Genomic DNA, 121,896 nt, shown 5'->3' on the forward strand with positions numbered 1-121,896 from the left:
GGAGGATCCCACATGCCGTGGAGCAACTGGGCCCGTGAGCCACAACTGCTGAGCCTGCGCGTCTGGAGCCTGTGCTCCGCAACAAGAGAGGCCACGATGGTGAGAGGCCCGCGCACCGCGATGAAGAGTGGCCCCCGCTTGCCACAACTAGAGAAAGCCCTGGCACAGAAACGAAGACCCAACACACCCAAAAATACATAAATAAAAAATTAAAAAAAAAACCAAAAACGTCACCAGAGATCAGTGTATTTTTTTGTCTCCAATCTGCCATCCACAGTATGAGATTCCTCCTAACGGTGGTTTGTTATTAGATGGCTACGGGCAGTAATTGTTGATATGTGTTAGCATCCAGGGAGAGAGAAAGAGGCCATCCCTTTAGAAAACAAAGACTTTTTTCGAGAAGCCACCAGCCAACTTCCCTTGATATTTCATTGGCCATAATCAGTCACATGTCCATTCTTGAGCCAATTCCTTTCCACTGGGGAAATGCCATGTGTTGATTGGCTTAGACAGGGGTGTTCTGACCAATGGCTACTGAGGAAGTTGGAATTTCTGTGACTGGCTTAGATTTTCTAGCTCTGAGATCCATCCTCCAGTCGTAGGGCTGCTGATATATGTTGGGGCAGGGATGGAATGAGTGACAAGGAGACAACCATCACCTCTGCTAAGTTGGGAGAGGACAGAGACATGGTGAATCTCAGGGTGTGTTTCTATGACAACTCCCTATGCCATGTTGCCTGGCAGTCCATAGAATTTCGCAGTTCAGAAGATACTTGCTATTTGAAAGCAATGGTTCCTAAACCCTTCATAAGTCCCCAAATCCAAGATTACAGCCAAAATGCAAAATGCCCTCAGTCTCCTTACCTGAAGCAGAATGAATATCACAGTGTTGCCTTGAAGCTTGAATGAGATCTGGTGTCCCGTGAGGACATCCTTGCTGGGTGGGGAGGTGGTGGCCTGGAGTAGGCACTGCTCTGGGCCTGGCTCCTCTGAACCTGCAATGTCCACAACTCAGCGTGAACATGTCAACAATCCGAGGACCATTGCCAGAGGCTTGAGGGATTGCTTGATGGGCCAAAGGCAGACTGAGTGCCAAGTGTCAGGTACCACACCCTCTGTCCCTTTCTGTGGAACTTGATCTTGAGACCATTTTTATTTCAAGATGGATCAGCGAAGGACTTTTCTTCATGAGAAGAGAGATGAGAAATGACGTGAATCATTTCAGATCATTCCATACAAGGATAAAAGGGGGCTTATATATGGGGCATGTGAAGCTTAATAAAGCTTAAGCTAAATTTAAACAATTGAAGCTTACCCACTCCCCCTGGGGAAAACCTGACCTAGAGAATAAAACTATTGAAAAGAAAACAAAGGATGACAGGTGTGTGTGTGTGTGTGTGTGTGTGTGTGTGTGTGATCATGTTTGAGCATATGTACATGTGTGAAGCCAAGTCCATGCATATGTATATACATGTGGGTGTGACCATGTGAGGTCATGAGCATGTATGCACATGTGCATGTGGGCATGTGTGTATGTGTGTGAACACATGTGCATGGGTGTATATACACACAATTCTACTCTCTACCACGCATGGATCTCCTGGGCTCCTAGAAATCAAAAGTAGAATAGAATTTAAAGATCAACTAACTCACAATCTCTTTTGATCCCAATCTGAACTTAATTAGAGCAAAAGACCCAGAGGTCTACCAACATCTGCCCATTTTCATTCTGCAGTAGAAAAAACTTGTTGGAAACGACAACAAAAATGGAGAGAGATAAATATTCAACTTGCCCTAGAACTGTATAGGAACCCCCTATTTACACCTCAATTAGAAAAGAATGTCAATTTCTATACGTTGCTTGATATCATAACCAATGCTCTGTAAAGTTTCCAATAATCCAATAGTGCTAGTACACCGAACTAGGGAGAATTTTACAGACTCTTCTGTGCAGACTCACAGGCAGACTCGTTACGGCTCCAACAAGCTCCTTGGGCACAAGGTCTCAACCCACACCTGCTCATCAGGAAGGGTTTGGGTAACACGTGTGAACTCCAAGGCACAGGGTTTAGTTATTAGAAAATTCTAGACCAAAAATCCTATCAATTCATTTCTCTTTAAATAACCAAACAACCCAAATCAAGTTAAATTGATAATGAAACAAACTAACAAAACAGTCATTTATAAGCAGGCAGCATGATAGCAGCAACTGAAAACCACAGCCAACTCAAAACAACACTAACGATGCCAAGAAAGAAAAATCTTCAGAAATCACAATCACTGCACAGATCCCTAAATAAAGCATTTTCCCTAAAAAACTCATCCCCCAGTAAAACTTAGGTTGCCTTCTATTTAAGTTCTAATAAAGTTTATCATATTATAAGGCACTCATACTTGTTTTTTAAATTAATGTTTTTATTGTGAAATATAACACCAGCTTTTTTTTTTTTAATACGAAAAGCAAGCTTCTTTTCCCTGAAAGCACAATAGCCTGAAATGACCTCGATCAGGGCTTGGTTGGGATGTTTAGAGCAGCCACCTTGTTGAATCACTCACAAAAGATAAAGAAAAAAAGACATTTAACAGGGATTGAATTATTCCAGAAGGGATGACCTCACGCTTAGGCACCTAGGGTATAAAGTAAGCCTTTTAAGGACCACATTAAAAGCAATATGTTATGTAAATTCGCCTACAAAGGATGAAACAGAAACAACAATGTTCTCAGTTTCTAGTGACAGCACCCTGCTTGAGTCAGCTTGCTCTAGCTCAAAGAAATGAGACAAAACTGAAAACCATATAATGTACCCTGGAAAACTATTAACTCAAAAGTGGCAAAGAAACTGGATGACAAGGGGGCAAGTAAGTATGGCTTCATCGAATGGGAGCATGGAAAATCAGCGAGATGGTTGTTTGGAATTGATATAGATAATACCTGATGTTTTGATGTATGTAATGAAATTAATACATTTTATATTTTAGGGAAAGATTTGACTGTTTAATCTGGGTCATTAAATCTTTTATGGATTTTCTCATAAGAAAATGTCTTTAATGGTCAGGGTCTCCTATCTTCGAGGACATGAGGGAGCTTCCTGAGTTTAGGCTGAAGCAGGAGACACTCAGGGCTATAGCATCAATACTGGTTTTGCAATTTTAGTTAATTAGCAACATGCTAATTTTTTAAAAAAATTATTTGGCCGCGCGGTTTGTGGGATCTTAGTTCCCCGACCAGGGATTGAACCCATGCCCTTGGCAGTGAAAGAGTGGAGTCCTAACCACTGGATCACCAGGGAAGTCTCACAAATGCTAATTTTATCCAGGGGCTTTGAGACAGTCATCTTTAAAATTCATTTCCTAGGCTGCAAGTAAATAGCCCGTTATTTTACACAAAAACAAAGCCAACACAATTAGACCTCTTTTCCAGGTAAGAGCCAAAAAACGGCTATTTCTTTCTGCCCACTTCAGTCCCCAAGGAAGCACAAACTTTGAGAATGTGGAGGACAGATGGGCCAACAGGTAGGAAGCAGAGAGAGGGCAGAGCGAGGTACAGGAATCCCCGTAGGACGAGCAAAGGGGCTGCATCTGAAAGGAGAGAGGAGACCCGGGGTTTCAGGCCTGGGGTCCCTTTAATAACAAAAACTCACATTGCCTTTTTCTCAAACACTTTGCTCCTGGTACAGTGGATCCCTTTAAGCAGAGGCATTCTACCTGGGCTCACCTGGGAATCTCCTGGCAGCAGAAAATCCTCCAGAGCCCCAGGTCTTGCCCCCATCGATTCGGACCTGAGTGGCCTGAATGTGGCCTGAGCATCCCTGGTTTTCCTGGAGCCTCACAGGTGAGTGCAAGGGGCGGCCAGAGCTGAGTACCGCCTCCAAAGAGTTAGGGACGTGCTTCCCTTCAGAGATGGGGAAGGAAGGTGGATGCTAGGCCAGTATTTTCAGAAGAGTCGCCAGCAGCCTGCAGGCCAGAGACCTGCAGCCCCCAGACCGACAGACCCCTCCGGTCCTCCTCCAGCCCCTCTCCTAGACTGAGGGGCCCCCCTTGACGGTGGGGAGCCAACCCCGCCCCCACCAACAGGCGGCCTTTGAGAGTCGCCTTTAAGACCCAACTCCCACCCATTCTTGGGGGTGGTCTTCAAATTTTTACTTCTCTGACTTCTAGAATATTTTTGAAAGACCAGGTGCCTCCTTGCACTTCCTAAGCTGCTATCTAAACACTTCGATCACACATCTAATTAGTGAAGTATGGAATCCAGAATATTGTGAATATTGACATTTTAAATACAATTTTTTATCATCTTTAAAAGGTATCCAATAGAATCTAAATAACTTACAGATCTGACCCCCACCACTGGCCACTTAGAGAGTACAGGAACCAGTCCTTCTTTTACAATCAGGAATGCCACGTGGATTTTTCCCTTGCTGAACTTGCATTTCCACCCTCACGCCCTCCAGATTTAATCCCAAAATAATCAGTTCGATATTGATAATGCTGAATTTTACCTGAAGGTTTAGACATCCCCTGACCCTTCTGTGTTCTGGTAAATGGCTCACAGCAAGGGCCACCCCCCCTTCTTCACAAGACTTAAGAAGGCTCCCAGAGGCCCCCTTGTTTACCTGTGACGAGGCTGTGTGCAGACCCTCCGTGTTTGCGCTCTTCGCCTCATAAATGATTAGCTCAAGCGATCGTTCCCACTGATCACGGAACCAAACGCTGGTTACCCAGAGCGAAGCTTCTCTCCTTCCAGCCTCCTGAATTTTGGCCTGTGCCCCAGGCAGCCTCTCCTCCGCCAGAACCCCTGTCTTCCTTTCATCTCACTTCCCGGTCCCCGTTCTTTTCTAGTTTTGTTCGCTTTACTCTAGGGAAGAAACCCCCTTTCACATCATGAGATGTTTGCAAGGCTTTCCTCAGAGTGGTTCTCCTTCTGCAAGAGGCCCTTTTCCTCTCTTGCAATAGCCTTTCAGATACTGTCTCTCCTTACTAAGCCTGGATTCAATTTGTTTTTGATTTGACAATACGTATTTGTGGCTTTTTGGATTAACCTGTCGGGCTTCCTTGGAAGAAAATGTAATTTTTAAATTACCTGAGGCATAGGGCACTGAGTGTCAAAAAAGCTCTTGAATTGTGAGTTTTTGTCACAATGCTTAACGCATAGTTGATGATGGCAATGTGAGTATATAGTATACATTTTGATGCGATTGTAACTTCTATGTTTAATAAGCCATTTGTTGGAACTATTAATGAGATGGTGTGATCTGAGAATGGAAACAAACAGCTCCTTCTAAGGAAACGTTACCAGCCCACTGTCTTCAGAGATGATTGTGCCACTCCTGGCGTCTGCGCCCAGGCGGATGGCTCCATCTTTCGTTCCAGGAAATTCCCCAGAGGCCCATCAACACTTCAATGGCAGGTATCCAGAGACAGGCCAACGTTCTTTCAAACCCCTCACCTCAAAATCCTCTCCTGTCTGTTTCCACCTATCCTACCATCTGGCCCAATCCTAACTAAACCTCTCTCCCGCCAGCCAGCCAGACTCCCAACTCACAAAAAATCCCGACCTTACTCCCCCTACGAGACACTCCCCAGCTCCGTGGAGCTGGACGCTGCCCAGCCTGGTGACCAACGAACCCGACTCGTCATGGGAATACAGGCAACAGACTGCTCCAGTTTTCCCACCTTGGTTATGTTTCCAGATGAGTGAGAAGTCGGGCATCAGCTGGATTTCTGCTCTTTGATGTATAAATGTCAGGGCTGGGTGTACGGTCAGATCTTAACAAACGGCACCGCGAAACAGAGGAAAGCTTCAAGCGAGCTTTATTAGGGAGCGCTCCCGGGCGAGGTTCACTGGTCCGAGAGAAAGAGGCCAGAGAAGTCACACCCGGGCGAGGCTTGGGCAAGATTTTATAGGGGAGGAAGGGAAAGGGGTGTGGTGAATCTGGGAGGGCGCAGGGTATTCCTTATTTGGTGGTCTTTTCGGGTATCCTGGGGGACCCTTAGTCCCGCCCCTCGAAAGGCGGGAAGGCTGGGCCGGGTGCAAAGTCCCCAGGTCAGTTCCTGGAATTGGGTGGTCCGGAGAGCTTCTGTCTGATGCAACCTGTGAATCTGATTGTGTTCCCCTGCCCCGGGCCAGTTGGCCTTACACTGAGGAGCTTGCTGATCTCAGTAAGAAGCTGGGAACAAAGCCCTGGTCCAGCCACACTGCCCATCTTTGAAGTCCTTCCGAGCGCCTGGTCAGAATCGCATGATGTAAGCGAGGCAGCCAGGCTCATTAGACCTGACACCCCTCTCCCGGTCTCCCTACCTGCCAGGTGGGCCCAGTGCTGTCCAGCCCTGGGGGTGTTCGTGGGCTATGTCAGTGGGGCCTCCAACAGTGCCCGGCACACGCGAGGGGCCCCCTCCGGGTGTGAAATAATTTTCAGCGCGCTTTCAATGATCTCTCCATGACGACCCACTCAAGGCCCTCATCTGCCCGGGTTTAAAGCCAACCTGGAAACTGCACCCCTCACTTCCTCCGACTTAGGGGAACGGCCAGGTCAGGAGGTGGGAGGGGGCTTGTTTTCAGCTGCCTCTCAGCAGAGCAATTTGAGTACGGAGGCAAGCTTGGAGGGTGAGGATCTAGACAGCCATAACCTTGACACCACCCTTGCCTAGCAGCTGTCAGGGACTCTCCACTGCCCCTGACTCAGGAGCTCATCTCCTGAGCCTTTTCCTGGACCTCTTCCAGCCCCACGGGGACAGCCTGCTCTGAGCTAGCTGCCTTTCTTCTTTGAAAGCAACAAAGGACGTCTGAATTCAAATACAGTTCCTTTCCCCAGAGCCCTCCCCTCCCTTAAATCCTCCCCGACTTCTGAGACGGCCTCTTAGCTGCTTTGTCTTCTTGGCAGTGACCTGGGAGATGCATCTGAAGGATCCTCTCTCTGCTGGCTACAACTTCTGCTTCCAACACAAGAGTCAGCAGCAACTTAAAGGGGGGTGCGTTGGGGGATGTGTTTTCTGACCTACAGAGCCCTTGGTTCAAATCCCAGCCCAGCCACTTATAAAGTGTGAGGCAAGTCAAGCTACTTAACATCTTCGAGCATCTTTCCTTGGTAAAACTGAGATTCCATCAACCTCATAAAGGCAGGACCTAGGCTGGAGCAGACACTTAACTAGGTCTCAGATTGGGACCTGGCTGCCGGCAGGGGAAGCCGCTCAGTAAATGTGTCCAGATGAGTACCATCCCTGCTCACTGCTGCCCGGGCCTTCAGGCACCCCCGATATGGAGACAGGTGTCCCCCACCACACCGCCACATTCTGCCAGCCCTGGGCCCCTGATGGCCTCCAAGCCAACAACCTTTCAGGCCAGGTGTCAGCAGAGGACCCAGTTCTAACTGCAGCTATTCCTGTAGAGCTGTGAGTGTAAAAATATTGCCTGTCATGTCAGTAAACAAAGGATGTTGCAGACATCAAGCCATCACACAGAGTCGCCCTGACGGTGCCCCCTGAGGAGACGCAGGATGAGAAAGCACAGGGTACTGGCCCCAGAGAGCTGAGGTGCACATCAAAGGAATGATTTCAGTGAGCCCGGACTCTTGTGTCTTCCCATACAAGTAAATTCCTTAACTTGAGATGTCTGGTTTTCTTTTATTAACAGCAATCTTTTGACGTTCCGACTGCCTGGTCTTTGTTGCAAAAACCCCGAATATCCTGGCTTCTCTCTGACCTCTTTGGAGCCATCCCTCAGAGCATCTGAGATGCTGTATCCCAGGCTTAAGTCCTCAGAATGTCCACCAAATAAAACATAATTCTCAACTTTCAGGTTGTGCATTGTTTTCAGTTGACAGAGCCATACCTGTCGCTCTAGAATGAATTCGTTCTTAAGGGTGGGGAGTCTCGAGGGTGGGCAGGCAGTCGGCACATCAGCTTTCCTCTGCCTCGGGTCAGGTGGTCCCAACTCTCAAAACCCACTGCCTCCCCAGGCCGGTCCTGGGGCTGACGAAGGAACGGTCCCTCCACCCGCGCTGTCGTCAGGATGCCTCCAGCCTATATCGGTTCCCCACCAACGTGTGGGACGGTTCCTTCCTTCGAGTTCTGTTCTGTTGCATTGATTTCTCTGTGGTTCCCTGAATGGGCCCAAACTGATGTAACTACTAGTCCTTTAGTGATGGTCTTTTTTTTTAACATGCACAATTGACTACACATTTTCTTTAAAACATAAAGAAAACCAACATTTCTATTTCCAGGAGACATGGCCACTCTGACACCCAACCTCTAATGATCACTATTGTCACCTACAGGTTAACCTATTTTAAACACACAACAAAGGGGTGTGTGTGTGGGAGTGTGTGTGTGCCCACGCTGAATTTACCATGAAATGAATCCAGCTTAAGCTTCAGGCTTTTCAAGCGCAAGAGCCCTGACCGAGGCCCTGGGCACTAGGGACAGTGAAAGTCCAGCCTATGTGTATCAAGTGAAGGGATAGCTAGGACAATCTTGGGGATTAAAATATTTGTAACAGTTAAGAGAATTTGGACTCTTTGAGAATATAACAAACTGGACTTGTGATTCCAATCTAATGTGTTTTTGAGTAATTGATGGAGATTTTGATATCAACTTGAAAGATAGAATCTTACTAAGTTTTTAAAAACATGATTAAATATTGGAAGATGGCTGACAAGTCACCGTGTTTATAACCTTAGATTGTTAAAATTACTTAGGTGCTTCTACAAGTTTTGTTTGTGAGATAACTAAAGTATTTGAAACAAAAATATAAATATTTAAAAATAAGAAATGCAGTTCAAAATGTTTAAGGACATTGAATAAACAGTTTTTGAAGCACGCCTCCCCCACTAAGGCTTATCAAAATTCTCCAGATCTGTAAGTAGAATAAGATAAAGTGAACTTCAAAGCCTAAGAGGAAAAAAAACAAGTTTTAAAACTTGTAATTATTGATAAATCAAATATTAAATTTTTTAAAAGGGCAGCTGTGGGTAGTTTTTCCCATGCACAAAAGAGGTCCTCCAGAACACCACGAAATCCAAACAGAAACACACAAGTTCCTCCTCCAGTTACAGCTCTGAGCGGACTCACATCTTCTGTAAAATTAACTTGCCAGGAGAGAATTCATGTTCCAAAGATCAATTTCTTGCATGTCTCCCAGCATTGGCATTTATAAAGGGGTTTGGGTGTCCAGCCTCTTTGAGGCGAGCTCACCTGTCCCGGTGCCGTGGATTCCTGTGGCTCCCTCCTCCTGGCCCCCTGCTCTCCATCCAGAGCCAGGTCCAACCCTGGCACTCAAGGGCCCTGTCCTGTCCTCACTGGGGGTCCAGGCCTCCCGGGCCCAGTTTCCTGACAGCACCCCAGTGCGGAGGGGTACAGAGTTATTCCAGCCTGTGCTTCAAGTCCTGAGTCCGAGTCTGGATCTTCATCTCTCCGGATGCCCCCCACGCCCCTGGCCGTCTCCCAGGTCCCTGGTGGCCTCAGGGCAAGCATTCTTGTCATTCAACCTGTGGCCAAAATACCTACTGGCCACTGAGTACTTTGTATTTACCTTGCCCACCCCCGCAAAAGGGGTTTCTCTGTGTATTCCTTTTTGTTTCCTCTTCACTTATGTCATCCTTTATTGCTATACGTTTTTTGTTTGTTTTCTGTTTTTTGGGGTTTTTTTTGCGGTACGCGGGCCTCTCACTGTTGTGGCCCCTCCCGTTGCGGAGCACAGGCCCCAGATGCGCAGGCTCAGCGGCCATGGCTCACAGGCCCAGCCGCTCCGCGGCATGTGGGATCCTCCTGGACCGGGGCACGAACCCCCGTCCCCTGCATCGGCAGGCGGACTCTCAAGCACTGCGCCACCAGGGAAGCCCTGCTATACGTTTTGAGGCAATAAAAACGTCTCAAGGTACCAGACTCTGGGGGAGGTTCTATTTTATATATATTTCTGCAACATTTAAACTCTTTGCAAACATTTATCTGCTCATTTATTATCAGAAAGAAATTTCAAAACACAAATTGGGAAGGAGGGATGCTGTGGGCCCTCATCGGACTTGATCGTCGGTGGCACTGGATCCAGTGATCATGACGGATCACGCCCTCTGGTGCACAATTTCTCCTGGGTTTCCGTGACCCCACCCGGAGTAGTATATCATAGTATTGCAAACTGTGCAGCTTAAACAACAGAAATTTACTTTCTCATTGTTCTGGGGGCTGGAAGTCAGAGATCAATGTGTGGGCAGGGTTGGTTTCTCCTGCAGCCTCTCTCCTTGGCTTGTAGAGGGCCGTCTTCTCACTGTGTTCTCACATGGTTGAAGGGGAGCAGAACGTGCCACCCCAAAATGTGCCTCTTTAGCCTGTGGATTATTTTGAGCTGAAGGCAATCCAGACCCAGCTGACTTAGGAAAAACTTTCACCTCTCCCTTAACCGCCTGAAAGAATTTAGATAGAGGCCCAGAAAGAGGGCTCTTATCAGAGATAACTGTTTATCTGACAGACTTACCTGCACGGCAGGGCAAGCATCTAATGACCAAACCTCTGCTCTTCTTAGCGTCCTGTGAGAGACCCTCCTCCCCTTCGGAGCCTAGGCCCCCGTCCCGTTCCTTAGCTCCTCAGGGTGGTGCATCAGCCCCAGCTACAGGAAGGCCTCTGGGTCTCGTATTTTTATGCAGATCCCGTACGTACAAATTAAATGTGTTTTTCTCCTGTTCATCTGTCTTACATCAATTTAATTATCAGACCAAAGAATTTAGAAGGGAAGAAGGGGAAATTTTCCACCACGTGGCCTTTGCCTTGTGCACATGCACCCCGGAGGTCTTTCTGGGTCTTCTTCTCCTCTTCTTGGAAGGACACCAGTCAGACTGGATTAGGGCCCACCCTGAGGGCCTCATTTTACCTGAGTCATTTCTTTAAAGACCCTATCTCCAAATATAGTCACACTCAGTGGCATGGTGGAGTGAGGGCGGCAATGAGGGGGTAGGGCTTCGACATGGGAATCTAGGGGAGGCCACAGCCCAGCCCATAGCCCCACCTTGACTGGTCCTTCTCCCGCCCCTTTCCAGGATCTCTGCTGCCCCCGGGCCTCCATCCAGAGCTCCTTTCTCTGGCTTCCTCCCCTTGGTGACCGCACACAGCCACAGGCTTTAGACACTGCTGTCTCCACTTCTGTACAAACAATTCCCACATCTCTCCTCCCGCCCCGCTCTCTCGCCCCAGCTCCAGCCTCGAGTTCTCAGTTCCCTCTGTGATATCTCCATTTAGGTGTCAAGTGAGCATCGCAGATTTAACTTGTCCAGACCTGAACCATCAGCTCCCCACAGGCTTGCCCCTTCTCAGCACAGTAGCTGACAACCCCATCCTTCCCTCGGGTCAGGCCAAGAACCCTGGAGGCATAAGACTGGTCCTTCCCGCTAATGAGGAGGGCAATGCGCTTGAGTGCCTTTCTCCTAAACTAACCACATGAGGCTGCAGGCAAGTCAAGGCCCAGAGACTTGCTGCCGGCTGATGGAGGGTCTGGGCTTCGTGCTGGATCCCCATCACCTGCAGAAACAGAGGCTGGAAGGGCTTGGAGCATCCAGGTGAAGGAGGCCTTCCCAGCAGACCTGTGCTGGCGGGGCGTCTGCACTCTGGCAAAAGCTGAGCACTTCACAGCTCTGCAGAGAGGCAGGGCTTGGTGCCAGAGCTTCACCTTGGAGCACACAGTGGGGTTTACCTGTAGGCTAATGAGGCGAAAGCCTTGGGGCCCTGGGAGGGTGGTGCTCACGTGAGCATAGCATTTTTGCAAACATCGCACAAGTAAGATGTCGTAACTGCCATCGTGAGGACCGCTGTCTCTGCTCACACTTGCCTCCAAGCCTGTTCTCTTGGTGATGCTGCCACTGCCATGGACATATTGGGATGGAAGCTGAGTTGGGGACACACTGCAGTTGAGATGAGTAATTTTTAAGTTGTCTGCCATCGTGTGTAGGTAATTCGCTGTTAACTGCGAGGTGTGGGAATGGCTTCCAGGAATGCTCCTACTGCCCACAGGGCGAGCTGGGGCACAAGGATGCTGGACAGGCGTCTCCCCATCATACGAGCACAGTACGTCCTGTGGTGCCCAGCAGCCTACCTTTGTGGGAAGCGGAGTAGAGCAAAGGTTCTAGACCTATGGAGCCAGAAGCTGCCTTGCTAAGGAAAGGCACGGGGTTCTTCCATCCTCTGCACAGAAATACCTTTTTTTTTTTTTTTTTTTTTTTGCGGTACGCGGGCCTCTCACTGTTGTGGCCTCTCCCGTTGCGGAGCACAGGGTCCAGACGCGCAGGCTCAGCGGCCATGGCTCACGGGCCCAGCCGCTCCACGGCATGTGGGATCCTCCCGGACCGGGGCACGAACCCGTGTACCCTGCATCGGCAGGCGGACTCTCAACCACTGCACCACCAGGGAAGCCCCAGAAATGCTATTTTTAAATTGTTGTCATAAGAAGTAAGCAAAGAGTATGCTCCCCGCCAAAATGTAGTTTAAACGTCATTCTAGAATTAATAAAACCCTTAGGTTATTTTTCTGAATTTGTACTATCGTGGTACTGTTAGCTTGTTAGCATTTGCAATTTATGGTGGTTTCTCATTTTATTTTATTTTTTGAAATTAAACATTTTAATCCTATCCATAAACACTTCTGCTCTATTCATGTTTTATTACACTTAAAAAAAATGAATTCATGACGTGTAGTATAAAAATGGAGCAGCACAAAAGGAATGAGAAAAGAGTAACTGCCTCTCCCAGTCCCTTAATTACAGAACAGATTCTTACAGGAAATGCAATTGCTTTTAAATATTTCTGTTAGCAGTATTTTGTGATTATCTTCAAATTACAAAAATATCACAATTTACTGATGTTCACATTTTCCTGTTCCAATCGACAAGAATTTTGTCTATTCAAACACCTGTTACTCCCCCTTCTACCCCTGTATTTGGATTGTTGTATCACTGATTTCAGTTCCTTTAATAGATATCTCTGCAATGTGGATTCTCATTTTAAATAGATATCTGATCTTAACCTGCTTTTGGATTTATAATTTTGTATTTTACTCCTTCAAGAGGGTCTTTCCAAATCAGATAAGCTCCAGCTGAGGGTCTGGTCCTAGCAGGGCCGCTGGCAAATATGCCTCCGCCCTCCTCCAGCAGTGCTGGGTTCCCAGGTCTGTGCAAACAGGCTGTTTGTTGACAAAGAAGGAGAGCTGGAACAAGCCAGTGCCTCAGAAAACCGGGCTTCGCACCTGCCCAGTTGCCCGTCCCGGTCGGTTTGAATTGAGGTTTTGTTTGTTTCTCTGCAATAGTTTTGCTCTTTCTTCTCTTTTCAAACCACCTTCAGATCATCATTTCCTGGACCGTTGACACAGTAAGGACGGGCACACCCCCACGTCCCTGCATTACAGAGTTGGACACGGTCGCTGGCCGGCAGCCTTCCCACTGGACCCTGGGGGCCTGGAACCCGAACCCAGATTTCCTGGAAACTCCAGCCCTGGCCTGGATGCATGTATGTCCAGTGAGGGAAGTCGTCTGAAATTTCCAGCAACAGCAGAGATGTGCTCAAGGAACCGTTCTCTCCTCGGGGCCCAGAGAAAGAAGCCCGCGGGCCCCAGGGCTTAATTGCCTCTGCGGGTGTTTCTGGTCCAACTGGAAAAACCAGGTAGGCTGGGCTCTGGGTGATGGGCCAGTGGGAAGAGGGGAAATGTTTCCCCTCTGGTGCACCTAGTGAGAAAGGGGAGAAGCAGAGAAGGTGAACAATTCAGCAAAGAGCACAACCACCAGATCTGCTGGGGGAGGGAAAGAACCGGTCCTGGGGGCGGTCTAGGCCCCCCATGCAAGCACCCCGGCTATGGACCAGGCCACGCAGGCTCGGCAGAGGAAGGGTCAGGACTCACTTCAGTCTCTTGCTGAGTCCCCATTTCTACCAGCCCCCCAGCTCCCCATCCCATCTCCCAGCTGTCAGCCCCGCTCCCTGATAGGACAGGGGACCGCACTTCATCTAACAACCTGGCCAGCACTTGCTCTGTGGCCTAGAAGTAAACTTGGAAATGTCAGAACCTGCCTGCCCGCCGTGCTAGGCCTCCTGGGGCTGGGTGTACGGCCTCTAGGGCTCAGGCCTGGGCCTGACTTTGCTGCCGCCATCTGCAGGTATGGTGCAGGCCTGGCAGCCACCTTGACCACAGCCCCCCGGCACGTGGGTGCTGAGCCTGATGACACAGCTACGTTTAAGGACACGCAGCCCCTTCCCCGCCCCAGCCTCGACCACCTTGCGACTCTGAACGAGATGCCTCAACTCTGGGCCTCATCTGTCAAGCAGGGCTAGAGACACCTAACTCCTATTCACACTCAGGAAGCACCACTGATGTATAAAGCACACGGTAGACCCTCCAAACTTAAAAAAAATTAAACCTATTAGTCTATTCAGGCTCCTATAACATAGATACCATAGACCAGGTGGCTCAAACAGCAAACATCTCTCACAGTTCTGGAGGCTGGAGCTGAGGGCACCAAGATCAAGTTGCATGCACGTTCAGTGTGTGGTCAGGGCCTCCTTCCTGGTCCACGGGTGGCCGGCTTCTCACTGCATCCTCACATGGCCAAAGGGGCGAGGCAGCTCCCTGGGATCTCTTTCATAAAGACCCTGATCCCATTCATGAGGGCTCCATCCTTAGGACCTAATCACCCCAAAGGCCCCACATCCTAATACCATCACATTGGGGGTTAGAATGTCACCTGCCATGTCAGTAAAAAAAGAATGTTGTGGCCAAGAAGCTCTCAGCCACTGCAGCAGTCCTTCGGGTCTACATCAAACCGTTATTCCCTAAAGGTAGTAAGACCCTTTCCTTGCCTCTGCATTTTCTTGGGCGAACTGGACCCTGGAGAACACAGTGAAAGAATTGTCAGATGCTGTCCACGTACAGTAATAACAGGCTGCACTTGTGCAGAATCCTGCAAACATAGTGCCAAGGCTGCTACACAGCTTGTGTCCTTTAATCTTTCCAATAACCCCATGGAGGCAGGCGCTACTGGTCCCATATCATCGATAAGATAACTGAGGCTTAGAGGATTTCAGTAGCTTTTCAAGATTACACATGTTGAGATTCTAACTCATATATTTTTCTTACACCTCCCCTTTTCCCTCTCATTCGGCTAGATCTGGCTGTGGACATTATTTCCTGGAGATGGAGGTGACAGATGGAGAGAAGTGGGTCTTTCTGGTTCTTTTTAGTCCAAAAGCCTAAATCCTTAGGAGAATTATTTAGAGAGCCTCCTTTTAAAAGGCTGTAAAATGAAGGGAGGAGAGACTTTGCTAAGAAGGAGAGGAGAGGGCTGAGGTTTTGTGTTTGGTCTCTATGCCGTGCCCTTTTCTAGGTGGAGATCAATTGTTTCAACTTCCTCTTGTATAGACGGCTGGTCACCTTCTCCCCAGGGGATGTGGGTTTCCAGGTAAGACGGTGACACAGCCCCATCTGACACTCCTGAGTAGCAAGTGCTGTGGTTTTGCCGGTTTTGCCTTTTCCCCACCTGGGGCCTTATCTGGGCACCTCAGGGCGCAAGGAGACAGCTACCAGAAGTTGTTATTCTTTACATTTGTGCTTTTTTTTTACGGGGCTGCATGGTATCTACTTTTAAATTTTTATATTGAAATGAGTGGATTCATGTGGTTTGAAAATTTGAGAATTTCATGTAGCCGTTGTGATCATGAAATATCACGTTGTGATAATGAAATATATCTTGAAAAAAAGATCCAGGACTGGGAATCCCTACAAGGGGGTCTGAAAGGACTGGGCAGGTGTTTTATTTACTAGAATTGATTTATATGCCACCTGTCACAAAAGTTTGATGCAAGATTGCAAAAGAGAATAAGAAGACCAAAGCAATTAGGTGACTAAAGTCAACAAGCAGGATAAAAGGACAAACAGGAAGCAAAGCTTACTGACGACAGAGGTGAACACAGCAAATGTGTTTCCCAGCTGCCTGGAATCCGAGGGCATGGCGGGATGGGGGGCAGCACGGCAGTTCTCCTTGGGAGCAGACAGTCCTTTCCAGTAGGACCAGATCTGACACTGACATCTTTTCACCAGGCACAGACAGGACCGTGTGTGATGTGGGGTCCACGCCCACAGGGAGCTGATAGCAATGCCCACTCCTAGGCTGGGTTTTCCTTCTATAAATAATATAGAAGAAAATCCTCCATTCTTGGAAGGACCTTAAGACTGTGCCTCCAAAGGGCATGAAGTGTCTTCTCCTCCCCTTCCACTCTCTCTCGACTCCCAGTAACCAGGTGTATCACCGCTGGAATCGCCCTCACGGTGGTCCTGGGATCAAGCCAGGGTCCAGTCTGGTTTCCGCTTACATCACAGGCCAGCTTTTCCCTTCTGCTCAGAACCCCTTCTTCTTTCAGCCTCTCAGGCCCTCTCCCCGCTTGGTCCCTCCCGACCCCGATCATGGGCTGTGTCCTCTCATCTTCCTTCCCTGGGTTCCCCCCGACCAGCTCCATCTGTGGGGGACAGTCCCTTCCTGGGGGCCTGTCTAGACCCCCGGCTCTCAGTAGCATCCTCTGCAGATGACTCCAACTTTGGGGTCTCCTTTCCCTCAAGTCCAACGCAAGGTCAACATCTCCACTTAGAGGCTCATCTGGCAACCGTGCTAGTTTCCTAGGGTCACTGTAACTAAACACCACACCCTGGGGGGCTGAAACAACACAGTTTTTTCCTCACAGTTCTGGAGGCCAGAAGCCCAAGATCAAGGTGTCGGCAGGTTTGGTTTCTCCTGAGCCTCTCCTTGGCTTGTGGGTGGCTGAGTCCTCACATGCTCTTTTCTGTTCGCACACATGCCTGTTACCTGTGTGTCCAAATTTTCCTTCTTGTGAGGACACCAGTCAGATAGGATTAGGGCCCACCCTACATGCCTCATCTTAACTGAATCACCTCTTAAAGGCCCTACCTCCAAATGCAGGGTGTTCTGAGGTGCCGGGGGTTAGGGCTTCACCATATGAATTGGGGACTGACACAATTCAGCCCATAACAGCATCTCAAACTCAATCTGCCCAAGACCACGTTCTTAATCATCCCCAAATCTGCTTCCCCATCTCAGTAAATGGCCCCTCCAATCCCCCAGCTATTCAGATGAAAGCCCTCGGGGGTGCTCTCTGAGCCCCCGCTTGCCTCTCAGCCCACACACAGTCGCTAAGGCCGCTCCCAGCAGCTCCATCACCATCCCAGCTGCCAGGACACTCTTGGCCTCACTGAACGCGCCTTCTCCGTGGACCTCCCTTATCCGCGTGGCTCCCCGGTAATTTGTTCTGAACACAGCAGAGAGCAGACTGCTCCTTCCAAAGGTCAACCAGGCCCTGGGATTTCTCAGCTCCCATCCAACTCAGAATACAACCTCACATCCTTCGCGAGGTCCCGAGGGCTCCCATAACCTGCCCCATTCCCAGTGCCCCCAGCTCTCCTCTCTTACGTGTTTTTTATTGTTCCTGTTTCTTCTCCCACACAGCCTAGGGCTGCACCCCTGGGCTTCTGCCTGGAAAGCTCTTACCCTACACAGGGGCACCTGTTTCCCTCCAGCCTCATTTCAGGGCCTCCCGAATGAGAAGCATCCCCCTCTCTGCCCCCTTGTCCTGGTTGAATTTTTCTTTTTCGCTCTTAGCCCCACCTGACACTCCGTATTTATTGTTTATGAGGTTCTGCCTTTTCTGGTGGAGCAGAAGCTGCATAAGGACTCGCTCTCCCAGAACCCACAGCACAGGCCTGGCTCACGGCAGGGGTTCAGCAAACTTGGGGGCCCCCAAGAGCAGAAGCAGGCGTGGGTGGGGGGACCCTCCGCTGGTTTCCCCATGGCCTCTACGTAAGGATGTGAGGAGTAGAGAAGGAGCGCAGAGGAAGGCGGAGATGTTTGGCTTGCTTTTCCGCAGCTTCTGGTCCCAACCTTCCAGGGAGACAGGGACCCAGAACACGTTGCTGGGCATCCAGCACTGACTGGACTCCAGAGGTTCTGGAACAGATCGGACAGTTGTTCCAAGTGTGTTCTGTGTCAAGCCCAGCCAAGCAGATGCCCACGTAAACAAAGACCCCAAATAGCCAAAGCAGTCTTGAGGGAAAGAAACGGAGCTGGAGGAATCAGACTCCCTGGCTTCAGACTATACTACAAAGCTACAGTAATCAAGACAGTATGGTACTGGCACAGAAATAGAAATATAGATCAATGGAACAGGATAGAAAGCCCAGAGATAAACCCATGCATATATGGTCACGTTATCTTTGATAAAAGAGGCAAAATATACAATGGAGAAAAGACAGTCTCTTCAATAAGTGGTGCTGGGAAAACAGGACAGCTACATGTAAAAGAATGAATGTTCTAACACTCCCTAACACCATACACAAAAATAAACTCAAAATGGATTAAAGACCTAAATGTAAGGCCAGACACTATAAAACACTTAGGGAAAAACATAGGCAGAACACTCTATGTCATAAATCACAGCAAGATCCTTTTTGAACCATTTCCTAGAGAAATGGAAATAAAAAAAAATAATAAATGGGACCTAATGAAACTTAAAAGCTTTTGCACAGCAAAGGAAACCATAAACAAGACGAAAAGACAACCCTCGGAATGGGAGAAAATATTTGCAAACGGAGCAACTGACAAGGGATTAATTTCCAAAATATACAAGCAGCTCATGCAGCTCAATATCAAAAGAACAAACAACCCAATCCAACAATGGGCAGAAGAGCTAAATAGACATTTCTCCAAAGAAGACATACAGATTCCCAACAAACACATGAAAGAATGCTCAACATCACTAATCAGTAGAGAAATGCAAATCAAAACTACAATGAGGTATCATCTCACACCGGTCAGAATGGCCATCATCAAAAAATCTACAAACAGTAAATGCTAGAGAGGGTGTGGAGAAAAGGGAACCCTCTTGCACTGTTGGTGGGAATGTAAATTGGTACAGCCACTATGGAGAACAGTATGGAGGTTCCTTAAAAAACTAAAAATAGAACTACCATATGACCCAGCAATCCCACTACTGGGCATATACCCTGAGAAAACCATAATTCAAAAAGACACATGCACCCCAATGTTCATTGTGCCACTATTTACAACAGCCAGGTCATGGAAGCAACCTAAATGCCCATCGACAGATGAATGGATAAAGAAGATATGGTACATACATATGATGGAATATTACTCAGCCATAAAAGGAACGAAATTGGGTCATTTGTAGAGACGTGGATGGATCTAGAGACTGTCATACAGAGTGAAGTAAGTCAGAAGGAGAAAAACATATATCGTATATTAACGCATATATGTGGAACCTAGAAAAATGGTACAGATGAACTGGTTTGCAGGGCAGAAATAGGGACACAGATGTAGAGAACAGACGTATGGACACCAAGGGGGGAAAGCTGGGGTGGGGGGGAGTGGTGGTGGTGGGATGAATTGGGAGATTGGGATTGACATGTGTACACTGATGTGTATAAAATTGATGACTAATAAGAACCTGCTGTATAAAAAAAATTTAAAAATTAAAAAATAAATAAATAAACTAAACAGAAAAAAAAAAAAAAAACGACCAAGAGTCGGTGGGCCTTTTGGAGGTTTCTGGAATGAATGAGCAAGCCATGTGCCTGGGCCTCCTGGAATAGCAGTCATGCTGTGAAGCCAGTGGAAGTAAAATTTTGTTGATGCAGAGACAGGGAGGTCTGGGCGTTGGCATGGGTGTTTTCAGTTTTTGTATTTTAAAGGACACAGTCACTGAAGCAGCTACAATTTCTAAAAACCAGTGAGAAAAGGAATATCTGTGTATTTGGATCTTTAAAAATATATATACACACATTACATATACATACTGTGTATTTATACGTGTATGGACACGTACGGGTTTGTGCACACATACATATGTGTACACATATTTGCATAGATATTGAAATTGTGCTCAGTGGGTCACACATCTCAAATGACTTGAACTAGAGGCATGTGAGTCCAGATGAACTAGGCGGCGTGTTGATCAGCTACAGGTGGTTTCCTGAGTGCGGGTGGCCACACGGAGAGCATCCTCCTGCCTGGAGAAGTGGAAGGAGGACCAGGCAGTCGCTGCAGGCTGCGGGCCACCCCTGGGATGCTCCTGTTTCACTTTGCAGCACGTGGCCCCCATCCCAACAGAGCAGCTGCCACTCTCACACGGCTGGACGCTGTGTCTCTCTGGGGAGAAAGAGATTGAAGGTTTTTTGTTTGTTTTTTTAACATCTTTATTGGAATATAATTGCTTTACAATGGTGTGTTAGTTTCTGCTGTATAACAAAGTGAATCAGCTATACATATACATATGTCCCCATATCTCTTCCCTCTTGCGTCTCCCTCCCACCCTCCCTATCCCACCCCTCTAGGTGGTCACAAAGCACCGAGCTGATCTCCCTGTGCTATGTGGCTGCTTCCCATTAGCCATCTATTTTACGTTTGGTAGTGTATATATGTCCATGCCTCTCTCTCACTTTGTCACAGCTTACCCTTCCCCTGCCCCGTGTCCTCAAGTCCATTTTCTAGTAGGTCTGTGTCTTTATTCCCTAGGCTCTTCATGACCTTTTTTTTTCTTCTTCTTAGATTCCATATATATGTGTTAGCATACGGTATTTGTTTTTCTCTTTCTGACTTACTTCACTCTGTATGACAGACTCTAGGTCCATCCACCTCACTACAAATATCTCAATTTCGTTTCTTTTTATGGCTGAGTAATATTCCATTGTATATATGTGCCACATCTTCTTTATCCATTCATCTGTCAATGGGCACTTAGGTTGCTTCCACATCCTGGCTATTGTAAATAGAGCTGCAATGAACATTGTGGTACATGACTCTTTTTGAATTATGGTTTTCTCAGGGTATATGCCCAGTAGTGGGATTGCTGGGTCGTATGGTAGTTCTATTTTTAGTATTTTTAAGGAACCTCCATACTTTCTCCACACCCTCTCCAGCATTTATTGTTTCTAGACTTTTTGATGATGGCCATTCTCACCGGTGTGAGGTGACACCTCATTGTGGTTTTGATTTGCATTTCTCTAATGATTTGTGATGTTGAGCATCCTTTCATGTGTTCGTTGGCAATCTGTATATCTTCTTTGGAGAAATGTCTGTTTAAGTCTTCTGCCCATTTTTGGATTGGGTTGTTTGTTTTTTTGTTATTGAGCTGCACGAGCTGCTTGTAAATCTTGGAGATTAATCCTTTGTCAGTTGCTTCATTTGCAAATATTTTCTCCCATTCTGAAACTTTGGGCCGCCATTAACAGGGAGAAAAAACCCAGAAAACAGATGCAGCTCCTGAAATCGCCTTCCTGACCCAGAGCAGTAGGGTTTTTAGCGGAGAGAACGCACTACGGGTGGTAAATTCAGCCAGTGCCAAGGTCTGGCCGTTGAAGCTTGGGGATCCCGAATGTGTCCTCAACGTCTGAAGGGGCATTTAAGCAAGAGTACCAAAAAGAGCATCTGTAGCATCACCAGGCAGGCTTCATCTTTTTCCAAAAGGTTATTCGAATGCATATGAGCCAGAAAAGAGAAATCATGTATAAGCATGAAAAAAATCAAATATGTTTTATAATGAGAAATACTTGTGAAAAACAAAACCTCTGAGTTTTAGATCTTTAAGAACTTACTATGAATGGAATAACATTTCTAAGTTTGCTCTTTTGCAAGGAAAAAAATTATCCAGACCACTCTTTGTCAGCAGGATGAAGATTCAGGGCTCACATAGGGGTTCAGTGGGGCCCATTTCATCAGAGCAACCTTTCTGCAAATATATTGCATTTGGTAATGAGCACATTTTAATTTCTCTTGACTGTAATGTGCGTTCTGCAAAGAATAATGAAAACTGTATCGCTCATTTAGAAAACAATTTTAACAAAATGCTAAGAAACGTAGGAGGGGTGGAATATTATTTGCTATGTAAATGAAGCTTATCACGAGAGTCCCCTGGGTGTCTGACCTCACTGAGCACCCCTCCGCCACAAGCACCTCCCCCTTCCTGCTGTGTACCTGGTGAGGGAAGGGCGGGGAGAAGAAACCAGGGCCACAAATCCATCTCATCTCCCCTCTTAAGCCCTTCAAGGATGCCCCTGCACTGAGGTCCAACCAAGCTCTTCGAATGGGTCTGTGAGGTCTCCGAGGTCTGACCCAGCCCAATGTTTTCAAAGCAGCACATTTCAAATGAAATATTGTCCACGCTGCAAAATGGACCCAAGCAGATGTGGACAAAGGAGAGAGTTCAGACCTGCCGGGATTGTCCCACCTTGGCCTCCATGCGCCCACAGGACTTGGTCCTCTCCAAGCACGTGCAGTGGTGACAGGCCTCCCTGCCAGGGCTGGGGAGAAGCAACTCCTCTGTGCTGTCTCTGTTCCCCACTCACTGGCCCGCTCCTCCCCCATCTTGCCAAGACTGCAAGCCTGGCCTTAGTTCTGGTCCTGGTTGGGAACTCCCGGCCTCTGGACAGTCCCCGAGGGACGAGCTGGCCAGCAGACATGCTGGCCTCGGTCTTCTGGAAAGCACGAAGCTTGAAAGGAAAGGATCTGTGACCACGACCTCCCCCGAAAAGTGGCCCATTATGCCTCAGCACCTGGCCGTATATAACCTTTCATTCAACTCTGCGCTTTTCAAAAAGCTCAGGATGTGGGCTGGAAATGTCACTCTGCTGCCTGACCTTCAGGGAAGTTTATTTAACAATAAACTGTTATTGTGAGAGTGGTGGGGCATCTACTAAAGTGCTTTAAAGGGCATGGCAGGTACCTGTATATAAGCTTTGCATTTGCACTTTACCTGCAGTTCTGCTACCATTTCTTGTCTGAAAATGTTGGCATTCAACACTATGATGAAGACATTAGTCTTGACCTAATAAAAAAAGTCTTTCACTCACTAAGGCATAGAAACACAATCCACGGGGCTCTTGACAGAGGTTAGGTATTGGGGGGGGGTCTGACGGTAACAGTCTTTGGTGCTCCGAGGTAGAAATGTGGTTTGACAAGAGACAGAGCTTGAAACTCACTGGGCTGAGGTTGATGGTTCCTCCATCAAGGGGTTAATTCCAGAGTGGATTAATTAGAAATGGATGAATTCACATACGCAGGAAGTGAATACCCTTAATTTATGGTTCTTAGGCGCATGGGTACCATCTTGAGAGTCAGGAACGCGTCACCATGATGATGCGGGTCCGAGTCAGGGGAGAGGTTTTGCTAGAGGGGTAGCAGGTCATGTTTTAGGGGGAGGTCGTGTCCTGAGAAGTACTAGTAGTATTACCAGTAGTAACAACTGGGTGAGAGTAATACTTTTTCTAAACCTTTTACACGCCGTTACTCAGCTTAACCAAACTTCCTCTCTGTGGCTTTTCCACTGAGGCACTGAGAGGTTAAATGACTTCTGTCCTGTGCCAGGTTCCCTGGGAGGCGGGAAGTTTCTTAAGGAGTGTTACTGGGGTCAATGTTTTGGGAGTGAAGGAAGCAGAGTTGGATAGGGGATGGGCTGAGCTGTGGTGCCGTCACCACAGAGGCCTGGGCCACCCCTTGGGGAGCAGAGACCTCCTACTCAGGAGTCATTGTGCAGACGCCCTCCTGAGAGAGGGGGGTCCTGGGTCTGGGAATCTGGTGCGTCAGGGCCAGAGGTGGGCGTTTGGGTGGGACGCAGCGGGAGCCCCCCAGGATGTCATGGAAGAGCCGGTGCCCTGGGAAGCACTGCAGTTAGAGGGTTACAGGGCTGTCCCTTCATCGCTGTGAGAGGGGACAGTCACGGCTGAATAAACCTATCAGCTCAAGAGTTCATATTCTTGAGAAGAGAGAGAATATTAAGCAAGAAAAAAAGTCACAGAATCATGGGAAAAGCCAGAGCGTGACGTATGCCCCTGGCCTGGCCGGCTCAGGGGAGGCCCCGGGAGGGAGTGGGGTCCCTCCCCAGCAACCTTCGTCGTCTGCACCAGGCCACCGGCCAGTCAGGGCCAAGGACCGGGCCTGGGTCTAGCTGTGAGGATCCCGTCTGACCAGAACTGGTTGGTGGAAACCAAAACCCAGCAAGCTGGCCACAGACCTGGAACAAGCATCTCCAGAGATGCCCCGTGCAGCGTGGAAAAGCCATAAAGCCTCCGCCTGGAACTGCAAAAGGAAGTCGCTCCAGGGCCGAGCTGGGGGCCACCAGCACCTCTCGGGACGCCAGCAGGGCAGGGAGTCCATGTCCTCCCTACTGGATGGGGGTAAGGGATGGCCAGGTGACCACCAAATGCTTCTCTCCTCCTCCCCTTTTCCAATTGGCATTTTTTATTGCCATTTTCCTGTTTTCTGTCCATCATGATGAATCTTGTGTGTTGGGGACAAAGTTGGAACTTAGCCCCCAGAGCCAGGCTCAAGGAGGCCTGCTGACCCGAGGGAGTGCACATCCACCGCTGCCCGGTCCTAGGTCCCTGGGTGCTGGGTGTCTCCCCGTGGAGGTGAGAGCAGCTGGGTGCGGAGGGCCAAGTTCGGATGCATGGGACCCAGGGCACTGGAGGAGGCCTACAGAGGGAAGCAGGAGGTAGGATGGGCTGTTCCTCGTTCACTGCCAGCTGCTGTGGGTGCTCGCCAGGCCCCTGGCACACCCTATGCCCTTGCAGTTGTCTCTCCGTGGGTTCTGGGGCAAAGGGGGCCAGTAGGACTTGGGACAGACTGGGGACATTGGCCCCTCCCACATCCTCGTGCCAGGAGCCCCGGCCCCTGTCTGATGCAGCCACCCAAGCGATGGCTGAGCCGGTAGGCCCAGTTCTAGCCTCAGCCCCACCTGTGTGTCGAAGGCAGGTCAGGTCTCACCCCCCGCCGCCCTGCCCTGAGCCCCAGGGTTCTCAGCTATAAAATGGGGAAATCAATGTACCTGTCTCACAATGAGGGAGTGTAAACTCCATCGTGGTGACTGGCACAGTAAATGTTTAACGGAAGATAATTGCTATTTTTACAGGGCCAGAGACCCAGGACACGCTGAGCCTTGGAGCAAAGCCTTACAACTGGCTCCAGCCACGAAAAACAACAAACATTGAAAACTTTTTCCTTGTTTGAACAAGTGAGACCTGAATTCACCCAAAGAACTCGCTGAAAGCACGGAGACGGTACCAAGCAACCACGGGAGACGCTTTTCCAGCAGTGGCGTTTGGGTAAGGGGCCTCATCCACTTCAAAAGGACGGGCCAAAGGTCCTGAGCTCACCCAGGGATGTGGCTTCATGTGTCTTCTGAACAGTCTTCCCCATCATTTTGTCTTGGAATAAATTCTCTGTGTCCTGCATCCCTGTATTTCAGTAGACTCGATTCTTTTTTGCTCCTTCTGAGTCTGGGTACCCATGGGACTCCTGGAGCAGGTGGGCATCAAAACCACAGCACAGGGGCTTCCCTGATGGTGCAGTGGTTGAGAGTCCGCCTGCCGATTCAGGGGACACGGGTTCGTGCCCCGGTCGGGGAAGATCCCACATTCCGCGGAGCGGCTGGGCCCGTGAGCCATGGCCGCTGAGCCTGCGTGTCCGGAGCCTGTGCTCCGCAACAGTGAGAGGCCCGTGTACAGCAAAAAAAAAAACCCCAAAAACAAAAAAAAACACAGCACAGGACTTCCCTGGTGGTCCAGTGGTTAAGACTCTGCACTTCTACTGCAGGGGAAACAGGTTCAATCCCTGGTCGGGGAACTAAGATCCCACGTGCCATGCGGCACAGCTAAAAACAAACAAACACACAAACAAACAAACACCACAGCACAGAATTATCATCTCCACCTTAAGCAGTGTGGGCCCAGAGACGGTGTTACCACTGACAGATCATGACTAGCTCCATCATTCCCATCAGGGAGTCATGTTCAGTTACACACATTTTAAAACCAATTTGTTTAATGATATCACATCATTTGTAAAATTATGAAATATTCCATGCATACAACAGCATAACGCGAAAAACTATAAAGAAAACATAAAGGGGACACCTACTAGATAGTCACCATCCAGGTTAAGAAACATATTATCACTGATACATTAGGCATTATGTCCAGTCCCTCCAGTTTTCACCTCCCCCACCCATTGAACCCTACCCATTTCCACTGGGGGAAAACCCCAATACTGAATTGGGTGTTTATCCATTTCTTTCTCTTTTCCACAGTTTTGTCATATATGTTTATATCTCTAAAAATGTTATTTAATATTGAATGTTTAGAACTTTATACAAATGGAATCCTCTGTATATTGTCCTCCTGCAACTTGCTGTTTTGCTCCACATGTCGGGAGAAGTATCCATGGTAATGGGTACAGTTGTACTTTGCCCATTCTAATTGCATCGTCTGAATAGATCAATACATACTTATTTCTTTTCCCATTAGAAGGGACTGACAGGATTTTCCTGTCAGTGTTTAGGTTGTTTCCAGGCTTTTGCAATAGAAATAGTGCTTCTGTAAACATTCCTGGAGAAGGTTCTGGGCACTTCGCAAGAATTCTTCAGGGCACAAACTTGGGCGTGAAATTGCCGGGTGAAAGTTTTAAACAACTTCAACGTTACTGCAGAACTCGGAAGTTTTTCAAAGTGTTTCCACCAGTTACACCCTCCTCCTTTATCCTCCCCTCCCCTCCAGCTGACTCAGTTTGGGCCATACACGGTAGTGAGTAATTTTAATTTTTGCCAATCTGGTATGTGTTTGCTTTTGTGGTAAAATATACATTACACGAAATTTACCATTTTAACCATTTTAGGTGCACAATTCAATGGCATTAAGCCCGTTCACAGTGTTGTGCAACCATCACCACCATCCACCTCCAGAATTTTCCATCGTCCTCAACTGAAACTCAGTCCCCATTAAACACTAACTCCCCATTCCCCGCCCCCAGCTCCTGCCACCCACCACCTACTTTCTGTTTCTATGCATTTGACTCCTCTAGGGACCTCATATAAGCAGAATCCCACAGTATTTGTGTTTTTGTGTCTGGTTTATTTCACTCAGCATAAGGTCCTCAAGCTTCCTCCATGTTGGAGCCCTCACTAAGTTTTAATTTGTGTTCCACATTCTACAATGATATATATGCAAAGATATGTCTGTTCTACAATGATAACAACCCCCCAAAAGGGGTTGGTTAGAGGATTTGACCTTGTGCTTGAGGAAGTTGTCTAACCAGTCTCTGTCTGGTTCTTGGGTTCTCATCTGATGCTGAAGCTCGCAGACCACAGGGCATTCATTGAGTGATTTCGTATCACTCTGCTCAGGCCACCATAAAAAAATATCACAGATTGGGTGGCTGAAACAGCAGACATTTGTTCCTCACAGTTCTGGAGGCTGGAAGTCCAAAATCAGGGTGCTGGCCTGTTTGGTTCCTGGTGAGGACCCTCTTGCTGGCTTGCGGACAGCCGCCTTCTTGCTGTGTCTTCACATGGCCTTTCCTCGGTGTGTACAGAGTGAGAGAGAGAGAGAAAGAGACCTTCTTTCTATAAGGCCATCAATCCTATCAAAATCACCAATCTACCTATGACCTCATTAAACCTTGATTACCTGAAAGTTCTATCTCCAAATACAGTCACATTGGGTTGGGGCTTCAGCATATGAATTTGGGGTTCATAATTCTGTCCACAACAGGTGTAAAATGGGGGAGGGCAAGGACAAGCTGTAGCCCACAAGGTTAGACTGTTGCCCCTGACCTTGACAGGGGTGTCCTGCAGAAGCTGAGGTGGGGCTCATCATCACAGAGGTAAACACACATGGCCAGGAGTCCCAGAAGTGGGAGGGTCGGGGTAAGGGCCTGGTCATTGCCTCATGCAGGAAGTGAGCCAGCTGGCCAACAACAAGTGTGGGAGCAAAACCTTTCATTCCTGCTTCATTTCTTCCCAAATCTCCTTTATCAGGTAAGAAAGCTTCCTTTTATTTTATCTTTGCAAAGGACTTTTGTCATGAATGCATTTTAAATTTTATTGAATCCTCTTTCTATATATATTAAGATAGTTTTATGATTTTTCTGTTTTAATGTGTTATTGTGTTGAATTATACTAATAGCTTTTCTAACGTGAAATCAGTATCACATCCCTAGGACAAACCCAATTTAGTCGTAATTTTTTTTTATACATCGTTGGATTCATTTTCCTAATTTTTTAAAGAATTTTCACTTTTATATTCATGAATTAGATTGGCTTATAATTTTTCTTGAACTTTCTTTGCTGGCTTAGGCACTGATGAGCTGGAGAGTATTTTCTAAATCCCTATTCCTTGGAAAAGATATTTGAAAGACTGGAATATTGTGTTTCTTAACTGTTTCTAAGAATTAACCTGGAAAATCCTCTGGCCAATTATTTGGTGTAGGCATCTATATATGTCCATTAATAAAGTTTGCTCATTGCATTGTTCAAATCTTCTATATCTTTACTGAATTTTTATTTGTTTGTTTGTTTGGTTGACCTATCATGACTAAGAGAGATGATGGTGGATTTGAAAAGATCTTTCAGTTCTATCAATTTTTCTTTGTACATTTTTTGGAGACTATGTTGTTAGGTATAGGCAAGTTCCCAACTGTTATATTTCTCCAGTGATTTGTTTCTTTTACCATTACTAAGTGACTCTCCTTATTCTCAATAAAGCCTTTTATTCAAAAGTCTGTTTTGTCCATTATTAAATTAGTCAAGCCAGTTTTCTTTTACATATGTTCATTCTACATAGGTCTCATAAATTGCATGTTTCTGTCTTTAAAAATTAGACAATCTGATAATCTATATCTTTCAAAAAATCTATTCATATTAACTGGACAGTTGGGAGTACTTACATGTATTATGATTACTGATGTATTTGTATATATTTTTAGGTTTATATTTTATGCTTTCCATTTGTCTTATTTTTTTCTGGGTTTGATTTTACTTCTCTTCCTCCCCTCATCTTTCTTTGCTTTATTTTGTTAAATTTCACTGAGTGTTTTCTTCCTTATCTTATTTTTTTCTTCTTTGGGTTTGGACTAGGTCAACATACATTCTATTTCTATTCTTTTACAATTTTCCTTTTAACAAGCATACTCAAAGAAGTCTCAGGTTAATCTATGTGTTTATTCTCCTCCAGAAGATTACAATCATTACAATGCTGTAATTCTGATCCCCCCCACTTAGAGGAACAGAATTAAAGCATTTTCCAATATTTTAGTTCTACTTTTTGTTGTTGCTGTCACTGCTTTACCTTTATAGATTAATCATTATCAGTGATGCTTTTTATTTTTATTTTTTTTGCAGTATGCGGGCCTCTCACTGTTGTGGCCTCTCCCATTGCGGAGCACAGGCTCCGGACGCGCAGGCTCAGCGGCCGTGGCTCACGGGCTTATCCGCTCCGTGGCATGTGGGATCTTCCCGGACCGGGGCACGAACCCGTGTCCCCTGCATCGGCAGGCGGACTCTCAACCACTGCGCCACCAGGGAAGCCCATCAGTGGTGCTTTTTTATGGTGTCAATATTTGTTTAGATTTATTTACATTTTTACCTTATTCTTGCCTCACCGTTTCCTTTTGCATGTGAGACTTGCCTTCTGGGATTATTTTTCTTCTTCCTGGACTTCATCCTTTTCAGGTTTCCTTGTTGTGGTCAACACTGTCTTGGTTTGTCTGTAAATGTCTTTTCCCTCTTTCCTGAAGGACATTTTTACAGGATATAACATTTTAGGTTGACAGTCATTTTTTTTCTAACACTTTGAATTTTTTTTCCACCATATTCCGTCTTCCATCTGGGGGCTAGGTCTTTCACTTCAGGATGTGTTTTTAGATCTTTTCTTTATTTTAAGAGTTCTGCAGTTTCACTATATTACATTTAACTCTGGATTCCTCTCTTTTCTTCTCAGAATTTGCTGTGCTTCAATAATCGAAGGATTCATGACTTATCAATTTTGGAAAAAAAATTTAATCATTATTGCTTTTACCTTTGTCCTCTCCATTTTCACATTTTCGAGGTCAAATCAGACATAGTTTAGATCTTCTTCCTCTGTTCTCCATACCACTTAGCTTCTTTGTCATATGTTTTTAAAAATAATTTTGTCCTTCTATGTGAATTTTGGATAATTTCTTCAGGTCTATATTCCAAGTCACCAATTCCCTCTTCAGCTATTGAAAATTTACATTGTTGTTTGTTTGCTTCTAGAAGTTCTATTTAGTATTTTACCCCTAATTCTGTTAATTTTAAGCAATCCTTGCTTCTCATTCATTTTTAGAGTCTCTGCTTTATTTTTTCACCTAGCAAACATATTTATCTGTCATTTGTATCTAATAACGCCAATATATCTGGTCTGATTCCACATTTTGTTATGCTTCTTGATTTTTTTCATGGTGTCTTATTTTAATTGTTTTTAATTCAATTAAGCTCATTTTAATTGACTGTGTGGGAATTTCTCCTGGGTTGAGGAGTGTATTAGTCAGGGTTCTCCAGAGGAAAAAGAACCAGTAAGAGATATATGTTATGTGTGTGTGTGTGTATATGTGTGTGAGTTTATTATTATAGAAATTAGCTCACCTGATTATGGAAGACAAGCCTCATAACATGCTGTTTGCAAGCTGGAGAAACAGGAAAGCCAGTGGCATAATTTAGTTTGGGTCCAAAGGTCTAAGAACCGGGAGCACTGATGTTGGAAAGCAGAAGATGGATGTCCCACGTTGGAGAGAGAGAGCAAACTGGATCTTCCTCTGCGTTTTAGTTTTATTTAAGCCCTCAAAGAAATGGATGAGGTCCACCCTCATTGTTGAGGATAGATCTTTACTCAGTCTATGGATTCAAATGCTAATTTCTTCCAGAAACACCCTCACTAACACACCCAGAAATAATATTTTACCAACTACCTGGGCATCCTTTAGCCTAGTCAAGTCAACACATAAAATTATCCATCACGAGTGGCATTCCACTAGAGAGGCTATGGGTTTGCTTCTGCCATGTGCCTGGGACATTGCCAATCTGGGACCACTTTTGATTAAATTCTTGAGTTGATGTTTTTCTGACTACAAAGATAGTGGGAATTAGGGTTCAAAACTTAAATTCTCATTAAGAGGGCTTGCTGGTAGTTATCAATTCTCAGGAGAGCATTAGTCCCCCTCCACTGAGAGCCAGGACTAAGATATAGACAAGTTTATTAGTCATCACCCATCAGTGGGGTAGATACAATTATTTTTTAATCATACTTTTTCTGAGGGTATGGGGCTTTGGGGTGTTGACGTTGTGGTATCCTAGCAACCTCCCACCTTGCTGAGGTCTGTGACTTCGTTTGTCATTCACCCCACCCCCTGCCCACAAAACTCTGCAGGACTAGAGGTATTTAGGTGATTTCAGGATGCCTGCCACGCCCCCGACTTCCCTGCATATCTGCTCCCGTTTCACTTTTGTGTCTGAGTATTTTCCAAGTTTTCTTGCAAAATCAGCTGTAATTTTAAGGAATAGTAACAATATATATTCTATCAAGCCCTTTTGGTTATTTTGTAGTATGAGCATTATTTCAGGATATCTAGCCTGCACATTGCCATGAGCAGAATTCTGCTACTTATTTTTAACCTATAATAATATTGTTTTGCTTTCATTGTATTATGGCTACTCCCCTTGGTCGAGAATTCTGATTTCCACTTGTGTTCATGGAAGATGTGGTAAAGGGTGCTTAGCTTCAGAGCTGGTTGGATTCAGTTGTTCAATGCTGTCATCAAGAATTGGGTTTCTTGTCATCTCTACGCTGTGGGTTGTTCTTTTTTCTATTTTTTTTTTAATTTATTCATTTACTTTTGGCTGTGCTGGGTCTTCGTTTCTGTGCGAGGACTTTCTCTCGTGGCAAGCGGGGGCCACTCTTCATCACGGTGCACGGGCCTCTCACTATCGCAGCCTCTCGTTGCGGAGCACAGGCTCCAGACGCGCAGGCTCAGTAGTTGTGGCTCACGGGCCTAGTTGATCTGCGGCATGTGGGATCTTCCCAGACCAGGGCTTGAACCCGTGTCCCCTGCATTAGCAGGCAGATTCTCAACCACTGTGCCACCAGGGAAGCCCTGTGGGTTTTTTTTAAATTGAAGTATAGCTAATTTACAAAGTTCTGTTAGTTTCAAGTGTACAGCAAAGTGATTCACTTATATATATATATATATATATATATATATATATATATAGTTTTCCATTATAGGATATTGAGTGTTGTGCTATACAGTAGGTCCTTGCTGTTTATCTATTTTATATATAGTAGTCTATATATGTTAATCCCAAACTCTTAATTTATATCTCCCTCACCCCACTACCCCCTTTAGTTTGTTTTCTATGTCTGTGAATCTATTTCTGTTTTGTAAATAAGTTCATTTGTACCATTTTTTTAGATTCTGCATTTAAGTGATATCATGTGATATCTGTCTTTCCCTTTCTCTGACTTACTTCACTTAATATGATAATCTCTAGGTCCATCCATGTTGCTGCAAATGGCATTATTTCATTCTTTTTTATGGCTGAGTAATATTCCATTGTATACATGCACCACATCTTCTTTAGCCAGTCATCTGTCAATGGACATTTTGGTTGTTTCCATGTCTTGGCTATTGTAAATAGTGCTGCAATGAACATTGGGGAGCATATATCTTTTCAAATTAGAGTTTTCTCCAGAGATATGCCCAGGATTGGGATTGCAGGATCATATAGTAGCTCTATTTTTAGTTTTTTAAGGAACCTCCATACTTTTCTCCATAGTGGCTGTATCAATTTACATTCCCACCAACAGTGTAGGAGGGTTCCCTTTTTCTCTACACCCTCTCCAGCATTTGTTATTTGTAGACTTTTTAATGATGGCCATTCTGACTGGTGTGAAGTGTATGCTGTGCTTTTTGGGGGAGAAGCTATCTTCATCCTGGTACTAGCTCCCTGGTGATGGAAAGATGGCTATCAACATTTCCTGTGACTACTTGCTTCTTCTTCCTCCAAGCACAAGGAAGAGGGTCTCTGGAAGCTCCAGCAGAAGAGTAAAAAAATACCAGCTTCCCCACCCTGACCCCAAACCTCCGAAACCCTCTCTTCCAAGTCTCACTGGCCAAAAGTTGGTTGTGTGTTCTCCCTGTAGCACGAATTCGGGCAGGGATGGGATTCAGCTGCTGAGCCAGACACTGGCCACGTGCTCCCCTCTAGCAGTGGGGTGGAGTTGGCTCCCCAAGCCGGTGATCTGCTCCTGGGGGATGTGTAAACTCCAACAAAAGTTCGGGAAAGTTGCCCAAAGAAGGGAAAATGAATAGTGAGAAAACAACCACAAGAGGGATGAAGGTACAGACACACATACCACCTGGTGTGTAGGTGGACATTGGGTTTTGCAGGAACAATGGTGCCATTCCCAGAGGGCTCCAATTATGCTATTTAAAACAGAAATATGTGCGTCGCCACCAGAAGACCACCTGACCTGACCTATCTGCTGGAGGCGGTATTCAAGGGTCTTCTACTTGGACAACCCGGACACCAGTGATGGGAGAGAGATGGGAAGGGCTGGGGCATATGCAGGATGGTCTCCTGTTGTGGATATAAGGATGGGAGCCAAAGGAGAGGGTGGAAAGAACTTACTAGGAAAGTCCAGTCCCAGGTCACCTGCTCAGGAAGTAGTGCTGAGCCAACACAGCATGTGACTTGGAATGAATTGGGCTTTCTTCTGCTTCTACCTGATTCTAAAGCAATCCACGTTAATCTGCGTATTGCAAACAGCATTGAAAAGAGCCTCTTAAAAAGAGGCAAGATTTATCTTACCCTCTTTCCTCACCCCCTGTCTCTTGCCTTAGGTGGGCGGGAAGACCTCAAGCCACTCTTGGGGACGTACTGAGGGAGGGGGAGGGACTTGGGACCTGAAGGCAAAGAAGAGCCGCCCAAGAGGACTGGGGAGGGTGCTCGGCGAGGAGGGCTGCGTCTTGGGCTCTAGTGTCCGGGCCAGCGGCCCTTGGGAGCACACTCCTGGGTCCTCTCCGAGGGCACAGAGGTCAAGCGGGTCCCCAGCGCCAGGGCTTGGCCGGGTCGTACGAGACTCGGTCAGCACTGCCCAGAATCTCCTTCCTGAATCCAGACTTGAGTGTTCGGGCGCGAAGCGCCGGCCACCGGCTCGGTCCAGGGGAAGTGGGGAGGGAGATGCGCTCCTCCCCAACCCTAAAAGGCCGGCTGGGGACGGAAGCGTCCCCGGGCTCCCTCTGGGTCCCGCCGAGAGCGCGTCCCGGGCTTTCCCAGGAAGAAACCCCTCCTCCTGCCGCCCCGCCCGGACCAGCCTCGCCCGGGACTGCCGTTCCGGTTCGTCCCCTCCCCCTGCCCGAGGTGACCCGGGACCGGCGCTTGGGGGTGTCACCCTGGCCACTCGGACACCGCCTCCCGGATTAAAGCGAGAGCCGGGGAGGATCGGGGACTCCGGAGGAGGCGGAGGAGGGGAGGAAGGCAGAGGGGCGGGGAGCGCCGGGCCCCGAGCTCCGCAGGTGAGCGGCGCGCGCGGTGGGCTCTCTGGGAGGGGGCGGGGGCGGGGGCTGGGGGTCCAGGGCGCGAGGGAGGCCCTGGGCGCCCCCCGCGCTGGGTGGGAGCAGCGGGAGATGAAGCCAGGTGTGAGCAGCTCCTGCCCGGCAGGTGCGTCCTCCCGCCCGCGGGACGCACGGGGCTGAGCCGAGCAAAGTGACCTGCGTGAGGTCAGGAGGGCTGCGCGCGCCTGGGACGCCTTGGTGCGCGGGTCAGAGGCCCCCGGCTGCCCCGTTGGCATCAGTCGCCCGGGACAGGTCGCCCTGCGGGTCCTTAGCCAATTGGTAGGAGATAGGCGTGCCACGGGGTCCCTCGGGGTGCGTCCCATCGGCTGAAGTCGGCTCCCGCTGCCCTGTCCTCTGGGCCCCGAGCTGGGGACGAGGGGTGCGCCTTTTCCCTTTGGGGACGAGGAAGAGGGAGACTTGTCCCTCCTCTTCTTTGTTTTGGGAAAATCTCTGCAGCCCCGTAGTGTTACCTGAACTCCTGCTTCTTGGTTGCCTCCCAGAGTAGGGAGAAACTGGAAACTCTCTGAGATGCCGGGAGCGATACGGCCGGCGCGGCGGGGACAGGCCCGCAGGGCCCCCGGGCGAGGTGCTAACGGCTCGGTAGCCCCGGGAAGGCACTGCCCACAGCCCGAGCCCCACGGCGGCGACCCGGAGGCGACGATCAGGGCTGGGCCGCCCGGACACCGGGCACCCCTGCCCCGGGAGGAGTGGTCCTGGTCTCTAGGCGCACGCTCCCTGCCAGGAACAAGGCCAGGCACCCGGGCGCTTCGGTTCACGGCAGGACCCCGGACCGGGGCCGGGAGGCTGAGAGCGCCAGCCAGATGGTGTGCGCCCTTATCGCGGCTTCGTGGGCCCTGCGGAAGAATTGCCTTATGGCCCCAAATTGCGTGCTTCCAGGCCCCAGAGGGCCTGGTTGTAGGTGGCCGCCGGCAGTGGCTTGAGCCCGGGCTTTTGCGAAGGGCCCGCCCCGCTGAAGGGCACAGCGCCGTGATCCCGAATCCCGAATCCGTTTCAATTCCGTTTCAGACGCCCAGGAGGAGGCGGGCCTGTCAGGTGGAATCCCAGTGGATCGTTTGGGAGGGAAAAGATCGCGACCCGAGGTCTGCCTATAGGGCTGGGGTGTCCCAGGGCTCTGCCTCCAGCCTGCGAAGCCCACCCGGATTGAAGCCCGCGCGGTAGTCCCCGGGCCAAGTACGGTAGGGGGCCCGCCCGGGGCGCCAGTGCGTCCAGGCACTGCTGGCGCTCACGGCTGCAGAGAGCCAAACAAATGACGGAAAATTACAAAGGCTGCTAAGGAGAGTTTCAAGGTGTTTAGAAAACCTGACGTGAGGGGAGGGCTGTTGACTTAGCCTGGGAGGTCGGAGAAGGCTCTCCAGGAAGCGAGGATGGAGCTGACACCCCACCGCACCCGGAGGAGAATGGGGGCTGGGAGTGTGCACAGGGCTTGCACAACCAGGGGACCTGGGGGCCAGGCGCTGCTGCTGCTGAGTGAGGTAGAGGGGTTGGGGGGGCCCGGGGGATCACTGAAGGGATGCTCCCCTTTCTCAGCTTCACCAGAGGCGGGGCAGGCCTGCGTCTCCCCACCCCGGCCAAGCTTACTGGACCCCTGGGTCAAGGTTGAAAGGCCAGGGGGCACCAGCAAGCACTCAACACAGGAGTCCGGGAGTTGCGGTGGCGGCCTCTGCCTGGAGATTGGCCGCGGACACACCTCCCTCTCTGCTTTGAAAAATATGACCTGGTGAGCAGCAGGGGACTTTCTCATGACTCCCAGTCTGTTTGGTCCCCAGCAACATCTTTCTTATTGACGCCTCCAAGGTCGGTCTTCTAGCAAGTTTGTGTAGCTGCCGGGAGCCTACAGAGCCCGGGAGATGGCGTGGAGCTTGGCCCCCTCGCAGCCTGGGCTCAGTTGCCTTAATTGTAGGAGAAAGTTGGGCCGCACTGGTGTTGTCATGATAACAGCAAATGTGGATGTGGCGTTTTCTTCCAGCCAGGCATCATTCCAAGCTCTTTATGATGTATTTAACTCAGGTGAGAGGAAACTGGGGCAGAGGGGTGACATAACTTGCTCCAGGCCCCAGGTCCTGTAGGGAGAACTGGGGATGCAGGCAGTCCACCTGGCTCCAGGGGAGCTGAGCGATGCCTGGACCCCTCGTGGGAGAGGGGCTTGCTCACCAGCCAGGCTGGCTTCACCATAATCCAGGAGCAGAGCCCCACCTGGGCTCCGTGCTGCCCGCTTCCGGGGTGACCTGGGCAGGAGAGCCTGGGGCAGTGCAGAGGGTTGACCTACCCGAGTGATGGGGCCAAGGGTGAAAATGTCTTGCAGGCAATGAAGCCTAGACACACGAAGGACATTATGTCGGTTGTCATCGTCATCATCCTGTAAGCATACTGACTGCGACTCTGGGCCTGGCCTGGGGGCACGGGGGTCTATCAGGATGTGCAAGCCAGGGCTCCGGGCTGGTGTCTGTCACTCTTTTCCACCTAAGCCTGGGGCAGGAGTCCTGGGGGGCTTTGTAACCATTTGGGGTCATTGCATTGGTTTCAACTGCTGCATCAGACTCGGAAGGAACAGGAAATCTATTTTTTCTAAGCCCCCCAGAAAGTTCCAGGCTTGGGAACCAGGGGTCATGCCTGAGCCTTAGGCAGGAAAGTAGAAAGGAAAGGCGACTGGCTCAACATAGTGTCTGGTCAGCCTCGCTTACCTAAGGAGGGGAAGGTGGCCCTGCTTGAGTGGGGGACGGAGAAGGGGCACTCAAGTCCCACATACTCACCTGCTCTCTGCCGCTCTCACAGCTCTGGGTCTCCTGGGGTGCCACTGCTTTTCCCAAAATTGCTGAGCCTCTGCTGCCCTTCCTGGTCCCTCTTTAGTTTCCAGGGCACCTGCCAGGGGACCTCTGCCACTGGGCCAGCCCCAGGACAAGCTAAGTGGCCTCTGGGTATAGGGAGCAAGGGTGTCACACACCTGAGTGCTGAGATGTGAATTGGGCCAGGCTTGGTGAGTCCCTTCCTAGCTCGGGGATGGGGAGCCCTATATGTAGGCCATCTTGGGGAACCCTGGCTTGCAAGTCCTCAGGGGCTGTAGGCCTGGGTGTGTGGGAGGGGACTCTGGGTGCCCCCTGTGCCATTGACCATCCTGGTCCCAACAGCACATGGAGTAGCGAAGGGCTCGGCCGATCGCACAGGCAGTTCCAGGGAACAAGCCAGAGACAGAGCTTGAGGTCAGGAGGAAGGGCAGGTGACCTAGGACTTGGTTTGCCCTGGCCACTGGACAGCGGTCGGGAGAAGAGGAATTGGGAGCGTGCAAAATGTCACGGGCAGCCTTAGAGGCATCCAGGGAGAATGGCAGGTGCTGAAATTCTGGTGAGGGTGCGGGCAGTTCCTTGGACTGTAAACTGGATTTTGAAGAGGGAAGGTGACCCAAGGACAGGCTTTTTGCTCCTGTTAGAGGCAAGTCAAGGAGAAGGAGGGAAGGACTTGCTGTGGGGGGAGACTGCAGGCCTTTAGTTTGTGTGCACCATCAGGCATCAGTGGGGCGGGGTAGGGTGCGGGAGGGGTGAAGGTACAGAAGTGTGATATGAAAGAAGGAAATGTTTGAAAGGCACCAGCTGAAGTCTAGAAATTCATGCAAGGGCAGAGTGGACAGAATCATTGGGAGATCAACCAAGTAGGCCTGGGAAGAGAAACCGTGGTCTTCCAGTGGACGTTTGTTAGACAGATATTTTCTAGTGAGCTCTGATCTGGAAGACGAGACTAAGCCCAGGCTTTGTGATTACTTGTTTGTATGTGACCCCATGTCAGAATCCCTTTAAGGTCCTTGATTCCCGAGGGGCCCTCCTGGCAGGGCTCACTGGAGACTTGATCTGTACATGGGGCACATGGAGCCTGTGTTTTCTAGGGATGCGTTTGGAATTTATCCTTTGCATTTCCTATCAAAAAGAATAAAAATCGTCATGTCTGGCCTCGCAACTGAAGCCTAATTTGGTTCTAGAATGTGCTGGAGAAACGACCTTCCAGTGTTGGATCAAAGTTTTTTTTTTTGGTTTGAGGAACTGTTTTCTTCCAAGGCAACCCAGTCGATATTGAAACGTTCTCATTGTTGGAAACTTGGTTTCCCTGGATTGAGTTAAATCTACCTTCCTGACGTTTCTGACCATTTTGATCCTGGATTCTTCCTTTGGATTTTCACAGAAAAATATTGAGTCCCCTTTCCACCCAGCAGTCCCTTAGCTGCTATCATTATGTTATTCCTGAGGGCTCATCATGTGAAGGGCCCGGTGCTAGGACACGTACACACTTAATCCTGGCAAAAACCCCATTGACGTGTTATGCCCATTTCACAGATTGACTCGGGCAAGTTCTTCAAACCTTAGACAGTGGCTTTTGCACTTTGTTGAGGCCTCCTCCCTCCTAGAGGGATTGGGACACCTCTCTGGCCTGTCTGTCGTACTCGGCATGCAGTCAGCTCTGTACACCTGGACGTGTGAGGTCACCCACATCCTCAATTTGGAGGCTGTTTTTGTCCAGGTGCCGGCTTTCTGGCACTCTCTCTCTTAAATTTCATCTTACTCATTTGGCCTTTGGAATGCAAATATATATATATATGGCAATGTTTCCTTTGTATGGTACAAAGCTAGATTTGAAAAAAAAAAAAAAAAAAGAACCAGACCCAATTCCTGCCCTAAAAAGTTTGTAATCTCGTTTGGACCATGAGGCATTCATAGAAAAAGAAACTTGGTGATGCAGGCAGTACTTCTGAATTGCTGTCTCTCTCTCCCTCTCCCTCTTTCTGTCATTCCTGTGTCAATCACAGTGTGTGCCATTTTGCTGATGGTCTATACTTGTTTATGTTGAACTGTTAGTTAAATCCACCACAGTCTGTTACCTTCCCTCTAACAGTGCATTTTGTCTCCAACAGGACACGAAAACATCTTTACACGTAAGGTGATTTTGTGCAGTGGTTGAGGCATAAGGGGTTCCACTGGTCATGGATCATCGGATAGGGAGTGTCTGTTGGTGTTGCTTACTTTGGAGTTTGCAGAAGGGATACTGAAACTGAGGTCAAGGGAGGTGGAGCTTCTTTCACCCATCACACCTCATCACACCACCAGCATCTCGAAGGTACCTGGCGGGGCCCAGTGCAGGAGCCCCTATGTGAACGGTGTGTCGGGGGAAAGTCAGTGGAGCCTTCATTATAGGGAAAACCCCTGACCCCCAGATGGGGGTCAGTATCTATGAGGCTGACCTCATTTGCGTTGGTTTGGTAGTTTTCAAAATAAACCTCCAGCAAGTGCGTTCTGAGGTCCAGAGGAAAGACACTACAGTATAAGGAGAGGCTCTTCTTGTTTGGAAATAGCTTCATTACTTCGTGGGAAGCTGGTAGGATTCCACGGCACCATCCTGTTGAGTGGTGGCCGGGCAGGTGACTCGAGGCATGAGTCAGCCTTCTGAAAGGAGAGCCCGGGGTGGCCCGGGACAACCGTGCGCTGTTGTGTGACTCAAGTGGGTGAAGTTGGAGCGGGACCTCACTGGGAACAAAGAAGGGGACCAAGCTTTGACACACATGCCCTTTGTCCTTTGTCGCTTCAAGGAGAAGTGCTTCATTGAGGCTGGCTTTCTGGAATCCAGGGCAATCAGCTGTGTCCTTTAGCTGACAGGAAAGAACACTGGAGAAGCGGTGTTGTCTCTCACCATCTGGGCTGTCTTGCTCCTTTCAGAAACCAGTTAAAGAGATTTACTATCTTGTGTGGGCGTGGAATTGCCTGTTTCGAAGATGAACCACGTGGAACGTGATCTCCTGGTCCTTTTAGACAGCAGTGCGTCTCCCGTCAGGTCCAGTTCCCGAGGGAGACATTTCCCCCTTCCTTTGTTTTTGGCCACAGAGAGTTAGAGGTGGCACGACTCTCGTCTTTCCTTCCAAAGTCCATGCAGCCGATCTGGGCACGCTTGATGTTCTGGGTTCTAAGGGTTTGTGGGCCGTGGGATCGCTGGGTGAGATAGAATTGTGCTGCAGTTACTTCTGGGTCCTGGGCTTTTACGGGACAATTCCCGGCCTCGGCTCCCGGTGCCCCTGGAGCTCCTGGCTTCCTAGTCTCCCGCTGTTAGGGATATTGAATGAATAGGGAGCGTGGATTTCAGGCATTGATTCATCACTCCTTTCAGAGGGCTCTTAAACTGGGAAAGCCGCCAGTGGGCTCAAATTTTCATTTCCTGAAACTTCAACCAACCCTATAACTGGCGAGATAGCTCAGAGGCACAGGGAGTGACTGCCACCGAGGGCAGAGAAACCAGGGGTGAGAATGTTCTCTGGGGCAGGACTCGCCTGAAACTAATGCGAGGAAGGTGCGAGCTTTTCCTGCTTAGACTAGAGGATATTGTGTTGCTGTCAAGTCTCAGAACCCTCTCTCTTTACAGAGCAGACGATGTGGGAAAGGTTATTAATATGTGATAATCACACCCACTTAAAGGCTTAAACGTCATATATATTCTGAATGGTGATCTCTTCCTCCTGTATATCGCTCAGATTTATTTCCTCGTGCTCGGAAAATTGTTGACTCTTTTTTTAAATCTTAAAAAAATCTTAAAGCTATCAGTACAAACTGGTTCTTTTATTTTATCTTTGCGTGAAGAGTAAATAAATGATCTGCTGCATCTTTCTTGTGACTTGTTCAACGAGGTTTCCTGAGATTAAACAGCCATACTTATATTTTTATTTATAGCAAGTTAATGTTGGGTTTTTTTTAATGTCTTTATTGGAGTGTAATTGCTTTACAATGGTGTGTTAGCTTCTGCTTTATAACCAAGTGAATCAGCTATACATTTACATATGTCCCCAGGGTTTTCTTTTTCTAATGTAATGAGTCAGAGAATAATTTCGCTCTGGAGTCACGCAGTGCCCGGCAGGAGCTGGCTCTGTTGCCTTTGGCTCCATTGGATTTTCAGAGCCGGTGGAGTTGGTATCTTGAGCACCCTTTCCAGATGTAAATCTGCAACTGCGACCGATCAGGCCCATCCTGCCTCTGTGGCCTGTTCAACGTTTATCAGCTTTATGATCACCTTTTTTTTTTTTGGCTGTGTTGGGTCTTTGTTGCTGCACACGGGCTTTCTCTAGTTGCAGCGAGCGGGGGCTACTTCATTGCGGTGCGCGGGCTGCTCATTGCGGTGGCTTTTCTTGTTGCGGAGCACGGGCTCAGTAGTTGTGGCTCACGGGCTCTAGAGCACGGGCTCAGGAGTTGTGGCTCGTGGGCTTAGTTGCTCTGTGGCATGTGGGATCTTCCCGGACCAAGGCTTAAACCCGTGCCCCCTGCACTGGCAGACGGATTTTTAACCCCTGCGCCCCCAGGGAAGCGTATGTAGCACTTCCTGTGTTCCAGGCACTAAGAGCTTCTTTATCAACTCACTTTACCCCCCTAACAGCCCTGTAGTGGGTGCTACTGTTAACCCCTTTTGCAGACAAGGAAACCAAGGCCCAGAAACATTAACTGAGTGGCCCCAGGTCACTCACCCCAGGTAGTGAGTGACTGAGCTGGGGTTTGGATCCAGAGTCTAGTCATCGTGCTGTCTGCATCTGCTGTGTGCCGGGCACTTTACAGATGAAAAATGATCAGACCTGATCTGGCCAGCTCTGAAACCCAGAGCTTTCTCACTGTGGATGGGGTCCTGTGGAGGCGTGATTGTGAAGGCCGTTTCTTGGAGTATTGTTTGGTCAATTCAGGGCAGCCAGGGGTGGTGGACAAAGGCCATTCTTTGCTTCTGATGGGAAGAGTGACGTCAGATAAGCCTTTACTATAAAACTTTTTATGTTGATGGTCTTTCTAGATAACTACTGTTCACAAATGTCAGAAAACAAGGTGACCCAGGGCTTTCTTTTCATGACCGATATCCTTAGAAACCACCCAAATGGTTAGTTCTAAACTTCTTTCTTTTCTGGATTTGGGTTAGTGAGTGGAGTAGCAGGCAGGTATGGATGTGTTTTTTGTTTGTTTGTTTGTTTGTTTTTTTTTGCGGTATGCGGGCCTCTCACTGTTGTGGCCTCTCCCGTTGCAGAGCACAGCCTCCGGATGCGCAGGCTCAGTTGCCATGGCTCACGGGCCCAGCCGCTCTGCGGCATGTGGGATCTTCCCGGACCGGGGCACGAACCCGTGTCCCCTGTATCGGCAGGCGGACTCCCGACCACTGCACCACCAGGGAAGCCCAGTATGGATGTGTTTATGGAATTTCTAAATATATTTGTTTATTAAGGTTGGGGCAGTTCTGTATGGATTATTTGAAAAGTCAGGTGTGGCCTCCATGTGGGTCTAAGCTCTAGACCACCTGCTCCACGCTGGGGATGGTGGTTGCTCCATTGTCCCAGTGGATGCTCTGCAGGGTCTTATCACCCCTGCCATGGCCTGGGCACATGAGGTGTCTGCCTGTGCCCTCGCGTTAAATCCTCACTTGAGCAATCCAGCATGATGGTTGCGTCCGCTTCTGTCCGAGATTCAGAGAGGTCAGTCGCCCAAGGACACCTCAGGGTGTGGCACTGTCAGGAGTTGACCCGGATTTTTGCCTTCCTTCCCCGCCACCCGACTCAACAGTCTATAAGTCCCTGTGCACGTTTCTCTCTTCCTGGATTCTCCTTTTGGTGGAGGTGACGTCGGGGAAGTCTGGGCTTCCAAGTGGGAGCTGGGTGAGTGCCGCAGGCCCTGAACTTAACAAGCAAGTGGGTCCCCGTCTTCTTCAGGATGAGCAGCTGCAGGAGGAGGTGGTGAGGTGAAGGCAAAGGTGAGCGGGCAGAACCGCCGTGGCTCTGGCGAGAGGTGATCCTTCTACTGCATTCTCGATTCATCGTGTGCAAACTCACCAGTACGGAAATAGCACAGTCTTGTCGTTGTTTCTTCTAGGTCAGCTTGGACGTTCCAAATACCTCCCTTTACCTGATGCTGCTGATAAAATCAGGATGGCTTTAAACTCAGTAAGTGGTTAATCATTACCTTCCTGGCCTTTCCTCTGTTCCCGGTTCCTTCTGTTATTTCCAGCTATGTGTGTGAGTCGGCATTTTAAGTCCTGCTTGCAAGACTGCCTTTGCTCCCTGGATGCTGTGAAGGCATTCTTGGGGTGAGGGGTGAGCAGGGGCTGGGCGGGGGGAGCCATGTGACAGCTGCATAGCGGGAAGTCTCAGAGCTCTCGGAGGGGGTGTGGATGTGTGATTCTCCCCTGGGCCTCTTCTCTTCCTGCTCAGATTGGGGTGGGGCAAGGGGACAGGGGTGAGGGTGTGGGGACAGATAGAGGCAGGACAGTGGTGAGAGGGAGTGAGTCCTGGGGAGAAAAGCGCGCTTGGGATACCGCCAGCCAGCAGAGCACAGAGTCGCCTTGCTTCCTGGTAGCCTGGCACAGGCTATGGCTGTGTGGGACACTGGGCTGGCTGCCCCTCTCCCTGAGACCCTTTCCCCCCACAACACATACTCTTTGGAGACAAATGCACTATCTTTATTCCCCGTCGCATCTCACTCATCGTCTTAAACCTGGGAATAGTGCATTTAGTAGCTATTCTACTGGTTAATGACAAAATTCTTCTCTCTCTTCTTTCTATCCGGAAAACAGACGTTTGCTTCCCCTGCCCCTTTATTTAGTATTATGTATTTATTTATATTAGAGCCTTTTTAAATTTTAAATCCACAGCACAGGAATTCACTGGGCCGAACTGCCGTGACTGCTCCCACCTTTCCTGGGAAGGACGGCACGTTCTTAGATGCTTCAGATAGAGGCCAAACGCCTGTGCCGCTTTTTGGCCTCTGGTTCCCCCATTTAGATGAGAGATTACATTTCGTATTCCCTTTCTGTTACTGCTCTGGTTTCAAGGGTAATCTTTGGACTTTGGAAGGAGCGCGTTGGTGAGTTATTAAACTCGCATTCGGCCCATTGCTTTCTAATCATGCTGCCCTGGAGGCCCTGTTTAAAATTCTCAGCATCTAGTCGCCTCTGCTCAGAATACTGGTCTTCTCTGAACTCTCAGTCAACAAGGAGCAAGGGGACAAATTACTGAGTGGGCAGGAGTGTTGCATGTGGACACTCAGATAAGAGGGCAAGTGTGGCTCCCAGAGTGGCCCAGCCAGTGGGCGGTTCAGGGGGGCTGACGCAGGACAAGGTGGCAGGCTGCTGGGGTCCGGAGTGTCCAATGGGGGGCAGGGCCTGGAGAGGGCAATTTTTAAGTAGGCAGAGGGGGAGGGGAGGGTATTCTAAGAAGATGGAAACCAGCCAAAGGATGGAGCTGAGAGGGAAATGGAGTAGCTGGGCCCCCGCTTCCACATTTGTGCGTGTACACACTGTGTCCCAGAAATTCCACTGACAAGGACGGAGCTGCTGAACTCTGCAAACTCTCAACATAAACGCATGTGCCCTAGAAAGATGCTCGTGGGAGCAGATCTGCTAGCCACCGCCCCAGCTGTAAATCTTTTAGGTAGATTTTTAAATCTCTGTCACTCACGTTCCTGTCTGCAAAATGGGTATATCCATCACAGCTGTACCATCTTAGGGGGTTATGGTCACGCTTCAAGGAGGGCATGAATACAGATGCCCGAAGCAGGTGAGTTCTCGAATGTCAGCTCTTATTATTCTCATTATAATTCTGGCATTGCTAGTCCATAACTTTGTAGCCCACTCTCAGGTGATAGGGTATTGTCTCATTCCCAGACTTCTACACATTTTTTTACTCAGTCTCAATGTCAGCCATTTTTTTTTCTTTATTTCAAAAGATGAATAGTAAACAAACAAACAAACCCAAAAACTATTGCCAATTAATTGGAAACGCTGGTGAGTTTTCATTCTATGTGAGTTCAGTGATTGGCATAATTAAAGATGCCCTAAAAGGATCTGCAGCACTGACCCAGCAATCCCACTCCTGGGCATAGACCCTGAGAAAACCATAATTGCAAGAGTCATGTACCACCATGTTCATTGCAGCTCTGTTTACAATAGGCAGGTCATGGAAGCAACCTAAGTGTCCATCGACAGATGGATGGATAAAGAAGATGTGGCACATATATACAATGGAATATTACTCAGCCATAAAAAGAAATGAAATTGAGTTATCTGTAGTCAGGTGGATGGACCTAGAGTGTGTCATACAGAGTGAAGTAAGTCAGAAAGAGAAAAACAAATACCGTATGCTAACACATATATATGGAATCTAAGAAAAAAAAAGGTTCTGAAGAACCTAGGGGCAGGACAGGAATAAAGACGCAGACATAGAGAGTGGCCATGGGGAGGGGGAAGGGTAAGCTGGGACGAAGTGAGAGAGTGGCATGGACATATATACACTACCAAATGTAAAATAGATAGCTAGTGGGAAGCAGCCACATAGCACAGGGAGATCAGCTCGGTGCTTTGTGACCACCTAGAGGGGTGGGATAGGGAGGGTGGGAGGGAGACGCAAGAGGGAGGGGATATGGGGACATATGTATACGTATAGCTGATTCACTTTGTTATACAGCAGAAACTAACACGCCATCGTAAAGCAATTATACTCCAATAAAGATGTAAAAAAAAAAAGAATCGGCAGCGCTGTCCCAGTGTCTTGTCTGAGTGTGATGGGGTGTACATTTAACCTTTAGGATAATTAGGGTTTTGTATCATTCATCTTCTTTTTTAATTTTTAAAAAAAATGTTTAGTGGGGTATAGCTGCTTTACAATGCTGTGTCATTCATCTTCTTTTTAATCATTCAGGGGTCACCACCAGGTGTCGGGCCTTACTATGAGAACCATGGATTCCAACCCGAAAGCCTCTACCCTCCGCCGCCGCCCATGGCGCACCGTGCCTACGCGGGGTACCCGGCTCAGTACTACCCGCCCGCAGTGCCCCAGTACGCCCCGAGGGTTCAGACGCACACCTCGACACCCATCATCCTCATGCAGCCCAAACCCCCGTCGGGGCCAGCATGCACCTCAAGTAGGACCCTTTTTGCATTTATTTCCTCTAATGGAGCCCGAGTTTTGGGTTTGCCTCCTCCGGTGGCCCATCTGCCCCACCAGCTCTGGTGCCAGCTCTCCTCTGTCTGCCGGGCTGTTCTGGCTCTGCATACCTCTCCCCTCCTCCACTCTGTGTCAAAGCTGTGGGCCTGGGTCTCGCCTCCTGTGGGCCTTTGGGGGCCTCCTGGCTGCTAAGACCTTCATCTCCCACTAATGCTGTGGTACTGGCTTGGCCTGTACCACCCAGGGTGGTCTTTCTAGATGGGCTTCTCTGAACTGCTTCTTGTCTGCATGGTTTGTCGCTGAATCTTCTTGAGTAGATGGTAAACCCCCAATGCAGGGAGAAACGATCTAACCTTTCTCTGTGTACCATTCCCTGGGCACTGCAAGTCACGTTCAAGGGGCTCAAGGAGTAGCTTGTGTATTTTGTGTTTGGTGAATGAAGTGGCCGGTGGAATTGTTGTACAGAAGCATCTTCAACATTTCTCTTGCCTTGAAGGGTCTTGTAGGCAGACCTGACTGGGTCACGGAGGAGGGCTGAGGGACTGAAGGTGGTGTGTCCTCTGCCCATCACCTTAATCCCATATCTTTCTTATCCTCTCATTCATCTCCTTTCTTTGCATTGCATTTTATCTCTTCTCCCTCCAGACCCCTTCCCGTCGCACCCCTCCCCAGGCTTTTAATGCAGGCTAGTTGATGTGGCGAGAACTGCCAGGCAGGACAAGTACTGCCATTACTAGCGTGAGTACAGAGCCAGCACAGTGGCTGGACCAAGGAACATTCTCACTGAGAATCTTTTCATTTTAATTCGTGAGATACGCCTACCTACGTACACAACTTGCATCGTTAAAGATTAGTGACAGAGTGAATTTCCACGTGCCACCACCATGCCATAAATAATGGCAGTAAGGAATAGTGAATAAGACCCGTACCCTTTGAAGACGCCCCTCCGCAGACCACTCCAGCTCTTCACAAGTGCCGTCGCCCTTGGATTTCTGCCTCAGTCCTTGCCTCTGCCTCCTTCGCGCTTCATAGGTGGCTCGTCCATCCTTCCTTCTCCGCACCGCTACTCTCTTCCATTCCTGTGTTTTCTGCCCCTGCTTCTTTCCTGTGTGGTTCTCTTTCCCTCCATTAATTTGTCTTGGATCAAGGAAACACTTGTCTCTGCACTGATGTCTTTCTGGTGGTGGTTGGTAGAATGAGGCCAGTGGCTGCTACTCGGGGTGATTTTGACCCCCAGGGACATCTGGCAATGTCTGGAGACAGTTTTGGTTGTTATAACTGGGCTGGGGGTGCTACTGGCATCTCCTGGGTAGGTGCCAGCGACGCTGCTAAACATCCTCCAGGGTGTAGGATGACCACTCCCCCACCAAGAACGACCCAGCCAAGATGTCTGTGGGGATGACCACTCCCCCACCAAGAACGACCCAGCCAAGATGTCCGTGGTACCCAGGCTGAGGACCCCTAGTCTGAGCCTATCATGGTCTTAGCTCATCCTTCCCTCTCTTCCCCGACACTTGGCAAACACTGATCTGTCTCCACAGTTTTGCCTTTTCAGAATGTAGAGTTGGAATCATGCAGCATGTAGCCTGGCAGAGCCTTGACAGTATTTTGCAAGTTACTTAAACAGCACAAACTCAAGAGAACCCCAGCAGGAATACAAGGGAAATTATTATCTTAATGGCTCTATTTGTTTTATCAAGAGTCGTAGGTGTTTCACATTGAACCACAAGGCATACACATGTGAATGTTTGGGTTTTGGAGGACTGACGGTCAACATTCTTGTGCTACTAATAGTTGACACTGGACACAATAGGGCTTTTGCACCAACAATTGACAACAATGAAGGTAAATGATTAGTTAGTTATAATTACGCTCACAATCTCTACAATTGCAAACCAGCACCCAGTCATGTCTGATCGACCAGACAATGATTCCAAAATGCCTGTCCCCCAGAGGTGAGATCCGGGGCTCCTGCTGCCCAAGCTCGTAGTGAGGGCTGGGCAGGTTGTCACCTTCTCAACGAGAGGTTCAAGATACCTAGTTTAATAGCCCTCAACTCACCAGGCACGTTATTTTATCTTGGATAAGATAACACATAGGGAAGCCTCCTAAAGGAAGACATCATCCTTGACTAATGGGTCAAATTGGCCACTTGGAATTTCCCCTGAGCTTCCTTGGTGACCCTGCCCTGCTTTCGGTAAGATGCAACCACAGTGCCAAGTCCTGATAATGTGGCTGGCGGCACATGGAGCTCCTCAGACCAGCGGCTGTGACCTCACCCGTGAGCCTGTGGCACTGCAGACTCACGCCTCCTCTCCCCGAGCTGAGTCAGAATCTCTGGATAAGAGGCTCACCGGTGATTTCTAAGCCGATTTGAGCACAGACTGTGGGATTGGCAGAACATGGTAACGAAATGAGAGGCGAGGCTTTGAGCCCCGATCAGATGGGTCAGCTCTGGTCTCTCAACCCCAGAAGCTGAACGTCTTGGTCTGGTGGACTTCTCGAAGCAAGAATGTGCACAGGTGGGGTGCAAGGCCCCCCCGCACTGCACCTCTGCAGCCTGGGTGTCCTCCTGTATGAACTAAGGGGTTGGAGTGTCTGTGTGAGCGCCTTCGCCCCAACACTTCCCTCTGCCTCTCCGCCTATCCCAAGGGATCACTGGGCCTGGAGCTCCTCTCTGCACAGGGACTGCTGAGGGTGGCGGTGGTGGGGGCCTTCCTCTGAACCTTGGCATGACGTTTGGCTTACACTCTGACCGACAATGGCGTGTTGGTTTGTTTTGACTAGAGAGCGCTGGTGACCTTCTCCAAAGACTTGTATTCTTAGCTGAAACGTGAGCCCAGAGTTCCTGCCCCCAGACCCGGGAGCGATGCCAGCGCTGCCCAGTAGAACTTCCTGCAGTGATGGAATGTCCTGCCTCTTCACAGTCCAGCGCAGTAGCCACTGGTCACATGGGATTGCTGAGTAGTTGAATTTACCGAACAATTTAATATCATTTAACGGTAATTAATTGAAGCGCAAATAGCCGCATGTGGCCAGTGACTGTTTAAATGAGTCAGTGTGACTCTGTCCCATCCCTCCCTAAACCACCTTGAGGAAGAGGCTTTTTCCCGCTGCCTTGGGTACCACTGACATGGAGATGATAGTCTGAGGAGCATTATTATTATTTTGCTTATGCTTTATAATCACCAGAACAAGGTATGTTTCCTTTTTTCAGCCATTTTTTTATTCATCATTTATTTGACTACCTTCAGGCCATACTTGTGGAAGAGCTTAATTTTAATGTATGTTGCTTCATATCACGGCTTCCTGCTTCGGTTCTTAAGAAAAGCCTAAAGTTCAGTGCTATGGAAGAAGTAAGACCTCCCAGGATACGTTCGTAAAGAGAAAACTCACATTTTTAAATGTATAAGAAATTATTATTCCTTGATAGGATATACCATATATATTTGAGAGTCTAACTTCTAAGAAACTTGGCGACTAAGTTGTTCACTCGACTCTTTTCTTCCAGGGACTAAGAAAGTCCTGTGTGTCACCTTCTCCCTGGGAGCCCTCCTGGCTGGAGCAGTCCTGGCTGCCATGCTGCTGTGGAAGCTCAGTAAGTGCAGGACGGGGCCAAGTCGTGGTGTGCCGGCCCTTTAGTGGCCCTACTTCCCGGGCTGGGGGCTCACCCACAGCCCCTCGTGAAATTTCTCATCTCTTTCCTCCTGTTTGGTTATGTGATGCATGAATAACCTTTCTCGGAAGCGGCCGATCTCGTTTGCATGCTTCCTCCTAATCCTTGGGTTGTCAAGGTCCCGTGCCCTTTGTGTGTGATATTGATACACGTGGGAGAAGCACGTTGAGTTTGCCCCGTGCTTCAGGGTACTAGGTGGCACCTGGCACTCGTGAGCACAGGGAGTGCAGCACCTCGGGGCCACACCTGGTCCCTGTGTCTCAGTGTACAGCGGTGGCTGCCACAGGCCTCTCCTGTACCCACAGCCAGGTCTCCTCCATCAGCCCGGGGCAGGGTTTGTGGATCACAGGACTCACCTGTGTGGCAGAGAGGGCGGGTGCTGTCCAGATCCGAGGCTAGGGGTCCTCCCCTGAGCAAAGTGACAGACCCGAGGGGGTCAGAATCCCTGCGGCCGCTCCCTGTGACGTACGTTGTCGGCAAGGACTCATCCCCTCCTTTTACAGTAAAGGAGGAAAAGCTCACTCCCTCTTGTCACCTGGGTGCTGGGAGGTTTTCTCAGCCCAACGGACATCTCCCTTCCATTTCTCTGCCAGTGGAGGACGAGTGCTTGGGGATGGAATGCAGCTCCTCGGGGACCTGCGTCAGCCCCTCTCACTGGTGCGATGGTATCCTGCACTGCCCCAGCGGCGAGGACGAGAGCCGGTGCGGTGAGTGGCGGGGCCGTGCCGGCTGCCTCGGAGGGGGACCGCTCTGCCCCACCACAGAGGCCACAGTAGGGCAGGTGCGTCGGTGTCAGGCCCGTGTCCCGAACGCCGAGCGTTCCACAACAGAATCCCTTCCTGAAGGCTGAGCCTCGCATCTAAGCCCGGTTTTCAGATGACGGGACAGGCTCAGAGTGGGCAAGCGCCAACCCTCCACCAGCATCGCACAGCATGGGGGAAGGGAGACCACAGCCCAGGGCCAGGCCAACGTGCCTGCCCCAGCTGCCACGACGTCACTAAAACAGGCAAACTCTTTAAGACATAAAGTTGGGAGTGGGCTCTGCGTTTTCTAAACAAGCTGCCTTTCAAGTGACCTATGTTGTCACGGGGTGGGCACCTCTTCTGCTTTTATTATTTTCAATGAATTATTTCATGGGTGGTAAAGTGGTCATGCCAGGGAAAATGATGACCCTGGCGTTGAGGACGAGGCTTGTGCTAATACCCACTGAGGGCCGTACCCAGAGCCTAAAGCCTGCTGCGTCCTCTGGGAACTGTGTTAACTCTGAATGCAGGTGATACCAGACAAAGGCCGGGCTCTACCCCACCGCTGTCTTCCTTCTGCAGCCATCCTGGGGGAGGATGGATCTCCCGTACATCCCGTTTCCAGGTCAGGGCACCTGTGTGAGAGGCAGTGCGGACTTGGCCGTGGAATCCTCAGGGTTGGGGGTTAGGCCAGAGCTCAGCCTCTGCACCATCCGCATGGACCTGCGTCCACGCTGGTGCCTTGGCCTCTAAGTCCCGACCTCCTGCAGTTCCTTCCCGGAGAGGGTTTGCACTTGGCAGTGACTCACTCACTCTATAAACTGTTGACATAGTGACTTGCCTTTATTTTGGTGATAATATATTTGTCACCATTTTCTTAAGTAAAGCAGGGAGTTTTTGAGGTTGAGGAGACGTGGTTAAGCTCTCAGGCGGAATGACATTTGATGTTTCCCTACCTGTGCACGTGCATGTGTTGATAAATTCTAGCAAGACAAACTCATGTTACCTGGAGAGACTTTCTCTCTCTCTTCTTAATACTGAAGTTGTATTTATTTAAATACTTTAAGAGTTAATGTACTCAAATAGATCATAATTCAGGAAGTCCCTAAGGGTATGCAGTGAAAAATCTCATCTCCCCCATTTCACTTACACTCATGCACACTTACACATAACACACACACACTCACATACTTACACATAGTATATACTCACACACTGTGAGATAACAGAGTGTATGTATTGGTCTCTGCCCCCAGTTCCCGGCACAGGGCTCCTGAAACTCTAGTGATTCCGAAGTGAAAAGACCACCAGCAGCATCTTTGGTTCTAGTATTTCATCCTTGACCCCAGTTCCTGACACAGAGCTCCTAAAACCCTTGTCATTTCCTGGGTGATAGGAGCGTCTTTTGTCCTAAGAACGCGACTCTTGGCGGGCTCCTGAATGGCCCCTGGATGGGGGCTGGTCATGGCAGAGAACAAGCTTAGACTGTAGCTCCGCACCCTATTGTCTTGAGAGGGGGAGAGGCTGAAAATGGAGTTAATGATCGAACACGCCTACGTGATGGAGCCTCCATAAAATCCCAAAAGTACAGGGTTGGGGAGCTTCCGGGTTGGTGACCCCATGAAGATCTGGGGAGACCGGTGTGCCCAGAGGGCACGGAATCTCCCGCCCCTCCCCACATACCTTGCCCTGTGCTTCTCTTCCTCTGGATGTGCATCTGTGTCCTTTATCCCATCCTTTATCATGAACTGGTAAACAGTAAGTAAATGCTTTTCCTGAGTTCTGTGAGCTGCTCTAGCAAATTAATCGAAGCTGAGGAGGGGATCGCGGGAACCTCTGAGTTCTAGCTGGTCGGTCAGAAGCACAGGTGACAACCTGGACTTGGGGCTGGCATCTGAACTGGGGGGGGGCGGGGGAAGGGGGAGGAGGGCAGTCTTGTGGGACTGAGCCCTCAACCTGTGGGATCTGATGCCATCTCCAGGTAAAGAGTGTTAGAACTAAATTGTAGGACGCCCAGCTGGTGTCGTGGAGAACTGCCTGGTGTGGAGAAAACCCCCTACACGTTTGGTGACCAGCCCTGTCAGGAGTGACATGTTCTGTGTGAGCAGTAAAGAAGACACACGTGAAACAAGGATGTGAGGAAGAGGAAAGAACAGGGTAGTTTTTCTAACACACACACACAGACACACACACACACACACACACGCGCCTCTCCATCAGCCAATCATGTTTTTCCTTAGGGGCAATGAATAAGAGTATCTTGTTTCTCCTTGCACAGAGCTTTTGCACGAAAATGTAAATATGTGTTTGCATTGTTAATGTGCCCATCTCCCTATGGTTGCCATCCAGCTGACTCCACAGGGCTTGAGGACACATCCTGGAAGTCACTTTTCTGCTGGGACGTGAGCCTCCCCTTTCCCCCTGCTGCACTCGCTGCGTTCCTTTGCGTGGAATCCTGAGCAGTTTCACGTGTACAGAACGAACAGAGTTCCCATCCCCCCCTCCACCCGTGCCCTCACATACAGTCGCCCCTGTTTGTAACATCTTGCCTTGGGGTGGTACATGCATTGTAAGTGATAAGTCGATATTGATACATTGTTATTGACTAAAGTCCTTAGTTTACATTAAGGTTTACTCTGTATTGCAGATAAATGTACAATGTATGCATCGGACAGTAGGTTTGGACAGATGTCTAACATGTATCCACCATGACAGTGTCATACACAGTAGTTTCACTGCCCTAGAAATCCTCTGTGCCCGACTTGTTCATCCCTTACTCCCCAGCCCCGAGTAACCACTGATCTGCCTACCATCTCCGTGGTTTTGCCTTTCCCCAAGTATCTTAGAATTGGAGCCCTTTCAGATGCTTCTTTCACCGAATGATGTGCATTTAAGGTTCCTCCACGTCTCTTCATGGCCTGATAGCTCAGTTCTTTCTAGTGTTGAATCGTAATCCATTGTCTAGATGTCCTCCAGTTGGCTTATCCACTCACCTGGTGTGTGGAGTCACTCATCACAGAAGCAGTAGGAAATGATCAGACCAAGGCTGGTCATTCCACAGCAGAATGAGCCCCAGATGCCAGGCCCTGAGCAACCACTAACCTACTTTCAGTCTCTATAGATTTCCTTCTCTAGACGTTTCACAGAAATGGGATCATACAGTGTGTGAGCCTTTGTGTCTGGCCTCTTTCACTCAGCAGAATGTCGTGGGTGCCGTATTGTGTCAGTGTTTCATCCCCTTTCATGAACAAATAATGCTGCATTATGCGGATGGACCACATTTTGTGCATTCATCGGTAGATGGACATTTGGGTTGTTTCCACCTTTTGGCTCTTGTGGGTAATGCTTTCACGAACATTTGTGTACAATGTTCATTTTTGTCTGAATACCTGTTTTCAGTTCTTGTGGGTGAAGGGCATATTTTGCGGGGAAAGGCTGGATTCTCGGCATCTCTCGTGTGTAGCTGGTGCCTTGGGAAGAGGGAGCCTAGCCCTGCCTCTGGGTCCCAGGGCCTCTGTGTCCCAGGGAAGGTGGGGCTCATGTGGCGGACAGGACGATGGTTTGAGACTCACCAGAATCTCCCTTCCTGCAGTTCGTCTCTACGGACCCAACTTCATCCTTCAGGTGTACTCAACTCAGAGGAAGTCCTGGCACCCCGTGTGCCAGGATGACTGGAGTGACAACTACGGGAGAGCGGCGTGCCAGGACATGGGCTACCCGTGAGTTCTGAGCCCCGTGGCCTCCGTGATGATGGTCACATAAGATCACTGCTTCTCTCTGTCCCTCCCTGGAAGTGCCAACACAGGGGCACCACGAGCCTTTGTCTCCTTTCTAAAGCCACTCCGGGAAGCCAGCAGGGGACTGTGGGCACCACACTGCCCCATCCCCCTCCATGGCACCCCCAGCCCTGCCTCTGGGGCCTCCATCAGCTCCTGGTTACTCGAGGCTGTCCAGCTCTGCGGTCACCAGGGTCCAGGGTGCTGGCCGAGGGCCTTGGGTGACTCATTTCCTAAGGAGCCCCCAGGCAGGGTTGAAGCCTTGACTCCACTCACCTCCTGGGTGGTAGCGAGAGGGGAGGGCTGCAGGGAAGGTCTGGAGGGAACAGATCTGCATAACCTTCACTGCGTGAGCGCAGAAGGCGCTGGAGGCCTTTGAACAGAAGAGAGCTGATCAACAGATTTATCCGTTAGAGAATTAATTCCTCATGCAGCCACCAGAGGAGGTGGGAGAAGGGGGTGGGAGTGCCCCCTCCTCAGGATTCCAGCCAGGGACACGCCAGACCATCCTTGTCAACGCGTGGCAGCCGTCTGGCCTCCCAGGGAAAGGCTGTGCGATTTCATTGCCACCGTCTCTTCCTTGGGGGTGTCACCGTGTAAATTCTGTGCAATTCTAGTGTGTTGCCTTTATGCCAGTTTTCAAAGTGAATTACCACTTGATAAGAAAGCTGGCATCTTAGCTAGTGAAATACTTCAAAATGCCAGCCTCCAATGGCAGCGTATGTCACTGTGAATGACGTAAGTGAGGCCCCATCACGGTTCAGGGTCTGTATTTTATCACTGGGAGCATTGTAACACGTGTAATTTTGTTACATTTTATGTACTCACACACCCTTATGCTTACTGCTTCTTTATCCTAATCCAGATTAGATTAGAAACACGACTGATGGAGGACATTTCCCTGACACTTCAGGCTTATCGGATGGAAAGATGGTTATAACGCAGCGTCACTTGACTGGAAGTTGTGTTTTTGTTTTCCCAAATGCTATGCTGTTCCTCGTAACCAGAATGTCATATTCTGATGTAGCTATAACATAGGATTTACGAATGCTCACAACAAAATCCATTATTTTAAATAAGATTTTCTGTCTTTTTCAGGAATAGTTTTTTTTCTAGCCAAGGAATAGTGGATGACAGCGGGGCCACAAGCTTCATGAAGCTGAATGTCAGTGCCAACAATATCGATCTCTATAAAAAACTCTACCACAGGTATTTAATTTGGTGATTTCTTTTTAAAAATGTATTTCATTGAAGTATAGTTGATTTACAATGTTATGTTAATTTCTACTGTATGGCAAAGTGATTCAGTTATATATACGTTCTTTTTCATATTCTTTTCCCGTTATGGTTTATTACAGGATATTGAATATAGTTCCCTGTGCTATACAGTAGGTCCTTATTGCCTATCCATCCTATATATACTAGTTTGCATCTGCTAATCCCAAACTCCCAATCCATCCTTCCCCCACCTCCCTCCCCACTTGGCAACCACAGGTCTATTCTCTATGTCTGTGAGTTTGTTTCTTAGATAAGGTCATTTGTGTCATATTTTAGATTCCACATATAAGTGTTATATGGTATTTGTCTTTCTCTTTCCGATTTACTTTGCTTAGTGCGATAATCTCTAGGTCCATCCACGTTACTGTAAGTGGCATTATTTCATTCTTTATTATGGCTGAGTCATATGCCCTTGTATACATGGACCACATCTTCTTCATCCATTCCTCTGTCGATGGACATTTAGGTTGCTTCCATGTCTTGACTATTGTAAATAGTGCTGCAGTGCACATTGGGGTGCATGTATGTTATTGAATTGTAGTTTTGTCCAGAAATATGTCCAGGAGTGAGATTGCTGGATCATATGGTAGCTCTATTTTTAGTTTCTTAAGGAACCTGCATACCGTTCTCCATAGCGTCTGCACCAATTTACATTCCCACCAACAGTGTAGGAGGGTTCCCTTATCTCCACACCCTCTCCAGCATTTGTTATTTATAGACATTTTTTGCGGTACGCGGGCCTCTTACTGCATGTGGGATCTTCCCGGACCGGGGCGTGCACCCACGTCCCCTGCATCTGCAGGCAGACTCTCAACCACTGCGCCACCAGGGAAGCCCTTATTTGTAGACTTTTTGATGATGGTCATTCTGACTGGTGTGAGGTGATACCTCATTGTAGTTTTGATTTGCATTTCTCTAATTAGTGATGTTGAGCATCTTTTCATGTGCCTGTTGGCCACGGTGATTTCCTCTTTCCTTTCAAGAATTGTGTAATGGGAATGAGTAGGAGGCGTCAGGGAGAATCACTGTCCAGAGTTTGATTTCTCTGCTGCACCTGCGGGTTTGTCTGAGTTTCTCGTGGGGCGGAGATTGGACTTTACGTAGGACTCGTCCCTCTGAGCAGCTCTGGGTTTATTCCAGGGAAGTGGCTAAGGTCTATTTGCCATCTTGTTTGTGCCCTCTGCCCTCCATGGTATTGGGTAACATTGCACAATTGAAATTCCTCTTTCCTGATTTTTTTCTCTCTCCGGACATTAGACATGTACCTTACAGTGTGTCAGGGTGTGTGTCTAGGAGTCCAAAAGAATGTCTCAGGGTCTCCACTGGGGTGATCAACTCATCCTGGTTTGCCCAGGACTCTGCCGGTTTCACACTGGAAATCCTGCTTCCCAAGAAGCCCCTCAGCCCCAGGCAGCGGGGGTGGTTGGTCCCCCAGCCCAAGCAATCGTGTCAGAGGATGCTGTGCAAGGGGTGGGCCTGGGAGCGAGCGGCTGGTCCAGGGCACCAATGTTTCCTGTACCTGGAGGGATACTTGCAGCGCTGGACGGGTCGCAGTGCGTCTGGTGGGTGGAAATGAACCTGAGCTGGTCCCATGGTTGATGGTTTAACTGCTTCGGAGGGTGGGGGAGAGGGCTGGGCTTGAGCTACTCATTTTGTGTTGCATATGTTGAAAATGGTTGCAGTCTTCCTAGGATCATTATTACTATCCGAATGTTCCTTAACGTGAAAGATACACAGTGTCCTTCTTGCTTAAGTCCTCCTCAGCTCCCAGGTCCCCATCTCCCATCTCCAGGTGGCCAGGCAGGCCGTCACCTCCCTGCTGGCCAGGTGCCAGATGCTGCATTTAGGGGAGGATGGATGGGTCACACTTCCCCTCCTTCCGTGTGCGTGGGAGGCTGGGAGCAGGTTTGCGTTCCTGGTGGCCCGGGGGGCTGACTTCTGCCTGGGGCACCTGGTCTGGCTGTCCCCAGGAATGTGAGATGGTGAGCCCAGGAGAAGGGGTGCACACGGCCAGGTGTGCCCATCAAAACAGCAGGCCGTGGTTTGCCCTCCCGAGGAACTAAACACAGCTGCCTGGGCTCTTTGTAAATGCTCCCGACTGTCTCTTCATCGTCTTTGGTTACATGGAATCAGGGCTGAGCAGGGGAGGAAAGGCTGCCACCTCTCGGTAACTCACAAGGTGGCTGCTGGGTTTGGAGGAAAGAAGAGAAGGTCATTGCCTGGGATGTGGTGTCCCCGGCATGCATGGCGTGAGGTGGGAGAACTGCTTTCCTCTCTGCTTTCAGAAGTTGCTCTTTGATACCTGAGTCCTCGCAGGGTTTGTCTGAGTGGCTGTTTTGCGCCCTGATGCCGGTGGCTGCAGTGTGCAGAGGAGAATGACCTTATGGTCCTTACAAAGCATCTTCTCTTAATGGGAACATGTCTTCTCTTGGCATCCAATGCCCCCCAGCCAGAGACCACCAGGACATGCCTTGTCCTGGAACTGTGGGTGTCTCCATGGAAGCGGGTGAGAAGGGACTTATTACAGGGTGTGGGCTTGCGTTGAGTCCTTTTGGGGAAGGTTCCAGGAAGCAGGGCTTTGCCCTGCATTGGATGCTGTCCGGAAGTGAGGGTGATTCTGTAGTTGGTACCTTAATGGTTTTTTTTTTTTTAGAAGGTGGGTGGCATGAAGCCAGGCTATGGCTGGGATTGGCTGGGAAGTGCGGCTACTCGTGTCAGCCAGCATAGGGGCCTGTTGGTCACTGTGTGGCTTGGACCAGGCTCATGGGATCGTGCAGTGGGCGTGCCTGCGTCCTGATCCATCATGTAACGGTGGTCTGGCCCCATGTTGATGCCCTGGGAGCTGTTTACGTTCAACAGAACGTGGCCAGGTTCGAACATGTGGGTGTCAGGGCTGTTTCTCTTCTCCTCAGCATATTGGGGGAAAATTCCGTACACAGTGGAACGCATTGGTTGTTTCTTTTTCATATGTAACCTGGAATGTCTGCCCCCCAAATGAGTAACTTTTCTTCTGTTCCCAGGCAAATGATTGACTGTATAGTTTCCTGTGCGGTAAATGTAAAGCAGTTATAGGAACCTGGAAGTTTACGAATGTCTTCCTTACAAAATTAAAGGATCATTTTAAACCCCAAGGAAAAATAATAACAGCTGATATGATGTGTGCTTATCTTCACAACCACCCTATGAGTTGGTACTATATTAGCCCATTCTGCAGATGGGGAGATTGAGGCACAGAGAGGTTAGGAAGCTTGTCCAAGGTCACACAGCTTGGATTTGAACCCTGCACTTTGACTCAGTGTCTGCTCTTTACTAGCGTCCCCTATGTACATAGGTTTACTTTCCTTATTCGAGTCTTCAGCTCTGGACTCTCCCGCGTCTGGGGAGGCTGTGAGAACAGTAGACGAAAATATTTATTTCTAAGCATTTTGAGAATCAAGTGTCTCGTTTGTTAGAGTGACCAGAATTTTCCCCTTTTCTTTTGTAGTGATGTCTGTTCTTCAAAAACAGTGGTTTCTTTACGCTGTATAGGTAAGTGATTCTTGGTTTTCCTTTTTGTGTTTCTAAAATAGGAAACATTTGGTACTTATAGAAATGTATCTCCCTGTGTCTCTGGGGGATGTGGAGAGATAAGGTGGGGTAACAGGTCAGGACATGCCCAGCACTCTGCCCAAGGGGCTCCTTTCTTGAATTCCGATGCACTTGAGACGCCTTCAGCCTCAAGTCCAAGAAGCAGCTATCCCATGAGGACGGGAGAGCTCAAGAAACTGACGGGGCCACACTCTAGGGCATCCCCGCGCTGGAGCTGGAGGCCTGTGGGTGTCCCCGTTCCTGTGTTTGGATTATTTATAGTTTCCAAACCTTCTACTGGTATGGAGGACACTGTCCCTGCGCTCCCTTCTCTGGGACAGCCCCATCCTGTTCCCATACGGGTCTCAGGCCTGAAGCTTGGCTTTTCAGTTTGAACAGGTGAAGCTAGCAGACGCCCCTAGGTGGACGCATGCCCCAGTGGTCCCGCTGGTACCTTCCCACCCAGGCTGGCTAAAGCTTCTTTAGGTACGGAGAAAGCAGGTGCCTGCCCTGCCTTCCCGCGCACGCTCCACCATCCACCTCCTGGCAGCTTGAGAGCAGCACACATGAGAAGAGCCTCCTTAGCTCTATTAAGGAATCTTGGGGCCTCTGAGCATTCGAGGGGGTGCCAGGGCTTTTGTTATCCAGGCCCCCCACCTGGGTGTACGGGAGACGCCGATGGAATCGCACGAGTGCCAAGGAACAGGGGCACCCAGTGCCAGCAGAAGTGGTGCTTCCTGGGGGGAGGGGGGCTGGGGGGCTGTCCTCTCACCCCACCCCCCAGCGCAAAGAGACCAGGACACATTCTCTGAAAGTCGGACCTCAAACAAACAGGACCAAGAGCAGACAACAGTCACCCTCCGGCCAGGCTGGACCCTCGGGCTGGGGGCCGTTTGGGCACCGGGTGTGACGGGCGTCAGGCGGCTGGAAGCGGGCGGCCCTGCTTCTCTCACTGGCCGGCCGCGCTGTGCTTGTCGCCCTCAGAGTGCGGGGTCTCGGGGAAGACGAGCCGCCAGAGCCGGATCGTGGGCGGGTCGAGCGCTGCCCCGGGGGACTGGCCCTGGCAAGTCAGCCTGCACGTGCAGGGCACCCATGTCTGCGGAGGCTCCATCATCACCCCCGAGTGGATCGTGACCGCCGCCCACTGCGTGGAGGAGTAAGTCCCGCGGGGGCGGGTCCCGGGTTGGGAGGCGGAGGCTCTGGGCCCTGCGGCCTGGAGTGAAGTCTCCGACTCCTTCGGGTTCCTGTTTCCTTGTGGACACGCGGGGATTCTAAGGACGCCCAGGTCGTTGCCTCGCTGGGAGGGTCAAATGACTCGTGCAGCACGTGGCCAAGCCCATCCCTTCAGCGTGCGTCCATTACTCACGGGGTCTGGCGCAGGGATGCGGTGTGGGGCTGGGGTGATGCTGTGATCAGAACTCCTTCTAGGGGCTTCCCTGGTGGCGCAGTGGCTAAGAATCCGCCTGCCAATGCAGGGGACACGGGTTCGAGCCCTGGTCCGGAAGATCCCACGTGCCGCGGAGCAACTAAGCCCGTGCGCCACAACTACTGAGCCTGCGCTCTAGAGCCTGCGCGCCACAACTACTGAAGCCCGTGCACCTAGAGCCCGTGCTCCACAACAAGAGAAGCCACCGCAATGAGAAGCCCACGCACTGCAACCAAGAGTAGCCCCCGCTCGCCACAACTAGAGAAAGCCCGTGCACAGCAACAAAGACCCAACTCAGCCAAAAATAAAATAAATAAATTTATAAAAAAAAAAAAAAAAAAGAAAGAACTCCTTCTAGCCCACAGTCTTCTCAGCTCTGTCCCACCTTTCCTGAGGCCCCTGCCCTCTTGGGAGGCCTGGTTTCCCCTGGGTGCTCATCGCCAGAGAGGGTGCACTCAAAGACACTCAGACCTCACACTGCCATGCAGGAAGGTCCTCTGTGGTCCATTAAACACCCTGGGCCACAGCATTGCCCATGCAGGTGGGTGGAGAGGGGCAAGGGTAGCCATCATTTACAGTGTTAGCTTTTGTAGAAGATACTATTCCCCCTCCTTTTTTCTTAAACGTGGACGGTTTTTTTGTGGGGTTTTTTTGTGTGTTTTGGTCACATGGCTATTTTGAAAAAGGCTCATTCCCACTCACCAGAGTTATTTTTCTTTAGAGTGTGGCCAGGCCTGGCTTGGCCATTCTCTGGCTCAGTGGCTTCAGACAGTTCCTTCCAGGTGGCTGACTGTAGCATCTGCACCTGTAAGACAGGTGTGCTGCTCCAAGGGCTGTTGTATGGTTGAAGAAAGCAGTGTTTATTACCCAAGAGCGTTCCCTTCCTTCCATCCACCGTATTCCATGGGCTGTAGGATTTAGGATTTTCTTAGAAGGGAAATACCCAGATAAAGGTAATGCCTGGACGGCTATTAGACTCAGAGTCTATTCGTCAGTACACACTTATTAAGCACCTACTGTGTGCCAGGAAATGCTCTAGCATGTAAAAGTCAGTTAGACCCAGCCACGCCGGAAATGGGGTTTCAAACCTCAGGAAGGCACTTAGGCTCAAGAATAAGGGTTCTTGGAATTGCGAGGGTTTGCAGGCTGGCGGGGAAGCACGGAAGGAATAGGATTCACTGACGAGGTAAAGGAGGGGAGGGGGGGTTGTGTGAGGTGCGGAGGGGGAGGGGCCTGAGACCACCTGGCCAGTCTTGTCCTGCGGCTTTTGACAAATCACGTCACCTTGGAGACCTTGGCTCCGGCGGATGACTTTTGAAGGCTGTCAAATGAGTGTTTGTGGTTCTGACATGCTGAGCGGTGTTCATGTCTGTCTTCCAGACCTCTTAACAATCCCAAGATTTGGACGGCCTTTGCAGGAATTTTGAGACAATCTTTCATGTTCTATGGAAACGGATACCGAGTAGCAAAAGTGATTTCCCACCCGAATTACGATTCCAAGACCAAGAACAACGACATCGCTCTTATGAAGCTGCAGACGCCTCTGACTATTAACGGTGCGTAGCGGCGTTCCTGCAGCCCGGGGTATGTGAACGGTTTTGGCCACCTCTTAAGGAGAGGTTGACTGGAAATAAAATGTGCTGTGATGTCCAGAAGGAAGGAACTTGCACTGAGTTGTAGCGTGTGGAGCCAGGGGAGGGGTTGGCTGCTAGAAGAGGGCTCAGCAGAGGCCGAGTCACCCCAAAATGTGCCTTTGGCCACTGAGGGATGCGTTCACTGCGGCACTTTTCCTCCTCGGCACGGTGACGACTTAATCAGCACACGTGAATGTCTAGAAAAGTTGTTTCCTAGTCAGCATCTGGTGGGTCAGACTTCACTCGGTGCTGGTTTGCAATTGCACCTGTTGAGAGTTTAATTATAAATTGCTCATCACTTACCTCCATCCTTATCAATTTAGTCCGATGCAGCCCTACCACGTCCAGTGTCAACTCTTTGCGTCACAGGACTGTTGATCTTCAATCCTCTGAAACCCTAACTTTCAGAGGGGGGCGTCTTGCCTGTTAGAAGGAGGGTCCTGGCAGGGGCAGGAAGGGGGATGCCAGGACACACTGGAATCCAGAAGTCTCCCTGGGCAGGAGGCTGGTGGTCCCAGGCCCAGGGAAGGTCCAGGTGGACACCATCGCCCGAGGCCTTCAGTTAGACTGGACCCGCTCACGCTGTTTTCCCTTCTTGAAACAGACAGGGTGAAACCAGTGTGTCTGCCCAACCCAGGCATGATGCTGGAACCGGCACAGTCCTGCTGGATTTCCGGGTGGGGGTCCACCTACGAGAAAGGTGAGGCTCCCAGCAGGGGATCTGCGGGTCTCAGGAGCAGATCACTGCGTTCTGAAGTGGGAGGTCTAGGTTTTGATCCTGGTTCTACCACTAAGTGATCTGACGACTTTGGGCAGTTCGCCCAGTCTTTTTGCCTGTTTCCCCACGCGCTAGATGGGAAAATCCTAGCTGCCCTACCTACCCCATGCCCTTATTAAGACCAAATGGAACAATGTGTGGAAACTGGTTTTTGAAGGGTGAAGGCCACCGTGTGAGGGGCACACGGCCCCCATGTTTGTACCCCATGGTCGCTAACAGGCCGCCCAGAAGTCTGCCTGCGTTTGATGGCTGTGTGATAACGGACTCGGTGAGGATGGGCTTGTGTGACCGGCAATGCCAGCTGCAGGCGTCAGAGGCTTTGTCCTCCTGCCCTGACACCACAGAGGGGGAAGAGGCACTAGACCCTCCTGACACAGGCTGGCCCAGCTGCCTTCAGTTATAATTTGCTTTCATCTCAGATAACGTTTTTCAGATGAAGGGATCCTTGCTGTTGCATTCTTATGGAGCATTGGATGGGCTTAGTCGTACATTTATATATTGTTTACATCCTTCCAAAAGTGTTTAGGGCACACCTCCAAGGATCTTTTAAAGCACAGTGAATAGCTCAAGGGCGGGGTGGTTGGGAGGGGTAGGGGAGATGTCGGTGGCCCTGGGTGCCCTGGCATCTGGTCTAAAGAAAGCTCCTGGATTGAGCCTTCCAGTTGTGAGCAAGGTTTCCCAGCATCCAAGACAAAAGGGAAAGTCAGCCACAATTTGTGGAGCGCCGACCAAGAGCTGGGAATGCAGCAGCGAACAAAATGAGACAGAAATCTCTACCCGCAGGAGCTTCACATTCTCCTATGGATGTCTGGGGGCAGGATGTGCTCAGACAGGAAAGGAATAACTGAACTAGGTGCTTTCAAACAGCAGAGGTTTGCGACAGCGAGCGGTGGTCAGGGAAGGCTTCTCGGAAGAGAGGACATTTGAGCTAAGATCTGCATGACTAGAGTGTCTTACGAACAGAAGGGCCAGTGTGGCCAGGGCACGATGAGCCGGGGTGAGGGGGCAGGCTGGGGCCAGGTCGTATAGGGCCTTGTAGGCTATAATGAGGATACTGGAGTGACTTGATCTGAGAGCTGTGTAGGGAGTCACGGAAGGGTTGGGGGTGAGGGCAGACGGAACAGCACGGTGAGGGGACCAGTGCTGGGTCCTCCGAGACAAGAAGGCGGCTCAGACCGGGGGTGGGGGTGGGGTGGGGGTGGGAGCACGTTTGGGACAGAGCCTTCAGATCTGCTGATGGATGGAGTGTCAGCAGAGAAAGAGTGAAGAGTCACAGGAAGGCGGCTTCCAGCTGTGACGCGAGCCCCCCGGTGGGTGGTGGGACCATTTCCCGAGTCCGGAGGACGGGGGGGCGGGGTGCGGTATGGCTTTGGGTGGAGGAGCCCTCTAGGAGAGGCACAGCTTCAGCACGGTACGCCCATGGAGCCCAGAAGACATCCAGGTAGCAGCTGGGAGACATAGAGTGCAAGTCCCAGCGAGCGTCTAGGAAGTTTCCACCTGCTGGCAGCCGAGGGCAGGTGGTCAGAGAGTGAAGGGTCGTGTGGGGTTGAGGACGGTCGGGTGTTTGAGGTGGAAACACAGGGCTCCTCCGGTGGCCCTGGGAATGGTCCAGAGAAGAGGGAGCAATGAAGGAGGAAAGCTGATCCCAGGAAACCAAGTGGCTGGGTGATGGGAGAGGATGATTCTAGGACACAGGTGGAGCTCCCCAGCCCCAGAGGCAGGCAGTCTGTTCCCAAACCAAATCTGGAGCCGCTTTAAACACAGGCCCCAGCAGCTGGAAGATAACCCGGTGTCCCAGGAGCCAGTATGGGAAGAAGGACGTGGCCGTCTCTCCACGCCCCCCGGGAGGGAGTCCAGGCTTCCTGGGAAAACCAGGCCATCCTCTGTTGCAGGGAAAACCTCGGATAGGCTGAATGCGGCGATGGTGCAGCTCATCGAGCCCTGGCGGTGCGACAGCAAGCAGGTGTACAGTGACCTCATCACGCCGGCCATGATCTGCGCGGGGTACCTGCAGGGAACTGTCGACTCCTGCCAGGTGATGACCAGCTTGCATTCAGCCTCTGGGCCTTGGCCGGCTCCCAGGGGGCCCGTGAGGAGCACCTCCTCCCCGACCTGGGGCCCGGGGGCGGCCGTGGGAAGGGATGGCCATGGACGGTGCGAAAGCCCTGGTACCCCCAACAATGCATGCCGCTGCTTCCTCCAGAAGGCGCTATGTGGTCGAAGTGTCAGTGCCACAGAAATAAGTATTTTGACTATTTAAAAATATGGACAGCCATTTATTTGGTAACTAGTGACTGATGCAGGCTCAAATTCGTCGCTGGCACAGTCTCTTTGGGGGATTATATTACTGTCACCTCGTTGGAGGAGGCCTGCAGACCCTCCCATTACCCCCACCTCCTTGCCCTCTGTGATGTACGGCCTGTGGTTTCACTTCTGCTCTGTAACCTGCTGTGTCCCCCAGGGTGACAGCGGAGGCCCTCTGGTCACTCTGAAGAGCAGCGTCTGGTGGCTGATCGGGGACACGAGCTGGGGGTCTGGCTGTGCTAAGGCTTACCGACCGGGAGTGTACGGAAACGTGACCGTGTTTACAGACTGGATTTATCGACAAATGAGGGTAACTTTCCCGTCCTCCTCATTGGGTTCTCTGGCTTCGCTGTGTCAAAGCCTAGGAGGTGTGGTCCCCGTGCCAGGTGGCATCCCCTCCCCCACTGTCCAAGGCCCACCACTGGTGTTTGGATGAAAACGTCTGGGGCTCAGCTTTGCAGGGTCCAGAGCTGACTGTGATGGACTTCCTTGTGCTCTGCTGACCACGCTCAGTTCTGGCTCAGGTGGTTCTGTTTACCCACCCAGACGTCATTGAGTCAAACTTCTGGTGGATGGGCAGAGAGCAGGGAGAGGCAGGTCAGCCAGCCGTGACTCTGCCCTGTCCTTTTCTGGGCTATCGAGTACACCCTGGGGCCGGGGAGCAGCTGGGGTTCTCTGGTACAAGGAGAGGTGGTAAGGTGGGGAAAGATCCCAGGGGCTCCCGGTGACCCTGCCACCTCAGGCTCCCGGCCTGGCCTGCAGTGCCTAACGGAGCCCAGTCCTTGTGCTCTGCCTGGATCCTGGGTCCATCTCACGGGCCTCGGGACTGGCAGAGCCCACAGATTTCGGCTCCTTCTAGGGGTTGGCTCCTGGTGGAAGAAAAAGTTCTATTCTGTCCCCTCTCAAGTCTCCAAAGGTACCCAGGTGCAGAACCAGAGGGCATTGCCCAATGAGGTCCAGCCTGCATCTCCCCAGATTGAAACCGTAGGACCTAACACCTTCAAGTGGCCACGGGGCCCATCTAGTCCCCACCCCAGAAAGGGCCGAGTGCTGGAAATAGATGACTCCCTCTGACCCACCGGGGGCTATGTGGTAGAGGGAAGCTGGGGGGCTGCGGTGGGGCTGGGAGGAGAAGGCAGCCCGGACACCTTGAGGGAGGTGAGCCAGGCCAAGGGGAGACTGTCCCTCCAGGATGAGAGAGCAAACGGGCAAGGTGTGTTAAGGTACCGCTGGTGGCTCAACACGGCCAGAGCGGGGAGTGAGAGGGCTGGGTGGCAGCAGAGAAAGTGGGTAGAAAGCAGGACAATTAGACACTTGACGTCTTTCAGTGGCTAAGGTCACATTCGGTTTGCCCACAGAGGCCTGTGTCCCAGCTGTGCTGAATGATTGGATCCCTACACACCCCGTTCCCCCTTATGCCTCAGGGCCTTTGCACATGCTGTCCTCCACTGTCAGCCTAACCCCTTGACCTTCATGCTGTAGAAAAACAATATCCCTTTGTCTTATTAAGCTTACTCATTGGTGTGTAAGGGCCTCACGTTCATTTAGGGGAAAAAATAATTTTCTACCTTTGTTTGTCTCAAGAAAATAACATCGTTTCTTTTTCCTTTTTGAACAGGCAAACAGCTAATCCATACAGCCTGGGTCCTTGACACCATTCCACAAGAAAATGAAGGGGCTGATTTTTTTTTTTTTTTTTTTTTTTGCGGTACGCGGGCCTCTCACTGCTGTGGCCTCTCCCGTTGCGGAGCACAGGCTCCGGACACGCAGGCTCAGAGGCCATGGCTCACGGGCCCACCCGCTCCGCGGTGTGTGGGATCGTCCCAGACCGGGGCACGAACCCGTGTCCCCTGCATTGGCAGGCAGACTCTCAACCACTGCGCCGCCAGGGAAGCCCGAAGGGGCTGATTTTTAATCCCTGTGCATGATGTATTTTTAGAAATGATTCCCAGGTCCTTTCGTTTTTATTAAATAGTGAACCTGTCTGTCTTTGGCACGCTCCACAGTTCTCTGCAGGCCACATGGCCTCCCCCACCCCGGGCGCACAGTCCCGCGCCCCTCGTCCGACAGCGGAGGCCCAGCTGGGTGTGGGCATGCAGGGCCAGTGCAGGACAGAGGGATGGGGTCTGTCCCACGGGGACCTCCCTTCCAAGCCCCGTTCCAGGGGCCCCTCTTGGATGCACATGGGGCTGGTGACTTCTCAGCTGCTGGACGGCTTGAGATAGGAAGGGAGGAAGCCAGGTAGAAACTGCAGGGGCCACCCTCTGGGGCCATCGCCAGTGCGGGCCACTTGGGGCAGCCCCAGGGCCTGTCTCCCCACGAGGGATTTTTGCTGATCATTTTTTAGTGCCTTTTTAGCAGCCCTGGAAGGTGGCTGGAAATAAAGGGACCAGCCCTTCATGGGTGATGACTTGATAGCCACTTGTCAGGGCACTGAAACCTTTTTTCCTTCTTGGGTGGTGGTGAGGGTGTAGACGGAGCAGATGTGTTCAGTGCTGAGCACTGCTGGGGCAGGGGGCCCCTGCCTGTTGGGTGGGGTGCTGTCCAGGGAGACCAGCCTTACTCCATGTCTTCTCCCTGTCCCTCTCCCTGGAGACTGTGCTACACCCCACCCCCTACTGTGGTCCCACCCCGAGTGGGGTGCCTGCTGACCCTCTTAAGGTCTGCTAATCACGTGGAAATTGAGGTGACCCAGGGCAATCAGGGATGCTGATTAAAGATACACTGTTTCCTGTAAACTTTCTACATGTTACTACCTCAGTGCTCATGGAATCTGGGCCGTGATCCTCTAAGTAGTTCTACACCTGACTCTGAAACTACTGTTGTCTTTGCCTGTGTGAACAGCAGCGGACTTGAGTTGCTTTTACAAAGTGCTTGGCTCCGAATTGAATGCTCTGTAAGTGACATGCTAAAGCACAGCACCCGTGCTTGTGACAAAGAAGAGAGAGGTGTGTGTTGGACTCCCTGTGACCCCTTCCAGCCCCTAAAGTTTCCCTGGAGGGAAGGTCACGTTTCAGTTGCCAAGTGTGAAGCCTAAACGCAGGGCCGTGAGGTTCTGCCCCCTCTCAGACACACTGGTGTTTCCAAGAACAAATTGAGTGATTCTGTGCTAGGACTTAACCTTGGAACGGAAGGCTGTACGATCCACTCGCAGGGTGCTTGGGCAGCAGCAACCGCAGGGACCATGCGGACGTGCCTGTTCCCCGAGGCGGATTTTCAAAAGCATTGTCATGCTGAGAAGGCGTTCCTTCTTTAGTGCTTCTCTTAATTTATGTGATCACTGTTTGTCTTTTGTTTTGTATCTTTTTTAAATTGTAAAATTCAAGTGTGAAAAATTGTACAAATAAATTATACATTCTTTTTCCAAACGTGTTGAGGCTCTGGAGATCTGTGTGGCCACCGCGAGCTAATCTGCGTTACCTTGTAGGGCCGGGATGTTGGAGCAGCTGCCATGTGGTGGGGTGGGTCTGAGGCTCAGGGGGAGTGCCTGGGTCTGAGGCAGCGGGCGGGGGGTGGGGTGGGGAATCACTTGTACCTCCCACTTCTCCCAGATTCAGACCCTGAGACCCAACTCTCTTCTAGAACTCTCTGCCCAGTGTCCCAAGAGTTTTCAGAACCTGCCTTCTCAAACATGAGTCTAGCGTCTCTTCCCCTAAAGCTGTCTTCCTAAAATCCCCACGAGCTCATGGTGACAGAGCTGCTTCCTTAACTAACAAGCATCTCCGTCCCTGGAGTTGTGGCCACAGGTGGGAGAGGGAGCTTGGGTAAATGTTTTCCTGCCTGGAACAAAAATCCATTCTCATTCTTCAAATTCCCCAAATCCAGCAGATCCCAACAGGTAACAGGTGATTGGAGAAAACAACTGGCCGTTGTCTTCATCATGTCAATTTGCGTTAAAATTATGGAAAAACTTGTAATTGAAAAAGAAAAGAAAGCACATGTTTTTGTTAGATAACATTCAAAAATACAGTTGAGGGCTTCCCTGGTGGCACAGTGGTTGAGAGTCTGCCTGCAGATGCAGGGGACGCGGGTGCGCGCCCCGGTCCGGGAAGATCCCACATGCCGCAGAGCGGGTGGGCCCGTGAGCCATGGCCGCTGAGCCTGCGCGTCCGGAGCCTGTGCTCCGCAGCGGGAGAGGCCACAGCAGTGAGAGGCTCGCGTACCGCAAAAAAAAAAAAAAAAAAAAAAAATACAGTTGATTCTTGTTACTCGTGGCAATTATGTTGTACAAAGTCATCGCGAACCTTGAATTAGTGAATATTGAATCATGGCTCCTAAGGGACAGATAGGGGCAGGTGCCTGCCAGCCACCGGTCTTTGTCAACCCATCACTGCATAACCTTGTTCAGTATGTGTTTGTTTAAAGACACCTTATGGGTATATATTGTTGGTTCGTTAACATTGAACTTATGGCCAACAGCCCTAAAAAACTCACTCCTGAAGGACGCTTCTCCGTAGGGCACAGCCCAGCCTTCCTGCACTTAGCACACTAGACAGCTCTTTCCCACTCTGCTTGGGGCCATTTCAACAGTGAAATCACCAGCCAAAAGTACAAAAATGCTAAAAAAACCCTGCACTAAATAGACTGAAAATGATACTCCTTTACAGTCTGAGCTGAAATGCATTCAGCAACTCAAATTTCTTGCCCCTCTGCCCCTGTCCACAAGTGTTGATTTTGCGGGGAACCAATAAATTTTAAAAGCAAGTAGGTGAATCCACCCATAAGGGATCTGCAAATAATAAAGACTGTATACCTAAAAACGTCCATGTGGGCAAGGCAGCTGACATGCTTTCCAGTCATACTTTTCATTTTGGAGTCCCCTCGTGAATGGTCTTACTTCTGGACGAGGCTGATTTCACCTAAAAAGTCCAGCCAGAACACTGAAAACATTGATATGTTTGTACTTAAACCTTTATAAAAGACATAGGTTCGATTTGCTCAATATAAATTAACCCAAAATACTAATTAAAGTGGAAACGAGTATTAAGGAAAGTGTGGAATCTGTGTTGATCATCTTGTGGCTTCTTGCAGCTGGGGCAGGGTGAGTTCGCAGCGTGGAAAATGAATGAACTTTGATTCGCTTCTTGCTGAGCTGTTATGGAGGTCGGGGTACAGTCCTACCTTAAACTCGGGTCCCTGGTCTGTTCTCAGCTCCTTCTCTCTGGTTCTCCTGTGGTTTCCCTGACCTGGCTCTGATTTCAGAGACTTTTTCCTTATGACCAAGGCTTCACCCTGGAACCTGACTTTGTAAAGAGCCACACACACACACCCCTGGTTGAAGTCAAATCCTTTGCTGCTTCGGACACAGAGAAGGCGATGTGGCACAGGCCAGAGCTCTTCTCCCAGTGCCCCCAGTGTTTTAAGGGCTGCGATTTATGCTACTTCCAAAGTGACACTTAAAACATTCACTGTTGTACCAGCTACCTCATTTTAAATGAATTAACCCCATAAACATGGGCGTTGCTGTGATTAAAGAACCTGATCTTATAATCCCCTGAAAATCCACTGATCCATTTGAATCCACTGAAGGTGAGTGGATTCAAGGTCAGTGCCCCTTTTGCTGTTTTTATGACTACCTGGAGGATGATTTGTCCCTGGGACTGGATTCCTTTCCTCCCAAACAAAAACTGACCACGGGGACTTTTCTGGCTGGCTGGCTGCTTTCGTCTTTGCTTTCTGCTCCAGAAGGAGAGAAATAAAGGGAGGTGCTCCATAGCATCTTAGAAAATAGTCAGGCATCCGGCAAGTCATTTGGACAAGTGCCCAGCATCTCCTATGCCCACTCCACCCCTCACAGCATTTGGTAAAGCACCTGGAAAAATGAGGCTTCCTACTTTGGTCAGTTCAATGTGATCTGGCCCCTCTCCTTGCTCTGCTCCAGACTCAGCCCCATCCTATGGGATCAACTGAAGCCCAGGCTTGCCTGGAGTGAGGGACCATGAGTGGGCATCACTGCTATTCTAGCACATTCTGCACACGTTGATGGACTTTCAGGCCGATGCTGTAGAGCAGGCAGCAGACCCTGGAGATGCAGGTTCTGATCCGGGTGCCGCCCCTCATGGGTGGAGATGGGAGATGTGAGAAGGAGAATGGCGGGGGCAGTTCAACCCTTTGCCTGAGCCTCTCCGCCCTCTGAGTGAAGGAATCACACAGAGTGAACTCCAGAGCTGTCTCTCCCTGAGTCCTGAACAGGTGAGAGGAGAGACAGTGTACTTCTCCCCTATCGATAGCTGGTTGGAACAGGCCTGAGGGATTCCTGGACGCCTGTTCTTTTGGGGTAACAGGAAAGTGATTATGAGTACCTTGTGAGTCCCCAGCGGGCTTGCTCCCTGGGGAAATTCCCGTTCTCTGGAGCACGTACTATCAGCTTTCTTCCTCCACTCAGTCTAGGAATCGCCAGGAAAACCTTAGCGACAGCAAAGAAGAACCCTTGGCAACACCAACACCTCTGATTCTGGTCCCTTGTTGGTATTGGAGCAGTTACTCAGTCCAGCCACGAGGGGGCGCCAGCCTCCAAGTGTCCAGAGCATCCCCTCTCGTACCTGAATTCTCGTATTGTCCCAAAGCATTGAGGATCCCGGAGTCCTGAGTGTCAGAAGGGCCCTGGGATGGGGGTGCGGGTGCGGTGGGGGCTGGGTGGGAGGGGACAGTGTAGCTAGTTCACCCCCCTCCCCCCAACAACAAGCGGTTGTCCCACTGGGCCTGGGAGTGGACAGCTCGTGAGATAGCCACTCTCTTTCTGGCGGGGTGTCTGCGTGCGCCCCCAGCCCTGCCCAGTCCAAGGACACTCAGGACCGTGCTGTGCTCCTTCTGGCCAATTCACGGTTAACGGTCCACCTTCTCTGCCCCCCAGACCTGCATTGGCCTGTAAAACCCCACTGGCTGGGCAGTGACCTCTCTGGACGTGGGCTTTTTACCTGTCAGCCTCATGCCAGGTGGCCAGCGATTAAGCAGACTGGACACTTGATCAGCACACGTTATACACAACGAATGCTGATTGCTTCACATTCTGTCCCATTTCTTTAACTGTATTCCCCATTTCCCTTCAGCCTCTCATAAATAACCGACCACATTCCTCTGTTCAACTGTTCGTTGTGACCTGATCCAGCACCGAGAGAAGCGGTAGTGCCCACCGACTGTTCCAAGCGTTCCCGCCTGCTGTCACTGTCAGACTTCTCCCCCCAGATAAAGAAGGTGTCAGAGAAATGTCTGGTCGAAACGAGTTTATTACAAATCAAAGAAATAGGCTTCTATGTGCATTCACACACGTGGCACTAACGCCCCTAAAACGTCGGGTGTGAAAGGCCACTACAGAAACCGGAATGACCCTTTTAGGATGCTGTGTGGGCATCGGTAACTGATGAAGTGATGCAGAGAGCACAGGGCAGGCGTGGACCGTCTATGTAAATCACTTGATGCCTGAGGCCAGCGTGCCCATCACAGCTTCTGACTAGGTCGTCATCCACTAACAGCAGGGATGACGGCTACAGTCTGACTACTAACCACTGGGGCAACCGTGAAATGGTCAGCTAATGACGCGAGGCTGGCAGGGAAAGATGTCGGTCACCGGCTCCCTGGAGACCCCGGGGCGGGGCGGAGGGCGGGTTCAGCCGGGGAACTTGGCAAGCCGAGCCCGGGTCAGCCGCTGCAGCGGCTCCCTCAGGAGCTTCCTCCTGTCGCTGGTGTCGCTGCGCTCCTTCAGCAGCCTGTCGTACTTGTCCTTGTTCTGCAGCATGCCCTTCCGCAGCTGGCCGAACGTCTTGAGCATCCAGGGGGTGTGGCTGGAGATGGCGGGTGCTGACCTCCTGGCAAGAAGGGAGGGGCAGTTCACAGGAGGGTGAGGGGCTGCGGCCGCCAGGAGACCCTGACGTCACCGCGGAGCCCCCGGCACGGACGAGACCTGGCGGGTGCAAAAGCTCCCCACCTGGGTTTCAAAGGCACCCTCGTCCTCTGTGCTCCAGGCGGCACCACGTCGGGGGCCAACCCCAAGCCTGGGCTCCCACCAGCCTCTCCTGATCACTAAATGCTTACTTCTGATGCAAGAGGGTAAAACGTGCTCTAAAAAGGTTAATGTGCAGACTGAGTACAAAAACTCTGCCCCAAAGATTTTATAACCTTTTTTTTTAAAATCAAAGCTAAAATTATTTAGCAGAAAAGGAGCTGGGCTATCAAAAACCACAGAAGGGAGCTCTCTGAGTTCTGGGCACGTTGAAAGTTCGTTTCAACCTTCCTTTCTCCCTCTCTGTAACTGAGCAGGACCCAGTGGGGTCCTGGGACAATATCCCCTCCTCACCCCACCCATGTCCTCTGCTTTCCCTTTGTCTCTAAAAAAAGAAAATGTATCCAAAGAATAAATTTAATCAGAGAAATGAAAAAAGGCAGCAACAAAGGAAAATAGTCAAGCCAAACAAAATAATAATAGTTCAGCCATTAAACAAAGTCAAGGACCTTTAGTCCCTCCTCAAGGGCTACAGACAGTATTTTGTGCCATGTCCTCTGGGCTGCTTTACAGATACTAAAACCCCCGCCACGTAAAAGAAGCTAGTCATATGCTGCCCACAGTCACGCAGCCCCAGATCGGCTGGAACCAGAGGGTTGAGGATGTTGACTCTTGGTGACCTCACCACCAACCAATCAGAGGAATGTCCACGAGCTCATCACGCACCTCTTTAGCATGTTAACCCTTCCTCTTTTCCCTACAGAATCTCCAAACAAAACCTGGAAAATGGGGAATTGGTTCTTTGGGCCATGAGTCCACCTTCTCCCCAGGATAGCTGGCTTCCTGAGTAAAGCTGTCTCTCATTTTACCCAATACTTGTCTCTCAGTACTGGATTCTTGAGCAATGAGAAGCAGAACCTGAGTTGGGTAATGTCACCACACCCCACCTGCTAGTGCAAAGTTTCTCTTTCCTAAGATAAGTTGATCTCTCAACAAGCTGATATATACTGGTACTGTAGCAAGTTCTGCGACCTCTCCGTGCTTCACTTCCCTTCTCTATAGTATGAGCACCTGGCCTCATGTGAGGGCTGAAAAGATTACATGAGCTAAAAACAAAAGTTTAGAAAGATGCCAGGAGTGGAGCAAGCACTCAGGGTATGTGAGTGGAGGCAATCAGTGAGTTGGAGCTGGAACACATGCTCCGTGCCCCAGGATGAGAGCAGGCGAGGGATGGGACCGCCAGTGTCACCAATGCAGGGCGGGAGAGAAGGGACAGGCAGATGAAGGCATTCCAGGGGGATGCTGGGGCCAAGAAACCGACATCTGATGTTGGAGAATGGACACCAGCTGAAAGGAAGGGCTGGTCTGTCTGACTGGCAAAACCACACACCCAAACAGCTTTTGAGAGTCTGGTATGAACACGGCTGCAAAAGTCATTTTCCCATTGTCCTGGAGATCATCCAAATCATCCCTAGTTTTGGTGAAGTAGGAGGTGGGTAATGTTCAGCCTGTGGCCAGGCAGAGCCACATAGGGAGAGGGGAGCAGCACGGGTCAGACAGGGAAGGAGAGTGAAAGCCTTTCCTGCCAGGGAGCTACCTGGTGAGCACAGTAACCCAGCGAGCAGGCTGGTGCAGAGTTCTTCCTGACCAAGTGGGTGTGGGGAAGCTGAGGTGGTGGGCCACACAGAGAATCACACAGAAGGGCCACGTTGGCATGAGACCATCTCTTGGTAGCTGAGAGGAAATTTCTGAGTAGCGAAAATCAGCTCCCCTGGACCTCTCCGTTGTATTTTCTTTTCATCACTGCAACTATAAGATCCATTACGAGACACGTCAGGCTTCAAGGCCTTGGTGGGTTAACCAAGATCAAACTGGGTTATTTCAGGGGCAGCACCGTTGGGAACAAAAAGAGTGTGACACACATGATATGTCGACTTGCTCACTGTTGAGGGAGGGCTGATTCTTCTAAGAGTCATGACTGATATGGGCCAATGAATCTGTATTTTCTCTCTAGGTGTCCTCTGAAATCAGTACTAGATGCTTGCTGGCCAGAGTTCAGGGATCTGAAACAGCACATGTGGCTTTCACGCCACTAACTCCTTACTCTGGGCGTCCTTCACCAACTGCATCACCCAGCCCCCCGGGCCCTGGACTCAGCTTGACTTACAGGGTTTCCCATGGTGCCTTGGACTCACCTTTCCAGAAATTGTTTGCAACCACAATACTCCATCTGTAGAACTCGGTTCGCATTTTGTTAAACAGCCGAGAGTCATACTCTCCCACGAATTCTTCCCCTTCTATTATATTAGTGATGTCTTTATTAAATGCATCAATTTTCTGCCAAGAAGAAAAATGTATGTATCAGCGGAGATATTACAAATACAAGCAAAGTAGTTTGGCGGTCGCATGCATGCAGAGGGTGGGCGAGCCCTTCTCTGCTGCCTCCCGGGTGGGAGGACAGGAGAGAAGAGGCTTTGGCAGCAGACAACCCCAAACTCCCCTCACTGCCCGGGGGTCTCGGGTGAGCGCGCTTGAGGAAGAGCCGATGCTATGAATGGATGGTCTGCCACTCCCTGCCCACCATCCTCCAACCTTCTGGTGCTAAGTGGCCAGAAGGAGTCCGGATCAGCTTTAGGGGAGTGAAGAGAGACGTGCACAAGGCCCACGCACGATCCCTTTGTAGACAGTGATGTGCGACTCTCCAGCTTGGTGCCCCTGGCAACACTCACATCTGTCAGAGAGAACATCTTCCCACTTGCGTCTTCCGGGATATCTGAGCCATACTCTGTAGCTCCTCTGTTATTCTCTGGTGACTCTCCTTTATCTGATTTTCTAACAGGGGCAGAGATTTCTGAAGAAACTAGAAAACAATGGAAAGACGTAAATATGAAGAGGGAATGAGTCAAGTTTGGCGATGATGGGAAAGGAAGAGTTAGTCCAGTGCTCATAAGATGCTAATTTGTAATTAGGCCAAGTGGATAGTTTATGAGCATCCCACTCAACGTGTGGTCCTCTGACAGGCAACATCCACACCACCTGGGAGAATCCCGGGCCACATCCAGACCCCCTGAATCTGAGCTGGCATCTTAAAGAGATGCACAGGACATCCACGTGTGCTGACGTTTGTTAGCCGACATGGTTAAGCTTTGTGTCTGCAGGATTCCATTCAGAGATTGGACAGCTTTGCAAGTACTTACACAGATGTGCACGATGAGTTCAGTGGTCAGTCTTTCGGCCAGGCACGGAACCGTGGCCCTTCCTTCCTCCAGAAGATCCCTGTGAGAGAAGACAACGTACGTGCCCATCTGGGTCTAGCCAGAAAATGCAAGTCAGCTCTCTGCTGCTAGGGAAAACCAAGGCAAATCCAGTTACTTCCCACTGAATGGAATGTCCTGCATCTGGTCCCCAACAAATGTTCAGAATTGGATCGCATAGAGTCGACTGAATTTCAGTTACGTTAGGTATTTCAAAAATGGTATAGAATGATCCCTGCCAGCTGATATATTGTGTCTCATGACATCTGACTATAGAAATGGTCTTTATAAAAATATACAGTCACCTCTAGATACGTTTTCATAACATGCACATACCCTTCTATATACATAATGCACATCAGTATCGACCTTCGTGAAAATATACTGACACAGGTTTACGGATGAACCCTGAACTGGGGGGCCCACCCTTCCCCAAGAGGAGAACTTAAACCATGGGCTGGTTGGAGGAAGGAAGCCAAGCCCTTCTCTCACTCTTTCCAAATATTTGTTTGCAGGGTGAGTTATTACATGATTTTCTATATTTTAAGGGACTTTTTAGGATGAAGGGCGGCCAGGAAGCGTGAGTCCACACACCTCTTTGCAAGAGTACACTCATACCTAAGTTTCAGTTTCCACACCTGTCAATTTTTTAAATTGTGGTAAAATATACATAACATAAAATTCACCATTTCGGTCGTTTGTAAGCCCACATTCAGTGGTATTAAGTACAATTACGTTGCTGTGCGTCCATCACCACCATCCACCTCCAGAACTATTCCATCTTCCCCAAATGAGACTCTGTCCGCATTAAACATCTCCCCCCCCCCTCCCCCCAGGCCCTGTCTCTATGAATGTGACTCTTCTAGGGGCCTCGTACAAGTGGAATCATACAGTGTTTGTCTTTTTCTGACTGGTTTATTTCACTGAGCATAACGTCCTCAAGGTTCATCCGTGTTACAACATGTGCTAGAATTTCCTTCCTTTCTAAGGCCGAATGCTATTCCACTGTATGGGTGGACCACATTTTGTTTATCCCATTCATCTATCAGTGGACACTCAGGTTGCTTCCACGTTTTAGCTATTGTGAATAATGCTGCTATGAACGCAGGTGTACAAGTATCTCCTCTGAATTATATGTCTCTGCAGGCTTCTGGGAGCATCAAATGTGATAAAGTTTATGAAGGACATGGGTCTCCACCTGCATACACATGTGTGCACACAAGGGATCTCAGTGACTGTGTCACTTTTTTTCCCCACATCTTATAAGCTCCTTTTCATTGGCATCTCATTGCACAGCAGTCTAATGGTTGCCAGCGCTGTGATCTCTTATTCTGGTTCATTTATATAAATCCCATGATTTTCAACATTTAGATTCCAAATTTTCACAATTAAAAACAAATCTGTGGGCTTCCCTGGTGGTGCAGTGGTTGAGAGTCTGCCTGCCGATGCAGGGGACGCGGGTTCGTGCCCCGGTCCGGGAGGATCCCACGTGCCGCGCAGCGGCTGGGCCCGTGAGCCATGGCCGCTGAGCCTGCGCGTCTGGAGCCTGTGCTCCGCAACGGGAGAGGCCACGGCAGTGAGAGGCCCGTGTACCACAAAAAACAAATCTGTAAAAAAAAATATTGTATAATATTGCTTATATGTGGAGCCTAGAAAAATGGTACAGATCAACTTATTTGCAAAGCAGAAATAGAGACACAGATGTAGAGAACAAACTTATGGATACCAAGGGGGAAGGGGGGGTTGGGATGAACTGGGAGATTGGGATTGACATATACACATTACTATGTATAAAATAGATAACGAATGAGGACCTACTGTATAGCACAGGGAGCTCTACTCAATACTCTGTAATGACCTATATGGGAAAAGAATCTAAAACAGAGTGGATATATGTATACCTGATTCACTTTGTTGTACACCTGAAACTAACACAACATCGTAAAGCAACTATACTCTAATAAAAATTTAAACAAAAACCAAACCTGTGCTGAACATCCTTTAGCCAACATGAGTGGATACATCTCTGATTACTTTCCTGGGTGGAATTCCTAGAACTGGAACTCAACCTCGGGGATGCACCTATGCAGACCGGTTCGCATGTGACCTCAGCACACATTCCCAGCAGCAGAGGTGAAGGTCCACGCCCCTCCTTTCCCACCAACTCTACATCTTCTCATTGTTTCAAATCTAACCAATTTATCAGTCTTTTCCTTTTTAAAAAATGTCATTTTTGGCATTAGGGTTAGAAAGACTTTTATGCTGGGATTATAAATTCTCCGTCTATATTTTCTTCTGGGACACTTATGGTGCCTTTCTTGTACTTAATTTTAAACTTCAACTGATACTTATTATATTTGGGTATCCCATGTTAAGTAAGGTCACAATTTAATTTTTTCCCAAATATTAAACAATTATCTCAATGCCACTGATGGATGATCCAACAGACATAGCCCAGGGATTTGAACTGCCACATTTATCATAGACCAAATATATGTATCTGAGTCTTATTTCTGGGTTTTCTACTTTGTTTCTGTTTCACTTACGTTTATATTCCGGTTCCAGAACCATACTATTTCAGTTATTGCAAAAATCTCTGCCTTCTTTTGATGTTTTAAATTTATTCTTTGCAGTACTTTGTGAATTCCTCCTTTTTTCTTCCAGGCAAATTCCGTGGTCATTGTCAAGGAACAAACACACATGGACACTCTCAAAATCTGATTTAAGACAGCATCCATTTTCCCACGTGAGGACGGAGGTCCTTAATTTTGGTTCACACTCGGAAAACACCACCCGCCTACCTGAAATGGGCGTGGTTCCCAAAGAAGTCCTGCTCCTTCTGTAGGGCCTTGGTCAGGCTCAGCTGGTGCTGGATGTCCTGCTGCCCCCGGCACTTGATGATCATGTAGCCCTTCTTCAGGTGGAAGACAAGGTTTCTCACCACGTCCACTACCTTATCTTCGGTGCTTTTGTCCACCAGATCGGGCTTCGTCAAGATTCCTGCGACCCAGAGACTTTGGTTAGAGAATGCTCACAGCTTCGCAGAGCGAAAAGTAAGGACAGCTCCTGCCCCTGGGAAGGCAGGTCCCCTGGCCCCTGGTTTCCTCCCACCCTGCTTGAGGGCACACAATAGGGCTTGCGGAGCGAAGGTGTGAGGCTCAGCCCCTGTGTTCTCCCCAAGCTCACATCACCCAGATCTCAGCTCTCACACCAAAGAGACAGTAGAGTGTAATGGCCCTTTTGTGTTCTTTCTGTCCAGTGGAGGAGTTCACTCTCAAACTTTCCTGTGCCTCTGAAACACCTTAAGGTAGGTCTTAAAATGCAGAATCTCAGGCCCCATCCCAGAGATTCTGATTCAGGAGGTTTGGTGGGATCGAGGGACTTGCATTTCTAAAAATTCTCCGATTATTTCTGGTGCAGGTGGGGCCTGGCTCACACTTGGAGGAACACTGGTCCAGCCAGGACCAGTTACATCACTTGCGTGGCCCATTACAAAATGGAAACGCAGAGCCCCTTGTTCAAACGTTGAGTATTGCAAGATGGCAGCATCAGAGCATCACACCAGGTGTGGACCCTTCCGGGTGCGGGGCCCTGTGGGACTGTCCAGCGAAGCCAGCCCGGGACTAACCCTGAGGTTTACCGTGTCCACTGGGAGCTGCTGCCCTGGCCCAGAGATTCCCATCCCAGGCACGACAGGCAGCAGGACAAGCAAAGAATGAGCGCCTGGAGCTAAGGATGGTGGAGCAGAAGGTGGAAGGGACTGGGTCCTGACAGCGTCACTGAACAGCGGTCCCGAGGGAAGCGTGTGCCCAGGGGTTATTTTTTTTATTTTATTTTTTTCGGTACATGGGCCTCTCACTGTTGTGGCCTCTCCCGTTGCGGAGCACAGGCTCCGGATGCGCAGGCCCAGCGGCCATGGCTCACGGGCCCAGCCGCTCGGCGGCATGTAGGATCTTCCCGGACCGGGGCACGAACCCGTGTCCCCTGCCTCGGCAGGCGGACTCTCAACCACTGCGCCACCAGGGAAGCCCCAGAGTTCTTGTTAGGCGTGAAAATAAATCGCCATTTGTTTCAGCCACTGTACTCAGGTTCTCTGCTATTTACAGCCAAACACATTTTTAAAAACATAAAATTTACCATTTTAGCCATTTTTAGGTGCACAGTTCAGGGGCATAAAGCACTTCCACGTTGTTGGGCAACCTTGATCCCTAACCAGCTCCAAAACCTTTTACTCCTCCCAAGCTGAGACTCTGTCACCACGGAACACCCACTCTCCTTTCCCCCTTTCCCCCCGTTTGACTTCCTGTCTCTATGAACTTGACCACTATAGATCCCTCATATAAGTGGGATCACACAGTATTTGTCCTTTTGCCCTGGCTTATGTCATTAAACATAATGTCTTCAAGATCCATCCACATTGTAGCACGTGTCCGAATATCCTTCTTTTTTTTTTTTGCGGTACGCGGGCCTCTCCCGTTGCGGAGCACAGGCTCCGGATGCGCAGGCTCAGCGGCCATGGCTCACGGGCCCAGCCGCTCTGCGGCATGTGGGATCCTCCCAGACCGGGGCACGAACCCGTGTCCCCTGCATCGGCAGGCGGACTCCCAACCACTGCGCCACCAGGGAAGCCCTATCCTTCCTTTTTAAGGTTGAATACTATTCCATTGTATTGATACAACACATTTTGCGTATCCATTCATCTGTCTGGGACACGTGGGTTGTTCTACTTCAAATGCACTGTCAACTGACATAACTGCTTTCTGATTTTGCCTCACCTCCTGAACCCACCATGCCTCTTATAAGCAGGTAGACAAGGATTAGAAGCCAACACACGGCCAACAAGAGTCAAATGTAGCCCATTTCATCTGGCCTCAATGTGTTCTCAAAAGGTTCTCAACTTGTATGTGTGCCAGGAAGCACCCACTGGATTCAAGGGATGCTTTTCCACTATCAAGCCACCTACTATTTTTCGATTCTTTCATCTTCTTACCTATGGTCCTGTCCTTGGAGGTCCACCTCCTGAGCCATGCACAGTGCCTCCATGGTGGTGATGTCCACATTAGCGGGGACTACCACCAAGTTGATGGTCTCCTGCTTAAGGATGTACTTCCTGATGAGAGACTTGATCTGTAAGAAAATGAGAGGGTATGAAAGATGAGACAGGTCCTGACCTTGTACTTGCTTCAGAACCTCCAGGTCCCAGAGGTATTTCTCCAAAGAAGCAACTATGGAGAAACGAGCCCACAACACAAGCCTGGTGGCACTTCCCAAGTCAGAGGAACTAAGTTCTCTGTGGCTGAAACAGGGAAAACTGTGAGGTCTTAACTCTTTAACTATCTCCTAAGACCTCAAATCTGACAGTCACAATGAAAAACAAGATGCCAAAAGAATTGCTTGACTATTCCCTAAATCTTTAATCCACAGAGTGAGATTCACTGATATAGGAATATCATTAGACTTGCTTCTAATGTTCTCTTATGCTTCCCACATAAAACCCCTTCCTAATACGTGCTGGTTTAGATATGGCACAAAATGTAACTATGACCAAAACGAGTCGCCACATAAAACACAAATAAAATGCATTTCCAACTTTGCCTGTTTGCCTTTTTCCACAGAAGCTTCCACCCAACTTGGTGGAGTAGATTTCGACCATCACACTCTCCAAATTCCCCACCTCCTAATACCCACTCTTCAAGCTCAGTCCTGGACTCACTGATGCTCTAATGCAGCCCCACCCCCGCAAGGCCCGGGCCAGGATGGAACCTGACGTTTCACCTGATATTCAGTGTTGGCTGGCTGATTGCCCACAGCGATCCTGGTGATGCCGGGAAGGTCTATCAGGGTCAGATCCGGGACGTGAGGGGAGGTAACTTCCAGATTAATCAGCTCATGACTGATTCCCATGCCTTCCCCAGCAATGGCAACCTGGGCTACAGAAGAGGAAGGAGAAAAACAGAATAGAGCTTGGGATGGAATATCACATTACAGCGAATCCTCTGAAAGCAACTTCCCCCCACTGTGATTCATGGATGAGGCATGCAGTGAGTCCCCTACATACGAACGAGTTCCATTCTGAGAGTGCATTCATAAGTCCAAGTGTTAAGTTTCTCTTTTCAGATGTCTCACGTCGATGATGTAATCTCTGTGGTCTGCATTTACCGAGCCCTGCCATAAATTAGCCTAAACCAGGGTTATGCAAGGACATGCACCCCACTCTTGGAGAAAAAGGACCCCCATTTCTGAGTAGGGTTCAGTGATGCCCCAGTCAGCATTTTGGAATGCCTTTTTACCAGGTTAATATGTGAAGGGGTTCCCTGGTCCCATACCCATATACCTCTTCCATCAGATCTGTGGGATGGGGAAGCCCTTGAATAAGGGACCAATACTCCATATTTGGAGACAAGCTTCAAAATTCACACTATGCTCAGGTACGTACTTACATACTAAACAATAAACTACTGAGGTCAGATTCTGTCCAAAGCACTGGTCTTAATGAGAGTAAAAGAAGAGAAAATACAAGAAAGCTGGGGGCCGGATGTAGGGAAGGGAGGGTTCCCGGGGGACCAGGACAGGCCCAGAAAGGGGAGAGTGGGAATGGTGACAGGCAGACCCCACCCACTTCGCCTGGTTGACCAGATAGCCAAATAGGCAATGACAAACAAACATGGGACACTTACCGTCACTGATTTCCTTTTCCACCTGCGAAGCATTTGAAATCTCAGTCTCCTTGTCCCGGAAACTGACTTTGCCTCTTTCCACTCGTCTTCATTCACACATGTTTTCAGTTTCAGCACCAGAGGACATCTTGTAACAATACCTAGGAGGTCATTTTCCATCAGTTCTCTACTCTGCTCCTAACAGGTCCTATGTGGCGGTCTTAGACCAGGGGTTCTCAAATTTCTATATAATCATCTGGGGGGACTGTTAAAACTGAAGACTTTCTGGTCTCACCCTCTGACACTCCGACACATTCTATCTGGGGTGACTCACGAATGTGCATCTTGACTGTATGTCTCAGGGGGTGTTTGGCTTGAAAGCCACTTCTTTAGACCCCCTTCTTCACTCCAGTGTTTTCCATCAGCCCAGGTGGCAAACTACAGTGGGGAGCCCCAAATTTCTGCAAATGTCCTCCATCGTCCCCCAGTGCACACACCCCACTCCTATCAGGAAGGGGGACTGCCCCCGCCAGGCCACCTCACCACAGTCCCCTTACTGTAAACTTCTTCCAAATCCCACCTGCCTTCACATCTGACTCGTATTTCAAGACCCAGCTCAGGTGTGCCTTCTTCCCTGGAGCCCTCACTGATCCTTGGCCTGGGAGCTCAAAAAGCACCACTTAGCAGAGCACCAATCTTCACCTCCCAGATAGAGGGTCACCTCTTGGGAAGGGGCTCAGGAAGGACACCCACGTGCACAGTGTTTAGGGCTGAGGACCCACATGCCTTTACTCAGACCTTCCGCAAGTGTAGGTTATGGACCATCCACACTAAACATGTGATGAGAGGATGTTATGAATTGGGTCTCCTCCCCCCGCCACCCTGTCAGACTTATATGTTGAAGCCCCTAATGCCCAATGTGACTATACTTGGAGATAGGGTATATCTTTAAAGAGGTAATTAACATTAAATGAGGTCATAAGAGTGGGGCCCTAAACAACATGTCTGGCATCCTTCTAAAAAGAGGAAGAGATCCTAGACATGGGTGCACATAGAGAAAAGGCCACGTGAGGACACAAGGAGAAGAGGGTCATGTGTAAGGCGAGGACACAGGCCTCAGGAGAAACCAACCCTGCTGACACCTTGATCTCGGGCTTCCAGACTCCAGAACTGCGAGAAGTAAATTTCTATTGTTTAAGCTCCTAGTCTGAGGTCCTCTGTTACTGCAGCCTGAGCTGATTAACATACAGGGCAAGTGCTTATGCAGCTGTCCAGGGCCTGTGGGAGCTGCCCTCCTGGGGGCCTTCCCAGAGACCTCCCCTTAAACCACTGGTGCCCGGGATGCCTTGTGGCTTGCAGGAGGCTGGCCCAGCAGAGCTTATCGCTGCCTCTGGGAAGGGCGAACCCCGACAGAGCCTCCAGCACGGAGCTCTTGCCCGAGCTCTGGTCCCCAGTGACAGCGATGGCGGGCAGGGCCAGGCCCTGCTCCACGCCCAGGGCCTGCAGGGAGTCAATGAGGTCACTACAGGGCCGCACCTTCTCCTCATACTGGTTGTACAGGTTGTTCTCAGACCCCTGGAAGAGGTAGAGTGGGAGACCTCTATCACAGCCTGCAGGTCACATGCCATCAAAGATGGACAACGTCAATCGACCTAATATATACAGGTGATTGGAGTTCTCAAAAGACAGTGGGGGCAAAACAGAAATAAATACTTGAAGAAATAAAAGCTAAATTTTTCCCAAGTTTGGTGAAAACTATTAGGCCGAAGATCCAAAAAGCTCAATGAATCCTGAGCAAAGGAAACATAAAGTAAACTACATCAAGGCACGTTATAGTCAAATTGCTCAAAACCAGTGATAATGACAAAATGTTTAAAGCAGCCGGAAAATAACATGTTATAAGTACAGAAGAACAAAGATGAGATTTACAGCACATTTCTCACTGGAAGCTATACAAGTGAGTAGACAGTGGAGCAACCTTTTTAAAGTGCTGAGAAAAACCATCAACCCAGAATTCTCTACCCAGCAAACATATCTTTTAAAATAATGAAAGGGAATAAGGACTTTTTCGGATGTACAAAAGTGAATGAATTCATCACCAGCAGACCTGCACTACAGGAAATGTTTAGGATGTCCTTCAAGCCAAAGGAAGATTATATTGAATGGACCTCTTAATCCACACCAAGGAATTTACACCAGAAATGGTGACCACTATGCTTTTTTATTACTTAATTATCTTTAAAAGACATTTGACTATTTGAACAGAAATAAAAATGTATTGTGGGGTTTAAAATATTGATAAAATTAAAAATCATGATAAAATAGCATGAAGGCTGGGAGGGGAGAAATGGACACATACTATCGTGTAACGTTCTTATACATGAAGTAGTATATTAGCACTTGAAGGTAAATTTGATAAGTTAAGGACATATAATATATTCCCTAAAACAGTTTCATTTAATAAGCCAACAGAGGAGATAAAACAGAATCATAAAAAAACTTGATTAATTCAAAAGAAGGCAGGAAAAGAGGAAAGAGGAGATGAAAAACAAGGCAAATAGAAAACAAATTGCAAAATGATCTTTCCAAGCCCAATTACATTAACAATCACAGAAAATCTAAATAGTCTAAATACTCCTAAAATAGTCAAATGACTTTGAAAAAGAACAGAGTTGGAGGGCTAACATTCCCTGATTTCCATAAATGCTATAAAGCTGTAGTAACCAAAACAATGTGATACTGATGCAAAAATGGAGAAAGAGAACGGAACAGAATACATAGTCTAGAAATAAACCAATACATTTGTGAACAACTGTTTTTTGACCAAAGTACAAGGGGAATGCAGTGGAAAAAAGGTAGCCTTTTCCTTCAACAAATGGTACTGGGATAACTAAACATCTATATGCAAAAAAATGACCTTGAATCTATGTTTAACACCATGTACAAAAATTAACTCACAGTGGAACACAGACCCAAATGCAAACTCTAAAACTATAGAACTTCTAGAAGAAAACACAGGAGAAAATCTCTGTGACTATGGATTAGGCAAGGATTTCTTAGATATGGCCCTAAGAGTACAATCCATAAAAGAACCAACACATAAATTGGACTTCATCAAAATTTAAAACATCTAATCTTTAAAAGAGACTGTTAAAAGAATGGAAAGGCAAGGCACAATGTTTGCAAAGCTTATATCTGACAAAGGACTTGTACCCAGAATATATATATAAAAAGAACGCTCAAACCTCAACAACAAGAAAACGAACAACCCCAGTGGCGAAGAAAATAAGAAAAAATCATTTTACCTTTTACCTTTTTCTAATTCCTATTTTTGTGTATGCTTTAGAATATAATTAAATTTTACTGGAATAGTTCTTTTATAGCATCGTGAGAAGGTGTTCATAGTTTGGACCAGATGAGCCTTTGTGGTTGGGTTGTCCTGTGCATTGTAGGAGGTGTAGCAGCATCCCTGGTCTCTATTCACTAGTCACTTTGAGCTGTGACAACCAAAATGTCTTCAGACATTGCCAGGTGTTCCAAAGAGTAAAACTGTCCCCAGATGAGAACCACTGCTTTACAGAATGCCTGACCGCAACATTTCATACGTGGGAAATGTTGACAAAATTCAGCAGAGGAGGGGGTACACACACTGACAGGGATGCCCTTGGCCAAACTTAAACGAGGTTCCTTTGAGCCCCCTTCTCCTCTAGGCCTCTCCTTCACCTACTCAGTCCAGACTTATCAAAGAATCGTGCTAAGCCAGTTCATCCAGAATCTCCTCAGCTTTGACAGCCAGTCAGTTCCTTCCTCACCTCCCTTGATCCTAACCTAGTTCCTCTAGGTAATTCTTCCTCCTGTCCTCCACCCTGCCTGCTGGCTATAAATCCCCACTTGTCCTTGTATCCACATTGAGCGCAATCTCTCTCCCCTATTGCAATAGTCTTGAATAAAATCTTCCTTGCCATTTGTAAACAAGTGTCCTGAGCAATTTTTCTCTATAACAACACTTCAGAAAGGTTCGGAGCACGATTCCCCACAGAAAGACTCACGGTGGCTGTGCACACACCTGGCTGTACCTTTACACTCGTCAGTGACCTCAGTCTTAGCCCTCCTTATGGGTTCTTTTTGTTTTTGTTTCTTTATACCACCCATTCATGAGAGTTTATAAAACATGAATACTAATTAGTCAAAATGCATGTACCAACCACCTGGGTTAAGAAAACACATATTCCCTGTACTTAAGACACTCAATCTACCCCTCCCCAGGCACCTTCCTCCTAAAACCACTTCAGCCCCAGAAGGTTCTTCTGTTCTCAGGTTGGTGATAACAATGTCCTTACCTCTTCATTACAGTCTTACCGCCCGTGCATCTTTCCCTGAACAATACGTGGCTTATGGTTGCCTGTTGTGGATCTTTATATAAATGGGATCATATAGTATATTTCTTCTGTGGCTTGATTCTAGGGTTCACCATTGTTTATTTATTTTTAGTTTTGTTTTTTTTTGGCCACGCCATTCGGCTTGCAGGATCTCAGTTCCACAACCAGGGTTGAACCCAGGCCACGGCAGCGTAAGTGCCAAGCCCTAACCACTGGACCACCAGGGGACTCCCGCACCATTGTTTTCTAGACTCAGCCATCTTGATACCTGGAACTCTAGCTCATTCCTTTTCACTGCTGTATGGAATCCTACTGCATGAGCACATCACAATCTACGTATGCATTCCACTACTCATGGGCACTTGTGTCGTTTCTGGTTTTGCTTAGAAAGAATGCTATATGAACGTGGGAAAATGCTTCTCAAACTTCAGCACAAAGAAGAATCACTTGGAGGGTCTGTTAGAACACAGACGGCAGGCTCTGTCCCTGAAATTTCTAGTTCACTAGGTCTGGCGGAAGGATATGTGACTGTGATCACTTCCACGTCAAACTTCCCCGGGGATGTTGATGCTGCTTCTCTGGGGACCACACTCTAAGAACCAAGGTCTACACCTAGAAGTGGAATTGCTGGGTCATAAGACAAAAGGCAAAGCTACATCCAAACACATGGGTCTGAGCACTGGGAGTCCCTCCTGCCCTCTACCCTGCCAGTTACAGCCAGGAGAGAGATGACAGTTATATTAGGGTGGTGGAAAGATGGGTGGACCTTCTTATTTTTCTATGTCCTCCAATGTAGTTTGTAGTATTGTTTAAAACGTTGTTAAACATTGATTATGAAAATGGAGCCAACTGGAAAGATGCTGAAGATCCATTGTGTTAAAACATTTGACAGCAATAAACAGAGCTCTTCCTAAGTGCCCAGCCTCTGCCTCTTCTCAACAGCCACACAAGGTAAATACTATTATTATTCCGACTTTACAGATGGAAAATCGGGCTTCTAAAGGGAAGAATAACCACCCAAGATCACACAGCTGCCAGTGTCAGCACCGGAATCAAATTCAGGTTGAGTTGATTCCAGAAGCCAAGTCTGGTTCCCACCAGAAATATGTCTCGATTCTAGGAGAAAAGACAACACATGGCTTCACCGTGAGGTGGTGTCACAGTGACACCTCAGAGGTTTGAACTCGAGACTGAATCATGATGTGTGCATGTGATAACACAGGGCTCCTCGGGCCCAGTGCCTGGGGCCAATTCCTATGCTAGCCCATCAGCATCTTGCCTGGTTTTCCAGACCAAAATTGCACCCCAACCAGCATCAGCTAAGGCAAAACACTGTCTGCATTTGGCTGCAAGAAGGGCCCAAACAGAATGAGTAGAGTCTTTGTATCCACGTCCTGCCCTCAGAGAGATGTGGAAGCGGGCACCTCCGGGCAACAATGGCATCACTGCATCAGTGGGCAGCCCGCAAGTGGACACAGCTCATGTCCACACGGAGAGTGGTTTTCAGGCATCAACTTACCGTTTCCTCATTTTTCCCCACCAGGTCATCATTTCCATTTAGTAACAGATGACTGGATGCAGAAGGTGAATCGGGTTCTTTGATTTTCAAGTCAGAATGAACCATCTTCTTCCTTTATCAGGTCAGCTTAAAACCAAGTAGGTCAGGATTAACACAATTCAGAAGCTGGGTACATTCAATCATGGAACTAAACCCATCATGAGACACACTGGGACACAGTGGGGGCTCAGAAAGAAATGACAGGACAACTCCAAGGAACCAAGTGTCAAATGAGGACAGATGCTCCAAACCAGCTCAGTGGTCTTCAAGGATATGCTTCCGGATCTCCAAAGATTTTTTTTAAACTCTGTATTTCCCATCATGATTGTAGGTTGAACATCAAAAATTTTTTTCACCATAAATTTAAATAGTGGCAAAGGATGAAATTTCTGATGTATCTTTAAGTTTACATGTAAAAGTAAAATTATTATAAAATTCTTTCCAGTGTAGATGAGGGATTCTAAATATTATGATAATTTAACACCAAACCTGTGTTTTATAAAATATGAACTCCAGGGCTTCCTGGGTGGCGCAGTGGTTGAGAATCTGCCTGCCAATGCAGCGGACACGGGTTCGAGCCCTGGTCTGGGAAGATCCCACATGCCGCGGAGCAACTGGGCCCATGAGCCACAACTACTGAGCCTGCGCATCTGGAGCCTGTGCTCCGCAATAGGAGAGGCCACGACAGTGAGAGGCCCGCGCACCGCGATGAAGAGTGGCCCCTGCTCGCTGCAACCAGAGAAAGCCCTCGCACAGAAACGAAGACCCAACGCAGCAAAAAAAAAAAAAAAAAAAATTAACTCCAAGTCTTTTACTCTGTTCCTTTTGATCCCCGACTTCAGATTTTTGTTCCATTTCCCCCACCTAAGTGGATCTTAAAGTCATTCATTTTATTTTTGAAAGCATTTAATTGGCCACCTTATCATACTTGTCTGCACCCAGAAAATACACATGCATATATTTGAAATTCATTAAAATTTTTTTCTGGGACCATAAGTCTCTAAATATTAAAATGTACACATCTAATAATCTTAGATAAAAGTAAATGAAAATATTTCTCCTATAACTTGAAATAAATGTTATAAAAAATATAAAGCACTTACTTACCTCCAATATACCTTCCTTTTACTTGACAATGTAACGTTGACCCGTCGGCAGAAATTCAGAGCTGCTCTCCGACACCTCCTAGAAATCAGGCAAAACATACAAATTAGACCAAAACCCGGGCGAATAAACGATAGCACTCACCAAGTTTCTTCCCCATTGCTGAGAATGGTGCAGATGAAGGGGCGGATGAGCTTTGAAAGAGACTCACAGTTCCCTAAGTCCTTTTTGTAAACCTTAAATATTTAAACTCTAAGGTAGATGGATAAGGCACAGAGCCTTGCTGTCAATGTACTGCCTGAATCGACACTTTTTTTTTTTTTGTGACGCTCTTGCTTCTTCTCAAGGGACCCTACCCCAAGGCCTATGTGATTTTGGGTCCATACTGGTGCAGTTGAAAGGGCAAGGTTGCTAAAAAAAAACGTGTATTGGGGGGAGAGGGATGCATTCTGTTCATTGTATAGTGAGAGAAAAGCAATTTTGAAAGGTGACCAATTTTAAGGAGTACTTATGGAATCTGGCAATCTGGAAATTTATTCCCTAACCACCACCCACCCCCATGCCTTTGGAAAGACTTCGTGTGCCCAGGTGGTCCTGGGCTGGAGCTGGGGCCCCATGTTAGAGACTACAACTTCAGTTGACCTTACTGCACCCAGTCAGGTGGCATCATTAGTCCCCAGGGCTAGCACCCCATGACCGTGGGTTCTTTGTGAACAAATTCCCTTCCTCTGTTTGTTTCATCAAATGACATTCCCTGAGGGCTTCCCTGGTGGCGCAGTGGTTGAGAGTCTGCCTGCCGATGCAGGGGACACGGGTTCGTGCCCCGGGCCCGGAGGATCCCACATGCCGCGGAGCGGCTGGGCCCGTGAGCCATGGCCGCTGAGCCTGCGCGTCCGGAGCCTGTGCTCGGCAACGGGAGAGGCCACAACAGTGAGAGGCCCGCATACCGCAAAAAAAAGAAAAAAAAAAAAAAAAAAAGACATTCCCTGAAAGCAAAATCTTGTGACTTTTGTCTGTACATCTTAATTATTTGTACCTATCTTGGATCATTTTTGAAAATCAGTTTGGATCTCAGGAGCAAAGCCATCTCAGTAATAAAAACCAGTTTTACTTATTCATTACATTCAGCATCCGGCTGCACTTGTCAAACTGAGCTGAACGCATTCACCCACTCTGGCCATGCTAGAGTCAAGCAGTGTGACCCTTAGCCCTCAGCCCCAACCTGCTCATGAAACGTCTAACCCCTACCCTGTGTCTGCAGACAAGGTGGCAGGGAGCTTCGAGGTGGGCACAGCACTGGGAATCTCCCTCCTTTCCAGCTCCCAGCTCCCCAGTCCTGCACACCCACACTGGTCAGTAGTGGGGTTACTGCACCAGGCTCTTCTCTCACTCCAAAGGTTGGGGAGGGGAGGGATGGGGAGAAACTGCTGTGGGTTCTTTCCATTCTGTCTGTCCACTCAGGTTCCCACTGCCCATGGGTGTACCTGGCTGGCAGTACCACCCCCCTCCCCCTTAAGAGCTCCCAGAGTGCTAGTTTGCCTATGGCTCCCAGACCCAGATGCCATTCCCCAGTGTCACTGGAGAATCCCTGCAGTGGAGGGCGGGGAGGGGATCAAAGGGTTGCCCAGGGGAGCTCTGTCCTTGTGGGAAAGCTTCCTCAGCCCAGTCTGCAGAGAGGAGCAGGGATGTGAGGGAGGAATGGCTCCCCTAAGCCCTAAATAAGGGCCACTACCAAGCAAATTCAAGAAAACACCGGATTCAGTGTCTGCAAACTGCCCAAATAATTCCGTCCAGTTAACCCTCTCAGGACTTAGATTTGCTTTTTCTCATCAAAGTGTTTTGCCTTCCAGAAACTCACTGACATTTACATTGTTTATGATTGTAATAGGGAAGAACAAATCTGACTCCATATTAGATCTGTTTCTTTTACTTTTAACCTTTATATTCTATTCCTTTTGCTACAAGTTAATCATTAAAGAGATGTCGCCTGTAGCTTAAAGTAAACGTCATGGCCCCCAAGCCTGAATGTAAAATGAAAATACCTTTTCAGCTCACAGGAAACACTCTGACCCAGCCCACCTGTGTATGGCTGCAGGAAAGAAGAAAGCACATCCCCTCCTCTAGTCAGGCTGAAATCCAGAGATATTTGCAATAATTTAAGGCCTTTCTGCTTTACCTCTTCACCTCCCCGCTCTTTGTTGTACGAAAGAAACTAGCATCCAGACCCCGGGAAGAGGGTTCTCTAGGTCATTGGTCGGCCGTCTTCTCGGACTCCCAGCTTTCCGAATAAAGTCCTTATTCCTTACGCCCAACACCTCATCTCCCAATTTACTGGCCTCTCCCAGGGCGAGCAGAAACGGCGCAGACTCAGTAATTTGGTTAAAAGGTTAAAATCTTTGGTTAAAATCTTGTACTTTAGACCTAAGGCTCTCTATCAAATCAAGATGTGCTGAGTATCGGGAGGTGGGCGGAAGAGAAGTGAAGGACCTGGCGGGGGTGGGGCGGGGGGAGGGCACGTCCACAGGCCGGTGGGGAACTTCCTGGCCAGCAGCTCTGTTCTAAAGTAGAAAGATGACATGAACATTTTAGGAGTCTTCTGGGGACTTCACAGCTGAGGGGGAGGTGGGGGGAAGGGTTGACATCACTTGACCTTACTTCCGACAAAAACTTGATTTAAAATTGGACTGAATGATTCCGAGGATCCCACACGCGCAGCTCTGCGGTCACCCGCGGTGGGGTCAGGGTGAGGAGGGCTGCGGCGCAGGTCTCAGCAGCGCCTGGGTTTCCCGTCAGCCCCCAGGGCTGTCCTACCTGCCTCCATCCTGAAGACTAAGTGTGCCGGCTCCACGCCGTCGCACCCGGCTGCACAAGCTACGGGGAAGGCGGACCCTGGGCAACTCTCCATCCCCTGGGTTAAGGGTCCTCCGCGCAGGGCACTTCTGCGCATGCCCCATCTCTCGGGCCAGCCCTTGCTTCCTATAGGGCGGCTCCGGCACGCAAAACCTCCCAGCGACCCTCCGCTCCAACCTCCCTCTATTCAGAAGGATTGGTGAAGACCCCTGGTCCATGCGCTTCCAAGGAACCCCCCGGGCAGCTGACTTGTCTGGTTTGCACTCCTTAGCAGGAAAGATAAACTGATATATGAAGTTTGGTCAGCCGTTTGGGGTGCGCTCGGAGGTCACGCAGCAGTGGATGTGAAAGTTTTGCAGTGCGCCCCTCTTAACTGGCTCCCTCGGAGACCCTCTTTGACCCCATCCCCTCCACGTGCCCACCTTCTCAGGCAGAAAAGCCGCCAGTTTGGGGGGTGGAGGACTGTTTTTGATGCATCACCCAGGAGCCTCAGCAGCGTGTCGGTAGGAAAGTAGAATCAGCAGTGCTCTCAGCCCAGCCAGCATCGCCATTACTATTACTATCGTCATCATCATATTCGTTATCATGTCAATATCACTAATAATCATGATCGTTTTTACTACTACCAGCTTGCGCGATACCCGCACCCCGGAGCGCTCAACTCCCAGCCAGCCGCCCAAATGCTCCGAGGCCTCTGGCCGGCGGAGGGTGCCCAGACCCAGGAGCGCGACACTTACCGTCCCCGTGCAGTGACCGGCGCCAGGCGCCCGCCGCTCTTCGGCTTTAAGCAGCGCGAGCGCCGCCCCTCGCTCCCCGCCCGCCCCGGCCGCGGGGAAACGAAACCCTCACGTTCCCAGGGCTGCGGGATTAGAAAGGAAACCGAATGCGTGGCGCACCAGCGCCTCCGGCGGCCCCTGCGCCCCGCGCCCCCAGCTGCAGCCTCCTCGAGGCCCCCCAGGTGTGTCCCCGCACCAGCAGCATGCCTGGGAGCTTGCGGGAAATGCAGATTCTCGGCGCCCACCCAGACCTGCTGCATCAGAAACTCTCGGGCGCAGGACCCAGCTACCTGAGCTTTATCCGGCCCTTCTGATGGTTCTGGCACGGTTTGAGAACCGCTGCTCTGACAGTCGTCATCCAAAGCTGAACGTAGCTTTGAACTTAGCCGGTGCCTTAAACCTCTGGTCTTCTGAACAGATACTTGATAACTGGGTGTCTTAAAACCCTGCCGTAGGTTCACTGGGAACATTCCTGCACCAAAACGGATTCTTACGCATTCTAAGCTCATGGCAGCTCCCCACCCCAATTCTTCCACCCCACTCAGACCCACGTCATCCTCCTTTCTCAATTCTCCTTATCTTCTTCAAGCCCTCCCTGGAGTTTAGCTCATTTGCTTTCTTCAGGATGGAAGTGGGTGGAAGATGGAGGGGAGGGGTGGCAGGGTCAAGTAGACCAAAAAGTGGCCCTCCCAGTGAGGGCTCTGTGGGGGGCAGTAACCTTTCCTTTTGGAAGGAGCTGGCACCGCACCTCCCTTCCCCTTTGCTCAGCTAACGAGCCCTGACAACAAGCCTCCTCCCTACAAGGACCCCTATTATTAGGAAGAACATCCCTCACTCCACACAAAGACCCAGGACCTGCTCCCTTTCCAAGTGCTGTGGTCAGGTGTCGACTGAAAGAAAAAAAAAAGACTGCACACCTAAAAATTGAGAATCATGTTTTATTTGGTGGACTTACTGAGGACTTATCCTAGAAGATGGCCTCTCAGATGGCTCTGAGGGACAGCTCCAAAGAGGTCAGGGAGGAAGCAGGATGTATAGCAGTTTCTGTAACAAAAAACAGGTAGTTGGAACGTCAAAAGATTACTGTTAATTAAAGAAAAACCAGACATCTCAAGTGAATGACTTCAGCACTTTTCTATGTATGGGAAGATGCAAGAGTCTGGGCTCATAGAAATCATTCCTTTGATATGCACCTTAACCACCTAGGGCCAGTATCGTCCTTTTCTCCATGCTGAATCCCCTCAGGATGCACAGTCTCCGGTATAGCCGCAGTAGCTGATGGCTTGATGGCTGCAACATCCTTCATCTACTGATAGAGCAGGGGACGTTCTTCACGCACACAGGGAAAGCTTGGATGGAACCAAACTCAATATGGTGGCACCCAAAAGGAGGGGAGGAGGCCCCACGGGGCAGCCCCCTGGCCTGACGGCTGCCGTGCTCTGCAGGGTCCACTGCTGGGGTCTGGGCAATCCCACCCAGGGTGGTCTGATGGGAGAGCACACGCTTCCCCAATAATTATCCAGGAACACTTGCCTAGTTGCTTACCTGTCCAGGCCTCGGTTACTTCCTAGTTACAAAGAAGAGTGAAGACTCAACTCTGAGGAATGATCCTACTTCCTGAAACCACATGAGGCTCTCCCTGTGATTCTGGTTCAGGCATGAATTCAGAAAGAGCCACTAGCAAAAGTGAAAACTGGCTGGGGCCAAAGCCAGCGCCAGGGCCAGGGCTGGGGGCAGGTGAGTGAGTGAGGTGCCTGGGGTGCAGGATTTAAGGAGCTGCTCACTTTCAGTAGGTCAAGTGCATCCTTAATGTTGGTGCCCAGTTGCTTCACACTCCTCCCGCTCTTGCCTCCTGGCCAGGGATTTGGTACCTGCTGCTTCCAATATGCACATTAGATGGCAGTTCCCTCAAGAGCCCAGGGGCGTGTTTGGGGTATAATTGAATAATAACACAGTAATAGCTCATATGCACCAGGCCATAGTATGTGTTGGGTGCCAGCCTGAGAGACTAGCTCACCTTCACAACCACCCTGTGAGGGAAGTAAGATTGACAGGCCCATTTTACGTATGAGGAGACTGAGGCCAAGGAGTTAGGTTACTGCTAGGCCCCTTGGCTAGGAAGTGGGGGAGCTAAGATTGCAATCCAGGCTTTTATTCCCAAGCCTGTGCTCTGTAGCACCTTCTCTCCATGCTAAAATCGACAAGATGCAGCTCCTGTTCTCAGGAAGCTCACAGCCTTTCACCTGAATGGCTGATGATTCTTTCCCTACTAAAGAGACATTGATGACTCTATATTCTAACAGATAAGTGTCAAACTCTTAGCCCTTGAGAATTGTCCTCCAGGCTCAGCACCCCACTTCTGCTGGCCTATCTGTCCCCCTGGGCTCCTGGAGACATTCTCCTCCCTTGCTAAGTCCCAGCGGCATGCTCCCTGTCTCTGCAGCTGCCCTAGGGAGCTCCTTCTAACACTGGGTCACACCTCTTCCAGCCTCTGCTTCCCCTGGCTGAGCTCAGGCAAAGATGCTTTGCATCCCAGATGGATGTTCTAAATAGTGGAGCATGTAGCCACCTCCTCAATGGGGCTGTCACCTCGACAAAGTTCTCATCAAGCTTCGATCCCTCCAGTGCCTACCACCCAGCAACAGTAGGTGCTTAGTAATCATAGGCTGAGTTTCATTGTACTGAGCACAGCCATCTCAGCCCCTGGGGATCCCACCATAGCATGCGCCTGGCCCTACCCTCTTACTAACGTTTCTTAACTCCATTAAAACGTGTCTGGCAAAAACACAGCATCCACAGGAGAGCATATCAGGGGCCAATCAATCACACTGACCCCAGAACTCCTGCTGCCTGTGCAGTCACGGGTGCCCAGGGCTCTGCAGGTCTCTCTGGTCCTTGTCCTGCCCTCTCATCACCTGCATGGCCTGGCCTTGCAGAAGACAGGTGAGCTGGTGCTTATGGGAAACCAGGCCCGACAAGCTTCCAGGCATCGCTCCCCACCTGCAAACCGGTGCATTTACTCAGACCCCTGTGGGAAGCGAGCAGAACCCTGTGCACGGATGGGAGGGGTGGAGGTATTCCAGCAAGCTCAGCTTGGCGTGCCCCGTTGCCTGAATGTAGCGCCGCCTCAGTATGCAAGAGCTTCCATTTCAGGGCGCTTCTCCTCCGCCTGCGCGCTGGGCTTCTTCCCAGAAAGCAGCCTGCCTCCGTCTTTCTCCAGGCCTAGTGGACTTGCTTTCTGGGATCCCCACGCCCCAACTCCCCTCTTCCCCAGGACCATGGCCTTGTCACGCTGTCTTGGCCATTTTGAACGCCCTGTCTGCCACCAGGCCGTCAAGGGCGCGGACAAGTTCGTGATGTTTGCTGTTGTACTTGCGGTCCAGCACAGTTCCTGGTACATAGTATTTCAATAAATGTTTCTAGAATGAATGAATGAATGATGAGTCGGAAGACTGGCTCTGGTCTTGCAGACGTGGTCCTCACGTGACCTCGGAGAGTTACCCTAAGCCGCTCAGTTTCTTTCTGATCTGGCGTTTCCCAGTCAATTCAAGCTCGGTTTCGGTTTCTTTGCTCAGAGAAAGTGAAGTCCAGCTGCCGCCCCCCAAGAATCCAGGGGCAGGAGAGGCGGGGGCGGAGCCCGGAGGAGGAGGGGCGGTACGGGGTGGGGGTGGAGCGCGTTGGAGCGGAGGACACCGCCTGAGGAGGAGGGGGCGGAGTCCGGAGCAAGGGGTGGTGCCTAGGGGGAGGGGCGGTGTGATGACTCCGCCCCCGGGCCGGCCAAGTTGTCCCGCCCGTACGCGGTAGGGTGCGCTGCGCTGCTGCCTGGCCGTTGCATCAGGTCCGGACGCAGGTCTTCCGGAGCCCGGCGGCACGCGGGGCTGCGGGGTAACCTGGAACCACCGGGGTAATGCTCCCGGGTCTGACGCTGCCAGGCCGAAGCGCAGAGCAGCGCTCCGCGGCCCAGCGCCCCATCAGTCCCGCCTGAAGCGCCAGTGTCTGGCGTCACCGCCACGTTTTGTTTTCTCTTCTGTGCTGGTGACATAGACCTGGCTTCTCAAAGGCTGGTTCCAGGGCGAGCAGTGTTGGCTTCACCTTGGAGCTTGTTAGGAACACAGGGTCCGTCACTGTGCTGGAGCTGAGTGGCCTCGGGACCAGGGCCACTGGTGGCCCTGGGACCAGGCTTAGTGTACATGGGGCCATTCCAAAATCATTTTTTCCTGGATAAGGGTCAGCTGTCTGTCTGGCATTCGTCTGGTGGTCAACACTTGGTGAAAGTTTGCTTTAACGATGAAGGAGGCAACAGCACGTGTTCCCTGCCTTCCCAGGACCTCTCCCAGGGGTAACAGGAAGTGGCCCAGGCCGTTCTTTCCACCAGTTCTTCAAATTCCAACCCAGGCTGCTCATTCCCCCTCTGCCTGCAGCTAAGCTCCGTGTTTCTTGGAATAGAAAGTGGAGGGAGCCCAACACAGAATCTCTGTGTCAAAACTGTCATCTCTTGATTATGGAGCATCTATGGAGTGACCATGTCAGGTACTGGGCTAATTTCTCTACACATATGATCTCTAATATTGCAAAAATACATCAAATAGTAAATGGAGCTCAGAGAGATGGACTTGATCTCGGGTGGCCTCAGCCTGCCACGGCTTGAAGCAGGATTTTGGTTCCCTGGCCAGAGACTGAAGTCAGGCCGTGACAGTGAGACCCCTGAATCCTAGCCACTAGACCACCACAAGGGCCAGTGGCCAGTGATAAGGCCCCTGGACCACTGGCTTTGTAGAAATAAATTTCCACAAAGAGGTGGAAAGTAGTGAAACAAGAAAAGTGTTTATTAGGAGGAAAAAGAGTACGTGTGAATAGGCACACACTTGCGGGCTCAGAGAGAGAGTTGCGCCCTAGTGCCAGTTTGAATCCCTTACATGGGGCATTTCTTCCGGTTTTCCTCTGGCCAATCATCTTGCTTTGCCTGGCTCTGAGACCGTATTTGGTGTGTCTCAGGGTCCTCCCTGTGTGCGCGTGCATCTCTTAGCCAAGATGGATTCTAGCAAAGAGGCCTATGGCTAGGATGACATCACTGCTTTGGGATGCCACCTCCCTCCCCTTTTGACCCCCGAGGAGCCTTTCTGTGCATGTGTAGTCAGGAAGTGTTACCGAGTCCAAGCTCGCTCTGCTCGCTGCACGCACGACAGGCCAATAAATTGGGAGACAAGATGCTGAGGCAAGGAATAGGAACTTTATTCGGAAAGCTGTCAGACCCAGAAGACGGTGGATTAGGGTCCCCAGAAAACCATCTTCCCGGAGTCTGGATGTCAGTTTCTTTTATAGAACAGAGAGGGGGAGGAGGTGAGGAAGTAAAGTAAAAAGGCCATAAGTCTTGCAAAACATCTCCTGGTTGGCCAGCCTCGGGGAGAACATGTGTTCATTTCTTCTTTTCTGCAGCCATCCACAGGTGGACAGGTCAGGGTGTCTCCCTGTGAGCTGAACAAAGGCACTTTGGTTTAACATTCCGGCAGAGGGGCAGGGTTCCCTGAGGCAGGCCCTTATGTATGCCTATAGCTTTCGACAGAACAAAAGCAGTGGAAAGCAAAGGTCAAAGTGAAAGAAACAGATCCAACCTGGAGTCAGATTTTGTTCTTCTCTGTTGCATTATCACTGCACAATTGATTGGAGAGAATACCCCTCCCCCAGCCCACCTCCACCCCAGTGTGGAATCTCAGGGGAAGGGAGGGGAGGGAGTGATAATGGAGCAGGTCGCTGTGGGGCTCCTGGGCACAAAAGCCTTTCTGTGTCCCCCATTTCTTGATTACAGAAAATAGGTTTCATTCAGCCTCCATGACCTTCCCTGAGTTCCAACTGGGCAGCTTCAAACAGATGCTAATCAGGGAAGGGAGGGGATGTGAGACAAGGAAGGAACAGTCGAGAGAAACAACAGTGCAGCCTTGGGGCAGGGTCCTGGTTCCCACCAAGGGATGCACACAACAATATCTTCGAGCTGTTTTACAGGTACTGAGACCCCCACCAGGTGGGAGAAGTTAACTGTGTGCTGCCCATAAGCATGTAGCCCCCAGACCTGTTGGAACCAGAAGGTTGGTGATGCTGACTCCCACCTACCACCAACCAATCAGAAGAAAGTCCACCAGCTGATCACGCCCACTTTGAACCATTACTATAAAACTTCTCACTATCCCCCCCAGGCTGGGATACACAGTTTTGAGGGCATTAGCCCGCTGTGGCCCCCTTTGCCTGGCAAAGCAATAAACCTGTTCTTTTCTACTTCACCCAAAACTCTGTCTTCAAAAATTGAGTGTTGGGGTAGAGAAGCTGGATTTGACTTCAGGAGGGATCGTGTTCAAGCACAGGCAGGTCCCCAGACTTTGATCAAAGCAGATTTCACCTGTAGGAGCAGGTCTGCAGTGCCCAGAGGCAGAGGAGAAAGGAAGGTCCCACAGGTAAGGTATGCCGTGGGAGACTTAATATACACACAGTCAATGGTCAGACCATCTATGAAAACAGAAGTCTGAAAACAGAACAGGCTGAAGCAACCTACCCAGGAAACCAATCCATTAACAGTAGCCAACCAAAGAAGACAGCCTGCCTTAGGCCAATGTGTAGGAAGTCAGATAGCTACCTACCAACAATTCAGGAAGTCAAACAATAACTCTTGTAACAATTAGCCCCAAATGACCGGGTTTTTTTTACATGACCGGGTTGTTTTTTTTTTACCAAACCAGGTCTGTTTGCAGCAGAGAAAGAGTTTATTCACAAGACGGTCAAGCGTGGGGAAGGGAGAACAAGTCTCAGATCTGCCCCCCAGAAGGCGTGAGGTTGAGACATTTAGAGTTGGGGAAAGGTGATTGGAGGTGGGGGAAAAGGTGAGGTAATCAGTGTCTTGCGCGGGCGCATCTGGGTTACATGTGTCGACTATGAAATTATTCAGAACCTAGAAGTTGAGCGTTATGTTTTATTCGGTGGGAAGTTTTAGAACTTCACGCCTGGGAGGCAGCATCTCAAGTAACCCTGAGAGAACTGCTCCAAGGAGGTGAGGGGGGAGCTAGGATATATAGGAGTTTTGCAACAAAGGGCAGGTAGTAGGAACAAATGATTACTGTTAATAAAAGAAAACTAGATACCTCAAGTTAAGGAATTTAGTGCTTTTCTATGTATGGGAAGATGCAAGAGTCTGGGCTCATTGAAATCATTCCTTTGATGTGCACCTCAGCTACTTGGGGCCAGCGTCCTGTGTTTTATACCCTCAGTTCCCTCGGGGCTCACCAGCTCACCACAGGCTGTGGCTGCCATTGCTGACAACTCTGACACCCTTTGTTTACTGACACAGCAGCAAAGATTCCATTTATCACCGGTTTCTGCATATTCACAACATGGTGGGAGGGTGGAGTTTTCCAGCCCTCTGGCCTCAAAAGGCCATACGTTGGACACCTGCAAAAGCCCAGGTTTAGGGTCAGTGGTCCCAACCAGCCTTAGCTGGCTCACACTGTACGGGACCTGAGCCAAGTTCCAGTAGAATAACTGGGCTATGTGTAGCTGGGAAGGTGTGCAATCAAAGAGAAAAAGAAAGAGAGGGAGGGAGGGAGGGAGGGAGGAAGGAAGGAAGGAAGGAAGGAAGGAAGGAAAGAAGGAAACTAAAGGCTGCTTAATTGAAGGCAGTTTACAAGCTGAGGGGTTTTGACAAGCTACCCCCTATCTGTTGTTCTGCAAGGCAGGCTCGAGAATTCCTGTTAGCTATCAGTTTCTGTCAAATCTAGGGGGGCATGGTTTCAATTTGGTTACTATGAAACTTCTAGGCGGTGTCTGGGGGGCTCCGAGGAGCTCTGGTTCTTTATGTCTCAGCACAGAAAGAACTCAGCCAGAGGCAGAGTGATAGGTAAGAAGTGATGTCTTAGAATAGGACACAGGTGAGGCTTACAAGCAGCTGGATGAGAGCGTTCTGCACCCCAGGAAGTTAGTGGGCTACAGTTTTATAATCACAGGGAAAGTGGGGAGGGGGGAAAGGGCACCTTCTTCCTCATTCTTGAGTAGTCGTCATGCTTCCATCATCAGCTCTGCCTCCACGTCCGGTGGGGGAGTTTTCTTGTCCCTACCTGGTCAAGCCAGGACTGCCATGGCACGAGGGAAATGAGCAAAACGGTGGTAACATATGCTAAAAATGGTAAATCATCTCAGGTTTTAGTATAATGTCACTTTTCCCTATATATTTGTTTTTAGTGTGTGCAGAGGAGCAAGTCCTAAGAATCATTAACTTACTGAGCTCACTGTGCAGGATGTGGGTCTCACGCCACCATTGTTTTATCGTTTGGGGGCACGTCTCATGCTTCTGTTGCATGGTTTTGTTGCTAAACAAGCATACTTGATTTTGTGGTTAAGAAAACCTGCTTTCTCGGGCTTCCCTGGTGGTGCAGTGGTTAAGAATCCACCTGCCAATGCAGGGGACATGGGTTTGAACCCTGGTCTGGGAAGATCCCACATGCAGTGGAGCAACTAAGCCCATGTGCCACAGTTACTGAGCCTGCGTGCCACAACTACTGAAGCCCGTGCACCTAGAGCCCGTGCTCCGCAACAAGAGAAGCCACTGTAATGAGAAGTCCACGCACCGCAATGAAGAGTAGCCCCCTGCTCACCGCAACTAGAGAAAGCCCACGTGCAGCAACGAAGACCCAACGCAGTCAAAAATAAATAAATTTTAAAATAAATAAATAAAATTAAAAACAAAAAAAGAAAACCTACTTTCTTGATTGATCATTAGCTTGCAGGGGTCTCCCATACTTTTTTCTTTACTTATAATCCCCTAGTAGGATTAGCTATTTAAGTGCCTACTTTGTCCTTTTACTCTGTCCCTATCCAATAGAGTCCCTACTTTTAATTTAGGACTCTAAAGAAAAAAATGTTGCCTGCCATTCCAGTTCTACAAGGATCAAGCCCTTGGTCTCCGTGGTTGCCCACCCACAGTGCACCTGAGGGGAATTCAGGATGGAGAAAAACAGGAGGCATACTGTGCTTTGGATATACCAGCCCTTAGAGAGTTAAGATACCTATCCAAGGAAAAATTTCAAGGACCCCAGATTCTTGCATCATCCCATACATAGAACAGCACTGAGATCCTTAACTTAAGATATCTGTCCTTTGTGATTAGCAGTAATCTTTTTATGCTTGATGACGTGTTTTTCCCAGCAAAAAAAGTTCACAAATATCCTGGCTCCTCCTTTACCTCTTTGGAGCAGTCACTCAGAGCAATCTGAGGCTTCCTGTTTTTCCACTATAAAGCTTTCCCACTCCTCTGCCTGCCGTTGAGTCTCTGACAAAATGTGAGTCCTGGTGGTGGGCCCTCTTGCTATAGCCAGCTGTGGATATGTAACTTTGCTAGTTCTTGTGAACTAAGAATGCTGCCTGCCATCAGTAAACAAAGGATGTCACAGTCATCAGAGCTTGCAGCCGCCCCAACAGTGAGCCCCGACGGAACTCAGGATGGAAACGAGAAATGCCCACCATCTAGCAGTCATCAGACTGCAGCCATCTGACAACAGTGCACTGCACTAACGGTGCAGCTTGTGGAAACGCAGGATGAGAAAGCACAGGACGCTGGCCCCAGGTAGCTGAGGTGCACATCAAGGGTGAACATCCAGTGAGCCTAGCCCCTTGCCTCTTCCCATACATAGAAAAGAGCTAAATTCCTTAACTTGAGATATCTGGTTTTCTTTAATTAACAATCTTTTGACATTCCAACTACCTGCCCTTTGTTGCAAAAAGTCCTGTATATCCTGGTTTCCCCCGAACAGTTTTCTCAGCCTTTGTCTGAGATGCTGTCTCTCCAGGGTTGAAGTCCTAAGAATGTCCACCAAATAAAACATAACTCTCAACTTTCAGGTTGTGCTTCTTTTTTTTTTTCCATCGACATTCTCATTTGGGTAGTCTTCATTTATTTCCACATTTGTTATGAACAAACCCCAGATCCACAGTAGCATTGGAGGCGGAAACGTGTGTGTGTGTGTGTGTGTGTGTGTGTGTGTGTGAGTGTGTGTGAGTGAGCCTGGGATAAGAAGGAAGAGCAGGGAACATGTCTGTTTCTTTACTCCTGTGTTTTGTTCAAGGAGTATTCTCCATGGATGTAGGGGTGGGTGTGGCAATGTCCAAATCCTGTTTGCTCCGCCTCCTGCTGAGCTGGACCACATTTCCCAGCCTGCCTTGCAGTTAGGTGTGGCCACAGGCCTGACGTCTGCCTGCGGAGGGAAGGAGTAGTGATGTACACTACCCCCAGGCCTAGCTCCTGGAAACCTTCCCTGCAATCCTCACCAATCTCTCTTGCCTCACCTGCTGGCCAGATGTAAAGGGTGTGGTGGAGGATCAAAGGCCACTGAGATGGTGGGGTCACTAGGTGGGAGTAGGCTGGTGCCCTAAGGGACAGTGTGGCTCCGAACCCTGCCAAGCCACCTTGGATCACTGTGATGTGAGCAGGAAACACCCTTGGATTGCGTTAAGCTGTGCAGATCTTAAGGTGTTTGTCGAGAAGTTAGCTCCGTGCTTTGACCTGTTGGAGAGCCAGGTGTAGCGGCTTTGGTACCGAGCTCAGGGTTGACTTCACTGCTCAGAAGCCAGTATTCAAGAGGCAGGTATTGGCAGAAAGGAAAGTTGCTTTAATCGGAGCCCCAGGAAACTCATACACCTGGCTCCAAGCATCTTCCCTGGATGCCTCGCACCTGGGTTTTGGGGTCAGTCCTGAGGTGGTAAATGAGAGACTTTGGTTGAGGCTGTGTATGTGTACACGAGTGAAATGTATTAAACATTTAGGGGAAGCTTTGACTATACAATTTATGAAACAAATAATAAACATCAGATTTTATTTTTCTCAGAATTGATTGTTCACAACAGCATTTATTATATGAAGGGATTTGATTCTTTTCTTCAGCTCTGCTACTATTTGTACATGTGACCCAATTCACATGGTAGTTTAAAAGCTACCTCCTTCCCTATGCGCTCTAATACTTTAGCCCATGGATGGAGTGTTAGAAACCACGAAGCCGACTGGGTCGCAAAATCTAGGGAAAGCCTTTTTCATTCCACTTTGTGGAACTCGCAAGTTTGAGGCACTTCAAGAGCTGAGAGCCTTCTGAACTATGAAGGGAATCTAAATTATAACCAGTCAAGTTAGTGCTTTGCTGTATTCTGATAATAGTAATTTTGTAATTTATGCATAGCACAAAATACAAAGAACTTTGGAGATGGAATTAATTTTGAGTACATTCTCTGCTACATGAGAAACCTGATCTGGGGGCAAATTAAAAGTGCTTTGGTAAGGTTACTATAAAACTATAATGAGATAATATATGAGTAGTTTTTCACAGCCAAAGGGCTTGGTACACAGCAGTGTGGCCTCTCCCCTCTTTGCTCAGCTAAGCAGCTGTCAACGAGGTTACCCCGCTCTCTGCTCGGCAGGGACCACAGCGCACTGTCCCTGTACCCCTACATGCTCACCGAGAAATACGCATTCAGGTGGACCCAAATCTCAACAATGGAGGAAAATGAAGGCGGATCATTTAAAAGGGGCGATTTCGACTGAAGATTCTGTGGACGCGTTCCCACTGGGTTAAAAATCTCTTCTCAGACTCTGTTCAGAACCACGCTGTAAATCTGATCTTGACAATAAATCAGTTGCTCCATCCTGAACTGAAGCCGGATCAGATTTTCTGCTGTTTCCGCTTGTTTTGCTTTTATGTCTTCAATCTTGTTCTGGTTGAATAAGAAAGAGAAACACATTACTTCTCTTTTTCTCCCCCCGCACCCCGCCATGTTGTTTAAACAGCCTAGGAAGTACTATTATGTTGAACACGGAGTTAAAAATAATCCGAGCTCAAAGAAGACCTGAGACTTAAATGGCGATTTTCAGGAGGTCCCCCTTCACCCTCTACTGCTGTCCTCACCTGTCCTAGCTTGTGATTCTGCTCCTTGCCTGTGCCAGGCTCACCTTCTCTGCTGCTGGTCTGTGTGTTAGTTTGTTTAGTATACTTGCTGCCAAAGGGAGCACACGCCTGTTCCTTTTCTCTGCCCCGAACTCCATCGCCTCCCACATCCCCGTCTTTCTGGTTCCTCAATTATGGTTTATTCTACATTTTCATGCCCACCATTCTTGTCTCTGTAGTTGGCTTGAATCCAAGCATTCAAGAATGTCTCCAGGGCTAATGAACACAGTGGGATAACAGCTCCATATCCGTGTTTCCCAGAAATCCTGCGACTCCCATGTCACCTACACGGTCAAAGGCATCCCGGGAAAGGGAGAGAGGACATAGTGGAATGGGTTCACTTCTTGGCTTTTGAGTTTCAAATGGACTTTTGTGCATTGAAGGCAGAAACAGTAATTTGAGAGAAGAGAGAAACTGTGAGCTTCACAAGGGCAGGTTTTCCTTCTTTTTTTAGGCGTGTATGTGGCCAAAACCACGTATGTGACAACACCCCACCCCACCTTGCAGATTTGGGGCCTGAGACTTGAAGCGGGCTATGCATCACTTCCCAAGAGGAGTTTCACGGGAGGACACAAGACCCTTGGTTCTGATGTGACTCAGGAGAGCAGGGTACAGACCCAGGGGGAGTGCGTCTGGGTGGGTGTCGTGTAGCCGTGCCCAGACCTTATTCATCCCAGGACGGCACAGGGGGCAGAGGCCCTTGGACTTTCTCGGCCACAGAGCGGCCTGTGTTTGCAGCAGAGCGCTCTGAGCCCTGGCAGGGCTGGGGAAGCGCCCACGAGGGCCAGCCCTGTAGTCGGGAGCATGGAGCGTCCAGGGGACCAACCACGAAGGCCCAGGAAGGATGCATACATCTTGCAAGCTGCCAGCCTGGAGGAATGGTGATGAAGGACCAGGCACATCACCTAGCCCGGGACTCAGACACAGCCCCTGGGATAGCTGGAGACGTGTGATTTGTTTTCCACCAGCTGGCCAAAGAGGTGAAAGGAGAAACTCTTTTGTTACAGAAAAAATGGCAAATGTTTTTTCTTGTTCTCCTGAGCCCGTGGAATGAGCTTCTGACGCATCCATCTAGGCCTGGGTGGAAGATGATTTTTATCTAAGCCCAGGTGGGAGGCAAATGCCCCTCTCTTCCCTTCCCTGAGGGAAGGGTTCAATAACTAACTTGCTAAGTGAAAACCCACACAGCTGTGGCAATATTTTAAGTCAAACGTATAAAGATTTTGGAGTAAAACTAGTCCTTTCTGCAAGAATAATATTCAACAATACCAGCCCATCACTAGGTATGGTCATCGCCATCCAACCTATGTCCTGCCAGGCTGCAGAAGATCCTGCAGAAAGGATAACCAGGGCACGTGCTCTGTTTCATTTCTCCCAGGCAGTTGCAGACACTCCGGAGCAGAAGCAAAATGACAGATGCTCCTGGAGTCACCAGCCCAGCAACCGTGCCTTTATAACCCTGGCCTTATGTTTCCAAATGATGGTAAATATCCAGCTTCTTTCAAAGGTTAAACCCAGATAAATCAGCCAGTAGTACAGGCTACCAACAAGTAAACTGTGGGCACTTATCTGGACTGTCTGATTAAGGTTGGAAAATCCACCAAAATTTTTTTTGGCTGTGTCAGTGAAAGTTTTCCAGATAATTTCTGATCAAGGAAAGAACAAAGCATCAGTAGAATGCAAGCAGGAATGAAATGGGTTAAAGACACAGGGAGGATACATCGTGATACAATGAGCCCATTCTAGGGCTGAGCTCCCCAGATCTACAGACCAAGAGAGAAGTGGGGGATGGTACCTAATCCCCATAAAGGGAGATGCCAAATACGCCACCACCCTGAGCAGGTCCTATCAATTTCTGGTCCTTTCCTGGGTGTGCGTTCTCTGCAGGGTTAGCAACAGACTGTTCCTCATACAGCGGCGTCCAGGCTTAGGTACGAGGTAGATAAAGTTCATACACACTGTCGTCCTCCCCTCAGATGGGCAAGCATCTTCAGGCTGTGTTTGGTAATTCCATCCCAATCTCTCCCTCAAGGCATTGAGACTATGGGAGGTACTGGGATGATCATTTGAAAGGCACTTATGAGAGTTCCTCACCAACGGCCTTCTGGAGCATCTCTAGTGCTGGGTCTACCAGTTGTTCGAGATACTGCTTCACAATGGTCTCCAACGTCTTGTAGTTGACAAATCCGAGAAGTTCCTTGCCTCAATACTGCTTGTCCTATTTTGAGACTTCTTCATGAATGATGTTCTTAGCTGCAACAGAAAACAAATCACCAGGGTAAATTCCAATAATTTCATGAACATTTTAAAGATAGGCACTTTTTCTCAAGGCTTGATTACCCAATGAACCCTATGACAATGTTTCTAAACAGAGTTTTTTTTATAAGGAAAAAAATATTCATGGTCTGATAATGCCAGTTGGAGAAATACTGACTTTTAAGAACCAAAAATTTTATTGTATTCAAAGGTGTTTCAGTTGAGAGTCATCAACCCAAGAAAGAAGTTGAATGTTTATAACTGGTAGGAAAAAACTCTGATTAATTAAATGAAAATAGAAACTCAAAAATTCTTATGGCACTTACAGCTCTCCCAAGAATACATCCAGACTACAGCTGGAGGACTCCTACCATGGAAGGAATAGTGCTGTTTTTATCAAGTGCCAAAACAAAGATGCGCGCACACACACACACACACACACACACACACACACGCACGCACCATGAGCACACACCCTATTGGCATTTGGGCTGTAGCAGAATGGAAGTTGGAATTCTGCCAGGGGAAGCAAGGAGTTTCTTGTCAAAGCATTGACCTCTCTGGTCTTGGATTAGGGGTGAAGAGGAGGGAAGAGATGGGGTAAGTGAAATTGCCTCGCCTCGGAACAAAGGAGCAGTAGAAAGCTGGAAGTAGGTGGTGGAATCGTCTTCTGTTGAATTGGTGAGGTCAGCGCACCACACTGATGGGTGGGAAGCTGTTACAGATACTAAGGGGTCCCTCGTGTGGGCACAGTCAGCTTTTCACACACTTTTCATGTGCCGGAAGTAGCTTCTGGTCTTGGTAAACATGATGCTGCTTTTGCAGGAGCCCTGTCCCCAGACTCACCTTTTTGGGTATTGGCTGCAAGTATGAGTATCCAGTTTTTAAACTCCTCTCTGATTTTGTTATATAAGCGGGACTCTTTCTCCTTTACAATTTCTTCTCCTTCTATTAACTTTTCAATGTCCTGATTAAACACCTTAATTTTCTGAAAAATGAGATAAAAGCATCATTCTGGGCTGTAATCATATTACAGAGCTGGGATCTGGGGCAGCTGAGTGTGGTGTGGGACCTGGGGTTTCAAAGGGGTCCAATGACCCACCAGCCACTTCATCCCCCAGGTGAGACCCAGGGAGGGCAGGGCAGGGCTCCCGCAAGCCACAGGCGGGGAAGCTCGCATATAGGGAGGGCCACCGCAAGATGTGCAGGGCCACCAGGAAAGATGCGACCATCTAAGGAGAAGCCAGTTTCTGTGCCTGAGGGTCACATGGGGTCCCCGGTAATCTTCACCTCAATCAGAAAGAACATTTTATAGGCTTCGTTGCTGGGGAGGTTATCTCCACACTGGCGCAGCTCCTCTGTCGCCCTCTGGTGACTCTCCTTTATTTGATTCTCTAACAAAGGGAGCAATTTCTGAACAACAGAAGAGCAAACAATGAAAGGCTGCAGCTTGATGAAATTAGCTGACAAATTTTTTAGGTGTATGGGCAGAGTCTCATTTGAGAGCATTTAAGGGGATCCGGAATTTCTATTATTGTGTGAAGCTTGTTGAGATGGACCCCTGTTAAGAGCTCAAGAAGGGCCTTGGATGCAATGCTATGCACTACAGCTTCAACCATCTGGTGTCAAGAACTTTGCAGTTCTGTCAAGTGACCAGAGCGGGGAGGAATCAGATGGGGGCCAGTTTTTGTTTTTGTTTTTTTGCTGTGTTTGGCTCAGTGCTTTTCATTGAGAGAAGAAGTATCCTTGTGCTGACTTTAAAAAATGCACAACATGAACAATGTGAGTTAAGTTTTATTTGGGGCAAAATGAGGACTATAGCCCGGGAGACAGCATCTCAGACAGCTCTGAGAAACTGCCCCAGAGAGTTAGGGGGGTTGGTCAGTACATATGTGGTTTTGGTGAAGGGGGAGTCCATGCAATCAAGAACATATGTTTTGCAGAAGGTTCTGCTCATCTCGTGAAGTTTACTGCTAGTCATGAGGAGCAGACGTCACCATGAAGGATTTTAGTGCTTTTCTAGATATGAAGAGATACAAGAATTGGGCTCATAAAATCTTCTGAGAATATCTAACCATCTGAAGACCTGTTCTGCCAGTTTTTCCCAGAGCACAGAGTGCCTCATTCCTGATCTCCACCCTGAACTCCTTTCAGGGGGTGTTGAAGGTCAGCAACTACAACAGCTCATGATTTAATCCTTGCAGAGGCAGATGGCAAGTGCCAGTTTGTAGCTGATGCTTGAATATAATGGAAGACTTCTTTAGCAGAATGTTATGTTGGTGGTCATTTGAGCATTACAAACTGATGAACGGTGCTTTGGTAGAGGCTATGTCTGTGTGTCACCGTCAGGCTGGGTACAGTCCTAAGCGGTCAACGTTGCTAACAACAATTTAACAAAGAGGAAGAGCAGGAAGGATGCAGAGGGGCACCAAGGAGGGTTATCTTTGGGCCAAGCATCATTCCAAGCCCTTCACATCGCAGTGAAGCCCTGCACTGCGGTACAAAGCATGTGTCTTCATTGCCTCTTTTTCACAAGAGAGGAACCTTAGGCTCAGAGAGCCAAACTGCTTGATATCATTGCTGAGCTGGTAAGCAGTAGAGTTCCACTTTGCATCCCGTTCACCACCTTTACAGCCCGAGCAGGTAGACACTACAGGTAAAGACACCTGTGTGAATGACGCTGGTGCAGCCAGCCAGGCAGGATGAGCTCATTGAGATTTAGATGCAGTTTGTGGATTAGGGTACAAAGACATTGATAAGGTCTCAGCCTCTCTCTCTGTCTCTCTGTCTCTCTCTCTCTCTCTCTCCAGTTTGTATTTGTATCTCTAGGCAGAAATGTATTAATTTTTTCCCTGATATTTCAAATTATCATAATTGAGTCTTGATATAAATTTTTAAAATTAATTTAAAATAGTACACAACGTAAATTCAAAATTGTAAATGAAATATTTAAATGTTGAGAACTATGTTATGAAAAAATTATCAAAATGCAAAGTGTTTTTGCAAAAAGGATGTTTTTCTCAATTAGCCACTTCACATCTTTTAGGATGGTATTATCAAAAAAACAAAAGACAAGTGTTGGCAAAGATGTGGAGAAATTGGAGCCCTTGTATACTGTTGATGGGAATTCAAAATGGTGCAGCCACTAAGGAAAGCAGTAAGAAAGTACCTTTAAAAATTAAAAATGGGACTACCATATGATCCAGCAATCTCACTTCTGGGCATTTATTCAAAAGAATTGAAATCAAGATCTCAAAGAGATATTAGCACTCCTGTGTCCATTGTAGCACCATTCACAATAGCCAAGATGTGGAAACACGTAAATGTTCATGGAAAGGTAAATGGATAAAAACTGTGGTAGATATATGCAATAGAATATAATTCAGCCTTTAAAAAGAAGGAAAGTTTGCAATATGTGATAACATGAGTGAACCTTGAGAACATTATGCTAAGTGAAATAAGCCTGTCACAGAAAGACAAACACTACATAATTCCATTCACGTGAGCTATCTAAAACTCATGCAATCAGAGAGTGGGCATGGTGGTTGCCAGGTGTTGGGGGGAGGAAGAAATGAGGACTTGCTAACCAAAGGGCAAAAAGTTTCTGTTATGAAAGATAAGTAAGTTCCAGAGCTCTGCTGAAAAATATTGTGCCAATAGTTAACAATACTGCATTGTTCACTTAGACTTTTGTTAGGAGGGTGGACCTCATGATAAATGTTCTTTCCACAATAAAATTAAATTTAAAAAAATGTTTACACGGTGCTTACTAAGCGCCTACATGATTCTAAGGGCTTTACAAATATTTAATCATTGAACAACCAACTTTAAAGAAAGGCAAATGCACCAGAAGGTTAAGTAGCTCGCCCAGGGTCACATACCAGGTGGTCTGGTTGCTAAGTGTTTGCTGTTAACATAAATTCACGAAGGACCCAGTAGGATCATTTTTCCAGTGCTACTGTGAGTGCCTTTCCTGCAAGGGCCAAGTCCCAGCATGTGGGCACACAAGGATTAAATCTCAGATGTTCAACAACAAAGCACTTCAGCACACTTTTTTATCCAAGACTTAACTTCCCCAGACACCTTGAACAGTGGTTTTCAAAGTGTGGTCCCTGCGTCAGCAACGTAGACCTCAACTGGGAACTTGTTAGAAACATAAATTTGGGGACCACACCCCAGACCTCAGAAACTCTGGGACAGGGCACAGCCAGCTGGATTTTAACAAACTCTCTCGCAGATTCCGCTGCTCCCTCAGGGTTGAGAACCATGGGTGTGATTATTACAGAATCTTCTCTCTGTTTGGTGAGCAGAGTTTTCTCTCCCTGTGACCCCTAACACTACTGAAAACGATCTGTTTCTTCCATTCAGGGCAGGAGCAGAGAGGAACAAGGAACCAGGGTGGTATGTATAGAGTCCTGGCCAGAACATGTGCGTGTGCCATATTATTTAATCCTAACCGCAATACTGTGAAGCATTAGCAGGATGAGAAAGCAAAAACTCAGCGAGGCTGAGTCATCTCCCAAGGGCACAGAGCAAGTAGCAAACCTGGTTTGCAAAAATTCACCATTTTCCCACCGTCTCTCCTTAAAGCAGGAGTGACCTCTATATCTTATTACCCTTCTCCCCCTGAACTTGCTGTTCAGGAACAGCAAGTTCCTAAATAAAGTGAAAGGAAAAAAGTACCCGATTCAAAGGGAAAAATCCCAGTGTTTTGCAAGATTTTGTGGGACTCAAATGAGAAAGAAAGTGAAGACATTTTGAGAAACCAAAGTGTGCTCTGCCTTATGAAATACCCTATTACAATTTTTCGTCAGAGTCCAAGAAAACATGGTTTCTTTAAGTAAGCCAATAATTTTAACACCGAAATAAAGACGAGGGTAGGTTATGCTCATTGTATAATTTTTATATATAATTTGGTAGTCATCTATGCCAATTCCGGTAGGCGGGGCTGCTTTCCACAGAGTCCAAGGTTGTCCTAAAGAGTCTTACCTGAAGTGCGGATGTGTTTGAAAGAACATCATTTCCTCCTTGGTTGCTTCGGCCAAGCTCAGCTTGTTCGTGACCTCCTGCTGACCCCGGCACTTCACTATCATATAACCTCTCTTGAGATGGTATGTGAGGTCCTGCATGACTTTCAGGACACCTTTCTCAGCGCCCTTGTCCACTAGATCTGGTTTGGTCAGGATTCCTGTGAGGTGATTAGAGAAGGGCACTGGAGAGTTTGGTCCTCTAGTCAAATATACTGAATGCTGCTAGGCTACGGGATCTTTTATTGGCCATGATCAGCAAAGCCTCTTGCAGCCTTGGTGGCCCAGCGCCTGACAGCCCGTTCATTCATTCATCCCATCGTCACTCCTCTTACTTGTACTTTTCTTCACTCACCCGTTCACTCAGCTCATGAACTGCCTTGTGTAATTCATGTAACAAATGTCTCTTGGGTGGTTGCTGGGTGCCAGACACTTAGACAGCATACATCATCAGAACCGACCCACTCCATCACCATGCTTCCAAAAACACGTCATCCCCTACTGTAAGGAGGGCCTGTGCCCTCTCTCTAATGTCTCCTGTCGCAGACTCACTCTGCCTCTTCTGGTGGGTACCTCCTTCGATGTCCTCCCTCCTTCCTCTCTCATGTTCCTGCCCTCACTCCTTCCTGCTCACATTGGACCAGAAGCTTTGATTTCCAAGTGACTGTGTTCTTGATGGATGCTTGGTTTGCTTCCACATTTGGGCTGTTGTGAATAAGGCTGCTGTGCACATGAGTGTATATTGCATTTCCTTTTTAAACCTAGCACACTGTTCTCTATTTCTGTACTTGACCCTAGAATGCATGGAAAGTTTGCATTGATGTTATAATGCTGTTCGGAATATACTGAGGTCAGATTGTGTATACTCTATGGTTATAGCACTTAGCTGAATTTATAACAATAATAGCTAATATTGAGCAAGAACTTTTGGTTATTAGAGTGTGTGGCTAATGAGAAGAACAGAAAACTATTACGGGTGTTATTCAATTGCTATGGAGACACTGATATCCAAATAGATCTACTGAACAGGTGATGTTGTCTTCTGTGGTCGTCAATAAGGCATCCCTAACGACTTCTAACTGCACAATGACTCATGACCCAAAACCTGAGTTTTCTCTCTGGTTCAATGTGCTCTAGACACCTGTAGAAGTCAGCAGCTAACAGGGCACAAGTGTAGTCTGGCATATAATAACACATTACACGTGAGCTGTATTCCCCTAGCGTTATTTTTATCCTAACTGGAAAACTAGGCATTTGTTGAGGAAAAAGTGGAAAAGGCAACGATATACTGAGTATCCATTTAGTGGAGGAAAATGACTTGCAAATTTTCAGGAAGGCAAACTCAACGGGTAGGTGAAGTGATTGGAGAGAAGTGATGTTGAATAATAATATTAAAAATTTTTAAATAGCAGCTATTATTTGCCCAAGGATATGTAGCCAGTAAGTGGTAGAACAAGGATTCAAACCCAGGAAGTCTGTGCTCTTAAACCAAGTCCCCTATAGTGCCTTCCAGAGTGACTTTTTAAAAAAAAAGAAATTGAAGGGAACCCATCTACCCCAGGAAGCATTCTGCTTGAATATAAATTCTGCAGACACCTGTGCTTCAATGTAAGCCTGGAAGAATGTTCCCTGAGTATGTTCACACAGGCCCTGGGAAAGTCTTTTCCATGCACCAAGGACTCACAAGAACTTTACCTGTGGAACTGCAGAGCTGATGGGTCACTTTCTCCTTTCTGGACCACTGTGGGAGAACAAATAAGGCATTTCTCCTCCCCCATCCAGAATGGTTCAAGAATGCAAATAAGGGACGATAGGAAGGAGGGCAAAGAACCTCCAAATGTTGGCCACACATCTAACCCTGACTGTCAGTGAGGGTGACCCATCTGCTGTGCTCGACTCCACCCCGAGCCCATGGAGCTTCCCTGGGAACAGCACTTGGATCTAAGGCAGGATGTGGGTGCCTGTAACCGAGCTACATTCCAGGACCTTCTAAATATATGAGGGGTCTCCCCCTGGCTTCCTGTCCTCTAGAAGCTTGGTTCTTTCTTCTTACCTATGGTCCTGTCTCCATCGGGGTCCACCTCCTGAGCCATGCTCAGTGCCTCCGTGGTGGCGATGTCCACGTTGCAGGGGACCACCACTAAGTTGATTGTCTGCTGCCTCTGGATGTACTTTTTGACAAGTGCCTTGATCTGATGCCAAGGAATCACAAAGGAAGAACACGTCTCTGGTCACCCAAGAGCACGGCTAGACATCCCAGAGCATGATCCAGTTTTTACACTTCTGGGCTTTGGCTTAGCCTGTCCCCTTCCTCTGGAATGTCCACCCACTTGCCCTTATTGAGCTCTCTGTTGATGTCCTACTTATCCTCCAAAGCTCATCACTGATATTTCTTCTTTCTCAAAGACTCCCTGATTCCTATGACTAGATGAGACCCCTCCTTCATCGACAGATCTTCCCTGTGACACTCCTGAGACTATGGCAGGAAGAAGCAGCATGCTCTGACCCCAGGCAAGCATCTTTCTCATACCCTAGGAAGTCCCACCCGTTTGCTGAATGAAGTGGGGTAAGAAGTGTGGAATTAGTCCCTTAACGCAGTAAAGGAAATGACCTAACCACACTGCTCCTACAGAGACAGAGAATGGTGATTTGGATATAGGAAGAAAGAGTAATTTAACTGCCCAAGACAGTGGAGCTAGCAGAGACCCCATCCAGAAAGGACCGACACAATCCTAGTTGGGCTATGGTTGAGTTCCCAACACTGGAAGTGCCTCCCGTAAAAGGGAGGAGGGCAGTTAAATGACCCCAGTCCTGGGGCAGGAGGGTATCGCCTTCTCCCCATACTCCACCTTGTCCCTTTACACCCTGGACCCCAACCCCGCTCCTGAGACCATCCTCGTCTCCTTGGCCTCTGTGTGAGCTGGCCTGGCAAAGGCTTCACAAGGCTGCTCTTGGGGTGAACCCAGCCCAAAGATCATGTGTGACTCTGGCATCCCAGTGACGACTGTGTCCTCAGGCAACCTTAGGGGGGGAAGGTCTTTGGCAAAGAAGCCCAGGGCTCAGTGGCTGTCGGTTTGTACTGGGTCACTGCTGGTCTGCAGTTCTCATTCCTGTGCGTTGTGCTGGCCTTTCTGCCCCTGATCAGAGATAACAGTCTGTGTTCCGATTGACTTACGTAGCGTTAGTTTAAAAAACTGTTGCTAAAATTGGCAGATCCCATGTAAAAATCCAATTTCTGGCTTCTTTTAAATATCGGGATAGTGGTGACGCTGGGCCAACATTCTCACAGGGCAACATTGGGCAGGGCGTCAATACCTATACGCCTCCAGTGCCACTGAGTCAACTTCTCCTGTTTCCATGACCTACCAGGCCCTTGTCAGAATCTGAGTATGAGGCCCCAGCCCTAGATGGTCCTACCCCAGCCTCCTCCCCAACTACTCAGAGTGAGGGCTGCGAAGGTGCACCAGAGCCCTTGGGGCTGCCGGCAGAGACCTCAGAAGTCTCCCCAACTTAGCGTGGGACCCATTCCCAAGTTCCAGAAAGGCTCATTTGCAGTCCGACATCATGGGGCTGGTTTCCCACGGCCACCCTGGGGATGCCGGGAAGATCAAGGAGGGTCAGATCTGGAACCTCAGGGGAGGCGATCTCCAGACTAATGAGCTCGTGGCTAATGCCAACTCCATTCCCAGCTACGGCATCCTGGGCTACAGAGACCAAGAGAAGAAAAACCGAGAGTCCAAATGAACAACCCAACTTGGCAGAAGCAGTGAAACCTGTGGGCAGCTACATATTTCACCTATATTTGGGGACAGCCCTGATGTGAGAAATAGGCAGGGAACTTAGGGCACAGCCCTGATTAATTGCCTAATTCTCTAGAGATAGAAGTTGGGGTCGGGGGGATGACAGCCAGGCTGTTCCTCTGTAAACTTTTCCTGCCTTAATTATCATTCAGGGTCACGACCTAAGATATGAGTTTGTAACTTTGTACTGAAGTGTACCATAGGTACCGGAAAGTACCCACTGTCTTAAGCACGTGCCTTGGTGAGTTTCACGTTTCACAGGCTGGACCCCGTATTGGTGCTTATAGCTGAGGGCTCTTCCTTTTCATTACCATGTGTTATTCCACCCTGTGCCTCGATGCAGTCTACTGTTGATGGACATTGGGTGGTTTCCAATGGGGGGTGGGGGGCGATCACAAGGGTGCTGCTATGAAAATTCTGGAACCTGACTTTTGGTGCACCTTTTGGCTGGGGGTATACTCAGGACTGGAGTTTGGGGGCATCATGGTGTGGGCACCCCTCCAGCCTTAGTCGATATTGTGCCAGTTTTCCAAAGTGGTTACAGCAACTTGCCCTCCCATCAGCAGTGGACCAGCGTTCCAAGACACTATACTAAAGAGGCTCATTATACCTCCTTACACAGAACGTTCACCCAAGCTGGCACCCATGGTGCCCTCCTAGTCTTGCCCACAGAGCTCATGGCTAGAGAGAGTCTGGGCAGATCTGGACAGGGCTGCAGGATGTGCCGGGCACGAGGCAGCCCAGGACAGGCATGGCCGGCACAGAGGGTGCAGACCTTTTATTATCTGAAGCTAGGAAACTTGCCAATCGAGGGTCTCAAGAAGCTTCTGTTCCAAGGGGTGGATGCTAGAATTGGGGCAGTACTTCTCTATTTGGGGAGGGATCCCTCTGGTGAGCCAGCTGAGACAACAGGATTCTCAGGGTGCTGAGCCCACGGAGTCATGTAAGAACCCCAGCCTCAGATGCTAAGTTTATTGCTTGGTAAGGAAGAAGCCCATCTCCCTGGAACGGAAGCTGTGGCTGCAGAGTTTCCTGTTATGATCAGGGTTGATTTTCGCCTGCCCGGCTGAGCCCAGCTTGAGAGCAGGAAGGGGGAGAAGCCCGGGGGAGGGGTGGGCATGCTCAGGGACCTGGGGGGCAGGGTTGTGAGGGGGTGACCTCCAGGGTCCCCTCTGAGCAGGTACAGAAGTGGATTCCAGGAGCAACTGAGCCTTTTGATCATTCTGTGCTTACCTAAGGCTAATCTCAACTGTTGGCTATGCTTCCAGAAATGATGGGTGGGTGGGGTCAGCGCTGGGGGAAGCTGCATTGGATGGGGACAGGGACGTGGCCACAGGCAACCAGCCACGTTAGGTTAGAGCAGCTCCTTGGGACACACATACCCAGCAGTGACCAGGGTAGCTGGGGCCCGGGGTCCTGTAGGGGACACTTCCCAGAGGAGGGGCAGGTAAACTGACCCAAAGGAAGAGTAGGAATTAGGCAGGCAAGGAAGAGGGACAGCATGTGAGGGACGGCATTTGAGGCAGGGGCACTGGCACGTGGAAAAGCCTGGAAGGAAGAGACGGGTGCTTGCTGTGGAGCTGGAGAGGCCCCGATGACCGATCATGGCTGGGGTTAGCAGGAGCCGACCTGTAGCCGCCCGCGGGGCCCTACCTTTACGTATTTCCCTCCCCACCTGAGGGGTCCTGCACCTGGAGCTCCGTCTTCCGGCCGCTGATTCTCCCTGTCCACTTGCACTCCGGCTTTGTCAGTTTCAGCACCAGCGGACACCTGGTTATGATTCCTGAGACTTTCCCAAACATCCTGTTTCCCTTAAAAAGAAGAGTTCACACGTGCCCTTTGCTCTTATTCTCCCCAGTGTCCCCAGAGGCCTCATCTGAAATCTCTAGGGCCTAGGTACAGAAATCTCCAAGCCCCATCACTTTCCCCCGGGCCCTAGAAAGGCCTGGGGCATGGTCCGGGTGGAAGCCCAGGGCCCGGACAGGCAGGATGTGAAGCGGTGAGATCCGCCTGACCCTGTCCGGCCCCTCCAAGCCTCTCCCGTTCTGGTGTGGAGGCAGCACACAGCACTGTCCTACAAGGCAGGTATGCCCAGGGCTACCTGCCTGCCTCACAAGACTGCCATGGCCACACTGGCCTCCAGATTCTCTGCTCTGTTGTTTCTCTCCCCAAAATGCTGAACCCAGGGCGGAGGGGAGGAGCCCTGTCCCCACTCTGACTCCATCACATGTCAGGCACTGGGGCTGGTGGGAAACTCACAGGAGACTCTGGAGTAAAGGACCAGCTGCCTGTAGTCAGGAGGAGGCACAGGCCAGGGCACTCTTACTGGGGGCTGTGCAGGGTCCTGGCAGCCCTCCGGCATCCCCACTCCCTCCTCTGTGCCCAGGGGGCAGCCCTGGCCTCCTGGGTTCTGGTTGGGTTTGGCTGATGGACAGTGCTGGCAGGAGATGGGAATGAGGGAGGGAACCAGGACAGGGGAACCTCTACCCACTACAGGATGCCATCTCTTTCCTTGTTTTTTTCCTTTATAATTATTTTATTAAATCAGAAATGTACAACAGCTTTTTAACTCTACACACACTTTAAAAATGTTTAAAGGAAACAGGGACTTTCCTGGCGGTCCAGTGGTTAAGACTCTGCACTCCCAACGCAGGGAGCGTGGGTTCGATCCCCGGTTGGGGAACTAGATCCTGCATGCTGCACAGCATGGCCAAACAAAAAAATGTTTTTAAAGGAAACATTGTGTCTTATCACACCATGATCCTGGCTAATAGCTTTTCAAAGCGTTGAGAAAATTCTTCAAAAAGACTTCACATGTTACCTGAAACTCACAAATTAACAAGATCAAAGAAGAAATGCTTCTACACTGTTAGAAAGATGACTAGAAAGAAACCGACTGATACAGGCCCAGCGATGTCTACTGACAGGTGAAAGAGGACTCAGAAACTAGGGGCAGCAGGAACACCCAGGGCCCTGCCCCCCGGCCGCCTGCCCACACCACACACTGCAGACGCAGCCGTCCAGGGCTTGTGGGAGCTGCCCTCCCGGGGGCCTTCCCAGCGACCTCTCCTGAGCCCACTGGTCCCCGGGATGCCTTGTGGCTTGCAGGAGGCTGGCCCGGCAGAGCTTACCACTGCCTCTGGGAAGGGCGACCCCCGATAGCGCCTCCAGCACGGACCTCTTGCCTGAGCTCTGGTCCCCAGTGACAGCGATGGCCGGCAGGACCAGGCCCTGCTCCACACCCAGGGCCCGCAGGGAGTCGATGAGGTCACTGCAGGGCTGCACCTTCTCCTCGTACTGGTTGTACAGGTTGTTCTCAAGCCCCTGGAAGAGACACCACAGACTTCCCAGTCTTGGCCTCTGATGGGGCTCCCATCACCTTCGGGAATTTGTGGCCGAATTAGAAACAGGAGGGGTGAGAGGTGGATCGGGATGTGCCTGCAGGGAGGCCCCTGTGCTCTCGTCCTGTGGAGGATTTGCTTCTGCTGCTGGGGGGGAAAATTTGGCTGGGGCTGGAGATGGAGATGGAGACAGGCAGAGACAGGCCATCTGGCGCCAAGGGGCAGGCGTTCCCCGCTGGAGGGGGGAGAGGAGTGGGCCCGCGGCTGCCGAGCCGGGGTGGGGTGGGGAAGGCAGGCTGGTAGTGATGACAGCGTTAGTCATAGCTGGAGGCAAAGCTCCCAGGAAGGAGACCCCGGCACAGGGAACGGAGCCCCCAGATTCATGTCCAGGAAGGCCATTGCTGCCCCCAGAGACTGTGTCTGTCCCTGGTGCTCATTGGAAGTGCCCAGGAGAGAGGGGGACACCAGTTGTGCGCCTGGGGCTGGACCAGACTTGCAGGTTTTATTTCCCGCCTTTCCCCGCCCCCACAACCCCCGCGGGCTGCTGGGATGCGCCCTTCCTGGCCATACCTGCACCCGACTTACCTTTGACGTCTGCCGGTCCCTGTTTCCTCCTGGCTGCTGGTGGTTCAAATTCAGCAGACTGAAGCCCTTGGCGAGGAAAACCGGGTCCTTTCCTCCCCCCTGCCAGTTTGGGGGGTACATCGTCTGTCCAGGTGCTGCGCCCGGTGGCAGTAGTGGCCGCTGCTGGAAGGAATGCATTTCTTCTTTGGGACAGTGTTGGGAGGAAACTGAGCTGCACGTAGGGCTTAGGCACCAGCTGTCTCCTGGGAAGCTGGTGGGTGCGGTCACCACTGCTCAGCACCTCCGATCTTCCTGGCAAGTTCTACAAAGACACAAGTTGGGAACGTGGCCCAAAGGTCCCCCAGCAAACCTCCCCAGGGCTGCATTTTTTCCAGCTCTGCCTTGCCCAGCCCCGTACAACCCACCCTCTGCACACAGGGGAGGCCAGGAGCCCAGCAGAGGCCCCGTCTGCAAGAGGGGCAGATGGCAACACACAGGCGCAGAGCACAAGAGGGGTCTCCATGGGCCCCCAGGGCCTGGGGACGAGCGAACTCCACGCTTCCAAAGGAGAGTTTGAATGTCCCACTGTTACTTCTGATGGGCTCCGTGTCACCGGAGGTTCAGGTCTGGACAGGAGACTGTAAGGTGCAGAGAGATGACAGGCAGCCCCTCCTGGGTCTGTTTGAAGCCAATCTCTGCCCTGCCATCACTGTTTCTCACACAGACTAGGTCAGGCTGCTGGGGAGCCTGGGAGAAATGGTTGATTGGGTCTCTTGCTTCTCCATGGGGCCTATAATCAGGTAGTCAGCACCCTAGAAAGAGCTGGCGGTATTCAGTGCCGGCCTCACCTAGCGCTGCT

The 121,896-nt window shown here is 49.4% G+C and overlaps 3 protein-coding genes and 1 non-coding gene across 4 annotated transcripts; 2 read left to right on the top strand and 2 right to left on the bottom strand.

Moving 5' to 3' along the window:
• The first annotated feature begins 25,584 nt into the window (after positions 1 to 25,584).
• On the top strand, positions 25,585 to 25,657 carry TRNAR-UCU (transfer RNA arginine (anticodon UCU)). The gene has a single exon. It is a non-coding gene; the product is annotated as a tRNA-Arg (tRNA).
• A 17,570-nt stretch (positions 25,658 to 43,227) lies between these two features.
• TMPRSS2 (transmembrane serine protease 2) lies at positions 43,228 to 70,053 on the top strand. The gene is made up of 13 exons (XM_022552961.2): positions 43,228 to 43,388; positions 46,140 to 46,362; positions 49,897 to 49,983; positions 50,655 to 50,768; positions 54,397 to 54,523; positions 55,679 to 55,789; positions 59,343 to 59,386; positions 60,410 to 60,581; positions 62,232 to 62,407; positions 63,090 to 63,185; positions 65,156 to 65,298; positions 65,725 to 65,877; positions 67,186 to 70,053. The coding sequence occupies exons 1-13, from the start codon at positions 43,374 to 43,376 to the stop codon at positions 67,195 to 67,197; spliced, it is 1,473 nt and encodes a 490-aa protein (XP_022408669.1). The 5' UTR covers positions 43,228 to 43,373; the 3' UTR covers positions 67,198 to 70,053.
• Positions 70,054 to 72,781: 2,728 nt separating this feature from the next.
• Positions 72,782 to 90,444, bottom strand: MX1 (MX dynamin like GTPase 1). The gene is given in 13 exon segments (XM_089910067.1): positions 72,782 to 73,372; positions 73,442 to 73,517; positions 75,702 to 75,843; positions 76,236 to 76,291; positions 76,294 to 76,357; positions 76,704 to 76,782; positions 79,562 to 79,774; positions 81,751 to 81,887; positions 82,536 to 82,690; positions 83,438 to 83,510; positions 83,513 to 83,578; positions 84,800 to 84,991; positions 89,315 to 90,444. Coding segments are annotated over 13 exon segments (1,557 nt in total). The 5' UTR covers positions 89,420 to 90,444; the 3' UTR covers positions 72,782 to 73,173.
• A 13,632-nt stretch (positions 90,445 to 104,076) lies between these two features.
• Positions 104,077 to 121,331, bottom strand: MX2 (MX dynamin like GTPase 2; the record flags this gene model as incomplete). The annotated part of the gene is given in 14 exon segments (XM_089910068.1): positions 104,077 to 105,819; positions 105,952 to 105,957; positions 107,625 to 107,695; positions 108,144 to 108,302; positions 109,152 to 109,293; positions 109,596 to 109,799; positions 112,922 to 112,961; positions 113,295 to 113,493; positions 115,386 to 115,532; positions 116,890 to 117,036; positions 118,786 to 118,811; positions 118,813 to 118,915; positions 120,264 to 120,456; positions 121,059 to 121,331. Coding segments are annotated over 14 exon segments (1,977 nt in total), but the record flags the coding sequence as incomplete, so codon positions are not given.
• Between the last annotated feature and the right edge of the window lie 565 nt (positions 121,332 to 121,896).

The sequence above is a fragment of the Delphinapterus leucas genome, chromosome 4 (assembly GCF_059928025.1).
Source record: "Delphinapterus leucas isolate spDelLeu-1000000601 "Yukka" chromosome 4, BTC_Dleu_Yukka2, whole genome shotgun sequence".
NCBI lineage: Eukaryota > Metazoa > Chordata > Mammalia > Artiodactyla > Monodontidae > Delphinapterus > Delphinapterus leucas.

What these genes read in the sequence shown, in the direction of transcription:
- TMPRSS2 (XM_022552961.2), top strand. An exon ending in GGGGCCAGCATGCACCTCAA is followed by an intron (nt 46,363 to 49,896) that starts GTAGGACCCTTT and finishes CTTTTCTTCCAG; the next exon opens with GGACTAAGAAAGTCCTGTGT. An exon ending in GGTTTCTTTACGCTGTATAG is followed by an intron (nt 59,387 to 60,409) that starts GTAAGTGATTCT and finishes TGTCGCCCTCAG; the next exon opens with AGTGCGGGGTCTCGGGGAAG.